This window comes from Trachypithecus francoisi, unplaced genomic scaffold, assembly GCF_009764315.1.
Source record: "Trachypithecus francoisi isolate TF-2019V2 unplaced genomic scaffold, Tfra_2.0 Contig01440, whole genome shotgun sequence".
NCBI lineage: Eukaryota > Metazoa > Chordata > Mammalia > Primates > Cercopithecidae > Trachypithecus > Trachypithecus francoisi.
In genome coordinates, this window is record NW_022681431.1 from 12,983,328 (window position 1) to 13,127,506 (window position 144,179).

The 144,179-nt window shown below is 40.6% G+C and overlaps 3 protein-coding genes across 10 annotated transcripts; 1 reads left to right on the forward strand and 2 right to left on the reverse strand.

Annotated features, from left to right (window-relative positions):
- Nucleotides 1–804: 804 nt before the first annotated feature.
- On the reverse strand, nt 805–10,776 carry GNRH1 (gonadotropin releasing hormone 1). 4 transcript variants are annotated; one of them, XM_033229069.1, is made up of 5 exons: nt 10,641–10,776; nt 5,754–5,879; nt 4,738–4,879; nt 3,132–3,227; nt 805–1,007 (listed from the first exon to the last, which is right to left on the reverse strand). In XM_033229069.1, exons 1-5 carry the CDS (start codon nt 10,676–10,678, stop codon nt 966–968), a joined length of 444 nt encoding a protein of 147 aa, XP_033084960.1. In that variant the 5' UTR covers nt 10,679–10,776; the 3' UTR covers nt 805–965. The 4 variants fall into 4 exon arrangements, with proteins under 4 accessions (XP_033084960.1, XP_033084965.1, XP_033084975.1 ...); XM_033229074.1 differs by having other exon boundaries at nt 5,754–5,876; nt 10,641–10,746; XM_033229084.1 differs by lacking the exon at nt 10,641–10,776 and adding an exon at nt 7,826–7,841.
- KCTD9 (potassium channel tetramerization domain containing 9) lies at nt 9,373–39,234 on the reverse strand. 2 transcript variants are annotated; one of them, XM_033229047.1, is made up of 12 exons: nt 38,970–39,234; nt 27,174–27,295; nt 25,332–25,375; nt 21,612–21,708; nt 20,940–20,998; nt 20,607–20,735; nt 17,916–17,983; nt 17,735–17,830; nt 16,859–17,008; nt 14,873–14,978; nt 14,026–14,159; nt 9,373–11,497 (listed from the first exon to the last, which is right to left on the reverse strand). In XM_033229047.1, the coding sequence occupies exons 1-12, from the start codon at nt 39,015–39,017 to the stop codon at nt 11,381–11,383; spliced, it is 1,170 nt and encodes a 389-aa protein (XP_033084938.1). In that variant the 5' UTR covers nt 39,018–39,234; the 3' UTR covers nt 9,373–11,380. The 2 variants fall into 2 exon arrangements, with proteins under 2 accessions (XP_033084938.1, XP_033084950.1); XM_033229059.1 differs by lacking the exon at nt 38,970–39,234 and adding an exon at nt 38,065–38,180.
- A 100-nt stretch (nt 39,235–39,334) lies between these two features.
- Nucleotides 39,335–91,015, forward strand: CDCA2 (cell division cycle associated 2). 4 transcript variants are annotated; one of them, XM_033229002.1, is made up of 16 exons: nt 39,688–39,938; nt 40,113–40,230; nt 40,991–41,051; nt 41,138–41,308; nt 42,788–42,957; nt 47,234–47,384; nt 49,206–49,402; nt 51,116–51,200; nt 61,440–61,651; nt 64,869–64,956; nt 65,426–65,670; nt 67,888–67,966; nt 69,369–69,457; nt 71,004–71,141; nt 85,848–86,019; nt 89,621–91,015. In XM_033229002.1, exons 3-16 carry the CDS (start codon nt 40,991–40,993, stop codon nt 90,847–90,849), a joined length of 3,087 nt encoding a protein of 1,028 aa, XP_033084893.1. In that variant the 5' UTR covers nt 39,688–39,938; nt 40,113–40,230; the 3' UTR covers nt 90,850–91,015. The 4 variants fall into 4 exon arrangements, with proteins under 4 accessions (XP_033084913.1, XP_033084893.1, XP_033084903.1 ...); XM_033229022.1 differs by lacking the exons at nt 39,688–39,938; nt 40,113–40,230 and adding an exon at nt 39,335–39,632 and having other exon boundaries at nt 89,621–91,014; XM_033229012.1 differs by lacking the exon at nt 40,113–40,230.
- Nucleotides 91,016–144,179: the final 53,164 nt, after the last annotated feature.

Here is a 144,179-nt window from a genome sequence, read left to right on the forward strand (position 1 = left end):
TCATCATAGGGCAATACTGGAATAGTGAACATGGAACCAAACATAGCTGGGTCTCCTAAACTCTCTGAGCCCCAGTTTCCTCATTTTAAAGCAAAGCCAATACTAACTACAATCCAAGGTTCTTACGATGGTTAGTAAAAATATCTGTGCACATATCCAGCACAAAGCCTGCCCCTCGTCTTTTTGGAGAAAGAATGGTGGCAATGCTATCTGACCAGGGGACATGGGAACAGAGTCTCGTCTCCAACAGTCTGTGTACTCCACTGTGTTTCTTAAAACCAAACAGATCAAGTAGAAGAACACTCATTATTTTTAGGTCTCAATCCCAACCCTCAGTGTACACCACGTGGATAGATTGCATGGGACCAGAAGGAGCACTGGACTAGGAGTCCTTGGAGGCCCCCTCCTCCTTACCTCCAGGTCTCACTTGGGTTCCACTAAACTTTCAAAGGGTTTAGAGACAATCAAGGGAGGGAACTTCTTTCCAAGTGGGAGAAAGCCTTGGCTGTGGCCTCACCTCAACTTCTGTAGAGTATGGTCAAAGATAAAGTTATAATCCCATAGAAACTGGAGCTCAATCAGCTTTTTCTGGCTGGACCAGTATGTGGCTATTCTGCTTGTGGGCAGATGCAGGGTAGGGGTGCTGGAGAGCCTGAGATCCCTGCTGTCAACAACAGACACTTTATCTCATCTGCCCTCCTATCTGCCACCTGTATACACACCTGGAGGGCTCCCTTTTGTGGGCTTACAGTACCCCTTCCCCGGGAGTTCTGAATTAGAGAAAGATTTAACCAGGTATGCCACTTCACTCACAACACAGCACTTTATTATGGAGCATGTGCAACTCGGTGTAGGGATTTCTGAAATTCACACATTTTACAGGTATTTAATGGGTTATAAATTTTCAATGTCAGAATTATACTCAAGTCATGTTAGTAATGATCACTCCTTCTGGCCCAACAGATTTAAATCTTCTTCTGCCCAGTTTCGTCTTCAATCAGACTTTCCTGAAAAATATATAACAAATATATCAAGACTGACTTTACCAGCTGAATTTCATTACATTTTTGACGTTTTGGTTTCTAAAATATCAGTCTAGAAGGAATTGGTCTGTTTGATTTTGTACTCCAGTTAGTGCTACAGAGACATGATAAATTGGGTTTGTTGTTTTTTTGTTTGAGACAGAACCTCACTCTGTCACCCAGGCTGGAGTGCAGTAGTATGATCTCAGCTCATGGCAACCTCCACCTTCCGGGTTCAAATGATTCTGGTGCCTCAGCCTCTCTAGTAGTTTGATTGCAGGCATGCATCACCACATCTGGCTAATTTTTGTATTTTTAGTAGAGACGGTTTTGCCGTGTTGGCCAGGCTGGTCTTGAACTCCTGGCCTCAAGTGATCCATTTACCTCGGCTTCCCAAAGTGCTAGGCTTACAGGCATGAGCCACTGTGCCTGGCCAATTGGGTCTTTTTAAGCTACTTAATATACATAAAATCTACATTAATAGTTTGTAAGAGTGAGTTGTGGAGGATGGAAGTGAAAAAAAGTCTGGTCATTTACTTTGCTACTAAACCAGTCTTTGCTTCAGTTTCTTCATAATGTCATGTTTGGCAAATTTCACTGCTTGCCAGTTTTGTAATGCAGTAAGCAAAATTAGAAAAAGAAAGGAAATAGTCCGGGCGTGGTGGCTCACGCCTGTAATCCCAGCACTTTGGGAGGCCGAGGTGGGCGAATCATAAGGTTAAGAGATCGAGACTATCCTGGCCAACATGGTGAAACCCCGTCTCTACTAAAAATACAAAAATTAGCCGGGTGTGGTGGCACGTGACTGTAATCTCAGCTACTCGGGAGGCCGAGTCAGGAGAATCACTTGAACCCGGGAGACGGAGGTTGCATTGAGCTGGGATTGCATCACTGCACTCTGGCCTGGCGACAGAGCGAGACTCCGTCTCAAAACAAAAAAAAAGTGAAAGGAAGTAACGATGTCTGCCCAGTTTTTTTCTTTGTCCGTGGGTATATTAAGTTGAAGTCACTGTAGACAAAATTATAGCTTATTTTTATATATGATTTATTTGGGCTTTCCCAGCTCCTAGGCATAACTGATAATTAACTGTAATGCCTTCTGATTGCCACAAATAAGTGGACAATAGAGATCAGAGAATATCAACATCAAATCCAAGATTCAACTTAAGTCAGGCACAGTGGCTCACACCTTTAATCCCAGCACTTTGGGAGGATCACTTGAGGCTGGGAGTTCGAGACCACCCTGGGCAACACAGACCCTGTCTCTACAAAACATTAAAAAATAAAATCAGCTGGGTGTAGTGGCAAGGGCTTACAGTCCCAGCTACTAGGGAGGCTAATCTAGTCTCAAGAATTGCTTGAGCCTGGGAGGTTGAGGCTGTGGTGAGCATTGATTGCACCACTGTACTCTAGCCCGGGCAACAGAGCAAGATCCTGTCTCAACAAATATTTTTTTAAAAAGATTCAACTGATACATTCAATTCTCTTTATACTTTTTCATCAAAAACCTAATAAGATTAGTGTATTTCCATTTTGGGGGGTGGAATTTGGAGGTGGTTATAGTCCTATCAGGAAATTGGAAATCAAATCCATCACTCTCTAAATTATAAATTTAGTAGTTTGATATTTTTCATTCCAAAGGAGAAAAACAACCCATCTAGAGTAGTGTTTCTCGTGTATATTCCCCAGGGTTCTGGAAAACCATGTGATAAAGTGCAGTTGCAGGATCAGATGGAGGGCTGTGGAGGAGCCTAGAGAGGAGTAGTCTACGGGGTTTGGTGATTTTACTTGAACTGAAACGCAGCAGTGGGAAGAAATTTGCTTTGTTGGTTATCCCAAAAGCTAGAGCCAGAATTAACAGATAAAAGTTACAGAGAGATTTCAATTCAACTTCAGAAACAAACAAACAAGCAAAACATTTCAGCCCCTAGTGCTGTCTAACCACTGACTGGGATTGTCATGAAACACAGTCCTACCACAGGAGGTAACACAGGAGTCAGGAACGTAAGCCCCGCAGTGGCTGGGAGGTGGCTGTCCTGAGTGATCCCCAAAGGCCTATCCACCTCTAGAGCTCTATGTTATGATCACGTTATGATCACTTTAACTTACCAGAGCTCCTTTCAGGTCTTGGAGGGGAGAACGTGGCTGGTGCATGGTGCATTCGAAGTGCTGGGTTTCTGCCAGTTGACCAACCTCTTTGACTATCTGAAGAAAGAGAATGTGATTCTTTGAGATGGAGATAAAGAAATGAAATGGTGTTTTCCATTTCCACCAAAAAATTGTGGAGAGTGGGGTCAAGGGCAATGTGGGGCTGAGGGGGACTGGGAAAGTTGCAGGACTAGCATAGGGACTTTAAGGACACAGATCTGCCATCTGACATTTCTACAGAATGGCATGGGGATCTGGAAATAATGGAGACAGTAAGAAGATATCATATTTTCCCCTTAAAGATGACAAGAAGGAGGCGTTTTGAGCCTCATGAGAGTCAGTATACCCCAAAAAACAAACCCCAAGAGTTTTTTAGAGTTGTAAAAAGGGTTGGTTTTTATTTTCTAGGTTTTACTAAGTATGTCATAGTTAAATGAGATTTGCTTCATATATAACCTGCAGAGAAGAGGCTTCAGATTCTGGGTCTTCTTTAATACTAAATTTTCATTATTTCTCAGAAAAGAGATAATTCCTTCCAATGATAATGAAATGATTTAAAATTTTTCCCTTTCTCAGCCCTAGGTTATTTTTCGGGTTAATCAGCTAACATAGATGGCTTCTTTCCTTACGTGACCCTGATGAGTGGTCGTATTTTATAAATAAAAATCCTCCCAGCACTTTGGGAGGCCAAGGTGGGAGGATCCCTTGAGCCCAGGAGTTTGAGACCAGCCTAGGCAACATAGGGAAACCCCATCTCTATACAAAATTTAAAAAATTAGTTGGGTGTGAGAATGCATGCCTGTGGTCCCAGCTATGCAGAAGGCTGAGGTGGGAGGATCACTTGGGCCCAAGAGGTCAAGGCTGCAGTGAGCTGTGATTGTGCTACTAAACGCCAGCCTAGATAACACAGTGAGACCCTGTCTTAGAAAACAACCCCAGAAAACAGAAAAGCAAGTACCTCACGTTAGTGTTGGTGCCAGTTCTATCATCTAATCTGTATGAAATTAAATCAGCACGTTTTCTACTACGTTATTTTATCATCTTGAGTTTGCTAATTCCTGTATTCTACCAGTCTCCAACTTTGCTTAAATGCCCCTACCAGTGAAAAGAAATGATAGGGCACGCATCCCTGATAAGGATACTCATTTATAAATTATAAAAATGTACTGATGTAATATCACAGATATTTTTAAAAGATGAAATGAAAAACACATACAAAGTTCTAACGTTTTCTTTCAAAATCCCAAAGAATCATCTTCTGATACAGACCTTGACCCTATCGCATTGTTTCTAATTCCTTTAGCAATCCCATACACTCAGAATGTGACGTGCTATCTCACACTTGTTGCTATTAATATCTTCTTTTGGAATTTTTCCAGCTCTTTGTTTAGTCCCTGTCTGAACTGAAAGTAGGAATGGGACTTCTACTTTGTAAGTGCCTTATCTCAGCTGGAGTATCTAGGGTACAACATCATAGAATATTGCCATTGGGGCTCCTCCTGAATGTTTAATATAGTTAAATTGAATCAAATTGCTATGTCTTATTTTGAAGCTGAGAGAAACTTACCTCTTGGAAAGAATCCATCAAATTTTCGGCATCTCTCTTTCCTCCAGGACGCAGTCCATAGGACCAGTGCTGGCTGGAGCAGCCCTCCACACACAGAGTCAGCAGAATAAGGCCAGCTAGGAGTTTTGGAATTGGCTCCATTCTAAGGCACATGAATGCACAATCAAATTAGACGCAGACAAGGTTGAGTAGAAACTAAAAGACCTCTTTAGTGAAAAAGCTAGCATCTGTATCACTAACCCTGCAGAAGACAGAAGTCAGAGTCACAGTTTTTATACACAGACACTGAAACTCAGAGACACCTGCTGGCTTGCCTTGAGTTTCTTAGCCACTGGGGACAAAATGAGTACTTAAGCTCACATGCTCAGGATCTTTTTAGTACTAAAACAGTCTATACTTTTATTTTTATTGTTTGGTTATCCAAACCCCGTAATTCATCCCTTATCAAGTTCACCATTTTGCCATAACATTTCCCCCGTTGTGGATTGGTTTTCAACTCTTTCATTCCTGAGATAAAGAGAACTGAGCCATCTGTTAAGGAAAGTAGCTCCTACTAGAAATCTCTGGCTAATATAAAATTGGTTGACATTAAATGGCTACCCCATGGTACTAATGACATTTTTCTATTTATCCTTCAGTCTTCCTAGCATTACTGCTGGCTGGACCATCTGTGGCTCAGGACTCAACACTGTTCAAAGTAGTTAGTCCCTGACCAAATGCCTTCCTAGCCAAGGGGGCCTCTAATTTTCTAATGAAATGTGTCTCCAAGTTAATTTTCATTTGATGGGAAAGAGGCTAAAGACTAAATCAAACACTGGTCGATAAGCTGTGGGATTCCCCAAAGCCTGGATCTCTGTGGCTGGTGCTGGCAAGGACAGCGAAGAACCGAACCAGACATCATTAGATACTAGCACACCTGGATTTAGCCCTTGGGCTGTCAAATGCCCTGTAGACAAACAATAGCATGCAATCTAAAAAAGAAAAACTCGTGCTAGAAATAATACAAAGCCTTTTACCTGTTTAGAGGCAGAGAGCCAAAAAGATCCCAAGCTTCCCTTGAAGTAGGTTGAGTATTGTGACTTTTCTGTTTTTCTGTCTTCCTTTTTATAGGGAATTTTTCCAGGACATTGAAATGTTTCCTGCTGGTAAATTATATTGCACATGGACTATGCTTTTTTTTTTTTTAATGGTAATTTTAAAAAATCCTCACAGAAAGCCCTTTAATGGTGTATGTAATTGGAACACCCCCTGGTGCATCTGTTAAAATTACTTAAGTGCAGCCATTAAAACCTCAGCTAAAACTGTTATAGCTGAGGCCACAATTCAAAGAGATTAAAATCCAACTACGTTGGATTCCCTTGAGGAAACCAGCAGACCTATCAAAACTTCAAGGAAAATAGATGTCTTAGATTAAGTGAAGTCAAATGCATACATAACTTCCACAAAGGAGGCTACACAATAAATATAGGACATTGAGTCAGGATATCTGGGAGCTTCTGGCCCTTGGATTCTTCATTTGCAAAGGAAGGGTGTAGACTAGATGGACTAGATGATCACAGAGTTGCTTCCAATTTTAAAAATCTGATTTATAAATAAGTGACACTATATACCAAGTTCATGTACGATCCTAAATCAGTGTGTGTTTGAAAATTCCCTCATCTACCCATCAGGTTCCCTGCTTGACTTATCTTGAAAGCCTAGTTCTAAAGCATCAAAAAGGCAAGAAACCTAGACCGAGAGCAAGACCATATTGAGCAGACTTACATCAACAGACCAACTCATTTCAGCTGATGCTTATTGAGTTAAATATGCAAATCATTGTTAAGGGCAGTGGGAACAGAAAGATGAGAAATTATAGTTATTTAATAAATAGCACATGTATAAGAGCACTCATTACAATAGCCCTGCAAAGTGGGTATCATTATCCAAATTTTATAGATGTTCCACCCCCGAGGTGTAACGGTGGACATGTTATTTACACAGGATAAGCATGTAAAACACACACACACACACACACACCCATTACTCTTAATTACATTTATTTGAATACACATGGTTGTCTTTCCCTAATTTACCCCTAGGCTGAAACCTGTAATAGTCAAAGATCCCATCTGATTTAAATCTCTCGTAAGAAACCCCTGGCATTTAGTCAGCATTCAGTAAGTACAGGTTTGAATGAATGAACGAATGAAGGAATGAATAGAAAGCAAAAACCTTTTAACCAGGTAAGGCCTAATGCTGCCTCTATTTCTGCATCAAAGATATGCTTTATCTGACACAGAATTAAACTTTCATGTATAATTGGCTGTAAATCCTGTTATATTAGCTAAGCTGTAAGATGGCTAATAAATATAACTGGATATTTGTTCATTTTACAGCTGGGATTGGCAATTTCCCCGCAGGTAGGATGCTAAACCCATCAGTCATTGCCCAATCTCCTCTGGAATAACTACATTTGCAGGGATTTCAGGGTAAAGAGAAATGGTGCCTTATCTAAGCAAATTCCCTTGCTTTGTCCAGCCATTTCTGTGGAGTCTGTCCAGTCCTCATGATAGGATAGAGAAGGGAGTACCCTTTAAAGTATAATTGCAAATAGAGGAGAATTTAAAAATAAAACGTAAGTATTTAACTTTGTTCCATTTAAATTATTTCCTTTAGACACTTTGACTCGTGTCATTCTGACATGAAGAGTGGAATCTCATTGCACTACAGTATACAAGTAGGGACAGACCATTTTTCAGCAAGAATTCATTATAGTTGAATAGTGCTAGTTTAAATTGTCCAGTTGATTTGTGTTTGCTGAGAGATGTGCATCTAAGTATTGCTGAAGCAGAAAATGTGGTCTCTGGATAGGACTAATGAAACGGGAGTTCAGACTTGTGACACCTATTGTCTGGTGAATCACTTATCTCTCGATTTCTTGTAGGTAATTTCTAACAGTTGGGATTAAATTTTTGAAAAATGCTTTGAAATTATTAAGATGAATACAGCAATACCGTATTAACATTCTCTAGAGGGAGAGAATACACACACACACACACACACACACACATATAAAAAAAGGAGAGTTTATTAAGTATTAACTCACACGATCTCAAGGTCCCACAGTAGGCCATCTGCAAGCTGAGGAGCAAGGAAAGCCAGTCCGAGTCCCAAAGCTGAAGAACTTGGAGTCCGATGTTCGAGGGCAGGAAACATCCAGCACAGAAGGATGTAGGCTGGGAGGCTAGGCCCACCTAGACTTCTCACGTTTTTCTGCCTGCTTTATATTTGCTGGCAGCTGATTAGATGGTGCCCATCCAGATTAAGGGTGGGTCTGCCTTCCCTAGCCCACTGACTCAAATGTTACTCTCCTTTGACAACACCTTCACAGACATATCCAGGATCAATACTTTGCACGCTTCAATCCAATCAAGTTGATACTCAGTATTAACCATCGCAAACATGGTCTATGAATTCATTCAACATGCTGTATGTCCTTAAAGTCTCCATTAGCACTGTCTTAGGTCACACAGATCTCAAGGCAAAAGTCAACTTTGTTTTGTCTTACTTTCTGTATCACCAAATAGGTTATCAAACCACTATGTAATTAATGAGTTTTTGATATTGAATGACTAACTTAAAACCATTTAAGGATTCCATGGTTAGGTCAATTTACCAGAAAGTTAAATATAATAAATTGGGTTTCAATAATTGGATTTTACAGTTGTCATATTTTTTCTAAATTTGAAAGAATGGCTTTAGAGAAAAAACTGCTTCATCAACATCAAAACACCTCAAAATTATTACAGCAATGATTTCATAATCTCACTGAAATGACAGATGAAAAAAATCTTTTCTTGCCCTAATGTAAAATCTCAGCGGGAAGCACTTAAGGTTAACTCCTGCTGACATGTCTAATCAGGTTGTAAAAGGGTTTCAGAGAATTAATCCTTGGATAAGGTGCTTTATACTGAAATAATGTAACTACTTTTCTTTGTAGTAATGAATCTTTTAATTTTAAAGGTAATTCTTCCTTGGGGACTTAGTGCAATTCTAAGTTTTTCCATATATTAAAGATGATTTAAGGTTGACAGGGCAGATTTACAATACACATAAGAGTCATAAAATGAAATGGAGAAAATATTCCAAGTCTTGATTTATGATTGAACCCTTCATAAGAATAATGAATTTACAACGTTTTCTACTAGAATCTCCTTGAGACTGTAGTTGAAAGAACTAGACTACAATAGATAGTATTGCTTAGGCAGTTACTTGAGTACCAAATTTTATTAATGCAGATAATCTAGCTAGTTTACATTTAAAACCTTTTTCCTGTCATCCCAACAACTGTATTTTTACCCATGTGTACAGACATGTTTCCTCTCTAGGGTTAATGGAAGTTTTACTATTTTGACGGTTTCCTCCCTCCTTAAAATTCTCTATCCTAGTTATCAGGCAAAAAATGTTTTGGGGCATACTATTTATCCAGCCTAATAAAGCTAACTGGTAATATTCATCACCTAAAGAGTGATGAATTTAACACAAACAAATTAAATGAATTATTGGGGAGGCAGTCTTTTCTTTTGTTCAGAATTCATAAGGTTTGTATTGTTAGCATGGTATATTTTTTAAAGAATGATAAAAATAATCATGTTTAAAGAAATAAATTTACTTTAATGGTACTTTCAAAAAGACTAATCCACAACAAATTAAGTTATACTGTATTTCCTTTGCTACCCAGAACCACAGGGCTGGTTGTCAACACATATTGAAGAAATGTAAGTAAAATACGGAAAGTGATGATTTTCAAAAGGAAGAGAAGAAACTCCTTTTCAACACTTTATATCATTTATTAATGCAGTATCCATTAGATCTAAAATCTGCAGTTTCTAAGCACACCATGTTTAGATCTTTCAGATCCTTCTGCAGTGTTAGGTTATTTCTACAGAGGTACCTTTAAGTGAATGAATAACACATTCTATAATTCCTGAAAATATAGTACAGAGTGAAATGACTTAAATATAATTTAGGCACATATTGATTATGAAAATAGATTATCTCTCAATACAATACTTCTCTGTCTTGGTAAAAATAAGAAAAAGAAAATAATTCATTTCTGAAGTTGCTTTCCTTCACTTGTAAAGGTCTGATCTCCTCCCACTATGCATATGTACCCTTTACTGTTAAGGAAAGCTTTGCATATGTAGATATACAAGAATAAGCTACGTAAATACTAAAGATGTCATTCTCCCAAAGGAGACACAGGTGGTTTTCAATGATTCCTTGCCTCATGTTGATGAGTCTGTAGAATTCAGAACCCATTTGGACACAGATAATATCCCTTCTCTTGGGGCAGAAATAAGGACACCAGGTCACTAGTAGAGAGGTACAGGCCCTTCCTCTGCTGCTGCAGAGAGATAATGACTGAAGAAAATTGGGCTAAAATTTGTTTAAAAACAAAAATGTATATATATATATATATATATGTAAAAGAATCACAGGTGCTGACTGATTGGCATTACATCTTGGAGCAGCCAAATGCCTTTATTTTTACTTGATATATATTTTTTGGTGGCTGTTATCAAATGCGTGTTTAAAATTCCTCATTCCCCACTGTAGGGTTCTAGCTGCAATTATAGTACATTGCCTTTTAGCAGGCAATTCTACCATCTTCATTCATATATGCTTTGATTGCAGTAGCTCTGGATTTAGTATCTATTTCTAAGCTGGCCCTATGTAAACTATTCGGTATTTGAATTAAATGAATATTAATGATGCACCTTGGTTTTTTGGTTTTGAAGTGTCTTCCTATCCTTGTGATGATTGTATGAGAAAACTAGGCTAACAGTGTAAATAGATAGAATTGCTTGGTCTGGTGTTGAATGGAACTTGCCTAGAATGAAATTCTGAGAAATTCTCACCTATAAGTGTTGTAGTGATAGGTAAGTTCTTCCTCCATCCAGAGTCCCACTGTACCTTTGGAATGACAGTGATGTACAACGATGTCTTTCTTTCCACTCTGTCTCAATCAGTAAGAACTGGGTATTACTTTAATTTAGCTACTGTTTTGTCCTAAAAAGTAAACATTATAAAAATGAACCTGAAAAGAGTCTTAGGGAGTCTGATCTCACCATATTCATATGGTGTGACAGGTATTTAAAGAGAGGAGGCATCACTAAAGCTATTTATAAACCTGAACAACCTTTTCCAAGTTTTCATAAAGTTTTAACAATTTAAATATCCATACTGCATCTAGGTATTCAATAAATATAATTGCATATGTTGTGCTTTCCATAAATTAAAATCCTCAAATGCATCTCAAACCAAGATGGTATTTCCACATCATGCCTATTTAAAAGCAAATACAATAGATACTATTCCTGGTCATAAAACCAGGTAAACCCCCCTACCCCGTTCAAAAGGCAGCAATATCTAGTTTCCCTACATCTATTAAATGAGTGCTTTTCTGTTAAAAATCAGAAAATGGAAAAAAAGTCAGTTTTTTCCCTTATGCACCGCTCAGAACAAGCATAATCCTCTAAATGTTTTTTTTAAATTTCCTTACAGTGTTATTTCTTCTAGACAACTGAGTGGGTGGAGAAAGAAAAGTGATAAGGAAAACATTTTCATCTTGTATATCTTCCTCCAGCCCCTAAAATTCTCATCTGACACTTTGTGACATGTGTAGTGGTGTCAGCATCTCTTCAAATATAGCTCCCTTCACGTTGGATCCTCTCAGGTTGGCTTCTTGAAGATCACACCCAGACAGATCACAATTCTGCAAGATGAAAACAATATTCACATAATTCATATGGAGATTTCAGGCCTTATCTGTTTCTGCTCAAAACGATTTCTGGGGCAGATTAGGAAAATGTTCCTATATAATAAAATTCATTTAATTTCCAGAAAACAGATGATACACCACCCTAAATTAAGATGTTCTTCTATCTGTATTTGTTACCTCTAGTTAATGTTCAGGCAGTATATGTATAAACCAAGGCTAAAGAGGAGGCATGTCCCTTGTTCTTGCATATTTTATAATGAGACACTGAAAACAGGGGTCCCCAACCCCTGGGCCACAGACTGATACTGGTCCATGGCCTGTTAAGAATCAGGCCACACAGCAGGTCACCAGTAGATGAAGCTTCATCTGTATTTACAGCCACTCCCTGTATGGCTCAAGTTACAGCCTGAGCTCCACCTCTGTCAGATCAGCAGGGGCATTAGATTCGCATAGGAGAGTGAAACCTATTGTGAACTGCACATGTGAGGAATCCAGGTTGTGTACTCCTTATGAGAATCTAATGCCTGATGATCTCTCACTGTCTCCAACATCCCCAGATGTGAATGTCTACTTGCAAGAAAACAAACTCAGGGCTCCCACTGATTCTACATTATGGTGAGTTATATAATTATTTCATTATATATTACAATGTAATACTAGTAGAAATAAAGTGCACAATAAATGTAACGCACTTGAATCATCCCAAAACCACTCCCGACCCTGGTCTGTGAAAATACTGTCTTCCACAAAACCAGTCCCTGGTGCCAAAAAGGTTGGGGACCATTGATTTAAAATACAGAATGGATTCCAACATAATAAATAAGTAAATATATATACACACACACACACACAATTTTTTTTTTTGGAAACAGAGTTTTGCTCTTGTTGCCCAGGCCAGAGTGCAATCTCGGCTCACTGCAACCTCCAACTTCAGGATTCAAGCGAGTCTCCTGCCTCAGCTTCCCGAGTGGCTGGGATTACAGGCACTCACCACCACACTCAGCTAATTTTTTGTATTTTTACTAGAGACGGGGTTTCACCATGTTGGCCAGGCTGGTCTCAAACTCCTGACCTCAAGTGATTCACCCACCTTGGCCTCCCAAAGTGCTGGGATTACAGGCATGAGCTACTGCGCCCGGCCCAAGGTAATAAATATTATCAAAACAATTTTACTATGATCCAAGAACAACAACAACAAAAGGAATGAGATGGGGGGAAGACTATTTTTTTTTAATCTGAAAAGATTTTACTTAATCAAATTGTGTAATACCTTTTTCCATTCCCTAGCCCTAGTATTTTTATAGCAAGAAACTGCCTTTCTTTTTAAAGCCCCAAAGGTATGTATATAATACAATGAGTTTTGACAGATGTACAGAAAAGTGTAACCACCGCAATTTGAAGCTATTTCTTAATTTCTCTTGAGATCACGGAGTGGTAAGATAGAGATTCCAGTTAAGTCCCTAGATACGGTACGGGACTATGGTTAGAGAGAAGGGTGACTAAATGTAACCTCTTAGGAGAACAAATGTCAGCCGCTCACCCCTCAATAGTCAACCTGATCAGTCTTTGCAATCAGTTAGACAGAGGGAGGCTTTTGCTGCTAAGCCACTCTGAGTACACAGTAACTAAAACCAAGGCAAATAATATAATCTTAGGTGAAAGTAATGTAATAAATAATAAATAATTGTGCTTGTGATAGGATTATACTCTTAGGCCAATTCTTTTTGCCTTGAAGGTGAAAGGGGTCTGCTACTCTGCTACTGAGAGCTATCAAGAGATCTAGGCAAAAATAGTAAGAAAAAAAAATTAACAGCAAGCTAAATTTTGACATACTGCTCTCTGCTATCCAATTTATACCAGATTTCATAGCTACCAGCCACATGTGGCTACTTAAATTTAAATGAATTAAAATTAAATAAAATTTAAAAATCAATTTCTCATCTGCACTAGCCACATCTCAAGTGCTCAACAACTATATATGGCTAGTAGCTACTATACGGAAGAGCACCGACATAGAACATGTCCCTCCTGCACAAAGTGCTATTGGATGGTGCTGATGTAGACCTATCAACAGCTATCGAGTCTGCTAGCTAAACTGGCAAATTAAGAAGACATACAAATACAATTCTTTGAAAAAGATGACTAGGCAAAATTATAATCTCAGGCTGAAAACCAAAAAACATATGGTTCCAATTTTAAATAGACTTCCTGAACCTGATTTCAAACCGGGATATCATTTAAATTTCTCAAGTAGTTTAAGAAGTAATCTAGCCCATTTAATTATGTTCGGAATTAAATTTTATGGAAAATGCAATACATTAGATAATGCATCTATCAAACTTACTTAATTGAGAAAAACTTAAGGAAAAGGAGAGAAATGAAATCAACTTAGTCTGAATGTCAGATGAAACTTCCAATCCAGTTTTACCAACCAACTACTTTGTTTTGATTTCAATACATTTTGCATGAGATGCTTAGTAAGTCTAGAGTAATAAAAACTCTTAAAATGTTGGTGAACTCACCTCTAAATCAGTTCCTGCCAGAGTTGCTCCTCTGAGGTTACAGTTCTTCAACTTTGCATTTTTTAAGGTAGCCACTCTCAGGTTAATTCCTGTCATCTGACTTCCTTCCATATCCACACCTTTCAGATTAGCACCTACAGTGAACACATTCTGGGAGTAGTTTAACTTAAAAATATAGTTATCTACCTCCAACAAAACTGCAAGACGACTTAATAGAGGTCAATAATGACAGCCTCTTTTGACTTCTGGAAATGAATCTAAAATCTTGTCTCTCAACGAACTTATATATATATAAACAGTTCATTGATGAAAGAAGGGTTTCATCGATACTTTTGAGGGAAGAAATTTAGTTCTGTCTTATGATGGTTAGCACTTTCATAATATGCCTCTACAGGTTTATGATAAGGGAGTTAAGTAGTCTCCTAAATATACAAGTAAACAAAGTGATCAGTCACAGATAAAACAATAACAAATTAAGAAACAATAAATTAAACCTTAAAATGATTTTTATAAACTCCCTGGTTTTATGCAAAAGAAATTTTTCCTTTCGGTCAGTGTAAGAATATTTTATTCCATTTGAAAGTTTAAGATGTTGATATTTAATTTTCCAATTAAAACCTTATTAAATATTTGAGGCTTTATTTTTTCTGAGTCCTCAGTTTTAATTAGCATTTGACTGAAACCAAATGGAGGTTATCTTATTGCTTTGGAAGTTCTCCAAATATGATGACAGAAGGAACCTATTCCCTACAGCTATCCTGTTTCACCCTTAACAATTATTTTCCAGGGCTTTTTCCTTTACAGTCTGCTTCCTCCATAGAATAGGTATTTACAGAAAGGATCTCACCTTCTAAATTGGCTTTAAGACCAGAAGGATCCTCAAAATTACACAGTTTCAGGGATGCTCCTTCTGCATTAGAACAGAGCATCTTGACTCCCTGGAGATTTGCACACTGCAAAGAAAAGAGAAAAGTCCTGCTGGTAAGATTCATAATTTTGTTCATATTAGCTCAAACAGTAAAAGAAAAAAATAGAAAAGGGGAAAAGGCTCAACTCAACACACTCATAATCAATTCTTTTCTGTTTACAATAAAGGCTTTTCTAATTAAACGCAGTAAGAAATGGGAACATTTGAAGGAAATTTTTTTTTTAAAGAACTGTTTTTTAAAAAATAAATGCATGCAATAGCATGCTCATTTTACATGAAACATAATGGTTTAGATAAAGAAGTTGGGAGAGTCAGAACTATGACGTCTCTATCTCTATTTTTATAAACACACCTATGCATGACAATGAAATAGTCAAAATGTATGGGTAAGGAAGGCATACACTTGTTAGGGTATGGATTTTCTTATTACTATGGGAATCTTATTGATATTCTAAGATGCTACTACTGCCCCCAAGTCAGAGGTCAGAACACGAATGCCAGCATTTAAAGGCATTATTTAGCTACAAAACACTAACACGATGCTTTTTGGGTCTTTCTGCACCAACCATGGCTAAACATTATCAACCCTGAACAGGCACATCACAATGCATAATGCAAGGCAGAGAGTAAAATGGTAGAACATATATGTTTTAAGGCTTTTTTGTTTTGTTTTGCTTGAGACAAAGCCTCACTCTGTCACCCAGAATGGAGTGCAGTGGTGCTATCTCAGCTCACTGCAACCTCTGCTTCCCAAGTTCAGGTGATTCTCGTGCCTCAGCCTCCTGAGTAGCTTGGATTACAGGCATGCACCACCACGCCTGGCTAATTTTTGCATTTTTAGTAGAGATGGGTTTTCACCATGTTGGCTAGGCTGGTCTTGACCTCAAGTGATCTACCTTCCTCTGCCTCCCAAAGTGCTCGGTTTACAGGCTTGACCCAGACCCACTTCACCCAGTCAAGAGTTTTAAATTATGTTCATTTATCTCAATGAGTTTTTGACAAACTTTCTTTTTAGTGCTTAACACAAACAAAGATGCCTCTCGACATTCCACTATTTAAAGACTAGGTCCTTCAAACTTTTTTTTGATGTTAGTCTTTTTCCTGTTTTTTTACTAACCTGACCCTTCACGATAAGACAGAATAAGAACAGCGAAAGTAACTAAAATGCATATTTGGTAGATTTTGTTACTAGCTCTGATACACGGCTTCATGGAGAAATAAGCTGCAGCTAATGAGTAAAACCCAAATTACAATAATTCAATAAATGACTACCAAAAGCAAGATGGTATTAATTCAAAAGACATACAGACATGGACCTTGGTGGTAAGGAACTTAAAAGTTGTTAAAAATTAATAGATTTCATTGTTGGTCTGCATCTACCCTCTAACTTCAAATAAACACAGGTAACTGTTATAAATACATACATATACATACATATAAATATACACATATATAGAGAGAGAGGGAAAAAGCCCCTGAGATGTTAACTTCCACAAACTGATGCATACCATATTTATTTCAAAATATCTATCAAACAATTCATTTTCCCATTCCAGAAATGAGATTGAACAGATTTCAAGGTTCCTTTCAGTTTTACCTTTATAATTTGCTGAAAATACAAGTCCTGATAAAGTACAGTATATTGAGGAGATCAGGAACTAATTCCAAGATTTAATTTCTTTTTAGTTGCTAAACCTTTCAGGTCTATGTTTAATAAAGGATATCAAACCTGTAAAACCAAATTCATTTCACTTTCAGACCCTTTAGTCTTACATCAACATAATAAATTATCTGTTTTCAAGTAAAAGCTCCCATAAAAGACAGTTATAATTCCTGTCTCAAAGGCTCTTTGAGACTGTTCAATAGACTAAACATTTTTCTCTTGTAGCCTAAAATGACACTTACGTCAAGAACTGATCCAGAAAGATCAGCTCGTTCAAGATTTGCACAGCAAAGATTTGCATGTGCAAGATTGCAGCGGCTTAAATTGGCCATTTTGAAGTTAATGTATCGAAGGTCCAAACGAGAAAGATCAGCACCACTGAAGTTCAAACCCTGAAATAAAAAAGCACAAATTGTCACCATAATTAAATCGTCTGTTTGTATTACATTTAATTACTATAGCTAACCACCAAGTTTTTTTTTAGAAGCAATTGGCAGTTCAGTTACTTGGAGTTTATTACAAAACATGATCAAAATGGACTTAGATACATGAAAGAAGTGTCCTTAAATAGGTTCCTCATAAAAGAAACTCTATCAACGTATACATTAGAATATAGCCTGGCTATAATTCATTTATGTGTAGAAGTTTCTAAAGAGTTATCCCTGTTAGTCCTATACCTGCTAATAAGTATTTAAACCTAATTAAATTTATATTATTTTATTAATTCAATAATTCAAAACAGTTTATCAGGCAAAAATGAATACTGTGGTCTTTAAAATCTGAAATGCTACAGTGCACATAAGTAAAGTACCTGCCACTGATCGGACCATATATTGCAAATGTACAAATACTGACTTTTAAAAAACTGCTGCAATTTCCATGCATTATTCATAAACTGCTGCATGAGGTATAATTAGACAATTTAAAAAGGCTATTATTGCATCTCTTTTTGGTTAACCATTTCAGAACTAAATCAATGCTATGACCCATAATTAAATTAGATCTTGCACATAAAAGAAAAATAAAGCAAAATAACCCCAAAACACTAGAAGAATGTAAAATTTTATTTTGCTGATAGAAATAATTCATGTAATTCATGTAAAATTCATGTTAATTACCTGGCATCGCAGTTCTGACTTGGTTGGAGTTGCTAGCAAAAATCGGACAAATTCCTTTCGGGATATTGGTGAATGATCCTCCGGTGGTTGAGAATTCTTGAAAAAGATATTAAGAAATTAGTGGAGTCTTTTGGGAGATAGCTACTATATATAACAGTGGCTAATATAAAAACAGGCTTACCTTTATTGCCACTTCTAGGTGTTCAATCAATGAGTCAATACCAAAAAACCTTGCTTCTTCTAACACACCTATCAGAACAAAAATGATTCTGAAACAACTAATTTAGTGAATGTATTACAGTCATTTTAAATTTAGTAAAATACCATTAGTTCCCATAATCTTAACATTTAATTGACTTTTTAAGTGGAGCAGATCTGAACAGGTTTGCCACAAGTATCTTTTACATATTGAATCAGAAAATGATGGAAATGAATAAAAGTTTAAAAAGTACACAAAAGTATAATTCAGAAATCTTTCTTATAGGAGAATAAATTTTAAAAATATTGGTAAATATTGAAAGAGGTTTCATTTATCATTTACTCTAACTTGGTAAAAAACAATGTACATCCTTTACATGACTTGGTATGTTTACTTATTCTAATCTGTTAATAAACATCATCAGAATGTGTGGGAATACATTTGGGTTCCATTATCTTTCAAATGAGAAGATCTCAATCAGTTGGCTGTTGACTTGGTAAAAAACTACTTAGAACTCTGGAATTACAAAGAAAGTATCAGACATAATCCCTCCCTTCAAACACAAGCTAATAAGGGTAAGTAGATATAGAAAACCACAAGCTGTTATTTGGGAAGAATAATACAATCTTTTCTGTGAAAACCAAACTCTATGGTCGATAATACAATTGTAAAACAAAGGTCATCCAAGGTACAGCATCCGGCTACCACTCTGGCATACAGGGTCCACATTTCCCCTTCAAGGGGCATCCAAAGATTACGCCATTCTGGTTGGATATATATCCCTGGTGGAAACCCAACACATTATAAAAGAGGTTCTTGTGGGCCACGCTGTCAATTTGCCAAGATCTGAGTAAAGCAGAACTCTTAGGGAATGCAGCCAGGATACGTTTCTAATTCTAGGTTTAGAATTAAATCTTTAAAACATCCAGAGAAGCCTTAGAAATACAAAAGACAGGCTGGGCACGGTGGCTCAACACCTGTAATCCCAGCACTTTTGGAGGCTGAGGCGGGTGGATCACTTGAGGTCAGGAGTTGGAGACCGGCCTGGCCAACACATGGTGAAAACCTGTCTCTACTAAAAAAAAAAAAAAATTACAAATATTAGCTGGGCATTGTGGTGTGTGCCTATAATCCCAGCTACTCGGGAAGCTGAGGCAGGAGAATCACTTGAACCCAGAAGGCACAGTTTGCAGTGAGCAGAGATCACGTCATTGCACTCCAGCTTGGGTAACAGAGTGAGACTCTGTCTCAAAAAAAAAAAAAAAAATCTGGATTTGAATCCCAGCTCTGCCACTCACTACTTTTGGTGTTAGTGAAATTACTGTAGATTGTTTTAAAGCATATAATTACTCGGGCAATCTGTAAGCAATATAAAGAGTTTGGATGGAAACTGTACTAATTAAAAACAATGCTTTATAAAATGAATCCATCAGAGAGCTCTGCTTTTTGAACACTTGCACAAATAAAAGAAATGGCTGAGAAACATGAAAAAGAAAAAGTAGCAAATCTTGGTAATAGCTTGGTTTGCAGATATGTGACAGAGCATAGATAAATATATTTCTGATGTTATTTTCTAGGCAAGTAGGATACAAAATGCTATCAATAATCTGAAGAAAAATTAAAATGGGAGAAATAGAAAGCAACAACAATTTAGTTACAAAGTTATAGAACTAGCTAAAAGGGTCAAATAATGTATTTTTTTATTTTTTATTTTTTGCAATAGGTACATGTTAAAGGGAATATAAAGTTTTGTTATAGCAACACTAGAAGTTAGTGGGTGTTTCGTATTTCACTACAGAAACTGTAAGCTAGCAGTCCTCAGGCTGATTCTGATGTGTTCAGCATGTAATGTTTTCAAAATAAAAACATGTCACATAAAATTTTAGATACCCAGGTTTCTTCAAAAACCAAGGTTCTGGCACTCTACGTCTGTCCACATTGCACACGGCAATGATCTGCTGAAGCTGGCAGGCATGTGACCTCAAGATCGCCAACTGCCTACCACTCCTGAAGTACTAACATCACATCAACTTCAGTCACTTAGAGGCCTATTAGCATCCAAATGTGCAACCAGTGTTTTATAAGGGCTTTTGTCTACATCACCTCCATTAACCTTCACAAAAATCTTTTGATGTAGATAGGGTCAAGAGTGCTTTTAATACTCATTTTTCCAATATGACTCAGAGAAATTTTCCCCAAGTTAGTCTCCCTAAGTTAGCAAATTGTAGAATCAAATCTCTAATTGAGAATTATGATTGCAAGGCATGATTTGCCCTCTTGACCACTCTAGTTCTCACATAATGTGGAGAATATCCAGAACTTGGAGCCAACTTACATTCAGAATTCAATTTTTAAAAAAGGAAACAACAAAATCGTTTAAAGTCACTTGTCATATAGAATCTATATCAGTTTAGAATATAAAGTTGATGTGTATGGTTTAGATATTTACCTATATGTACAAAGACTACCTACCTGAAGGACCACCTGTTCGTGCCTGAATTTATTTCTACACCTATATACACTCACATACATGAGAACATCTAGTTTAAAAAATAGAAAAAAAATATATACTTTATGGAAATATACTGTCACTGAGTGAAACAAAGTTAAAATCTTAAACTTACAAAAATGTGAGTAGTTATGTAATTATATTGAAAGTCTACATAAACTCACCCAATAAATTAATGCCATCATTTACAATGAGCTGTCCATGACGCAAGTAGTTCAAAATGGGTTCAAAGTACTCAGGACTTCGGTCAATTAAGAAAGCTCCTCTATGATCTTGCTTATTTCCCCAGACACCTGTGTTACCATTATAATAAAGAAAGTACCCCATAAACAAAAAATAAAGTCAGAAATGTATGAGGAAAAAATTGCTTAATATATCAGTAAGTTTTTACTCTTAAAAACTGACATAATTAGTAAGTACAGAAAGTCGGGAGTTATAAAGTCAGCACAGATACAAAACAGGTAAGATGAAACGTGAAACCAACGTATTACACTCACCTTTGTCCTTAAACATGTGGGCCAGCATACTGTCAGGTTCTTTATTCACTAAAGTGCTCCTAAGAATTCAGGGAAAAAAATTGATTTCTCCATTTGTCTTTATAAACAAACATATTTAAGTCAAGAGTATACTCGATCCCAGCTGCTCTCTCAAAAAGATGCATGCTACAGCCTGGTAGGAGTAATGCTGGGAAACAAAAACGTGCAGTAAGTTGCCATTTATCAGATCCCTTCTAATCGGGTACTTCCTTTGATTTAAACATTGTTTTAGTTTCCTTTGCTTTAAACACTTCTCTGTCTATCCTGTTAGCAAACTATTACATAATAATATTCTTGATCTTCCAAACTTAGATTTTTCTGCCCTTTGATAAAAGCAGTTGTAGCCTCTACAAATTTCAGTAGTTAATTTTTACTTATATTGTGTGTCTATTACTCAATATCTAAAAAGCATGTTCTAAAACACTGAAGTGATGCCTTTTATGCTTTCTCAGGAATGAACCATGTTTTTACTTTTTTCTACAGAAAAACTTATAAAAAATGGTTTCAGATCACACAGTGTATTTAAGCAGCATTTGAGTATCTTTTTAGGGATTCAGCAAATTGAAGAACAAATGATACACAGTGCTCCTTTTGTATTCTCTTTCTCTCTAACACACATACACACACACCTACCGTGTAGTTGTAAAGTACCGCCCTCCAACATTTAATGTCAGCCAGTCTGTGTGGAATCCTAACAATCCCTCAGGAGGCTTAGAATCTGTCTGAGGATCTAGAGATGACATGTAGAAAATAACACAAATATTAAGATTGGGGATTCTGGGAAGACGGTAATGGCATAATTTTTAAAACTGAATACACACATAATAAAAGCATACCAGAGCTACTAGGACAGCAATACCCAAACCCACAGACTGCATCTAAAACAACACTAGGTGATAAGGTAGTCCCACCAATACCAACAGCTATAAGAGCAGCATGCTTTCAGCGCCTGTGAAAGAAAAAGCAGAGAGATGCAACAGGGTATATGATGAACCCACGAAATGTCAAAGCCATCCACAGATACTGACTTCATTGCTTATTAAGTCCAGCTGAGAACAACAGATTGAGATCACCCCAAAAGTGGGTGATGCAAGTACTTTGCAGTAAGATCTGATAGGGCTGAAAATAAACTCTCAAAACCAAATGGTCAAAACTCCCTTCTACGGACAAAGCCCCACACTGATAACATGCTGAGAAAATAATCCAAGCTGAATGCAACAAAGACAACAGAGACTAAAAAAAAAAAAGGACTCCAGACGAAAGTTAAGAGGTCTAATAGACCAGAATATATCAGATAATGAGTTCTGTATGTTTTTAACACTTCACAAAAACAACAGAAAAGGGAACTCTAGAGCCATGAAATTAGAAAAACTGTCCTGTCAGCCCTCTTTTCAAGTTAAGAAAAACTAACTTCACATAAAAATGAGCAATACAAAAGGACTGATCAAATGTAATACGAAAGTGTTAAAATAATAATAATGTCCTTGTAGATAATGAAAACATGCCAGAAATACCCACAAAATAGATTAAAATTATAATCTAATATTCCAAAACATGCTAAAATAAGTTTATACAAGGTATAAAATAACAATATAAACCAGGATTTACAAATTCAGAAATGAGTAGCAAGAACTCCCAAGAGAATTAGAAATAAAAGAAAAACGATTTTTAAAATAAAGACTAAAGCAAAAGAAATACAAGAGTGATTAAACACAATAGACAGTGACTTAAGGGAAAGAAAAGGTAAAAAAGAGAATAGCTTGAAAAATTAAAAAGAAACGGCCACACATGGTGGCTCATAACTGTAATCTTTGCGAGGCCACGGCAGGTAGATTGCTTGAGCTCAGGAGTTCGAGACCAGCCTGGGCAACAGGGCAAAACCCCAAAACCCCATCTCTACAAAAAAATACAAAAAAATTATCCGAGCATGGTGGCACACATCTGCAGTCCCAGCTACTGGTTGGGGGCTGAGGCAGGAGAATCACTTGAACCCAGGAAGTTGAAGCTACAGTGAGCCAAGATCACACCACTGCACTACAGCCTGAGTGACGAAGTGAGGCCCTGTCTCAAAAAAATGAATAAAATACAAAGAAAGGAAAAGAAAGTTTCAAATGTAAAAGACAAGTGTAAAAGATCCACCATACATACAATAGAGTCCTGAAAGAAGGAAATCAAATCAAAGTGAACAAAATAAAAATGTAAACTTCAAGAAAACTGTACTGAAATTTTAAAATACATACGCTTGAAACTATATATTGAAAGGATCCATCACATACTGAGAAAACCAATCCAGAACAACTCAGAACACCAAAAATATTCTACTAAAATTACTGTACTTTAAAGAAAGAGAAATATCCTTTGGGTGATCTATGAAAAATAATCACATAAGAAAGATCAGATTTTTTGAGACCAACACCTCAAGCCAGAATAAAATGCAGTAACATATTTAAGATATTCAAAGAAATATGATGTGAACCAAGGATTTTTCAATAGCTTCACTGAGGTATAATTAACATAGAACAAATTACACATACTAAAGTTTATAATAAGCGTTGACATATAATTTTATACCAAAATCATATAAAGATGGTGGATGGCAATGGCATCTTGCCAGTGGAAGATGTCAGAGACTATTGTTCTCATAGTTTCTTGGAGAGAAATCTATCTCTCCAACTTGAGAACAAGTTTCAGATAACCACTGGAAACATAACAAAAGGATGGAGGTAACTGTACGCTTGAAGAAGCAAAACTAAATGAGAGTATAAAGGGAGACAGTATAGTATACAATGGCTGTATGTTCTGACAATGCAGAAACAATAAAATTATTTTTAAGTAAGGGGAGAAAGGATTTAGCATATGAAAAACATTTAACTGTTTTTAGTAACTATATTGGTACTGAAAGTATTGGGTTTGTTACGCTGACATTTTTAGATGTGTTCTGTATGGGGTATAGTAAATGAGTATTTATGTGACATTATAATTCTATTAGTCCCTATGTCCCTGAAAGTCAGTATTATTGATATAGAAAAAGGAGACACAGATGTAAGAACAGAAGAGGAAAAGTAAAAACCTTATAATCCTTAATATAAACTCTAAGTATTAGTATGAACCCATGAGTTATTTCATCTATCCATATTTTGTTATATATGATATGTAAACTTTATATCCTATAACATATATATAAATTTTATCTCTACCTATATATTTTCAATTCTGTCCACCAAAAGGCATAGGAACAATGATGAACCCAATAGCAAAGAGCCTCCCTAGCACCCAGATTTGTCTTGGAAAGACACCTCCCACTAAAAAAAATCAAGGCTTGTTGGAAAAATGTTGATCCAGGTCTGAGACAGGAAAAAGCTTTAAGATGAACACCTGTTATTCCAGATAACAAGAAAGCTATAAAATCCAACAGGGCTTGTTAAAAACACCTGAAGAGATTTCCAGTGGCCAAAAATTAAGACAATCTGAACATCAATAAATGCAGAGGATGAAAATATACCAAATATTTTTAAATCCATCAGTTAACAATTAAAAAAAAACCTTAATTGATCATTTTTTATTGTGTTTGTATGCAGTGGACCAATTAAGTGATCGTTGCCTGCCAATCACTGTTAGGCCAATGGATAAAAGAAGATGAGGAAAAGTTCTTACTTACAGTTTTAAGGTAGAGACAGACAGACAAGAGTATGCACTTACTTCTAAGTTGACAATTGCCTGTGCATCAATCTTGAGAACTACTTCCACTCACCAAATGCAATTAGTATGATGCTTTAAAAATTACTTAAATATTCAGAGTGTTGACTGTATGGATCTAAATAAATCAAATACTTTATCTTACTTTTGGCCTTTTCTTTTGAGATATACAACTATAAGCTTTCTTCCAAATCAAAGGGTAGTGTGTGTGCACACCCGTGTTTGTGGTTGATACCAAGTTATTTTTTGACTGATCTGATCACTGTGAAATACTGTCAAACACTACTTATGCAAGCAATATTTACTCACAAATATGTAATACAACATGTAGAAAAATTTTGACATTTACTATCAAAGAAAAAATTTTGAAACAATTGTTTCTAAAATCAAAACTACCTTCCTATGTTATAGTTAATGAATATGTACACCTCGAAAGCATTTTAAAGGCATGTAAAAGATGAAGCATCCATAATAAACCACGATCATATAGTAAAAAATTTAACACATAGACCCAATGTAGAATCAAAAAGTGTGAAGATCTGAATATAGCCATAAGATCATTTTTGATGTTTAAGCTTAATAGCCCCATTTAAAGTAATTGCCATTCCATCTTTTTTTTTTTTTTGGCAGATAAAATTGGCTTTTAAAGTCACTTACCAATAAATGGCTCTCCTTCACAAACAAACAAAACATCATCATCCCTGGGGAAATCAAAATTTAAAAAGCCACCATCAAAATCTAAACATCACATTAATTATCTGTTGCTTATAGGAACTATTCCTTAGAATTATGTAGACAATAGGTTTTGCTATCAATCTAGACTGCAAAGAAGCTAAGTTTCCAATGCTTTGTTTAGCTCCCTGAACTTAACTGTCTTTGAATTTAAATTCAAAAATAAGATCTTGCACATGAAAGTACTTTTGAAATGGGGGGGAAATCCCCCTACACAAATTATGTGAGTTCAGCTTTCTTATCAACTGAGAATGAATAATTATGCTCAAAGGATAGATTAAAGCCACAGCTAACTCCTCTTTTCTTCTTTACATTTTTTTATCCCTAAATCATTAGCTGTTGTGTGCTTTGGAGATGAAATAAACTGTCATATTAAATCTAGGAAAAATATAGCTGGAAGTAACTCTGCTGTCAGTGTTTACCCACTACAGATCCACCATACACCCAAATGTAAATGGTTGCACATAACCCACAGTTCTAGACAATCAGTGTACATCCTCGTCCTCAACCCATTACACCAGATACTGTATTGTGAACCCAAAACAAATAAGCAGACATTTTATAGCTCAGAAGGCTTCAGTTATAACCTTCCATTGTAGAAGTTTTTATTTCCTATAGGACATCACAGGACACATTAAATTTTTCTAAGAAGCAGAGTTTGTGCTTGTTAAGGAGAAAGTTAGGTTGATGAGGATCATCATCCAACAATGTGACTCAGTTTTCCTTAGAAACTGAAAGAAGCTGGGATATTGAATATTATATATTGAAAAACTCAGAAATTATCCTAATTTATTTGGATTTAAAATGTAGTATATAGTATTTCCTACTTGTTCGCCATGCCAATTTACTTTTTTCAGATTAGTATAACTGTTTTTTTTTTTTTCATTAACAAAACCCAACTAGCTGTATGACCTGAGTGAATCCTCAGCTTCACAGGTAATTCGTTTCCTCATCTGTAAAATGAAGGGTCTAGAACTGATTAACTGCAAAGGCAATATATTATATTGAAAGGTCATTTTGATCTGGATTTATACAGAGACTTTGTATATTATTGTAAGTTAAAGCATCATTATCTTCACATCATTGATAAAAAAACTCATGCTTTGCCAATCAAATGGTGTAACTGAGGCAAAGCAATTATAACATAACTGGCATAGTCAATACTTAATTTGTGTTCCCTTTACCATCTTCTTTGTTAAGTATCTTCCTGCTCCAAAATTCTCTGACTTCATCAAGATGAAGTAAGGTGAACTACACACTTGTTTTAAAGAGATGAATCTGCCTGTGATATTTAAAGAACAAACAAGTAAGTCTATAATTATGGTGGATCACTGGTGATATCTCTACTTAGAATTATATCATATTTATAAAGTTTTCACAAAATCTGGCCTTTGTAATATTTATAAAATGCAAAGCATTTCTTAGGAAATGATTAACAAGCAGGTGCATATAAAAGTGAAGAGATAAATTAGATTTCTAATGTTAAAAACTGCATGTCTTATTAGATCCTTCTCTAGTACCACAAAGAAGAAATTCCTCATAGCCATATATGAACTATGCAGAAAGACTGAAATGTATACTAAGGGTTTTCTAGCTGATCAATACAGCTTAAGCCCAAATGATTTAAATTCCAAAGACCAAATTCTAGGTAATCACTTGCCAAAATCCTGTATTCTTAACAGTGATTAAACTACTGCTTAAGGGAAACAGCACAGCACCAAGAAGTTGAGGCACACTGTTGACAGCTTATAAAAAGGTGAAGGTTACCTGATCAAAGCAATATCATCAATCAGTCCACCTTTCCCATTATATACACTGGTGGCTTTTATGCCGAGTTTACTGCTGGCCACAGAAAGCAAATCAGATAAAGTTCCATATACAGCAACCACCTGTAAATACACCAGATTAATATGAACAACTTATTTAATAAATGTTATCCCAACAAGTTACAAACCATCACAGTAAAACAGGGCTAAAAAGAGTATCATATAAAAGGAGACTTCAAGAGGTTCTTAACAGTGCCCCCTTTTCTTCTATGACTCATTTATTCACTTGGTGCCTAAAATTGTCGAATCCTAAACTAGAACATAAGAAATCATCTCTGACCAAAACAAGCTACAATCCTAAGGTGTGTTAAATAGCGCTCCAGTTGTGAAGTAAGATAGACCTACACTTCAATCTAGAGTCTGACATTTTCTAGCTGTCAACTTGAGTCAACCTATTGATGCTTCTGTTGCTTTAACTAAAAATGAAGAAAATAGTAGCACCTACTTCAGAAGATTATTACCAGTTCATGCATAAGAGCTTAGTGAAGAGACTGAGACCTAGTAAGTCCGTATTATGCTGTCCTTTTATTATTTATTTATTTGAATGGTACACCCTTAGAATAGGAGTCCACTAGTGCTGTTTATTATATCATTATCTACATCAACTACCATAGAAAATATAACTTCCTACCTCATTTATTTCATTCTTCATTAACTAAGCCAGATTTTAGCATCTAATATTAAGAATAGAGCAAACAGCCAGGTGACAATGAATTGATCTGTCCTGCTGTGAATCCAGCATTCTGATATATGTGTAAGACACATGCAACTGTTTAAGCAGGGGGGCTGACAATCTCTACATGTAAGTGAATTTTGTGCCCTGGTCCTAACTGTAACTATGGGTTCCCAGCGGCTGAGTTATACAGTTGCACCATTATCAGTTATGACCTCTGAAAGTTAGGAATAAAAAGTAGGAGAGGGTGGGGCGCAGTGGTTCATGCCTGTAATCCCAGCACTTTGTGAGGCTGAGACGGGCAGAGCACTTAAGGCCTGGAGTTTGACCAGCCAGACCAAAACGGAGAAACCCTGTCTTTACTAAAATACAAAAATCAGTCAGGTGTGGTGGCACATGCCTGTAGCTACTCCAGAGGCTGAGGCATGAGAATTGCTTGAACCCGGGAGGCAGAGGTTGCAGTGAGCCAAAGGTGCACCACTGCACTCCAGCCTGTGTGACTGAGCAAGCCTCTGTCTCCCCCACAAAAAAAAGAAAAAGAAGTACGTGAAGAGCTAAACACGAAGTACAATCAGCTAGCTCATGGACGTCCCAAGATCATTATGTCAAGATGCCATATGAAGTGAGCACTAAGGCTGGTCCTCTGTCCACCAGTGACTGGAATACAGTGGAGAGTTTCTAGTTAAATAAATAAAGTAAATGGAGGCCATAGAAAAAGCTGCTTGATAACAAAGAGTGTGCAGTTTTTCAAAAGCAGAGTACTCAGATTCCAACTTTTTTCTCTTGGATCAGAAGAATGAGAGAGAGAGGAGTGCTGGGGCACTTTGGAAAGTGTTGAAGGTGAGAAACATATAAACGGAACCAATTGCATTATTAAAAATACTGCATAACCCAAGTGTCTATAAGCAGGTAATTGTATAAATATGGTATAGACATACAACTGAATATTATTCAGCAATAAGAAACAATGAGGCCAGGTACAGTGGCTGATGCCTGTAATCCCAGCACTCTGAGAGGCTGAGACAGGTGGATCGCTTGAGTCCAGGATTTTGAGACCTGCCTGGCCAACATGGTGAAACACGGTCTTTACAAAAAAAAATACAAAAAGTAGCAAAGATGGTGGCACATCCCTGTAGTCTCAGCTGCTTGGGAGGCCAAGGTGGGAGGATGACCTGAGCCTGCCAAGTCAAGGCTGCAGTGAGCCAAGATCACACCACTTTACTCCAGCCTGGACATGATGGGACGGAAAAGAAAAAAGGAAAAGAGAAAGGAAAGGAAAAAGAAACGAAAAGGGAAAAGGAAAGGAAAGGAAAGAAAAAAGAAAATGAAAGGAAAGGAGAAGAGAAGAGACATGAATTCTGACACGTTACAACATGGATGAACCTTTGTGACAGTATGCTAAATGAAGTAAGCCAATAAGAAAAGGATAAATATTCTAAGATACCACTCACATGAAAGTATCCAAAACAGGCAAATTCATACAGATAGAAAGCAGAATAAAGGTTACCAAGGCATAGATGGGAATGCAGAGTTATTTCTTAATGGGTACAATTTCTGTTTGGGATGATGACCAAGTACTGGAAATAAACAGTGGTGACGGTTACACACATTGCGAATGTAAACAATGTCAATGAATTACACATTTAAAAAATGGTTAAAATAATAAATTTTGTCCTATCTTTCATCACAATAAAAAAATAATGCAGGCCGGGCGCGGTAGCTCAAGCCTGTAATCCCAGCACTTTGGGAGGCCGAGGCGGGCGGATCACAAGGTCAGGAGATCGAGACCATCCTGGCTAACACGGTGAAACCCCGTCTCTACTAAAAAATACAAAAAACTAGCCGGGCGAGGTGGCGGGCGCCTGTAGTCCCAGCTACTCGGGAGGCTGAGGCAGGAGAATGGCGTGAACCCAGGAGGCGGAGCTTGCAGTGAGCTGAGATCTGGCCAGTGCACTCCAGCTTGGGTGACAGAGCGAGACTCCGTCTCAAAAAAAAAAAATAATGCAAAGCACTAGGCGCAGTGTCCTACACACAGCAGGCTTGCCACAAATAATTAAAGCCTGAGTAAAATATGTTCCCCCATATTTCCTATGATTGTTCACCTCTGCAACAAACACAGTGAGGCATTCTGTAATTGCATCATATACATTCCTGGGAAAAAGGTAAGAGAAATATAGTACCTAGGGCATTGCACACGGCAAAGCTGGGGTTGTGTTAAGGCAAAGAGCATGAAGAGAGTAAAGACAGAGAAGAGAGAAGCAAACATGCAAAGGAGCAAGAGATTGACCAAAGCAGATGCAAAACAACTTCTGCAGTCAGAAGGTGCTGAGAGGAGGGTAAGAAGTACCTCTTTCCCAATTCAATGTTCTTGGCATAGTTGCCATTATACAAATAATTTTCTAAATCTTTCGTTTCCCCTTTATTTACCTCTGGCCCTTGTATCTCAATATGGCTTTCTTTTGCCTGATATCCCCTCCTTGCCCTAACACCAACTTTCTTCCTCAGTATCTCTTTCACTGCTCTCTCATCCATACCATAAAACAGATGCAAGTTGAATGCACCTGCCTGTATTATCCTTCTGTGATTAACATAATATTATAGCTTAAGATCTTATATGACTTATTGAAAATACACTAACTTGAATTGTTGTCTACTTCCATTGGATTGACTTGGTTTTTCTGTGGGTCAGCTGTCTTGCGATGAAAATAAAGGCCACCTGTCATGTTTTAAAGCTGTGCTGTCCAATGTGGAAGCCACGAGCTTCATGAGTCTGTTTAAATTTTAATTTATTAAAATTAAAAGTTAAAATGCAGTTCCGTCACACTAGCCACATTTCAAGTGCTCAACTGCCACACTGGCTAGTGGTTCCCATATTGAATAGCACAGATTTCCATCATCTCAGTAGTTCTATCAGACAGTGCCATTCTAAAGAGCAGAATAAAATGAAGAAGAAGGAAAAAAAAAACACTATTTTAATTCTATTCGGCTTTCCTATGACATAGGAACCCAAAGTAACAAATTGATGAAATACAACTCAAGACCTGTTTGTTGTTTTATTCAGAGGGTTAGGATGTTGCCATCTTCCATTTCTTCCCTACTGAAGTTAAATGTGACCAGATGAAAGACAAAAAACCACACATACTGTTTTGGCAAGGACTATTCTCAAGGCAATCAAAGTACAATAGCTGTCTCCTTGAAGGCTGTAAAACTACTAAAGGAGCACAGTCTAGGTATAAATTGAATTCAACTTTTATTTTATTGCCACTTAAATCAATCTTAATAAAGTATCAAAAACAATTTACCATATCACTAAGTATTTTCTAATCTGGCTGTCTGCCTGGATCCTAAAGGTCCAGTAAAAAAATTAATTTGCAAAAACTTGTTATGAATTCTGTGAACAGAGGTGACTAATTACCCCTTGGTAAAGCTGATAAGCAGTACTAAAGAAGTACATCCCTGAGTTGTTCTACTAATAACCGCCATAGGTTCAAATTGAAGGATCCACCTAGCTAAATGGTACATTACCTGGCTTATAGCAGGTCTTTGATAAATATTTCTTGAATGTTGAGTGTTGAAGTAGGACATGCCTTTTTTGTGTGACAATCAGTCATATTCATTTAAGTCTCTTACACTGTCATTAGGGTAAAAAAATATACAGTATAAATGCAATTCTAAAGCAATCTGGGCACAGTGGCTCACACCTGTAATGCTGGCACTTTTTGGAAGGCCAAGGTAGTAGGATCACCTGAGGTGAGGAGTTCAAGACCAGCCTGGCCAACATAGTAAAACCGCGCCACCACACCAAGCTAATTTTTACATTTTTAGTAGAGACAGGGTTTCACCATGTTGGCCAGGAGGATGTCGATCTCTTGACCTCGTGATCTACCCACCTCAGCCTCCCAAAGTGCTGGGATTACAGGTGCGAGCCACCACGTCCAGCTGAGTTTTTTGTTTTATTTTGTTTGTTTTCCAAATTTGTTACAACGAACCTTTATTACTTTTGTAATAAGGGGGTAAAGTTTTAGTTTATTTTAAGGTCTCCATAGCTCCACATACTAGTTTTACAAATAAAATTATTTTAACAGTTTGTAATCAGGCAGTTAACAATTTCCTTTAAGTGAAATAACCAAAGGGTAGTCAATTAAACAGAATTAAAATTAGTACAAAGAATTTTATAGTTCTAGAAATTTGAAAATTTCCCTTAATTTGGGCCAATATACTTGTTTTCACTTGGAGGGCTATTCTTGACATTTGTTTTCCAACTAGTCATTCGAGCATACTAACAATACCAAACAAATAAAAAGGAGTTATATTGTAATACTAATATTTAAATATTCAAAATCTCTGTATTTTAAACTAATTAGAAACCAGATTTTAAAATATGTATCAACATAAATTTGTCATACATATAGAAAAGATGATTAAGTTAGATTGGCACATGTATTCTTTACATAACAACTCTGTTGAGAAAGAGAAACGATAAAAATCTTGTGTATCATGGACATAAGCTCCATTGAGTATATACTAAGTTTGTTGTTGTCCTCATACTGAGCCAAAGAAATCATAAAATGATAGTGCTTACAAAGATCATTTGCTTTCTATGTGTTGTCTCCACCATGTGGGCCTGATGTTTCCATGTCACTGTGATTATCTACTTTAATAACTTAGGCCCTAAGAACAGAAGCATTTTACAGAGTAAATTGAGAAGCATGTCTATTAAAGTTCATGATGACTGTATTATACTACTGTTCAGAGTCAATTCTTTTTAAATTTCAGATCCCATGATAAGTGAAAGCTGTCTATAAGTTGGAAAGTAAAAGGACACCATGCCTAGTAGGATTGGCTAGTTTTAATTTGCCTTTAAATACAATTTTCAAATTGTAATCTATATTATTTAAATTTAAAAATTAAAACCTATACATGTACATAAAATATTTTTTCTTCTTTACCCACAATATTTATTACATAATACACAAGGAATACTTGTTGAATTTATGCAGGCTGATTTACCCAACAAAATCACCAATCACAATTAATAGCTAAATGTAGAACTCAATTTTCTCTACCTATACTTTTAGTCAAACACATTTTAAATATTTACATGAGCTGATTCTTTAAAAGGTGAGATAATTAACTCTAAGATGAAAAAAGAAAATATTTAAAATGGAAAATGTTGACAATACCAAGTGCTGGAGTAGTTGTAGACCAATGGGGAAGGTTCATGCAATGCTGGTGGGAATATAAATTACTGCAATGACTTTGAAAAAAATCTGGCATTATTTTACAAAACTGAATATTTACATAACTTAACATCCAATAATTACAACTACGTGTCTATACCTTAGAGTGGTGGTTCTCACATGTGTGATCCTGTCACCTAGAGCATCTGAACCACATTTCACCTGCAAATTAAAAATGCACATTCCTACCCCACCCCAGACCTGCTGAATATTAACCTTTGGGGATGAAGTCTAGCGGTTTTCTCAAATCCTCCTCCTCCTTCAAGTGACTCTGATGCATGCTAAAGTTTGAGAACTACTTCCCTAGAAAAATGCTTGCTGCTGTGCACCAGGATACATATATAGAAATATTCATGACAGCACTGTTAATTTAACAACAAAATATAAAGAAAATAACCTAATGTCCACTGACAGTATTTGTATAGCATGTACTTTAATAAAGCAGTAAAAATGAATAAATTATCACTATGTCAGATATTATGGTTGGAACAGAATTATACTGAATGAAAAACGCAAGGACTGGCCTGGCATCGTGGCTCATGCCTGTAGTCCCAGCACCTTGGGAGACTGAGGACGGAGGACTGCTTGAGGCCAGGAGTTTGAGACCAGCCTGGGCAATAGAGAAGACGCTGTCTCCACAAAAAACTATATACAGTATATCAATTTGAGATACAGTATGTCCCGAAGCTGATTTTTTAAAAATGGCTAGGTGCAGTGGCTCACACCTGTAATCCCAATACTTTGGGTGGCCGAGGCAGGCAGATCAGGAGGTCAGCCGAGATCAGCCTGACCAACATGGTGAAACCCCGTCTCTACTAAAAATAGAAAAATTAGCCGTTAAGTGCTGGCAAGTTCCTGTAATTCCAGCTACTCGGGAGGCTGAGGCAGGAGAATCACTTGAACTCAGGCCGTCACAGGTTGCAGTGAGCCAACATCGCGCCACTGCACTCTAGCCTGGGCAACAGTGCGAGACCCTGTCTTAAAAAAAAAAAAAAAAAAAGGTAATTAGTTATGCATATATATGTGACAAAACTATTGATTTTTAAAAACACACACAGCAAAGAGAAAAACAAAACAGAGGTACAGGAAAGTGGATGAGCACATTATGTTATTGATAACATGCTACTTCTTGGGTTGTCTGGCAGACTTACAGATATTTGCTATATTATGTTCCTTGTAATTTTTATGTACATTCTTTATTATATTCTTTACTATGTATCAAATATATTAAGAAAAGTTCAAGCTTAAAAAGTGGGCTCTCACTAGGTTCTTATTAATGTTTAGACTTCAGAGGCAGAGGTTCACATAAAATGTTCACCTTCCTCCAACTCTAACAACGTCATGGATTCGAACCAGGATACTTACTACCAACAACACATTTCTTTTTCATTCTTTGTTGTTGTTGTTGTTTTAGAGATGGGATCTCACTCTGCTGCCCAGGCTCGTCTTGAACTTCTGAACTCAAGCAATCCTCCCACCTCAGCCTCTCAAAGTGCTGGGATTACAGGCATGAGTCATTGTGCCTGCCCCCAACAACATGTTTCTGACCTAATACCAAAACCTGAAGAAAAGTTATTTCTTGGACCAAGAATGAAAACACGGTACAGAATGAAAGTATTTCCTACCCTGTTTGCCATGTTTGGCATGATGCCACGTACTCAGAAAGCATTTACTAAGTGTTCACTGAATTAATGAATGAATCCGTATACAAAAGGCCTAGGACTTGCACAGCTCATTAATGAATATTCTGAAGTAAAAAAAGCACTCTGTGTTCAAGACATACAGAAATTCCGCACTGACATTAAGTTGCTCAGAAGCCACAAACTGCATTCAGATGCGCAAGTCCCCATTTCAATTTCCTTAATGCCAACTCTTACAGGGAATATTAAAAAGAATAATGAAAATGTTGAGGCACATGGAAAAAGGATGACAGGTACAACATAACTGACTCTTTTGGAGCAGTTTTAAAAAACAACAAAAAGGCCGGGCACGGTGGCTCAAGCCTGTAATCCCAGCACTTTGGGAGGCCGAGACGGGCGGATCACGAGGTCAGGAGATCGAGACCATCCTGGCGAACACGGTGAAACCCCGTCTCTACTAAAAAAATACAAAAAACTAACCGGGCGAGGTGGCGGGCGCCTGTAATCCCAGCTACTCGGGAGGCTGAGGCAGGAGAATGGCGTAAACCCGGGAGGCGGAGCTGGCAGTGAGCTGAGATCCGGCCACTGCACTCCAGCCTGGGCGACAGAGCGAAACTCCGTCTCAAAAAAAACAAAAACAAAAACAACAACAACAAAAAAAAAACCCTCAAAATTTAAATTAAGGATTCCAGTGATTAGAACTAAGGCCTTCAAATGTTTCTGACCACACACCCCAATGGTAACAAACTTCTGGGCATGTGCTCAAACATCTGTATATTTATGTAGTTACAAACCATATTCCACTATTAGAAAGTACATGTTTTCCCAAATGATGAGGAATTTCAGTGATTTAGACTATGAATCAGCCAGTAAGAATCTCCTAAATATTTATCATTAAATTTAGTGAAATTCTGCCAAACGCAGGATTGACTTTAAACATCAAAATAAGCCGGGTGTGGTGGCTCATGCCTGTAATCCTAGCACTTTGGGAGGCCAAGGCAGGTGGATCACCTAAGGTCAAGAGTTCAGGACCAGCCTGGCCAATATGGTGAAACCCTGTCTCTACCAAAAATACAAAAATTAGTCCCAAGTTATGCAAGAGGCGGAGGCAGGAGAATCGCTTGAACCTGGAGGGTAGAGGTTGCAGTGAGCTGAGATCACGCCACTGCACTCCAGCTGGAGCAGAAGAGCAAACCGCTGTATCAAATAAATAAATAAATAAATATAAAAATAAAAGTAAAAAACAAAAACCAAAAAATAAAATCAGAAAAGAAAAAAGTCTGAAGCCATTTGTCTTCATGTCCTAGAAAGTATTTCTAAATATCTTGCTAACTAGGATGACTCATCCTATCAATGGCTAATATTTCAAAGAATAACATACACTTAGGGAGAGGCAGATTATTAATAGCAATTAATAAATAGGACTTCAACTAGTCTTCTTTAAAACTCAGCACTGTTTCAACTTCTCAGGCCCAAAGAGACCCACTCTTTTTTTAGTCTCATGGTTTATACATACTAGGAGAAGTGGCAGCTCCTGCCATTTCCTCATTGTTTACTTGTGCTTGCATAATTCATATTGACTTCAAGCTGCAGTTTCTTTGAAGTAATCCTTTAAGATCACTTGGCATTTTGGTGAGGGTTAATTTAGTTAAAACTAGATATAAATCTTAACGTGGCAGTTGTAAGCTTCCATAGCACAATATCAATGACAACCAATCGGTGAAGAAGCCACTATTAATTAACCTTTTCACATGTGAAGGCCCTCCCTTCTTACAGGAGACCTGAGACCAGCTGACATGTTCAGTGACTGGAGGCACCTGTGTCTTTCCAGATCCGAAAAATCACGTTTCTACCTTATTTTATATTTTTAAGTGTAAGATACAAACAAAAGGTATATTTCTTCCTGACCTCCAATAAATCATCGTGGACACCATCCGTGGTGTGCCATCTCACTCTGGAAACCACTGTTCAGAGAATGCATAGCCCTCTCTCCAACGTCAAATACATTCACCACTAGTTACATTTATTCAATACACAGAAAATTCGTGGTGAGCATGTAACACAGCACCTTGGAAGAATTCTCTGCCTCTCCACACCTTTCCCCAGGCTTTATAGTCCCACAGTCTGGTAACCACTAAACAAGCTATAAGAGGGAAACTTATTTGAAAAAAAACCGATTATTCTTATAACCAGGAAACAAAAGCAGAAGCGAGGTAAAGGAGATAAAGTAAGTGGTACAGATATTCCAACTGGTGGATGGGAAATCAAATTCTGTTCTATTTGAGTAGCACTTTTCCCTAGCTTATTCTTAATGAACATTCATGTCATGATCATGCCAATCCAATTAGTCACTTTATATATAAAAATGCAAGCTGTTATGTATTATGTAGCTCTTTTGTCAAATAAGAGTAATTATAAAATTTTTTAATCAACTGAAAGGAGAGAAAGCACTGCCAACGTTATCTTAGAATATGTTCATCAGCTGAGCAGTGAAGATCACGGCTTTGTTTCTTTTTATCTAGTACTCTCCAGTTTGGATTTTTATGATCGTTGTAACATAAACATACTCATATTTAATTATTTGAGATGCATTTTCCCCAATCTTCTGAGATTCTCTAGAAGAATATTTTTAAAGTAAATAAAATTTAAATCCAAGAATCTAATCTAGTCAAACCTAGATAGTTAAAAAAAAATCCGTGTGAACAATATGGAAAGACCAACTCAGTTAATTTTTGACAACCAAATTGAGTGGATTCGGGAGAGATTCAGAGCAAAAACATTTATGACTAGGTCTAAATATTTGTCTTCCATGAGTAACATAATAGAGATACTGCATTAAAAAGGTCAATCGGAAGTTTGTTTTTGAGAAATATTACCAATTTTGGATATACTAAATCTTTCTTAGAGTAACAACATACGTTTTAGATAATACCAGCTAACTACAGAACAGGTTTAGAAAAAGTTAATAGTGATGAGAAATGTAAACTTCGTGAGCATATTTTCGGGGTAGCATTCATGATACCTCAAGAACTCGAATTTATACCAATTCTGTTTTTAAATGAGTATTAAATCTCTAAGACCAGAAGAACACAAAATTATAGCCAACAAACCACACTCTCGTTCGAATTTTCAGGGCATATTTACTCTACACTGAATAATCGGAAAGCCATTTTTAATGCCACTGGACAATTTCACTATTTAAAAATTTACAGTGTTTCCCGAATGTGCAGGCATCAGAGTATTTTGGCAACTAACACAGTGAAACCCATTCACCTTTACCTTAGACTCGTAAAGGCTGAGTTACTTCTGGGTGTCATTTAGCAACGCAGTAAATGTCTGCCTTGAACAGTCAAAATTTCCCAAAGTAGCAGAACAACTTTCATGGGTGGGGCAAAAGGCTGGGAAGGAAGAGAATTCGTCTTGGCTTGCTCCAGCGCTGGAAGAACACTTAGCACCACACCCTCCGCAAAGGCCTACCTAACACAGCAAAGGCGACTGTCAAATCGATCCCTTTTGGGTCTGCTGTCCCCGTCCTCTAGGGAATCAAAATAAGGCAAAATAATAAAACGAGTACAGAGAAGTTTGGCGGCGTCGGGGGGTGGGGGCTTGAGGCATCTCACAGAGAAGGGCAAAAATCAACAAGAAAATGCCCCCATTTTAAAAATCCTGTCTTCGACCTCGGATGGGAGAAGATTTTGTTTATCCACGGGCAGTTTACTTCTGTCTCCCTGACCCATCTCCACAGGCTCTGGTGCCCGCCGCCACTTTCCGAGCAGACCATTACTCAGCACGGGAGCCGGCGCGCCTCCTCCCGCAGGCGGGAGCGGGGTCTCGGGGACAGGCGGGAAGAGGCGCGACCGCCCGGGCGCCCAGGTGACCGCGGCCCTCTCCGCTCCCCAGTCCCCGCGCCCCCCGCACGGCGCATCCGGGAGTCCCGGAGCCCCCGGCCCGACCCGCGCCGGCCCCCAGGCAGCTGAGGCGCCGAAGGGCAGGCTCGGGCACAGGGGTCCTGAGGGTAGGGAGGAGGCCGCGGGGACTCTGTGCTGTCCCCGGGCGCCCCCAGCCCGCGCACGCCCACCTCCCAGCCCCTCTGCCCAACTTCACCGCTGCCCCGCCAGCCGGGTCCGCGCCGTCCGCCCTCGCCCCGACCCACGGGCCGCCGCGCCCACTCACGCCCCCGTTACCTTTCCATTCTTAGGGCTGCCGTTCAGGAACAGGGTCACCCGCCTCATCGCGCTGCCCCCGCTGGGTCCTGAGTGAGCCGCCACCCTCCCACCTGGTCCTCCTCCCACCTTTTTCTCCTCCCGCCCTTCCCCTCCCTCCACCCACTCGGATTCGCCTCCCTTCGCCACCTTCCTGCCCTTGGGGACACACCACACACACGCACTCTGTCCCACACCCAGGGCTCGGCCGGTCCTCCTTCCCACCCCGCCCCTAGGCTCCTCAGCCTGCCTGGGGCCCTTCCCCCACCTCTCCGAGACTGACACTCAGCCTACCAACCAACCCGCGTCACCGGCCAGGGTCCAGCCAATCAGCACCCAGTGTCGGGCGGGCCCTGGCTAACCTAGCCGGGATGGAGGGAGGGAAGAGACGCTGAAGGCTAGTAGACGGGAAGGGGCATCAGCCAATCAGAGAGGCTCCTGGAGCCGGACGGCGGCTTACAGCGTTACTGAGCAGGCGCACACTCAAGTCTAGCTAGCGCTCATCTGCATACGAGGGCGGGGTCTACGGAAAGGAGGTGGAGCGCTGAAAGGGACCCAAGCACCAGTCAGCCCCTCCTCCCGCGTTAGCCCCGCCCACAAGCCGGCCCAGCGAGGAAACGGCTGCGGTAGGGACGGACTGATTGGGTAAGAGCCAGCTCTTCGCTCTGTTAGGATTGGTTGAATGAGTCTTTTCGAAGTTTGCAGCATCCAATAGAAAGGTGGGAGGCGGATTAAAGCTCTAACAGAAGCGTTACTCCGCGAGACGCTCCCGGAAAGTAGTCCCCGCGGTCACAGGTCAGTGGCAGGTGTCTGTGGTCGGCGGGTTGACTGCAGCTGGCGGTGGCCCCATTCCGAGCCCAGGAAGTCACTCCTGTGCCAAGGAAAGAGGCCTGGGAGCGCTCGGAGTGTGCGCGCATCGGAGAAAGGGGCGGTAGCGGAGTGATTCGTAGAGTAAGTTTGGCATCGAGGGGCGGGGCCGGGAATTTGAATCGGGCGGCGGGCAGAGGAGGCGGCCGGGCAGAGCGAAAGACAGGGACTGCGCGGGCTGTGAGTCCGAGTCGGCCTCAGGGACCCTGGACTCCTTGTTCGGAGAGCGGTTCTCGGCTACGAGTGCTTTGCCAGCAGAGCCCTTCCGGACAGAGGAGCCGGGGTCTGGAAGCAGCGACCAACGCGACGCTCGCCTGCCTCGGGGCTCTGGGAATAAGCCTATCTGCCTGGCCGGCCTTCAGGTGCGGCGTGAGAGGTAGGATTGCAGCCGCGCTGCCATGGGGCTGCTTCTCCGGGGCGTTTTTATGGAGTATGTTCGGCTTAGCTTGCAGCACAGAGTCAGTACTCCTCTCAGGAGCTGCTCTGGGTGACCAGGGGTGCATACGGACCTGCTGAGACAATTTCTGGAAATAGAGCTGCGTCTTGAGAGGAGTACCCTTATGATTCAGGTCTTCGCTTCGGTTGAAAAGCCATGGCTTATCCTTTGGGGTCTGCTTTGGTGCCTGAACAGTTTCCTCCATTTCTTTCTGTTTAATTTGGCCTTAAAAGTAGGCGTTTTGAGTAGAAGAATGGTTAGCACAGGCTGGGAAGGGTATTGGGGCTGAGTGGGAGGGAAGTGGAGATGGTTAACAGGTACAAAAACATAGAATGAATAAGATCTAGTATTTGCTAACACAACAGGGTGACGGTCCATAATTTAATTGTGCATTTAAAAATAACAAAGTGTAATTGGGTTGTTTTTAACAAAAAGGATAAATATTTGAGATGATGGCTACCTCATTTACTTTGATTTGATTATTACGACTTGCATGCCTGTATCAAAATATTTCACGTACCCCATAAATATATACATCTACTGTATACCCACAGAAATTAAAATAAAAAATGGAACCTGTGACGTATGTTTCTATGCCAGTATGGACTGTATTACAGTTCAGTCTTGAATGAGGTTCGTGATCGAATCACATTCATCTTGCTGGTGGGGTTATTTTTCATTGTTTCTCTTCACCTCTTAGATGGATGCCAATTCAAAAGACAAGCCCCCTGAAACCAAGGAGTCTGCAATGAATAATGCTGGTATGTGATGATCTGCTTCCTCCTTGTGAAGTTGAAGGTTTAGACAGAGAGTTGTCCTCACCCCTACAATATGTCGTGCGTTTCAGGAAATGCGTCTTTCAGTTTGGGAACTGGGAAGATTATGACTCCTCAGAAGCATGCCGAATTACCTCCTAATCCTTGCACACCAGATACTTTGAAATCACCTTTGAACTTTTCCACAGTAACCGTAGAGCAATTGGGAATTACACCTGAAAGCTTTGTTAGGAACTCTACCGGTAAGAAAAGTTGTCATTCTATTGTAATGCTTTTCAAGTTTAAACAAAACTTTAATATAATTCAGCTTTATTTATTTATATGTACTGTCATATTATTTTAGGTACCTAAATTGCCTACTCTGTAAACTCGCTTCTTCAAGGAGACTTCTGTGCACATGCATGGCTCATTTAGCATAGCAGGGATCACAGAATTGCAAGGCATCCAGCATGATAATGTTCTGAAGTCAGAGTCGTGCTTAATGCCAATACTAGAAAAAAATGTGTGTGAGTCACTTTTTGACCTGTCACATGGGATGCAGGAGGGTGTTTGATATGAATACTAATAATACATTTTGTTTTCATTTATGGCAAAAATAAGAGAAAGTTTAAGAGCAATTAAGAAAATAATATACTGAAAGATCAGGATGTACCTCCTTTAAAAATCACAAACAGGGCTGGGCACAGTGGCTCATGCTTGTAATCCCAGCACTTTGGGAGGCCGAGGCAGGCAGATAACCAGAGGTCAAGAGTTCGAGACCAGCCTGACCAACATAGAGAAATCTTGTCTCTACTAAAAATACAAAATTAGTAGGGCGTGGTGGCGCATGCCTGTATTCCCTGCTACTCAGGAGTTTGAGGCAGGAGAATCGCTTGAACCTGGGAGGCGGAGGTTACTCTGTGCTGAGATCGCACCATTGCACTCCAACCTGGGCAACAAGAGTGAAACTCTGTCTCAAAAAAAAAAAAAAATCACAAACAGAAGATTGATTCCAGCTAATGTCCTTCAGGCAGTAGAAATGAAGTTTACCAGTGAAGTCTGACTTAGATGGAAAAGAAGGAAATACTATATGAGAATGGAATTGGATCAGAGAATAGGTTTTAGAGTTGGAGGATAATGGAAGTCTTGAACATCACAGGGCACTAGACCAGGTAATACATAAGACAAGGTATAAGTGGCACGTCACCCTAACTTGCATTCTCAAGAACATGACTCTTAGACCTTTAAAAAGCTGGAATCATTTTGTGTGCTTAGGCATATGTCCAAAATTCAGGATAGTGCCAATGGTAGGTATCAGAAAGAAACCAATCATCTTGAAGAATTAAGAACCTGAGACTGCATGTACCTAGGTGGAGATCTTACCTTTCAGTTGTTGGGGATAAAACTGACTTATTTAGAAAAAGAAAAATCCTGAGTCAAAAGCAAAAGCCATCTGTGTGTAAGAAATATGAAACGAAAATGAAAACTTAAAACGTGTTCATGTATTTATTCTATAACTTTTAATAACTGTTCTATGTACCAGGCACTGTTTTAGAAGCATGGACTAAGTCAGCAGACAAAACAGATTCCTCTTCCACTGACTCTGTATAAACGACTCTGCCAGTAACTCTCTACTGAGCTTTCTGTAGCACATGTTTATCATGTTTTCTCTCTCAGGCTGGTACATCACGCGTATTGGACGTGGTTACTGATGATTGCCTTGTTTTGTTCCAATTTGTAAGAGAGTTTCATTACAGGAAAGTCATCATCCTACCTTAAAAAGTCCAGACGACGTTCTGCAGTCGGTGCTCGGGGCTCTCCTGAAACAAACCATCTGATTCGTTTCATCGCTCGGCAGCAAAATATAAAGAATGCTAGGAAATCTCCTTTGGCACAAGATTCTCCTTTCCAGGTATGATTTGCTTCTAAATTCTGTTGTGAATTCTGTTACGAAGCTTTTGTGCTGTCTTTACACCTTCTAGTGCATCTGCTCTGTTTCAAATCTGGAGAGAGATTTTCTCTGTGTTTTAGAGAACATGCAGTTAGCGGCTAGGCGCGGTGGCTCACATCTATAATCCCAGTACTCTGGGAGGCAGAGGCAGGCAGATAACTTGAGGTCAGGAGTTCGAGACCAGCCTGTCCAACATGGTGAAAACCCATCTCTACTAAAAATACGAAAATTAGCTGGGTGTGGTGGCAGGTGCCTGTAATTCCAGCTACTCGGGAGGTTGAAGCACGAGAATTGCTTGAACCTGGGAGGCAGAGGTTGCATTGAGCCAAGATTATGCCACTGTGTTCCAGTCTGGGCGACAGAGTGAGGCTGTCTCAAAAAAAAAAAATGCAGTTAGCATAAATGATGATGTTGACCATGGGTGATTTTTCTTTGTTTTGTTTTAGAGACGATCTCAGTCGCCCAGGCTAGAGTACAGTGGTACAATCATAGCTCACTGTAGCAATGAGCTCCTGGGCTCAAGGAATCCTCCCACCTTAGCTTTCCAACTAGCTGGAACTATAGGCATGTGCCACAGCAATGGGCTAATTTAAAAAAATTTTTTTTGTGGAGATGGGGCCTCACTGTGTTGCCCAGGCTTGTTTTGAACTCCTGACCTTAAGCACTCGCTATCAAAGTGCTGGGGTTACATGTGTGTGCCACAGTGCCCAACCCAAACGAGGGTATTTTAAGAGTTGTGAGACCCTGGATAGAATAGCTTTCTAGAGGAGCTTTCTATTTTATTTCACAGTTTTTTTTTCTAATTAATATCTACTTTTCTATGAGGTGAGGCACTACTACCTTTTTAAAAGCTTATCTTAAGTTTCTAATTTTTTCATGACTACTGTGTGTTGATGTATAGGGGCAAGGGTCTCCTGGGACAAAATGTATTTGGGACAACCTTGTGGAGAGGAGCAGCTTATTTATCTACTGATGGGGGTGTATTTAACTATTTCTTCAAATTTTTATTTAAATAATACATGCTCCTAAAAAGTCAGATACAGTCTTGTGCTACATAGTGACATTTTGCTTGATGAAGGACTAAATATACAATGGTGGTCTCATAAGATAATAATGGAGCTGAAAAATTTCTAAGGCCTGGTGATGTGGCTCACGTAACATTGTGAAACAATGCATTGCTCACGTGTTTGTGGTGATGCTGGTGCAAAGAGTTCTACACTGCTGCCAGTTATCTACAAAAGGTTATCTACAATATATAATACTTGATAGTGATAATGAATGACTGTTCCTGGTTTATGTATTTACCATAGACTTTGTACATTAATTTAAAGTGTATTCCTTCTCTGATTTAAAAAAAAAGGACCTTAATGTAGTACATGTGTCGTGCTGGCAGCAGCCTCACACGTTCTCCCTAATCCATTGGCTATCCCACAGAGCAGTCAAGGAGAGGTACTAATTTAAAGTAGAAACCGAATCATTCACCCGGCTGCTCAAAATCTTCCCATGGCCTCCTGCAATCCCTTGAATTAAACCCACACCCCTTCCTGATGCCTTTGTGTGCCCACTTTGGTGTCTCCCCATCTCCTTCCACTCAAAGGGCACGCTGGCCTTCCTGCCCCATTCTGTTTCCACTCAGGGCCTTGGCTCTCGTTCTTGGAGAGTACTGCCCTCCTATGACAACTTCCCTTAGACCACTTTCTCATTGTTTTGGCTTCAACTCAGATTTTACTAAAGATAGAGGTCTGTCCTGATTCTAGCTAAACCAGCACTTTTAGGGACTCAGCCACATTACTGATTTTTCTTTTTAATAGCACCTCTTGTACCTGTAACTACATTTATATATTTTCAGAATTTCACTCTAGACAGTAATCTCCCTGGCCGGATATGGTGGCTCACACTGTAATCCCAGCACTTTGAGAAGCAAAGGAAGGAGGATCATTTGAAGCCAGGAGTTTGAGACCAGCCTGGGCAATATTACAAAACTCCGTCTCTACAAAAAAAAATGTTTTAATTAGCTGGGTGTGGTGGCACATGCCTGTGGTCCAAGCTATTTGAGAGGCTGAAGTTGGAGGATCGTTTGAGCCCAAGACACCAAGGCTGCATTGAGCTGTGATTGTGCCACTGCACTCCAGCCTGGCTAATAGAGCAAGACCCTGTCTCAAAAAAAAATAAAGTAATTTTCCCTAGATTCCAAGCCCCTCGAACAGTTTGTGGTGCATGGAAGGAAGGTTGTTGACTGGCCGACACAATTCCTAAGACAAAAACCTCAAAAAAGCAGTGCATTTTAAATGTTTCATTTGCTTTGTATGTAAACATTGTTCTCCTTCTCCAGTAGAAAATAGAGAAAAAGGCCGGGCGCGGTGGCTCAAGCCTGTAATCCCAGCACTTTGGGAGGCCTAGACGGGTGGATCACGAGGTCAAGAGATCAAGACTATCCTGGCTAACACGGTGAAACCCCGTCTCTACTAAAAAATACAAAAAACTAGCCGGGCGTGGTGGCGGGCGCCTGTAGTCCCAGCTACTTGGGAGGCTGAGGCAGGAGAATGGCGTGAACCCGGGAGGCGGAGCTTGCAGTGAGCTGAAGTGAGCTAAGATCCGGCGACTGCACTCTAGCCCGGGTGGCAGAGCGAGACTCTATCTCAAAAAAAAAAAAAAAGAAAATAGAGAAAAAACTATTTTGACTAGAGAAACTTACCATTTTCTTAAAAGTAGCATTTCAGAGGTGCTGCATGTTGCTAAGATATTAAACCTGCCCCTACCATGTTCAAATTATGAGTACAGAAAAAGCACGTTCAAAGTAAATTGTATGAATTTGAGATCATCTTTTCCCTATTGTTCTATTAGATGAGTTGAGCACAAGCCTTTTATAAATATTATTGCTGTTTATGTCATGAACATTTATGTCATCAAGCATATTTCAATGTAAAATGTTTTCTTATTATATAATAGTGAATTTGCTTTATATTTAACCGGGAAGAGAATCAAATGTGTGAACAAATCACCATCAAACCTGGCTTAACGATATGAACTGCTTTTCCTCCCTATGATATATATATTTTTTCTGAGACCAAGTTTTATCCTGTTGCCCAGCCTGAAGTACAGTGGCGTGATCTCGACTCCTTGCAACCTCTACCTCCCAGCTTCAAGTGATTCTTCCACCTCAGCCTCCCACATAGCTGAGATTACAGGCACGCGCCACCATGCCTGGTTAATTTTTGTATTTTTAATAGAGACAGGGTTTCACCATGTTAGCCAGACTGGTCTCGAACTCCTGACCTCAAGTGATCCTCCCACCTTGGCCTCCCAAAATGCTGGGATTACATGCATGAGCCACCGTGCCCGGCCTACTGTGTATGATATCTTAAGGGGAGGTAATTTTTACTTCACTTTTTGCCCATTAGTATAATATTTAAACATTGCCACAAACTTTGTGTCAATGGAAATGTTAGTAGTCCAAGTAATAAAAAAAAATTTAGAGAGAGAACTTCATTTGTAATTTATTTTTTATGTAAATGGAACTCTCAATTTTTATATTACTTGCCTTTATCTGGCACTTCTATCCCTACTAGTATAAATTTCATTTTATCCGTCTTTGGCTGGAACCCTGTTAACGGGATTTCCATAGAGCTTCTGTGCTTATACCATCTAACTTTGTATTTTAAGAGAATGGCAGGCTTTCAACCCTAAGAAGTAAATATCCTCCAGGTCCCATACAGTCAGGAAAATTAACTGGGAAGAGCCAAAAAAGAGAGCAATGCAAATGTGGTATCTGAGTATGTATGGAACTTCTGTATCTCATTCTGGCCCCTGGGCTGGAGGGCATGTGTAGAGCAGTGCTGAGTAGAAACAGCTTGGACTGAAGTAGGTATGCTGAGACTTACCTGTGACACAGGCACCATGCAGATGGCTTCCTATGGATACATCTAGCACAACATTTGGTAAAAATTGCAAGCAGGTTGCTCCTGTCCCTTTTTGTTGTACCATCCCAGAGCGCAATGTTTTCTTGGCACCCTCCATCTACTCTTAGGCTGGCCTCTCAACATCTTTGTGCCAAACTTCTTTATTCAAACTGAAAATGTGTGATTCCAGGGTGAAGAAGCTCTACCACACTAACTCCTTACCTCTGATCTTCAAAAAGCATATGTGTACTGTATTTAATTTTGGATTCAAAGGCTGTAGGCCTAGAATATAGAAAGTATGAATTGATTATAATCTTATATATTTTGTACTTTTGCAGGGCAGCCCTGCACTGTATCGAAATGTTAACTCTTTAAGAGAACGAATATCGGCCTTCCAGTCAGCTTTTCACTCCATAAAGGAAAACGAGAAAATGACCGACTGTCCAGAATTCTCAGAGGCAGGAAGAGAGTCCGAGATGACAGACTTGAGTGAGTAGAGATAATTCGTTCAGTTTTGACTTCAGTATTTATAAAGACAAGCTTCTGAGATATGAAATGATTTAGTGTGAAACCAATCTTTTCAGAACACAGTTATATTTATGAAATGAGACTAACATTAAAAATTTGGGGCATTTCACACAAAAATATGGATTTCTGGTTTCTCTTGGAAAAAAAACCTGGCATCAGGCATTCCTAATCCTACATTTCCACATGGTTGCAATTAAATTTTAAGTTTTAAAATGTCAGAGATAATTAGCTCATTTCACCTTTACCATAGAGCTTTTGGCAATTTTGAGTTTATAAATCTTGATTTTTACAGGATTGTTATTAAGCTTGGCAAGCATTTAATACATGAAATAAATTCATATAAATTTTATATGAGTACCAAACACCCAAACTTGATGTTAAAAACAAATATATCCAGCCAGGCGCGTGGCTCATGCCTGTAATTCCAGCACTTTGGGAGGCTGAGGAGGGAGGATCACTTGGGGTCAGGAATTCGAGACCAGCCTGACCAACATGGTGAAACCCTGTCTCTACTAAAAATACAAAAAATTAGCCAGGCATGGTGGCACATGCCTGTAATCCCAGCTACTGGGGAGGCTGAGGCAGGAGAATCGCTTGAACCCGGGAGGTGGAGGTTGCGGTGATCCCAGATCGTGCCATTGCACTCTAGCCTGGGCAAAGAAGTAAGACTCACTTTCAAAAAAAAAAAAACACACCACACACACAAGTGTATCCAATCTGATAACCTGCTATGTTCTGTAACTCTTAGATTGTAGTTTATTTGGTTGTTTTTTGAGTCTTTTTTTTTTTTTTCCCTAATCACAAAGCATTTCAGACACCAGAATGTGGCAAAATCTTGGTCTTACTGTAATCATTATAACCATTCTCTGGTACTTTACACGCTAAGGTTCCAAATGAGTTTGTTTTGAATTCTTGAACCATCTTTAAGTGCAATTTCAACACCACCCATGAGGATTACTCTGTTAGCCCAAGACAAGTCCCCCTCATCTGTCTCTAGAGTGTGTGACCTGTTCAGATGTACCGATTTATATTTGTAGTTTGTGACTCACTTATTGTTTCAGTTTTTTCCTGGGTCTTAAAATTTATTTACATCATTATAATTCTGCATACAGTTCCTTTTTTTTAAGCTAGAAAAAACTGAGGCACATTGTGGTTATCTGTTTCATAAAGTCATGCAGAGTATTAGAAAATAACCACGTCTTTTAAAATGACAGGTGTCATACATTTAAAAAGCGTAAGATACTATGTTAGACATGCGAAAGTATTTTAGTATATCTTATCTTTTCAATAGGCATGTTTTCATTCCTTTCAGTTAGATTTATTGTTTTGGAATAAAAAAGTGTGCTAGATTTTTCTTTTCATTGATAATTTAGACTCAAGAACTAGATTTTACTAAAATTATTACGATGCACAATAGCCAGGTATGGTGGCTCATGCCTGTAATCCCAGCGCTTTGGGAGGCTGAGGTGGGTGGATCACCTGAGGTCAGGAGTTCAGACCAGCCTGACCAACGTGGTGAAACCCCATCTGTACTAAATATACAAAGATTAGCCGGGCGTGGTGGCATGAGCCTGTAATCCCAGCTACGCAGGAGACAGAGGCAGGAGAATCACCTGAACCCAGGAGGTGGAGGTTGCAGTGAGCTGAGATCGCACCATTGTACTCCGGCCTGGGTGACGAGTGAAACTCTGTCTCAAAAAAAAAGAAAATAAATAAATATATATTTTATATATATGAAAACATTTATGCCTGTGTTGTTTTGTTTTTGTTTTGTATTTGTAGCCAGAAAGGAAGGTCTCAACCTGTGCCAGCAGTCTGGGTTCCCTGCAGTGTTGTCCTCCAAACGTCGGAGAATATCCTATCAGAGAGACTCTGATGAAAATCTAACAGATGCTAAAGGAAAAGTAATTGGTCTCCAGATACTCAATATTGATACAGACAGAGCATGTGCAGTTGAAACTTCTGCAGATCTTTCTGAGGTAATTCACTTACTTTACGCATAGGCAAATGAAGTTTTGGTTTTCTGCATAGGCAGTTTTAAGGCTGTCAGTGCCATTCTTCAATTTTAGTACCTTGTTCTGCCCTGTGGTAGCTGGGTGTGTGTGTGTGTGTGTGTGTGTGTTTCCTACCTGTTAATTTTATGGTTGTTGGCATTTATCGCTTATTAGAGACGGTTTGGATAGCAATCTCACTTTTGACTACTAACCTTACAAAGAGAATAAGCCCTGGGATCTTCTGTGTGTGAGGTATTCTAGAGGGTGATACTCTAAGAAGGGAGGAAGTTACAGTCCTGCCCTCAGGCAGTATTTTTTCTACTGGGGAGCAGGGTATAAGCAGATGCCTTCTTTTTTTTTTTTTTTTTTTTTTTTTTTTTTTTTGAGACGGAGTCTTGCTCTGTCGCTGGGGCTGGAGTGCAGTGGCCGGATCTCAGCTCACTACAAGCTCCGCCTCCCGGGTTCACGCCATTCTCCTGCCTCAGCCTCCCGAGTAGCTGGGACTACAGACGCCCGCCACCTCGCCCGGCTAGTTTTTTGTATTTTTTAGTAGAGACGGGGTTTCACAGTGTTCGCCAGGATGGTCTCAATCTCCTGACCTCGTGATCCGCCCGTCTCGGCCTCCCAAAGTGCTGGGATTACAGGCTTGAGCCACCGCGCCCGGCCTAAGCAGATGCCTTCTATGTGGGGTGTACTCCACAGGCCTGGAAGTCTTGCACTTATGCCTGCCCCGACTGCTTTCTTTCTGATGGAAATCAGGGTGCCATTCAGCAATTTCTCCTTTGCTCTGCTCACTTCTTTCAAGTAGCTGTAGGGATTTTTGTGGCTTACAACTACCTAAACCCTGTCAACATGATCAAAAGGTGATATTAGAAGAAAAGTATTACTACTGAAGATCAGCTGACCTGTGTACGCACTTGTGAACAGGGAGCTGGTCTTTCCTGACAGGCTTTTCTTGCTTCATGCTCCTAGTTCTGGTTTGACACACTAGCTCCTCATGTCCTTTGTGAGAGGAGACATCTAATACCATTACAGTTGGAACTCTTTCTGCACCTTCTCTGTCACTTCGATCCAGTGCTCGTCCTATTCGTTTTATATGGACTGGCAGAACAAAGATTTGATAGTTATTAGAGATTCTTCAGGCTCCAGTGGATTTACTTTGTATTTCAGTCACCTGTAATCTTGGCTCCCTCCACCCTGTTCAGGTTGATGTGAAATCCCCACCGGACAGAAGCAAGAGTAATTGTTTGTTATCAGAATTTTGATTAATTGTTTGAACATACATCATGATTCAGATATTATTTCTGAATTAATGTGGCTGTGTTTTCTATCCTAGCCTTTAATGTTTTTCATATCCCAGTTATTGATTTCGTTTGGTATTTGATAATTATATAAACTTTATTTTGAGAATTTTCTCTAAAGAATTGCAGATAATATAACTCTCTAGGCTATAACAACAAAAATATGTCCTTTAAACTTTTCCTGGGGAATTAAAAGTTGATTTGTCGGATGTTCAGGATGCAGTTAGTATGGATACTTCATTGTTAGATCCTGTACACTTTGTGTTTATGAGATAATGAAGGTGACTGATTGAACTCCAGATTTCCAGGTAATCTATAATGTTTACTCAAATCTTTATAAAGACATTAGTAGTACTGTAAGTAATAAAATGTAATACTCTTTCCATTTTTCCCCAAGAAATCGTCTAAACGTGGTTCAATACAGTCTGGAGTTTTAGTTGAAGAGTCTCTTCCCCTTTCAGAGCTCACAGAGACTTCAAATGGTAAGCAGTCTTTTCTTAGTACATGGCCAGTTTCCCGATTCATAGACATTTATGATTTGTGTGCCTGTTTGCCAAAATTTGGGGAAAATGATATTGCTTCCTACTTTTTAGGAGCTCATGGCCTAGTAGAGATGCTTCTGAATTCTTTTCATATGAGAGATACTCTCTTTTTTAAGCTACCTTCAATAAGAATTAGTGAAGTATTTCCAAACTCATGGAATTTAGCATAAAGAGGTAGCACCTATGAACATATTGACAAGTATTCTTTGTTAGAGAAACACTACTTGTAATAATTTTATTTGTTTTTAAGCATGTAAAAAGAGTTTTACCAGAATGTAAAAATCATTCTTTCTCAAAATCAGTATGCTTGTACTGAGTGAACATTACTAGCAAGGGTTTAGCTTGACTTTTTTTTCTACTTGGATCTTTAAAGTAAAACTCTTATGGGCGTATAATTGGATCTTGTGTTTTTTTAATCCATTCTGATAATTTATTGTAATTGGAATATTTCATCTATTAACTTCAGGTAATTACTTAACATGGTTTTATTCATATCTGTCATTTTATCATATGTTTTCTATTCCTAATTATTGCTCTGTAATCTTTCATAGTCTGTTTGATATTACACAGTATCACATAAAATACAGAAACTACAAACTCTGCAGATCAATTTCCTCTCCTTTCCAGCCATGGCTTTTATGATCCTTTACAGATATACATTTATTTCATTATAAGCCCCACAAGATGTTGTTTTTGGATTAAACAGTTATATGTGCTTTTTTTCCTTTTTTTTTTTTAATGCAGTTTCTTACTCTGTTGCCCAGGCTGGAGGGCAGTGGTGCGATCGTGGCTCATTGCAACCTCCCCCTGCCAGGTTCAAGCCATTCTTGTGTTTTAGCCTCCTGAGTAGCTGGTATTACAGGCGTGCACCACCATGCCCAGCTAATTTTATGTTTTTAGTAGAGATGGGATTTTGCCATTTTGGCCAGGCTGGGCTTCAACTCCTTGCCTTCAGCAATCCACCTGTCTTGGCCTCCTAAAGTCCTGGGATTACAGGCGTGAGCCACTGTGCCCAGCCAAAACAGTTATATGTACTTTAAATAGGTTAAGAGAAGAAAAATAGTCTTTTATATTTACCCAGATACACCATTTCTTATGTTCTTCATTTATTCCTAAAGATCTGAGTTTCTCTGTCTTATTTTCCTTCAACCTGAAAAAGAATTTTTTTAGCAATTTTGTAGTGAGCCTCTGCTCTGACTTTGAATTTTAATCATAAGATAAATGGGTGGATGTGCGCCTGCATGGTCCCCCTGCACAGGGCAAAGTTGTGAGTTTGTTACCACGATAGAATAAGGTGTTCTTGCCTTCAACAGTTTCTTTTTTTTCTTCTTCTTATTTTTGAGATGGAGTCTCGCTCTGTTGCCCAGGCTGGAGTACAATGGCGCAATCTCATCTCACTGCAACCTGTGCCTCCTGGGTTCAAGCAATTCTCTGCTTCAGCCTCCTGAGTAGCTAGAATTACAGGCACCTGCCACCGTGCCCAGCTAATTTTTTTCGTATTTTCAGTTGAAACAGGGTTTCACCATCTTGGCCAGGCTGGTCTTGAACTGCTGACCTCATGATGCACGTCTCGGCCTCCCAAAGTGCTGGGATTACAGGCATGAGCCACTGTGCCCGGCCCAACGGTTTCTTAACAATTCTTTTTGCTTTGCTCTTATGGGACTTTGCGTAGGAGTGACAGATTCTCGGTGACAGTGATTATAGATTGTATGAAGTATGGCGATTAACAGTTGTCATCGTACTAAACACCTCACTCTACAATGTGAAATGTTGACATCACACAGGCCAGAATTTTGTTTAGGCATGCCATGAAGCCGTACTCAGAGATATTGTAATTAGACAGGCAAGAATAGATCTACCATAGTAGATGGGGTCTTGATGAAAGGAGTCCGGTGTTGATTTCTGTATTTTAAACTCTGTTGTTTTTTGGTGGCACCCCAGACAGTGCACCTTCAGGGAGAATAAAAACATGTTCTAAGATGGAATCAAGTGTCCCTTGTTAAGGGGGAGCTTAGGGAGACCTGCATGGCACCTCCGATCTCCTTTACCCCCTCTGCTCCCTCTGTTTTACCTATGTAGCCAGAAATCCAACTCAGTGACTCTCCCTGCGTTCTCTGCACCTGCCCCAGAGCTGCTAATATTTGGTATGCTGATAGCCTCAATTTTGTTTTTGTTTTTTTTTAACCTCAAATGGCTCTGTGCTGTTTCTTTTTTCCTTTGAGACAGAGTCTTGCTGTGTCACCCAGGCTGGAGTGCAGTGGCGCAGTCTCAACTCACTGTAACCTCCGCTTCCCAGGTTCAAGCCATTCTCCCACCTCAGCCTCCCGAGTAGGTGGAATTACAGGCACCCGCCACCATGCCCGGCTAATTTTTGTATTATTGTAGAGATAGGATTTCACCATGTTGGCCAGGCTGATCTTGAACTCCTGATCACAGGTGATCTACCCGCCTTGGCCTCCCAAAGGGGTGGGAATTACAGGCGTGAGCCACTGCTCCCAGCCCATCTGTGCTGTTTCTTAATCAATCCACACACTTTCACACCTTATTTTTCTCTTAAAATATCCAACACTCCTTCCTTTATTTCTTTTTAAAGTTTAGATACATATAATTTATGTTTTCAACAGATAATTTTATAGTGTATGTGTCATGTAATTCTTTTGTTTTTCTTAAATGTATTACTATTATGTTTGAATGACAAACCATAACTGTACATATTTATGGGGAACAATATGATATTTTGATATATTTATACAATGTGGCATGATTAAATCAGGCTAATTAACAAGTCCCTCACTTCACTTACCTGTCTTTTTTTTTTATGATGAGACATTTGAAAATTACTCTCTTAGTTATTTTGAAATATATAATACACTAATATTGACTGTAGACACTGTTGTGTAATAGATCTCAAAACTGATTCCACTTGTCTATCTGAAACCTTGTATTCTTTGATCAACAGCTCCCCATTTCCTTCCTCACCACTTCTACAGCCTCTGGTAACCACTATTCAACTCTTTACTTCTATAAATTCAACTTTGTTAGATTCCTCATGTACATGAAATCATGTAGTTTTTGTCTTTTGTGCCTGGCTTGTTTCACTTAGCAAAATCTCTTCCAGATTCATCCATGTTTTGCAAATGAGAGTCTCCCCGCTTTTAGGGTTAAATAGTATTCTCCTGTGTGTATATACCATGTTTTCTTTATCCATTCACCCATTAATGGACGCTTTTCATTGATGAGAATGATGTTAGTGACAGGTTTGTCATGTATGACCTTTACTGTGTTGAAGAACATTCTGTTCCTAATCTGAGAATTTTTATTGTGATATTGTGTTCAATTTTGTCAAATGCTTTTTCTCCAATCTATTGAGGTGATCATATGGTTTTTAATCTTTTTTTTTTTCATTTTCCAAGAGTGTTTATTAAAATAGGCAGTAATCAGTACATGTACATCATATGAGCAGTTATTCAAAATCAGCCCTTCCAGGAGAGGGGCTACATCTCAGTTTTCCTGTCTATATAATAAAATGCCAAAAGTACTTCCCTAAAGTACAAAGGCATTTCCTTAGTAGTCTTGGTACCAGTAACAGAATATGATTACTAAACATCTCTAACGTGGTTTTCATTACAAAGAAACATGTTTCACATAAGAGCTTCATAATACCCAGAGACAGAATTTGTGCGTGCTTAAAATTTGAAGCCAGGCTATTTCTGATATATATTTTTTCATTTCTTCCAGTTTTTTATTTTTATAAATATGCACGCAGTTTCCTACCAGTTTAAAACACACACACAAAACACTGCTCAGAGCACCATGAATGCCTATAGTAGCTTCTTTGAGACTATGATCGTAATACATGGAGGGGAGTCCTAATTTCTATTATGATTTGCTCCTTTCCCCAAATCTCAGCAATTGTCAGATACAAAAAAGGTTTCTGGGCAGAGGGCGAAAGAATAGTTATGAATAATTTCGCAGTGATCTGCTTAAGGAAACATAAATGGTGATCATATGACTTTTATTTTTCATCTTCTTTATGTCATGTATCACATAGATTTGGATATGTTGAACCATCCTTGCATCCCGGGGATAAATCTAATTTGATCACGGTGAATGATTCTTTTAATGTGTTCCTGAATTAGGTTTGCTCATATTTTGTGGAGGATTTTTGCATCTTTGTTCACCAGAGATATTGATGTATAATTTTCTTGTATGTAGCAGGGTAGTGCTAACCTTGTAAAATGGCAAGGAAGTATTTGCAAGTATTTTCTCTACTTTTTTTTTTTTTTTTTTTTAAGTGTTTGGGAAAACTTGTCAGTTCTTTAAATGTTTGATGGAAGTCAGCAATAAAGCCATCTGGTCCTGGGCTTTGCTTTTGGTGGGAGATTTTTATTACTAATTCAGTCGTCATCGTACTCATTATTGGTCTTTTGAGATTTTCTATTTGTTCATGATCCATTTCTTTTATCCAATTTGTTGGCATTTAATTATCCATAGTAGTTTCTTGTGATCCTTTGTATTTTGGTGTCAGGTTCTCTGGTTGCTTCCTGTGCTCTGAAGTCAAATGATATTGCTAGCTATCCTCCATGGTCTAGTAAGATCACTGGCTGGACTCTGCCTCAGTCAGGTAGAGCTGCTCTCTGGGCTCTGTGATTGTCTCTGATTTGGCAGAGTTGCAGGTTGTCTTCCTTGGCTGGTCAGTACTATTGTTTAGAATCTGTAGTTGGGCAGAACCGTGTGATGGGCTCTGAGGCTGCTTGAGGTTGTTGCTTGGCCCCATAGGGTGGGCAGGGCCTGAGGCTGTACTCTACAGATGTGTGTGGATTTTGGCTTGCCTCCCAGCCCAGGGAAGGGTTAAGCAGAGCACTGAGGTTTGGTAGAGTCACTTCTCTGCAGCTGGGTTCGAGCAGGGACAGATGCTCCTTCCACAGGTAATCACTGACACTACCTGGCTTGGGGAACGCTTAGTGACAGCAGAAGGGCTTAGTTTGATCACCTTTCCACTTCTAGGATTGGGTAGGCCCAGATGTACCTTTCATGGGTAATTGCTGACCTACAGTTGCTCCCCCTAAGCCAAAATCCAAACTCTGAAACTTTTTGAGTGCCAGCATGACAGTCAAAGGAGATGGTTATTGGAGCATTTCTGGATTTTCAGGTTAGAGATGCTTGACTGGTAAGCAGAATGCAAATATTTAGGCCGGGTGTAGTAGCTCACGCCTGTAATCCCAGCACTTTGGAAGGCTGAGGCGGGCAGATCACAAGGTCAGGAGTTCGAGACCAGCCTGACCAATATAGTGAAATCCTGTCTCTACTAAAAATACAAAAATTAGCCGGGCGTGGTGGCGCCTGCCTGTAATCCCAGCTACTCAGGAGGCTGAGGCAGGAGAATTGCTTGAATCTGGGAGGCGGAGGTTGCAGTGAGCTGAGATTGCGCCGCTGCACTGGAGCCTGTGTGACACAGCGAAACTTCATCTCAAAAAAAAAAAAAAAAAAAGCAAATATTTAATTGCAAGCACTAGAACTTAGTTGACTCACATCTTTACAGCTAGCGGCCAGATATTTCCTCTGTGGGCAATCGCTGACCTACAGTTGCCTCTGGACCTGGGGAAGACCTGATGGGAGCACCCAAGCTGTGTGGGGAAGCTGTACAGGGATTTGAACCACTAACCATGTTTCCTGCAGCTTAACACAGCTGGCTGGTTTCTCTGGTGTGGCATCTCTGTTAGCTGGAATGCAGGAAACCACCAAAATTTGCTCTATGGTGGCTGTGATCCCCATCCCACATTCTTTGTTTTTATCTGATCCCCATCCCACATTCTTTGTTTTTATCTGACCCCCAGTGGTCCAGCCTTGCCAGTACTCCCAGTGTTTCCTGGGGGACGAGACAAGAATGCAGCACCTGCAAAGGATCCCAGAACGGTGGGGAAGCCAAATGTCTGCCTCTCACTCACTCTTCCCACTGTAGAAACTGTGGGTCCAGGGGAATTCTCTGTGTGTGGCACTGTGCCAGTTGGGAGAGGGGCAGCACAGTCAAACAGAACAGTTTCTTACCACTTGTTTATGGCTTTTCTCCATTCTGGGGTCCAAGGAGGTGTCTCAACCTCACTCCCAAATTCTGGTATATTCAGGATGTTATTTTTGCCTGCAGACAGTTGCTCATTGGATTTCTCTGGGAACAGGGAATGAAGCCACAGAACTCTTACTCCACTATCTACCCCCACGTCACTCCAGTATTTTTGTTTTATATCAAAGTACATATATGTAAGGAATTAGATATAATTCGGATTTAACCGGGCCCCTGCATCTTTATTTGCCAAATCTGGCAGCTCTACTCATGAGTGATCTGAGAGAAAGTTCCCTGGTAGCCTTTTGCAGTTCCTTGCTTCCTGTACCATTGAGAAAATAAGAGATGTTGGGAGCAAAGGTCTTAGGCCTCTCACCCCTAAGCCCTCCTGCATCTCTGTATGTGTGTATCTACCTTTGCTCCTCTTTCAAAAGGGTCTCAATGTTCTTCCCTAGGGCCAGCCTCTTTTTTTTTTTTGAGATGGAGTCTCACTCTGTCGCCCAGGCTGGAGTGCAGTGGTGCGGCCTCAGCTCACTACAACCCCTGCCTCCCGGGTTCAAGTGATTCTCCTGCCTCAGCCCTCCTGCGTAGCTGGGACTACAGGCACACGCCACCACGCCTGGCTAATTTTTGTATTTTTAGTGGAGACGCTGTCTCACCATGTTGGCCAGTCTGGTCTCAAACTCCTTAATCTCTGGTGATCTGCCCACCTTGGCCTCCCAAAGTGCTGGAATTACAGACATGAGCCACCATGCCTGGCTCCACCCTCTTTTTTATGGACCGATTCCCATTGCTCCTTCTCTTTCCAAGGATCTTGTGTCTGAGTTGTCCCCTCTCTTTTCTGAATTGTTAACTTTTCTTATTCAGCTACTAGATGCTGTAAAATATCCCATCTTAAACTTCCCTTTGCCCCAGGATTCCCTTCTAGCCAGAACACCATTTCTTTACTCTCCTTTAGGCAAAACTTTTAAGAGAAGGCCGCACTCTGTCTCCTTGCCTCCCATTCTCTCTTGATCCAGCTCCAAATAGGCCTTGTTGACCCACCATCTCCTGGCTGCCATCCCAGTGGTAGTCAGTCTCAACACATTCGTCTCCTTGATGTCTTAGCAGCACTATGGATGGATATAGACATCTATAACCAGGCCCTCCTGTGAGAAGCGTTTTCCTCACTGGGTTTCAGGATGTCATTCTCATTTTCCCGTGTATCACTGACCATTTCCTCTTTGTGTATTTTCTTTGCTCCTCTTCTTCCATCCTGGCCTTCAAATATTTGAATGCCCCGGGACCTTTGCGTTCAGTGCTTGGACCTTTTTTCTCTATATACAGGTTGAGCATCCCTAAGCCAAAAATCCAAACTATGAAACTTTTTTTTTTTTTTTTTTTGAGATGGCGTCTCGCTCTGTTGCCCAGGCTGGAGTACAGTGGCGCAATCTCCACTCACTGCAAAGCTCCGCTGCCTCCTGGGTTCACGCCATTCTCCTGCCTCAGCCTCTCGAGAAGCTGGGACTACAGGCGTCCGCCATCACGCCTGGCTAATTTTTTTTTGTATTTTTAGTAGAGACGGGGTTTCACCGTGTTTGCCAGGATGGTCTTGATCTCCTGACCTTGTGATCCACCCGCCTTGGCCTCTCAAAGTGCTGGGATTACAGGCGTGAGCCACCGCGCCCAGCCAACTGTGAAACTTTTTGAGTGCAGACATGACACGCAATCCTTTGGTTAGTGGAGCATTTCTGGATTTTCAGGTTAGAGATGCTTGACCGGTAAGTAGAATGCAAATATTTCAAAATCTGAAAAAAAATTGTAATCTGAAACACTTCTGATTCTAAGCATTTGGATAAAAGATACCCAATGTGTACTCTTTCTAGGTGACTCTAGGCGACATTATCACATGCTGTTGACTTCAAATTAAAATAGTTGCCCGTGGTCTTTTCCTGGAACTCTTGAATTAAATCCTCAGCTCCCTTTCATGACCTTCACTTGAATGCCTAATAAACATCTCAAACTAAACATAGTCCAATAGGTCTTGATGATTTTTTCCTTCACAAACCCGCTCATCTCTGTTTTCTTCATCTTAGTAAATGACACTCTCATTCACCTCATTGCTGTATCTCAAATATTGGACTTAACTTGATACCTCTCTTTTTCTTTTCCCTTTTTTTTTTTCTCTTAAGTCAGAGTCTTTGCTGTGTCACCCAGGCTGGAGTGCAGTGTGATGTGATCTTGGCTCACTGCAGCCTCAACCTTCTGGGCTCAAGGAGTCCTCCCGTCTCAGCCTTCCTAGTAGCTGGGACCACAGGTGCACACCACCGTGCCCAGCTAATTTTTTTTTTTTTTTGGTAGATACAGGATCCTACTATGTTTCCCAGGCTGGTCACCAACTCCTGGGCTCAAGCGATCCTTCCATTCCACCTCAGTCTCCCAAAGTGCTGGGATTACAGGTGTGAGCCACTGCACCCAACTGATACCTCTCTTTTTCAAATGAAACTTGTTACCGCATTGGCAAATGCTGTTGGGTCTTCAAAATATGTCAAATGTCCACCCCCTTCTCACCTTTTGCATTCCTATCAGTGTGGTCCAGGCCATCACCATCTCCTGCCTGGATTGTTTTATATGTCCTCTGAAGTTGTCCTGCTTCCGCTCTTTCCCCAGTCCCCTGTTACAGTTTTTCACACAGTAGCCAGAGCACTGGTTTTAAAATGTAAGTCACAGTATCTCACTGCCCTCCTCAAAATGTTTTATCAACTTCCTGTTATACTTAGAGAAGTAGCCAGAGAACATATTATTTCTACTAGGCCTTCCCTGGCCTGGTTCTGAACCATTGCTCTGAGCTTATTTCTCAGCTCTCTTGTCCATGCGCCCTGTTCCAGCCACAGCAGCCTTGCTGGGCCTCTGCTATGCCAGGTACATCTTTACCTCAGGTCTTTGCACTTGGCTTTGTGTGCATAGTATCCATTCCTAAATCAGTGTGTGGTTCACCTCGTTCTATTCAGGTGTCTGCTCAGGAGCTCTCTGTTTACCCAAAGCAGTAGCACTTCCTTCCAGCTTATACTGTATTCCTCTCTTGCTACATTATTTTCTTTAATAGCATATATTAACTACTTGTTGTGTGTATATATATATATAACTTTTTATTTGAAATAACTAAATTTGCTATCTAGTTGTAAGAAATATAAATAAATCCAGTATTCCCTTCACCTAGTTTCCCCCATTAGTGACATGTTGCATAGCTACAATACATTAATATCACAACCAGGAAATGGACATTGCTACAATCCATCAACTTGTTTTCAAATTTCACCAGTTTTACATGCACACACTTTTGTGTATGTTTAGTCCATGTGGTTTTATCACGTGTGGATTCATGTGAGCACAGTGCAGCCAAGCCACAGCGCGGTTCTGTCCTGAGGATCCTCATGTTTCTCTTCATAGCCACCACTCCTTCCCTCTCCCTCCTCCCTGCTGTGAGATATTATAATCCCTGCTTATTCCGTGCTGGTTGATGGGGTGTGCTCATCTTTACTTCTTCAGCACCTAGAGGAGTGCCTGCCACATCGTGTATTTGTTAAATGGATCACTTAATCATAAGGCAGCGTTCTCCTGTGGGAAGAATTTGGGAAGAAAAGCCATGCCTGTTTGGGGCACATACAGTGTGTTTGTAGTTTGGTGTGATGATCTTTCTCTTCTCATTCCTGCCACCCTCGAATGTTGAAATGCCTGTGACTCTAGCAATAAAATTGCTTATTAGTCAGTGCTTGGCTCAGATTAATTTTTATGGTCCAAGTAGTAGGTGTCATGAGTAGAGGCACAGTAATAGCTTATAGCTGATTCATGATACCTTCTTTCAAACTCTGACTCAGAGATTTCCTGGGGAGCCAAATCCCCATACCCACTTTACCCTTCATAGTCCTATTTGAGGTAAAAACTGACCAATGCTGCTTCTTTACCTCCTTTTTTCTTTCCAAATGAAATCCCAGACGTTACTGCCTAATCAGGTTATATTAGGTTTGAATTTCTTCATAGCACGTTACTATCTTTGCAAATACACAATATATTTTTGGTCTAGAACAAACAGATTTAAGAGATCTTCCTCCTCTCAAGTTTACATGTTTATCTTGAAGCACTGAAGGTTGCTGACTGTGTAGTGGGCAAAGGATCAAGCGATGCCGTTTCGCCTGACATGTTCACAACAGAAGTGAGCTCAGACGCAGTCCCTGATGTCAGGTCACCAGCTACTCCAGCGTGCAGGAGGGACCTTTCCACCCCTAAGACCTTTGTACTTCGCTCTGTACTGAAGAAACCCTCTGTTAAGATGTGTCTAGAGAGCTTACAGGTAAGAAGACAGTTAAATTTCCTAAAGCAAATGAATAAAAATGCATTTTCGTTCAAAGTAATACCCTTGAAATGTCATATTTCATACTAGTTTAAAAGGAAATGTCTTACCTGTCTTATTGTGAATTTTTTTCCTTATCTTATTGACAACACTGTGTAGTTCCTTTTTGTTCTTATTTTTAAAAAATTAAATACAGTATATAGTATGCAGAATTTAATATAAGTAGACTGTAGTTTATAAAGGGTCATAATCTTACATAATCTTATTGCACTAACATTGATTTATGTAATTATATAAGTGATATTAATTACTTAATCATAATTAATGTGTCAGTCTGTTAAACTGATTATTCCTTCCAAAATATTTGGTATTAAAAGTACCTCTTATAGCCATCCTTTTTTGTCTAAGCCCAGTCAATATGAGGAAAGAGGAAGTTGATAGGAACTAGCTGGCATTTATTGAGTAGTTTCTATTGATAGTTCTGACATATATATACAGCAGTAGTGCTCCCAGAAAGGTATAGGACCTGTTTGACATACACTTAGGCTTGTAGGTTGTTAAGTGAACCCAGATAAGTCTACTGTTAAAATCCGTGACAGGCTGTCAGTCCGTGAGAGGTTGAGAGAATAGCCTCAGGAGTCAAAATGCCAAGTTTCAGATCTTGACTTGGAAACATAGTCACTGAGCAAATTATTTGACCTTTCTGTGCCTGGTTTCCTTATCTATAAAAATGTAAAGTTGGCAACTACTTTTAGAGTAATTTGAGCGTTAAATGGGATACTATAAAATCACCACGAGTGTCTGGCACCCCATAAATACAAATCTTTTTTTCAAACCATAAACATTTTAACATACAAGTATGCCTACAAGCCTGTTCTAATCTGTTCTGAAGCCAAAAGGAACTAAATTACCTTCTATTTACATGGATCATTGATGGTCAGTTGCTATTTATAAAGCTTTAATAATTTTGGTTAAAGAGCTGATTTGTGGCCAGGTACAATAGCTCACACCTGTAATCCCCTGACTTTGGAAGGCCAAGACTGAAGGATCGCTTGAGCCCAGGAGTTTGAGACCAGTCTGGGCCAAAAACAAAAGCTGGTTTGGATCTGTAATACACACAGCGCTGTTTGTTCATATCTTCTCAAAAAGACTTAACATCTGAATGATCCGTGCAACTCTTATTTTATAACAATATGACACAGCAAGTATTAAGTCTTGTCATTAGAATCATATGAAAACACAACTGGCCAGGCGTAGTGTCTCACGCCTGTAATCCCAGCACTTTGGGAGGCCGAGGCAGGTGGATCACGAGGTCAGGAGATAGAGACCATCCTGGCTGACAGGGTGAAACCCCGTCTCTACTAAAAATACAAAAAATTAGCCAGGCGTGGTGGCGGGCGCCTGTAGTCCCAGCTACTCAAGAGGCTGGGGCAGGAGAATGGCTTAAACCTGGGAGGCAGAGCTTGCAGTGAGCCAAGATTGGGCCACTGCACTCCAGCCTGGGCAACAGAGTGAGACTCCATCTCAAAAAAAAAGGAAAATGAAACATTTACAACTAATGATCTTTATACTAAGATGGCAAAAATTGGGAGGCATATAAATTGTGAGTTGCTTGCTGACTTTTCTGATTGTTTCAGTTAAAAATAAATCTAAAAGTAAACATGAGCTTTGTTGTATAAGTTAACTTATTTTGCAATATTGGTATGTGCATTTTCCTGGTCAGAAAAATGAACTGACTTGAGAGACAGATGAAGGAGGTTTATTTGGGGCAGGACTATTTCTTAGAGGAGGTACTGTTCTTAGAATTAGGATGTACAGGAGAAAATGAGGAATTCTTGATAACAAGGACTGGTCAGAGGTTTAGGTGGAGGCTAGACGAGTAGGTGGTGATTGAGAGGGACCTTTGATCCAGTCTGTAGGCCTGGCTGTCTCCTGCTGAGCTCCAGGGGCCCTGTGTTTAGGCTTGTTCTGTCTTTTTCTACGGGGCTTACAATATCCCTTCCTTCCTAACTTGCCTACACTGTAATCTTCATTTGGAGAAACACACAGGGACAACTGCTACCTTCTTTCGTTGTTTCTTCCTCAAGAATATAGTAACGTAAAAAGATTTAAATAGCAGGAATAGGTGTGGTTCGCATGTTTAAAAGATAGAACACGATGTTATACCGTTTAACTGTTGGCTTTTTTCTTATTTTAGTGCAATTCTTCTATCTCAGATCATTTATATAGTTTTCCTCATCTGACACCATATATGGTACATGTAGCCTTCAAATCCATGGGTTCTGCATCCATGCATTAAACCAACCACAGATCAAAAATTATCAGGAAAAAAAAGTCACAAAACACATAAAACCAACAACATAGAACAGCATCATACAATACATATTAACAACACCATATAACAATGCCATTTAAAAGTATTCTTTTAGGTTGGGCACAGTGGCTCCTAGCTGTAATCCCAGCACTTTGGGAGGCCGAGGCACACAGATTGCTTGAGCTCATGGGTTCGAGACCAGCCTGGGCAACATGACGAAACCTCATCTCTGCAGAAAAATACAGAAATTAGCTGGGTGTGGTAGTGCGCATCTGTAGTCCCAGCTACTCGGGAGGCTGAGATGGGAGACAGGTTACAGTGACCTGAGATTGCACCATTGCACTCCAGCCTGGGTGATAGAGCCAGACCTTGTCTCAAAAATAAATAAATAAAAAGTATTCTTTGACATGACATTTACATTGTATTAGATATTATAAGTAGTATTTAAAGTATACGGGAGGATGTGTTCAAATTATATGTAAATACGGTGCCATTTTATAAAAGGGACTTGAGCGTCCGTGGATTTTGGTATCTTAGGGTACCCTAAAACGAATCTCCCATAGATACCAAGTGATAACCATATGCTGTTATTCTAGCTACTGATGTTTTCCTTAACTTTACTTGCTAGATCAAACATTGAATGAATTTGATCCACGTTTATTGATTCCTGTGCTTCAATTTTGCCCTGAAATGCTGTGTTCTAAAGTGGTTTGTAGGGGACGTAGTTATGATTTGTGCCTGATATCATGGTTTTGAGCCAGGACAGTTATTGAAAATAAAGGTAATCTTTCATACAGGAGTATCTATCTGCAGCTGACAGAGAATTTCAAAACTGCCATTTTTAATGACTACATCTATGTATTTCTATATGTAAAATGGTTCATTGATGTTTATTCTGTTTAGGAACACTGTAACAACCTCTGTGATGATGATGGGACTCATCCCAGCTTAATCTCAAATCTCCCAAACTGTTGCAAAGATAAAGAAGCAAGTAAGAAAATCATACTTGTTTTTAAGCTTGAGGATATCATTTTCTTGTTAATAAACCTGCTATAATATATGAAATTTTCAATGCCTTAATGTTTCTGAAATAACATGTGAATGAAGAACAGTTGAGAGGAATAGAATCTCCTTGGAGAGCCTCAGAATTGGTCTGTCCATTTCATGGATCCATTTTTACGTAGTGGTGGGATTTGTAAGAAAATTTATATTTCAATTTTATAAACGTTTAAGATATGCACATTTTTACTTGGAAATCTGTTACCATATTTTAATTGGAAATGTGCTTGTCTTCTCCATTTTGAATTTGCTCTACCAACAATTATTTTGTAGCTTTACTTTACTAGCTATTATACAAATAATAGCTGAATATAATCACTTTAAAAGATTCTAGTATATGCCTTTTAGATAAGAAATATAGCTTAATTTTTCAGTTACTCTCATTTATTATCTAATTACAGAAGATGAAGAAAATTTTGAAGCACCGGCCTTTCTAAATATGAGGAAGAGGAAGAGAGTTACTTTTGGAGAGGACTTAAGCCCGGAAGTGTTTGATGAATCTTTGCCAGCAAATACTCCATTGCGTAAAGGAGGAACACCTGTTTGTAAAAAGGACTTCGATGGTCTCAGTTCCCTGCTGCTTGAGCAGTCACCTGTTCCTGAGCCATTACCTCAACCAGATTTTGATGACAAGGGGGAGAATCTTGTAAGTGTGAAAAGCATGGAACAAACTTGCCTGTATTTTCATCAGGCTTCACCTGCTTTGCATGAGCAATAACTATGCTTTGAAATAATGAGATACACTAAATGATATGCCATGGTTTAAATTAATCTCTTTTGTATGTAGGTTTTTATGAATTTTTCCCCATTACAAATAATACTTCCCTGACTCCTTGTACATATTGAACAGATTTATACCAATGAATTTAACAACTTAGGTAAACTGGATACATTCCTTGGAAGACAAAGTACCAAAACTCACTAAAGGTGAAATAAATAACCTCAGTAGCCCTATATCAACTTAAGACATTTAAATTTTAGTTAAACTTTCCCACAAAGAAAACTCTAGGTATAGATGATTTTTTTTTTTTGTTTTTTTTTTTTTTGAGGTAGGGTCTTACTCTGTCACCCAAGCTGGAGTGCAGTGGTGTGATCATGGCTCACTGCAGCCTCAACCTCCCAGGCTCAAGCTATCCTCCCGTATCCTTCCATCTTAGCCTCCCAAGTAGCTGGGACTATGGGCACACATCACCATGCCTGGCTAGTTTTTGATGATTTTACTGATGAATACTACCAAACATTTGAGCAAGTTAAAATACTAATTCTACACAAGTTTTTCCACAAATTGAAGGAGTAGGTTAATTGATGTCAGCATTGTGATTTCAGCATTAACCTGGTGCTAAAATCAGACGGGCATTGCAGGAGAAGAAAACTACAGTTCTGTATCCTTGTAAACATAGCAATATATAAAAAGATAAAATACATCATAACCATGTGAGATTTAGCCTTGGGCTGCAAAGTTGTGTTATGTTTGAAAAACAATCAGTGTAATTCACCTTCTTAAGAGACTAAGACAGAAATATGGTCATCTGAGTAGATGCAGAAAAAGCATTTAACAAAATCTAGTATCCATTTCTCATTAAAAAAACAAAACCTCATCACTGGCCATCAGAGAAATGCAAATCAAAACCACAATGAGATACCATCTCACACCAGTTAGAATGGCAATCATTAAAAAGTCAGGAAACAACAGGTGCTGGAGAGGATGTGGAGAAATAGGAACACTTTTACACTGTTGGTGGGATTGTAAACTAGTTCAACCATTATGGAAAACAGTATGGCGATTCCTCAAGGATCTAGAACTAGATGTACCATATGACCCAGCCATCCCATTACTGGGTATATACCCAAAGGATCATAAATCATGCTGCTATAAAGACACATGCACACGTATGTTTATTGTGGCACTATTCACAATAGCAAAGACTTGGAATCAACCCAAATGTCCATCAGTCACAGACTGGATTAAGAAAATGTGGCACATATACACCATGGAATACTATGCAGCCATAAAAAAGGATGAGTTTGTGTCCTTTGTAGGGACATGGATGCAGCTGGAAACCATCATTCTTAGCAAACTATCACAAGAAGAGAAAACCAAACACCGCATGTTCTCACTCATAGGTGGGAACTGAACAATGAGATCACTTGGACTCGGGAAGGGGAACATCACACACCGGGGCCTATCATGGGGAGGGGGGGGGGGGGGGAGGGATTGCATTGGGAGTTATACCTGATGTAAATGACAAGTTGATGGGTGCAGCACACCAACATGGCACAAGTATACATATGTAACAAACCTGCACGTTATGCACATGTACCCTAGAACTTAAAGTATAATAATTAAAAAAAAAAAAAAACCTCTGAGCAAAATGGTAATAAAAGAGAATTTCTTCAAAGTGACAAATGTTGTCTATGCAAAACCAATAGTTAATGTCTTACCAGCAATTATGTGGAAAAGATTTGCTCTCTGTATTTATATTGCCATCTTACCCTTGAATTTCCTGAGTAATGTTATAGCATTAGATTGTGTTTATGAATGAATTTTTAAATTTTCTTTATAGGAGTTAGAAATTTAGCAGCAGATCATTATGTGTACTTTCGCTTATAAATTTTCTTAATAGTTTGATGGATTGCAGTTAGTAAACCTTCAATTGCAAACATGATTGGTAAGTGATGTACATATATTTTTCTATTCAATATATTTGTTTTGCTTTGACTTTTAGAATCTTTTATTGATTACCCATCTTTATGTTTATTATAGTTTCTCCTACCAAAATAAATTCTTACTTTTCTTTTGGGCACATTATATATTCACTGCTTTTAAAGATATCTAACTTCTACTCTTTTTTCCTTTGTTTAGGAAAACATAGAACCACTTCAAGTATCATTTGCCGTTCTGAGTTCTCCTAATAAGTCATCAATCTCTGAGACCCTTTCAGGTAGTAACTTTTGTTTACCTTAAAATCATAAGTGTCATTTTTTATGTGTGTATATGTTGACTATTTTTATTTTCTTTAAAAAATTTCGTATTTTTTACCGCAACATATACTTGGTTTAAAAAAACCTAATAGTATTGGAAAGCTGACATGAAGCTATTCGTCCATCCCTTTTCCATTCCAAGCCTCATACTTCATAATCACCCACAATTCACTTCCTCAGATGGAATCCCCATTTTGTTAGTTGCTAGAAGCAGTGGAGTTAGCCTCTGAACTCTTAGGTATCAATGATAAACTGCTATTCACAGTTTACAGAACTGATATCTGGATTATAAGGATCATTCTTGAATATCCAGACTTTTTCCTCAACATTAATGTGGCATTTTTAGCACATGTGCTTTCCAAGGTCTCTGGATTTTTTATGGTTATGACAAAGCAACAGAGATTGCTCCCATCTTTTCTGACAAACCAGGACTTAGCTGGCAGATGTCATGGGACGGGCATCTTTATTCAGGTGTCCTCCCTGGTGGAAACCCTTTAATGGCTTCTTGTTGACACAAACCAAACATAGTAGACTCTAAGCCATGCATTACTAAGTTAGAGCTAAAATTTGAACTACAGTCTATCACGTTACAAAACCCATACCCTTAAACACATTATATGCCTTTCATTTATATCATTAAAAGTCACATGCCAGGCGCGGTGGCTCATGCCTGTAATCCCAGCACTTTGGGAGGCTGAGACAGGTGGATCACTTGAGGTCAGGAGTTTGAGACCAGCCTTGCCAACATGGTGAAACCTGGTCTCTACTAAAAATACAAAAAAAATATTAGCCAGGCATGGTAGTGGGTGCCTATAATCTCAGCTACTCAGGAGGCTGAGGCAGCAACATCACTTGAATCCAGGAGACGGAGGTTGCAGTGAACTGAGATTGCACCACTGCACTCCAACCTGGGTGACAGAGTGAGACTCCATCTCAAAGAAGAAAAGTGGTCAAAATAAAATTTTCCTATCCTACACTTTAAATAAAATTTAAAACAAGTAAAGTATTTTCATAGTTATCTTAATGTCCTTTATTGTGATTTCATTATACAAAATGTATCGTGGAATAAATGGATGTTCATGAAAATACATGCATTTGTTATAATGTGATTTATTCTGCTGTCTTAGCTTGGTAATATGTTAAGCAGTCACCATGGAAAGTGGTGAAAGTTTCTGAGTATCCAGTAAACTTAAAGTTTTTTAAAACGAAAAAAAAATTGGATTTCAAAATTTCTGCTGCTTGACTTCTTTTTTTTGTTTACATATGATATTAAAGGTGGATATCCTAAACACAGTGTTTCCAAAGGAAGATGCATGTTATAATTTTTGGTTTCCTACCCTGATTCTGTCTTTGTCTTATCAGGCACGGATACCTTTAGTTCTTCAAATAACCATGAGAAAATATCCTCTCATAAAGTTGGTAGAATAACAAGGACTTCTAATAGAAGAAATGTAAGTGTTTGTGTTTGGCACAACATACTTGTTTTTAAATCGTGCAATATACTTTTTCTGTTTTCGTTGTCAAATGATAATGGGTGAAATCTTGGTTTAATCAGTGTCATTAAGAACTAATACTTTGGCCGGGCGCCGTGGCGCACGCCTGTAATCCCAACACTTTGGGAGGCCGAGGCAGGCAAATCATGAGGTCAGAAGATCGAGACCATTCTGGCTAACACGGTAAAACCACGTCTCTACTAAAAATACAAAAAAAATTAGCTGTACGTGGTGGCGGGTGCCTGTAGTCCCAGCTACTAGGGAGGCTGAGGCAGGAGGAGAAAGGCATGAACCTGGGAGGTGGAGCTTGCCGTGAGCCGAGATCGTACCACTGCTCTCCAGCCTGGGCAACAGCAAGACTCCGTCTCAAAAACAACAACAACAACAACAAAAAACTAATACTTTATCCTACCTAGCATGTAACCTATAAGGTGATAATGTGTTTCTGATTTGATTTTAATTCTATTAGAAGAAAAATCTAAAAAGCTGCTTTGGGCCGGGCACGGTGGCTCAAGCCTGTAATCCCAGCACTTTGGGAGGGGAGGCTGAGACGGGCAGATCACGAGGTCAGGAGATCAAGACCATCCTGGCTAACACAGTGAAACGCCGTCTCTACTAAAAAGTACAAAAAGTTAGCCGGGCGAGGTGGCGGGAGCCTGTAGTCCCAGCTACTGGGGAGGCTGAGGCAGGAAAATAGCGTGAACCCGGGAGGCGGAGCTTGCAGTGAGCCGAGATCTGGCCACTGTACTCCAGCCTGGGCGACAGAGCGAGACTCCGTCTCAAAAAAAAGCTGCTTTCAGAGCTGTGTTAACATGGAAGTTAACAAAATTTGTTTGGGATCTGTATGATTTTATGAATTTCATTGAGGTGAAAGTGGAGAGGATCAGCATGTAATTAACAGAACCAGAAAATTATATAAGTATAACCTTTTTAAAATTGTGCTTCAATCTGTTTGAGTTTTAACACTTGGTTTCACCTGTGAGTTATATATAAGCATAACTCCCATTGAATGCATGTTTTTTGCTATTTTGTTAAATTAGATAAAATTTGGATTTTTGTTTATAACATTATAAAGTGTAAACATATACTTTCATGGGGTATTTAGCTTATATGGTTGGATATTAAACCCAGGATTCAAACCTAGATAATCTAAAAATTCATGATTTTGTCCCCATAACCCAGCAATTAGGTGCTAAATTGTAGGTTCTTAATGAGTAGTTGATGAATGAATAAATTAACGAATTCTTAAGCTGTTTTTTTCTTTCTTCCCCAATATAATTGGGTGATGTAATATACGCTTCTGGGTCTGCATTTGATGATTCAGAGATTGATAATTACCATTTCCACCAATTTTCATCAAAGTGCTTTTAATAGGATCTGTGAATTAAGAAATGGGATCTAAAGTGGTAGAAGCATCCTGGGAAGCACAACAAGATTGAGAGCTGCACATTATCATGTAATTGCTTGTGCTTTATGGTATCCTTATTTTACACTTTCCTTATAGCAATTGGTCAGTTTTGTGGAAGAAAATGTTTGCAACTTATTGAATACAGAAGTTCAGCCTTGTAAAGAAAAGAAAAGTAATAGGAGGAGGTCTCAAGAAACGAAGTGTACAAAGAGAACACTTCCTAAGAAGAATCAGGTAAGCATGCGTTTAAAGATATAATAAAAAGTAGAAGTGGTGTGTTTCCTTACTGTATGATTAGGAAAATACAGAAACAAATTTTTTTCCAGTCAGCGTTGGACAAAGATTATTAATGCAATCTTATCGTGGAGTAGAATGGGGTTGGGAGGTTATATACTTAACTTTGAATTACCTAAGGAACACTTTTGCATCTTCTTCATCTTCTTGTGTTGCGTACATCCTGCACAGTAAATTAATAGGCACTCAAACCTGAAATTGATTCTCATCTTTGAATGTACCCCAACATATCACCCTTTTGGGAATCCTGATTTTTTTAGACAGGGATGAGTGTGCCACTTGCTATTTGTTAGATTCTCTTCTTCCAGTTGCTGAATCAAATTTTTCCCTAAATTTAAGGAAAAATTTGGAAACTAGCTCTCAGTCTTTCCTAACACTTCTCGTCATCTCAGATATACTTACAGTCCATGTGATTAGCCAATTTAACACCTTAATCCAGTTCCTTTTCCTTCTCCACCCCAGTGATCTGGACTCCACACTCTGAAGCCACCTACTCACTCTTGTTGCCATTCTTACAAGTTGTTACTGCCTAACACCTTCGCATGTGTAGCAGTGCTCATTCTCTGACCCCCAACTTCCTGTCCATCCAGCCTACTCACTCCCTTACTCTGAAATTCTTTCTGCACTATTAAGCTTTTAGACACACCTTAAGTTCACGTTTCCCTCTTCATCCTGAACTGAGTGAAGTGTTTCCAACTCTTGTCAGGAATCTCAATTCCGGATCCTTTTCCTTCCACCTCATCCATCCAGCAAAATTTCCAGTCTGACTGAGTTATCCTTTCTCCCATCTGACATAGCCTCCAGAGACACTCACACAGGAGTCGGGGGTAGTGCTACTACACATTCACTGACATCTGGCCTTCTTCACCACTTTGCTGCTTCACTTTATTTTTAATACTAAAGCCAGTGCATACTTTTCAGTCCTGTTCCTATTGGACATCTTAGCATTTGACATGATGGAACACTCCTGTACAGTCGCTAAGATTTGTTTTCTGTTCCCCATTGTTAAATGTTTGTATTTTCCAGAATTCTCTTCTTTGCCCTTGTAAATTCTTTGTTTTCTGGGTAATTTCATAAACATAGTTAATGACCATATATGAAGACTAGAACTTCCTGATCTGTAAATCTGTGTTCAACTACATACTAGACATCTGCCTTTAACCATGCTGTGTCAAAATCAACGTTTCTAAAACTAAACTTATCAATCTACACACCCACCCAAAACATTCCATAAACTTCCTTCCCCCTCCATGAAATAAAAATGGCTGCTTTTCTTGGTTGAATGGCACAGATATCCTTAAGTCATTAAATCCAGAAGGAACTGAGTGTTTTCCTGCTTTAGTTCACTTTTTTAGGTCACACATTTTTGATAAAATGATGAAAGATTATCTTACTGAAAAAATACCATTAATTCAAAAATATACATACAACTTATATTAGAAATTGATTTTGTTTGTGTGTATGTATATATATATATATGTACATTTTAAAGCACTCTTACAAAGAATATGCACCTATTCATATAAAATTACAGCCAGAAAGTACAAAAAGGATTGAGCATTAAGTCACTGCAATCCCTCCCAGGAGTTTGCTGAATTAATACCATTTATGTAATAAAAGGAATACACTTAGAATAGCAATGAGAGGAGGAAAGGGATGAGGTGGGGTATTGAGAAACCGACAACAGCTTTCAATGAATTTCTAGAAGACCAAGCAGATGGGAGCATGTTGACAGATAAAAAAGGTGGAAAGATTGACAGCTCAGAATGTTCTAGGAGGGAACTAGAGAGGAGCCGGGAGCCAGCCTGTTCATGGGAATCCCAAGAGACCCTGGCCCAGAATTGGCAGGTACGATGGATGGTGAGTGTGAGAGGTGGTACTGAAAAACAGAGAGATGAATTGAAGTCCTATATTTGGGACAGTTTGCACCAGTTGGCATGCCAGCCCCCTCCCACCCTGATGCTCAGAGCAGATGTTGTCATCTAGATTAAAGCCCTCATTCTGGCATTTGGAAAGTCCCACAATCTTGACAGCCAGCTCCTGCCCTGATGCAAATCCTGACAGTTGACACTCCAGCATGCTGCCCCACACAGAGTTCCTAGGTAGGATTTTCATGCAGGAAATAGACTGAGCTGGAAAGCAAGTAAACCTATACCAACTTACCCAATCTTAAATAAGAAACAGACAATTGAATAGAACAGATAGCATGAAAGAGAAAAGACTAATGTTAATAAGGTTAAAAACTGACCTCAGAGAAACAGGTTATTCAAGGAATAGAAGGAAATTTTATATACATAAATATGTACTCCAATTTAAGAAAATATCATCTGCATGAAAGTAAGGAGACTATGAAAAAGGAATTGCAAAAACATAAAATTTAGTAGTTGGACAAAAGAATTAAAGTTAAGGAAAGTCGCCCAGAAGGTAGAGCAAAAGAAAGACTGGAAACAAGAGAATCTAGGAGACATCTGTAGGACTGTTAGGAAGAAGAAGGATAAAAGAGAATGGGAGAAGTTATCCAAATAAAAGAATATTTCCCAAAAATAGAATGGAAGAAATTATCCAAATAAAAGAAGACGATTTCCCAGAACTGAAGAAAGGAGTCTTCAAGTTAAAAGCACCCACTGAATACCTGGTACAATGAAGAAGGGCCGGGGGTAGGCCTGTAACTGTGAAACTGAACAATAAGGATAAGGAGGAAAGTGGACTTTTCCTACAGAGACATAAGAACCAGAGTGGCATCAAGTCTAACAATAGCCTGAAAGCCGCAAAATCTCACAAGAGTTCATTTAAAGCTTAGAAGAAAACTTAATTTTAAGTGAGTATTCTACACCAAGCCAAAGTCTCAATTAAGTGTGAAGGAAAAAATAAAAGACATTTGAGTGTTTCTTTTTTTCTTTTCTTTTTATTTTGAGAGAAGGTCTCACTCTCACCCAGGCTGGACTGCAGTGCTGCAGTCACTGCTCACTGCATGCTTGACCTCCGGGGCTCAAGTGATCCTCCCACCTCAGCCTCATGAGTAGCTGGGACTACAGGTGCACACCACCACGCTTGGCTAGTTTTGTTTTGTTTTATTTTGTTTTTGAGATGAAGTCTCACTCCGTTGCCCCAGGCTGGAGTGCGGTGGCATGATCTTGGCTCACCACAACCTCCACCTCCTGGGTTCAAGCGATTCTCCTGCCTCAGCCTTCCAATTAGCTGGGACTACAGGTGCACGCCACCATGCCTGGCTAATTTTTGTATTTTTAGTAGAGACGAGGTTTCACTATGTTGGCCAGGCTGGTCTCGAGCTCCTGACCTCGTGATCTGCCCTCCTCAGCCTCCCAGAGTGCTGGGATTACAGGCTTGAGCCACCACGCCTGGCTGGCTAATTTTGTTTTAGTTTCTTGTAGTGGGGTGGGGGGTATGGGGGTTGGCCTCACCTTGTTGCCCAGGCTGGTCTCAAACTCTTCCTGGGCTCAATCACTTCTCTCACCCCAGTGTTCCAAAGTGCTGGGATTACAGGCTTGAGCCAGCATGCCCAGCCATAAAGTTATTTTTCTTTGGATGCTACTGGAGGAGAAACTCTAGCAAAATGAGGAACTAAGCTTAAGAATTCAGGACACGATGGATCTAACAATACAAGAGCGTGATCAAAGGGAAATCGCTGGTTATAGCTGTTCAGCCAGCCCAGAAGAGCAACCAGTCCAAATTTGAGCAGGGAGAAGGTGCTGGAGGGAAAAAACAGAAAAGACCTGTGATTGAAAGAATGAAAGTGACGTCACATACCAAAAAAAATGGTAATTATATACCATTTCAAATAAAAGTCTATGTAAAAGTTTTAGAGTAAATATGAAGCAAACATTACTATGATTTGAAGCAATAATGCAGAATAAGGAGAAGTAGATTTTATGGTGCTAGGAATCATCTCCCTCAAGGGTCCCAGAGGAGAAGAAAGGAATATGAAAGCTGTGCTTGGCAGAGCCATGAAAGATGTTTGCACAGTCATCATAATATAGATGCTGTTTGTTTTCAACTAAGGACGAAGCTTTCTGTTGTGCAGGACGATGTAAGTGTTAACAATCCAATAATAACAGGAAAATGTAGTTAATAGAAGGTGAAAAGTGAGTTAAAAAGGTAGAAACAAGGGGGCTAATGGGGTTGCTGTCAAGAGTGCAGACTCTGGACCAGACCCCTGGGTTTAAATCCTGCGTTCATTCCTCCCTCCAGTGCAATGCTGGGTAAAAGTCTAGACTCCTGTTTTGTTTGTTTGTAACACAGTGGTGGAAATGGATGTTAGAAGTTTGTGAATCTTAATGAATTCATGCATGCGCAACTCTTAGAAAAGCGCCTGACCATAGTAAGCTTTGTGGCCATTATCATCATTATCATGAGACATTCAAGATGTATATTTTAAATTTTAATGAAAAGAAATAGAAATGTAAAAGTTCAGTGTTTACCAACAGAAGAACCAAAATTAACATAGAAAAGAGGCAGGTTTGGTTTTAAGTGAGCAGTTTTTTTTAATCTTTCATAGCAAGGCATTGACAGGTAACTAAAATTAGATTAAACGCCACTTCTTAACCAGAAGTAGCGTTAGAATCCTCAAGAGTAAATTCCTTTATAAACCAGAAATAGAGAAAGTTCCCAAAGTGTGACTCAAAAACCAGAAACAGTGAGGGCAAAGGATTGGTGAATTTGATATCTTTTGAACCATACATCATGGAGTATACATAAGGAAAAAAATCCCCATAAGAAAATTTAAAAAACAAAGGACAAACTTGGGAAAAGTATTTGCAACTCATATCAGACACCAAGGATTAATGTCACTAATAGTTAAAGAGCTTCTAAGTTACCTAGAAAGGAACAGTCTTCAAAAGATAACAAAACATTTACAAAACTGAAATGAAAATGACCTTCAACATAGGAAGGAAATGTTCAGACTTCCTCATCGTAAGAGAACTGCATCTCTAACATGCATTGAGATGCGTTTCTCACCTTTTAGATTACCAAAAATCTGAAAGTTGACAGCACACTCACGTGGTGAGGCTATGGGAAAAAAACGCACACTCATACATTTTCTGTTAAAGCAGACCTCTGTGGAGGAGTATTTGGCAGTATCTGGCCAAATCAAATATTATTTATCCTTTGACCCAATAGGCCTATTTCTAGAAATCTATCTCAAAGATCCACTGATCAAAATACAAAAATATGTGTTTATTTATTGCAGCATTCTTTGTAAAGGAAAAGACTAAAAGCAAACCATATGCTCATCGATATGAGACTTGTTGAAAAAACTGTGGTGTTTCCATAAAGTGAGTATTAGGCAACTGTAGAAAGCTGTGAAGAGAACTTCCATACACTTCTATGTAGTGATGCCAAGGGGAAACAGATGGCCCTTTATATACTGTGGTCCAGCATCCGTGGTTGGTTGAATCAAAAACATTCAGGGCTTGGCGAGGTGACTCACACCTGTAATCTCAGCACTTTGGGAGGCTGAGATTGGAGGACTGCTTGAGACCAGGTGTGCGAGACCAGCCTGATCAACATAGTACAACCCCATCTGTATTTTTTTAATATATTATTTTTTAAAAAAGAAAATACTCAGAAAAATCCAATAACAATACAATTTAAAAAATACAAATTTTAAAATATAGCATATTAACTATGTGGTATTTATATTGTATTCGGTGTTAAGTCATCTAGAGATGCTTTAAAGCATATTTATGCTGTATTTTTACAGTATAATGCTGTGAAAGGAAGTTTGCATAGGCTCTATGCAAATACTGTGCCATTTTATGTCAGGGACTTGAGTATCTGCAGATTTTTGATATCCACAGGAGGTTCTAGAACCAATTCCTGTACAGATACTGCAGGATGACTGTGTTTACTGTTAAAATGAAAAAAGCATGTTATAAAATAATATATGTGATCAACTACCGGTTATGGACTGAATTGTGTCCCCTCGCAAATTTATATATTGAAGTCCTAACTCCCAGGATCTCAGAATGTGACTGTATTTGGAGATTTGGTCTTTAAAATAGTTATTAAGTTAAAATGAGATCAACAGCGTGAGTCCTAATCCACTCTGACTGGTGTTCTTGTAAGAAGAGGAAATTTGGATCCACAAAGGGACACCAGGGACGCGTGCACATAGAAAATGACCATGTGAGGACACAGCCACAGGGTGGCCATCTGAAGGCCAAGGAGAGAGGCCCCAAGAGACACCAGCCCTGCCAACACCCTGATCTTAACACTGCCAGCCTCCAGACCTGGGAGAAAATTAATTTCTGTTGTTTGAACTACATAGTCTGTGACATTTTATTATAGTAGCCTTACAAACTAATACATTATCTTTCGTCTAAGAAAGTAGAGACCATTAAAAAATAATAATGGTATATGTATATACACACACATATAGTTTTGGTTTTTAAGTTGAAGAATAAGCCAAAGAAAAATTAAAAACTGGCTATAGGGAGAATGGAGGAGACAGGAGAGAATGTGAATACAAGCTAGACTTCATTAAGTGTATACTGTTTTTTAGTTTTGATTGTGGGACCATTTAAATGTTTTGCCTGACTATGAAACAAAATTAAAGCCAGGAGAAAGAGAGCAATCTCTAAAAAGCGAAAACAAAATTTGACAAAGTAATCTTACTACGTCAAATCGGTGGCTTAACCTCATTAAGAATTTTTTCAAACCTAGAAATTTGAATATAAGGGGGATAAGTCTTTTTTTTTTTTTGAGAAGGAGTCTCGCTCTGTCACTCAGGCCCAAGTGCAGTGGCGCGATCTCAGCTCAATGCAAGCTCCGCCTCCCAGGTTCATGCCATTCTCCTGCCTCAGCCTCCCAAGTAGCTGGGACTATGCCGCCATGCCCAACTAATTTTTTTTTTTTTTTTTTGTATATTTTAGTAGAGACTGGGTTTCACCATGTTAGCCAGGATGATCTTGATCTCCTGACCTCATGATCCACCCACCTCAGCCTCCCAAACTGCTGGGATTACAGGCGTGAGCCACCACACCTGGCCCTATAAGGGGAATAACTCTTAAGGACAAAAATAACTGCAAAGAAATTATAAACAGTATGAAACACTCACTAGAAGCACTCAATTTAGAATAAAGCAAATAAGCAGTTTTTCCTGTCATTAAGAATCATTCACTAAGAGACAAAAGATAAATTTTTAAATCCAAGAAATTTAAAACTTTGTAAGACTAAATTTGAATTGGAAATAAGAGTAGAAACTCATTTTATTTTCCATTTAAAGGAATTGTCCAGCTCTATCCATTGATAAAGCTTTAAATTCATGAGCATCCCTGGTGCACAGATTGTCATTAGATATACCAGTTAAAAGGGATTAGCGTCCGTTGGTGAAATGGCTGCTGTCAGATTTACGACAACAAATTTAAAAAGTGAGCCTGGCTGGGTCTGTACCAGAGTACAAGGAAGGATGCTAAATAAAACTACTGGTGTCGTGTTAACGGACACAAAACCATCTTCAAGGGGCTTCCACTGACCAAATATGACCATCAGCATTGCAAAGCATTGAAGTAGTACAATCATGAAATAACGTATAAGTTTATTACTTTTTTTAGGTAATGGACACTTTAGAACCTTGCTAGGATACCCACTCATTTTTCTGATGACAGGAAAATAAAATTTGAGCTCTATATCAGGTAAACAAATAGTTGATGAGGGAAAAGTTGTTTATAGAAGAATTCCAGCTAATAAAAAAAGAAATGCTCAACAAAGCTGCTAAAACATTTGATAAAAGGCTGATGTGACATCATAGTAACAATCAACAGAGGAAAGAAACACCGTATAGAATGGGAGAAGATATTACAACTACATACCATATATCTGATAAGGGGTTTATAGCCAAAATATGTAAGAAGCTCAAACAGCTCAATAACAAGAACACATCAATTGAAAAATGGGCAAAGGTCCAGAATAGACATTTCTCAAAAGACATGCAAATGGCTAACATCACTAATCATCAGGGAAATGCAAATTAAAACCACAGGAAATGCAAATTAAAATCACTAGCTATTATCAAACAGATGAAAGATTACAAGCATTGGAAAGGATATGGAGAAGAGGGAACCCTTTGTTCACTGTTGGTAAGAATGTAAATTGCTGCAGCCTGTTTTGATCGACAAAGTCAACTAAAAATATAGAACTGAATCTCTAAACAAAATGTTTTATTTGGAAAAATGTAATTGCAGTTTGGGGCATATACACAGACTGAGGTGGTCTTTGATACGTCCTAAGAACAAAGAAAGTTGGGATTTTGAGTAGAAAGAGAAATGTTACATATTATTTAGAAAGAAAACTCACTGGCCCTACGCAAAGTTTTGGGGAGCTGGTAAACTCTGATTGGTGAGTGATGGTGGTAGTTAAATTTAGTCTTACATATCTCAAGTGCTTTTTTTCCCCTGGTCTCTGGATTCCAGTTGTTTATGACCCGGTAACTCCAAATAATCCATTTTCACAAGACATTATGGGAAACAGTATGGGGGTTCCTCAAAAAGTTAAAAATAGAACTACCATATGATCCAACAAATCCCACTTCTGGGTATGTATCCAAAGGAAATGAAATCAGTTTATCAAAGAACGATAACCAAGTTACGGATTCAGCCTAAGTATCCATCAACAGATGAATGAATAAAGAAAAAATATGTGTGTACACACACAACAAAATGCTGTTCAGCCTTAAAGAAATCCTGTCATTTTGACAGCATAGAAAGACATTATGTTAAGTAAAATAGCCCAGGCACAGAGAGACAAGAAGATCTCACATGTGGAATCTTTAAACAAACAAACAAAAAACTTAACAGAAGCTAAGAATAGAATGGTGGTTGTCAGGGGGGCTAGTGGGTTGAGTGGTGGAGGATGAGGAGATGTTGGTTCAAGGGTACAAAGTTTCAGTTAGACAGGATGAGTAAGGTCTGGAGATCTATTATACAGCATGGTGACTAGGAAATAATAATGTATATGTGAAAATTGCTAAGAGATGACATTGTAAGTGTTCTTACCATAAAATAATTGTGTGAAGTGGTGGAGATGTTAGTTTAATCATGTCCCAATGTATACATATGTCAAAACATCTCTACCATATTATAGGCAAGTTTTAATTTGTTGGTTATACAATTGTATTCAAATTTGTCCATCAAAACTGAATCTAATCAAGCTTCTAGATCTAATTGCCAATTTATAGGACATGGAGGAACATAGACACACTGACTGTAGTGAGCCAAATCTAGGACTTGGCTAATTCTATAGGAAAGATGCCTCAATTTACTCACCAAATAAATGTCAAGGGAAGTAAAAGAAGGAGCCATAGTATAAAAGAGACTAAAAGACATTAATCAAATGGTACGTGTGGAGATCTTATTGGGATCCTGATTAGAACAATTGTTTTAGGAAAAAAAAATAAAAAAATTATGGGCCAAGGGAGAAATTTGAACTTTGAGGAGATACTGGGGAAAATTGCCATCATGGTTTTTGTGTTTTGTTGAATTACATTTTGTTTTGTTTTGTTTTGTTTCGTTTTGTTTTGACAGAGTCTTGCTCTGTCGCCCAGGCTGGAGTGCAGTGGCATGATCTTGGCTCACTGCAACCTCCTCTTCCCAGGTTCAAGTGATTCTCCTGCCTCAGCCTCCCAAGTAGTTGGTACTACAGGTGTGCACCGCCATGCTCAGCTAATTTTTGTATTTTTAGTAAAGACGGGGTTTCATCATGTTGGCCTAGCGGGTCTCAAACCCTGACCTCAGGTGATCTGCTCCCCACAGGCCTTCCAAAGTGCTGGGATTACAGACACGAGCCTCTGTCCCCTGCATACATTTTAAATTTTGCAATCATTGTGTATACACACTGTTCTAAGAAGTAAGGCAGAGAGATCCCAAGTGCCCTTTACCTAGCTAGTTTCCCCCAGTTGTGACATCTTGCAAAACCATAGTTCAGTGTCACAGCCAAGATATTGATACAGCCAAGATCCAGAGAGCTCTCCCATGGCCCTTTGTAGCTACATCCACTTCCTACCCATAACCCCGCCTCATCCTCTGGCAACCACTAATCTTTCTCCATTGCTACAGTTTTGTCATTTCGAAAAGGTTACCCTAATGGAATCATGTACTGTGTAATGCTGGGACTGGCTTTTTCACTCAGCATAATTCTCTGGAGATTTGTCCAGCTTGTTATGTGTATCAGTAGTTCTTTTTATTGTTGAACCATATTTGCAATTGTCTCTAAAAGAAAAAGAACCTTTAACTCTTCAAGACACTGCAGGATTTTCTGATGAAATGATGTGTAACATCTGGGATTTGCTTTGAACTAATCTGGGGTTAGGGGAATAAAAGTGAATCATGATTTCTATATGCTAGTAATTGTTGAAGTTAGCTAATGGGTACATAGGGTTCAGTAAACTATTCTCTGTACTTTTTGGGTGTTTGAAATTTTCCATTAGACAAAGTTAAAAATATAGCAGTATGAGCCCTTTATTAGAAAGAGGGAGTTAACTGCAAGAGCTAAAACTGGACCCAGCAGATAAGTAAGCACCAGGGGCAGGCAAGTGTGTGCTTGATCACCGTAAGCTTTCCTATATGGTGTGATTTGTTGCCATGTCCATGAATTTTTTTTTTTGGAGACGGAGTCTTTCTCTGTCACCCATGTGGAGTGCAGTGGCTCAATCTCAGCTCGCTGCCGCCTCCACCTCCCAGGCTCAAGTGATTCTCCTGCCTCAAGCTTCACTAGTAGCTGGGAGTGCAGGGCCCACCACCACACCCAGCTAATTTTTGTATTTTTGGTAGAGATGAGATTTTATCATGTTGCCCAGGCAGGTCTTGAATTCCTGAGCTCAAGCAGTCCATCTACCTCTGCCTCCCAAAGTGTTGGGATTAAGGGCATGAGCCACCGGGCCAGCCTGAATTATTTTTAAATAATTTTAAAGCTATTCTCTGAAAATAATTTAAAGAAGTCTTAATTATGCAAATAAGACAAAAGATAAACATTTACTTCTGCTTCCTGACCTCCTTCACTGTGTGAGAAGAGGAATCAGTGATTTTGGAGTAAATAGAATTGCTTTAGGGACAGTCCCTTCAGTTGTTCTTTGGCTTTTCTAAGCCATAATCCACCGTAACCATGTCTTGATCAAATGGCTTTCCCCGGGGGTTCCAACCATATACAACTTCTTCATTATTACACTATCAGCAAGGCTTTTGTACTGTAGTAAATTCACATTTTGGTAAGTTTCTGGCCTTTGCTGATGAAATCTTCTCATGACTAAGATCAGCTCTGCCAGATATGTTTTCAGGACAGACAGACCCGAGGTGCTTTAATTGTGTTTTAGGGGAGGGAGATGGTGGTAATATACTTTTGTTGGCCCATGACCATGAAAAAACAGAAATTTAGTCTTTCAATCACATTGAGCAAATTTTATGTAAGCTTAACTGTACTTCTTTGACCATTCATTCATTCATTCATATTTGTGGAGTAGCCACTGTGTGCTTGGCACTGTTGTAGATCCAGGGACATGATTTCCAAAATCATGAGAAGAGGGGATCTTTTTTTTTTTTTTAACCCATATATCAGAAGCTAATCTGGTGTTATAATCTGGTGGCATTGCCCACAGTGTGTTAACTGACCACACTGGGTCTATGCCCTATAGTAATATTAATAGCATAATTTAATATTAAAAAATAAAAGTATATGAGGTAATCGATATGTTCATTAGCTTGACTTAATCATTCCACAATGCATACATATATTGAAACATGGTGTTGTATGCCATACGTATATTCAATTTTTGTCAATTAAAATTTTTTTTTCTGTTTTTTAAAAAGAGTCACTGTGTTGCCCAGGCTGGAGTGCAATGGTGCGATCATAACTCAGCTGCAGCCTCAACCTCCTGTGTTCAAGCAGTCCTCCTGCTTTAGCTTCCTGAGGAGCTAGGACTACGTGGGTGTGCCACCACACCTGGCTAAAAAAAAAAAAAAAAAAGTGTGTTGATATTTTTCCTCATATACACTCTCAAGTAATGGAAAAGAATTTGAAAGAACAAGATAGCTTTTACCATGGGTCAGGCCCTACATTAACCAGCTGTATCACATGTCAGCTCATTTAATACTCACCTCAGCTTTATGTGCTGTTGTGACTCCTGTTTTGCAGAGGAGGAGAATGAGGTACAGAAAGTTGACTTGCCCAGGGTTATAAAGCAGTTAAGTAACAGAGTCAGGACTTTAACCCAAAAAGTGTCTGCCACCAGAGGCCAATTTTTTTTCATTTTTTTTTTTCCAACTTAATCTGTGAGCCTCAAGTTAAGATTTTTCTTTTCTCTTGGCTTTCAGGTTCATTGACCAAGCCAGCATTTCCCCAACTGTTCCACGGAATGTCAACAGATGTTCCATGAAAAAAATACTTACTGGAAAAATATTTAACCCAGCACTTTCCTAATGTGTATAGAGATTATTTATACTGCGGACTTCTCAGAGAATTTCATGTTAAATGTACACTGTAAATCACCAGGAGGAACATTCATCTTGTACAGTTCTAAAATTATTTTTCTGTGGAATGTTTTGTTTTCACAGGATATCTATAGATTTCTCAAGGAGCACATAGTTTTGTGCCATTTCTGTATTCTTGAATCTCACCATTAGTTTCACCTAAATATTCTGAGCTGTCACCCAAATGACCTTTCTTAAATTTAAGATCAAATGTTGACACTCCCGAAGTCACCATGCAGTGAGCCCTCATTGCTTTCATTCAAGTCACTGTGACAAGAGCTCTGCTCCTGCCACTCCTGCATGGATCCAGGGACCATGTCTTCCTGCATGCAGCCCTGCACCTGTGCTGTGCTGTCTCACTTTGAGTTCAGGCACGTGGCATTCCCTTCTTTGAAAAGCATTTCTGCATCGCCCCCATAATAGGCCAAAACAGCCCTTGCTTGTTTGAGATTTGACTTAGACATTACATTTTCCGTGGAGCCGATCTTGAACACCTCCTGCAGGCTGGGTACCCATCTTCTCAGTTCACACAGCCTATCATGGTGCGATGGTGCATGTGCATGGTAACTCCTTTACACCAGCAGCTCCTTGAAGAACACATCCTCTTTGCTTCTAGATCCCACAGCTGGCAAGTTATTACCTGGCACACAGCAGTCTCAATAAATGTGTGAATGAATTCCACTTTCTGGATGTATTTTTCTTTTTTTTTTTTTGAGATGAAGTTTTGCTCTGTCGCCAGGCTGGAGTGCAGTGGCGCAGTCTCGGGTCACTGCAACCTCTACCTGCCAGGTTCAAGCAGTTCTTCTGCCTCAGCCTCCTGAGTAGCTGGGACTACAGAGGTGCACCACCATGCCCAGTTAATTTTTGTATTTTTAGTAGAGACGGTTTTCACCATGTTGGCCAGGATGGTCTAGATCTCCTGACCTCGTGATCTGCCCACCTCGACCTCCCAAAGTGCTGTGATTACAGGCGTGAGCCACCACGCCTGGCCTGTGTTGTTAGTATGTTTTGTGTTGTCCCTAAATTCTGGTTCTCTTCAACATTATCACATTGAATATGTCTCATTCCTTTTGCCCATAACAGACTGTCTTTCTAGTATTTCAGCATTTCCCCGAAGTCTTCCATATGAAACTTTTTTAAAAACATAAAACATTATTTCTTAGTTACTGATATGGCACTGAGAATTGAATGTAATACTCCATTCTGGATATATTAAGCAACTTCTAATTTTTATGGAAACCTACATTTTCCATCAATTAATGTCAGACCTTTGTCTTCCATCTTCTGCTTGTGCTTGTTAAAATCCATTTTGTTTTGACCAAATCTTGATTAAGTCATCTGTTGTTTGAATCTGCAGATTCAGCTAGCTTTGTGTTTTCTTCATATTTTACATAAACACCTACTGTTTCTTCATCCAGACCTAGGAACATAAAGCATCTCCCATAGCTTACAGTATGTAACTCACACTTGGTTAATCCTGAGTCATCATAACTATGTGCTTCTTACAAATATCTCATGACATCACATCCATGTAGTTGGTTCTAAAGCATCTCATATATTTTTTCATTATCCAGCCCTTGTTTTGGCAAGTGCCTTGTGGAAATGTAGAAAGCTACCATACAATTTAGAAACTGAATCCTGCTTTATAGTTTATTTGACTTTGTGGAAGTTACCTGACTTCCTACCCTCGATTTAGATGCTTACAATTTTAAATGAAATATGAAAGTGATCTATTCAATAAAGCACTGTATAAACAATAATTAGAGATATTATAGAAGTTGAAGGGTCAGGCTGGGTGTTATGGCTCACACTTGTAATCCCAGCACTTTGGGAGGCCAAGGCAGGAGGATCGCTTGTGCTCAGGAATTTGAGGCAAGCCTGGGCAACATGGTGAGACCCCATCTCTACCAAAAATACAAAATAAAAAGCTGGTCGTGGTGGTGTGCACCTGTGGTCCCAGCTACTTGGGAGGCTGATGGGAGGATTGATTGAGCAGGGGGCCAGAAGTTGCAGTGAGCCAAGATTGTGCCACTGCACTCCAGCCTGGATGACAGAGTGAGACCTTGTCTCAAAAATAATAATAATAATAATAATAATAACTAAAGGGTCAAAATTTTACATGGTACTACATCTTTCTCAATTGCAATATTTTAATGCATTTTCTCAGGTTTTAAAAAGTTGCAGAAAGAAGAAAAGAAAGGGAAAAAAAAGTGTTCAGAAATCTTTATATGGGGAAAGAGACATTGCTTCTAAGAAGCCCCTCCTCAGTCCTATTCCCGAGCTGCCTGAAGTCTCTGAGATGACACCTTCAGTTCCAAGCATCCGAAGACTGGGTTCAGGTATCCTCACCTTTTATGTTTTCTCGTCACCTTCTTTGTTGCTATTTTACTTTTTTCACTTTTTTCCCATTCACTATGTAAAGAGTACATAAATTTAAAAAGCAACGTTTCCTTACATTACCATGAGCATTTCAAGTGGAGGAAAGAGTCACTTGTAACTTGTAGGTGGCTTAGACCCTTTTCAGAATCTGATGGAAACTCTGGATCCTTTCCCCAGGAAAACTGAGACACAAGATTTTGCTTATAATATCAGTAATAATTTCTGTGCATCCTATTTCCATTTGCTTTTTAAAGCATTATGTGAAAATAAATTCCATTTGGTGGTGTAGTCCATCGTTGAAAGTGAACGAGGCCGGGCGCAGTGGCTCAAGCCTGTAATCCCAGCACTTTGGGAGGCCGAGATGGGTGGATCACGAGGTCAGGAGATCGAGACCATCCTGGCTAACACGGTGAAACCCCGTCTCCACTAAAAATACAAAAAACTAGCCGGGCGAGGTGGCGGGCGCCTGTAGTCCCAGCTACTCCGGAGGCTGAGGCAGGAGAATGGCGTGAACCCGGGAGGCGGAGCTTGCAGTGAGCTGAGATCCGGCCACTGCACTCCAGCCTGGGCGACAGAGCAAGACTCCGTCTCAAAAAAAAAAAAGAAAGTGAATGAGAGCTGGATGCAGTGAACGAGGGCTGGGGCACCTGCCTGTGATCCCAACCATTTGGGAGCCTAAGGCGGAAGGATTGCCTGAGCTCAGGAGTTTGAGGCCAGCCTGGGCAGCCTAGCAAGACCCTGTCTTTAAAAAAGGAACAGAAAATGTGAACAAGGTTATGGTTCAGTAATATGTATACCTTATATGAGTTAAGGGCAACGATGTTTTGTTAGAGTTGGCACTACTGAGCGTTTTCTAAAAATAGTACATATAAATTGAGCTTGATTACCTTGAAAGTTATTTTATTATCAAGTCAGTTGATATATGGAGTAGATAAAAAATGGAATTGTTTCTGGTTTCTAATGCCCAAATTTTAAATGGCCTGGATCTTGATGAAAATAATAAGGATTTTTTTTTTTTTTAATTTTTTTTTTTTTTTTTTGAGGCGGAGTCTCGCTCTGTCGCCCGGACTGGAGTGCAGTGGCCGGATCTCAGCTCACTGCAAGCTCTGCCTCCCGGGTTTACGCCATTCTCCATTCTCCTGCCTCAGCCTCCCGAGTAGCTGGGACTACAGGCGCCTGCCACCTCGCCCGGCTAGTTTTTGTATTTTTAGTAGAGACGGGGTTTCACTGTGTTAGCCAGGATGGTCTCGATCTCCTGACCTCGTGATCCGCCCGTCTCGGCCTCCCAAAGTGCTGGGATTACAGGCTTGAGCCACCGCGCCCGGCCTTTTTTTTTAATTTTTAGTAGAGATCGGGTATCCCTGTGTTGCCCAGGCTGGTCTCGAACTCCTGGGCTCAAGCAGTCTTCTTGCCTCAGCCTCCCAAAGTACTGAGATTACAGACATGAGCCACGCCGTCTTGCCTGAAAAATAACGTGTGTCCACTTGGTGTATTGATTTGTATAGAATCATTTTTTAAATGGCTACCTTTGTCAATCATCAGATATTTGTAGCCTGCCTCCTATTTGCAGAATACCATACAAGATTAATAATAGACTTGAGGATGAATGAGATACATGCCACCATAGACTCTTGGCTTCTGTGTCCTGCTTAACATTAGGGTAGCACAGGAGTTTAAATAAACAGCCACCCCTCTGTCGCACATGTCCTGGCACACACTCTTCTCCTGCCATGCTTTCTCACAGGCTGTGTTGCGACAGGGCATCCGCCACTCTACCTCTTTTTAATCTGACCTAATGTTGCTTATCTTCCAAGATTTTGCTGTACTGTCTGTTTTTCCAGGAATACTCTGCGACATACTTCCATCGCCTGGTTTTATGATGATCTATTTTCTGTGTTCCCCTGTTCCCTAAAACTTCAGTCTCCTTGAGAGTGGAAACTAAGTCTTATTTTCATTACATCTCTGGTTCTAACAGGAGTTTTTCTAAAGATTTTAAAACAGTGATTGTAGTAAAATGTTCCTTCTTGCATCCTATTAGAGAATTTATTTTTAAAAATACCGAAAGCATTTTTTATCTGTAACCAGTGGTATCACCTGCTACATGGATTTAAAGCAATTCAGCTCCTTCCTTCCTTTATCTCTTTCTCCTTTCCTGTCTCACTATATCTCCTTTACCTTCCTTCTCTAGTATGTTGGATTTTATGCGAAATACATATCTTTTTGTTAGTTAGTTAGTTAGTTAGTTTGTTTGTTTGTTTGTTTGTTTGTTTTTTGAGATGGTGTCTCACTCTGTCGCCCAGGCTGGAGTACAGTGGTTCAGTGTTGGCTCACTGCAACCTCCACCTCCTGGGTTCCAGCAATTCTCCTGCCTCAGCCTCCCAGGTAACTGGGACTACAAGCACGTGCCACCACGCCTGGCTAATTTTGTATTTTTAGTAGAGACAGGGTTTCACAATGTTGGCCAAGCTGATCTCAAACTCCTGACCTCAGGTAATCTGCCTGCCTCGGCCTCCCAAAGTGCTGGGATTACAGGTGTGAGTCACTGTGCCCGGCCATAAATATCAATTTTTAAAGCTGTCTAAAGAACCCAACTAACATTGGTTGGCATTGAGTGGACACTGATCTGTTTAATCTCTAGCTTTAAGTGACATAATTTTAAGTACCTTAGTCATGGATATATTTTTTAATGGAAACATTGATTTTTTAGACTTGTGGCTCACCTTATGTTTTATAAATCTTTTAGTTTTTATTTTGTTTAAAACACTTTATTCATTTGACTGGCCACTGAAAAACATCATCTGAGGTAACAAAGATTGCATCTAATTGTTCTAAGATTTAGAACTCATAAAGCCTGAACTCATGTGGGCTGTGTTACTTACCAATTTGATGATGGTTTTTCCACCTCTGATGTGCCAGAAACACATGAAAGGCTGCCCATGTGTATCTTCCTAGAGGATATATTTAGTCAAAGGCTGAGGAATTAAGGGTTGATTTTTATAATATTGAAACAAACATGGTTCTGCTTGAGAATACAGGGCACTTTATAGTAATTTTTAACCAAGGGCATGAGACCTGAGTGTCTTCAGGCATGCTGTTTTAGCTCGTAAGTCCTCAAATACCCCCAGAATTCCAAATTTTCCCTCCCCTGTTTCGGAGGATACCTTGGTAGAAAGTTTCAGAAGCATAATGTTGCCCATTTGCAGTCATTCATTTTCAGGGAAATGAGAAATGTCGCTGCCTCATGCTAATGGACCCTGTAGCATGGGAAGGGTGTTAGAATGCAGGAAGCAGTTTCAGATGCCGTTCTCATTTTCATGGTTTTAGTTTTATATGCTTTATTAATTCATGCGTTGAATACCTGTTTTCTTAACCTGTGGATCATGGGAGAACTAAGAGGAGGAGGAGGAGGATGACAGATGGGCAAGTACAGTGTAACATTTGTGGGTCTTGTGAATGCTTAAAACACAAAAACAAAACAGGGCACCTGATTATGTAATAAATGTAAAGTTCATTCCCATTGTTACTTTTTAATTCGATTGAAACCTATTTACATGCCCATAGGTTATTTCAACTCAAATGGCAAACTGGAAGAAGTGAAGGCTCCTAAAAATCCAGTGAAAAGAAAGGATCTTTTTCCTCACGACCCAGATTTGTATATGCATCAAGGCTTTGATAAATATGATGTGTCTGAATTTTGCTCTTATATGAAAAGTTCCTCATCGGTTGTCTATGCTACTTCTGATGAAGATCCAAATACAAATATAATGAACATTAATGAAAATAAAAATATTCCAAAAGCAAAAAATAAGTCAGAAAGTGAAAATGAACCAGAAGCTGGAGCTGACAGTCCTGCTTCTTGTGCTTCTGTACCTGAAGAACGTGTGGCATCAGATAGTCCCAAACCTGCTCTGACCCTGCAGCAGGGTCAAGAATTTGCTGCTGGTGGTCAAAATGCAGAAAACCTCTGTCAAATCTTGAAAATTTCACCAGATCTAAACATAAAGTGTGAAAGAAAGGATGACTTCTTAGTAGCTGCAGAAGGAAAACTGCAATGCAGTCGTTTAATGCCTAACTCACAAAAAGACTGTCATGGCTTAGGAGATGTCTTAATTGAAAATATGAAAGAATCTAAAAGCCAAAGTGAAGATTTGGGAAGAAAACCCATGGAAAGTAGCAGTGTTAAGAGTTTCAGAGACAGGAAAGATAGAAGACGCTCCATGTATTATTCTGATGGTCAAAGTTTACATTTGGAAAAAAAGGGAAATCACACACCCTCCTCCAATGTGGGCAGCTCTGTAGAAATTAGTTTAGAAAATTCTGAACTGTTTAAAGATTTGTCTGATGCCATTGAGCAAACCTTTCAGAGGAGAAATAGTGAAACCAAAGTGCGACGTAGCACAAGGCTACAGAAAGATTTGGAAAATGAAGGGCTTGTGTGGATTTCTCTTCCACTTCCTTCCACTTCCCAAAAAACCAAAAGAAGAACAATATGTACATTTGACAGCAGTGGATTTGAAAGTATGTCTCCCAGAAAAGAAACTGTGTCCTCCAGACAAAAACCACAGATGGCACCTCCCGTCTCAGATCAAGAAAACAGCCAGGGCCCTGCTGCTGGTTCTTCTGATGAACCTGGTAAGAGGAGGAAGAGCTTTTGTATATCTACACTTGCAAATACTAAAGCCACTTCCCAGTTCAAAGGCTACCGGAGAAGATCCTCTCTTAATGGGAAGGGAGAGAGCTCTCTGAATGCCTTGGAAAGGATTGAGCATAATGGAGAAAAAAAGCAGTAATTGACATTTCCTGCAGAGTCTGTGGCAAGATGGAAAGTAACCATCTATGCTGAAATGATCTGTCTAGTTCCCATCCTCTGTTCAACCTCGGTGTTTCAAAAGTTGCTAATAAATAAACTCATTTGAGTTGAACCTACTTTTATGTAGAAATAAATAAGTTTCTTCACCATTCAGATAGAAAACATTCTATTAAATATATTCTTCTTTCCTCAGAGAGTAAATGCTTTATTACTATTTTGCTAAAGGGGTTATTTTTAGGCCCAACAAGACATCTCTCAATTTTTAGACTTTTTTTAGTATATATATTTTTAAGTACATATTTACCACTGAAGTTTTAGACTCTGTTGTTAGAAGCATCTTTTAGAATTGGCTAATTTTATCTGGATAAGAGGTTTGTTTTTTGTTTTTGTTTTTGATTTTCCCCCACAAAAGACAAATTGATAGAATTAATGAAACTTTATTAAAATGGAAGGAAATATAAACTTTAAGACTTAAAGTGGGTGAGATATGTATTTTTCTTTAAATAGCAAAAAAAAAAAAAAAAAAAAAAACCTGGCTATGAATTTTAACTGACAAAAGTTGAAATTACAAAACTTGTTTTCCTTTTGGTTAAATTTAAGAGAAGCTTTGATGGCTTGTTTTATCTGTCCCAAATGAGATTTTTATTTTAATAGTTTAAATCCTAAACAAGAAATTTCAGAAAATTCTTTCAATAACCACAATCTTATAAATTCATCACTATAAATGAATATATAATTTAGAAATAACTCTGATATGAAACTATTCATCCCTTCAAACAAGATTCCTGTATGTTTTATTGTGTGTGTGTGTGTGAGAGGATTGTTTTTGTTTTTTGTTTTTTTGTTTTTTTTAGTGAAAATATAGCAGCTCAGTTGAAGACTGGGCTCTCAATTTATTCTAATTAGTCACAGGCAGTTTAGGACTTTATTCACGATTTTCCATTAAAAGTTTTGAAAACCAAAAACTCACTGAGAAAGTTAGTTTACTAACACTAAGTGTGGTGGTAGGTCACTGATTTTTTAACACTGAGTTTTCCAGCCGTTCTTTTTCTTTTGTAATATCTGGCACTTGACTTGGTTTCTCTACCTTTTGCAACATCTCCTATGGCTGTTTCGGTGATAGCAGTTTGAAAAACTAAATTGCCATATATCTGGAATTTATGAATGCACATAAATCATTATATCATTAAACAATTGTCTTTGAAATCCTTTAAATCATTAAACTCCCCCTCTCCATGATAGCAGAAACATGTTAACAAATAGAGCTCTCTATAAATAACACAGCAGGGAAGAAAGCTCCCGCTGGGCACCCATTTCCCCCTTCTTACATAGAGACTATTTGTTACCTTCTTGGCACCGGCAGGTCTGGAACTCCCGCTGCTCAAGACTAATGTATTTTACATTAACACTCAAAGTGATCCCCAATTTCTTCTGCTCAAGGGTGGATTGTTTTTAAAATTCTTTTATCTTTACATGTAAATTATTTATAGACTCTTTTTTTCCATTTCTAGTTTGGTGGTGTTGGCAAATCACTACCACTAAAAACAAGTTCACCACTCCCCCCACCCAAGAAAATGAATGAATTAGCTTCTCTGAAGCTTTTTCGTTTTAATGATTTGAAAAGAAAACTTTCAGAAACCTAATAAAATTGTTTTGCATTTCTACCTTGTCTAATATGAAGACTAACGACTATTATTATTTCACTCCCTATTTTCTATGATGAGATATGATCTCAATTGTATTGTAATTTTTAAAATTTCACATGCTTTGTTTTATTTCTCAAAAAGTGCTAATGAGAATGAGGGAAACATTTCCAATCTGTGATTTGGGCATGGTTTTTCAAATGTGAAATGTTCTCTTTTTCTAGCAGCAGTTAAAAATGTAAACACATCTTTAGTTTCAAAATGTTTCATTATAAACATTTCGTTGGCATTTGTCAATAACCAATAGGCATTTTTCCTGAAAAGAACAGATACGAACAATCAAAGCAAGTTAGGTGCAGTTTTATCTACCAGGTCTCATTTGTACAAGATTTGTAAAACATTAGTAATTTCTGTATTTGGTCATTCTTGGTTTTTTTGTTGTTGTTGTTATTGTTGTTGTTTTCCCATTTGTTTTCATTAATGGTGAAATCAAAAGCTTGGCTTCAAAATGTTTTTTTCTCCCGCCATAGTTTTTCACTGCGATAACTAACCCTTCACGTTCTTCCATCATGTTTCTGTTCCTGTACATTCTTGTTTGTTCCAGAAGATGGCAGCACAACCTCTGAAGTTTTTCCTTCTCTATGCATAACCTAATAATGGCTGTGGCCTGTGTGGCCCTCTATTTTTACTCATTTTTCTTACATAAATAGTATGTATCTATTGAAAAACACAGAACTGTATAGAATTTAAAAGTGGAAATGTGGAATCTATCTTTCTTCCATTCCACGTAGGTGTCATCCAGCCACACCCTCCTCTCTGCAGCTCTCTCTGCAAGCACTTAACACCTGGCATGCACCTTTCAGACCTTTCCCGTGTAAACATGCATGCATCATTTTGTTGTTTTCTAACAGGATCACTCTGCCACTTGGTTTTTTTAATTCAACAAAATGCCATGAGTGTCCTTTAGTCTTTTTATGGACAGCCCTAGTGCTGTTGTTTCAGTCTTTTTTAACCCCTGCATATACCTTGAACATCTGTAATGAAGGTGGCCATCTCCTTACTAATGGATGAATGTTAGTTGTCTCCAGCTTTTGCAGTTATAGCAGTAAATATAGCAAATACAAAGCCATGTTGGGCTTGTTGAAAATATCTGTAAGATAAATTCCTTGAAATTAAAATGATTACGTTCTCTTCTGTGGATCTTAACTGGCACATTCCCCTTACACACATTTTAGTATCCTTGCCTTCTTTCTGCCTCTCATTTTCTGTTCCTACTACTTAATGCCATTTTGCTTCCATCTTCTGTCACTATTGCCTCTACTTCCACTTAAGCTGCAGAATTGAGGGTGAGCCTTAGACCTGGCATATGGAGGAGAGAATGATTAATTATGCCTGGTTCATGGTTTAGATTGAAAGAGCTACTTTTCAAAGTCAAGTTTATTGAGGTATAATTAACCTATGGTGAAGTTCGCTTTTTTAAAGCATCCAGAATTTTGGCAAATTTATACAGCCATGTAACCAGTGCCACAATCAAGTTATAGGACATTTCTGTCACCCCAGAATTCCTCCTGCCTCTTTATAGTCAATTGTCTACCCGCCAACCCCAGGTCTTCACAACTGCTCATCTGATTTCTAGTGTTACAGTTCTGTCATCTCCAGAATGTCATACAAATGAAATCCTACAATATATACTCCTTTGTGTCTTTTTTGTTTTTTTTTTTTTTTTTTTTTTGAGACGGAGTCTCGCCCTGTCTCCCAGGCTGGAGTGCAGTGGCACGATCTCCGCTCACTGCAACATCCGCCTCTCAGGTTCACGCCATTCTCCTGCCTCAGCCTCCCAAGTAGCTGGGACTACAGGTGCCCGCCACCTCGCCAGGCTAATTTTTTGTGTTTTTTAGTAGAGACGGGTTTTCACCTTATTAGCCAGGATGGTCTCGATCTCCTGACCTAGTGATCTGCCCACCTCGGCCTCCCTAAGTGCTGGGATTACAGGCATGAGCCACCACGCCCGGCCTTCCTTTGTTTCTTTAGCTTAGCATAATGCTGTTGAGATTCCCTCATGCTTGTATGCTGTCAGTCGTTGATACTTGTTTATTGCTGATACTTGTTTATTCCATTTTATAGACGTACCAAAACTTGTTTATCAGTTTACTACTTGATGGATATTTGGATTATTTCTGGTTTGGGGCTATTATGAATAAAGCTGCTATAACCGTTCACATATGGATCCTTTTTTATAGTCACATGTTTTCATTTATCTTGCACGAATATCTGGTGGTAGGGTTCCTGGGCTGTATGATGGTAGTATTAATATATGTTTACCTTTTTAAGAAACTGCCAAACTTTTCCATAGTGGCTGCATGATTTTGCATTTCCACTGGCAACACGTTGTTTTGTTTGCTCCACATCTTCACCAGCATCTGGTATTGTTGGCCTTTTTTCGTTTTAGCCATTCTAGTATGTGTGCAGTAGTTTCTCATGGGTTTTGATTTATTTCTCTAATGACTAATGATATTGAACATCTTTCCTATGCTTATTTGCCATCTTTCTATCTTCCTTGTTGAGATGTCTGTCCAAATTTCTTGCCCACATTTGTTGTTGCTGTTACTGTCTTACTATTATTGAGTTAAAAGAATCTGTATATTTAGATACACATCCTTTATTGGATATGTCTCTTAAAATATTTTTTCCCATTCTGTGGCTTGTCTTTTTATTTGCTTAGCAATGTCTTTTGAAGAACATATTTCATGTTGATGAAGTCCAGTTTACCTTGTTTTTACTTTAATGGTTCATGCTTTTTGTGTCCTAGCTAAGAAATCTTTGCCTAACTCAAAGGCAGAAAGATTTTCTCCTGTGTATTCTTCCAGTTGTATAGTTTTAGCTCTCACTTAAGTGTTAGATCCACATTGATTTTCTTGTGTAAGATGAAGGTGGGTTTTGTTTTTTTTTTTTCACTTTTTTTTTTTTTTTGAGACGGAGTCTTGCTCTGTTGCCCAGACTGTGTACGGTGGCGCGATCTCGGCTCACTGCACGCTCCATCTCCTGGCTTCACGCTATTCTCCTGCCTCAGCCTCCAGAGTAGCTGGGACTACAGGCGCCTGCCACTGCGCCCAACTAATTTTTTGAAATTTTTTTATTAGAGACGGAGTTTCATTGTGTCAGCCAGGATGGTCTCGATCTCCTGACCTCGTGATCCACCTGCCTCGGCCTCCCAAAGTGCTGGGATTACAGGCGTGAGCCACCGCACCCGGCCGGGTTTTTAATTTTTAATGAAAATTATTCAACACCATTTGTTGAAAAGATTAACCATTTCTCATTGAATTACATTGGCACCTCTGTTAAAATTATTTGACCTTATATGTGTATATCTATTTCTGGACATTATTCTGTTTATCTGTATGTCTATTCTATCAATATCATGCCACCGCAAGTATATGAGAAAGTTTTGGATTTTTTTAAATCATAGTTTAAGTTTTTTTTGGAGAGTAGAGAGGAGGCCAGAAGAAGCAAAAGGTTGGCCAACCACATCTGTCTGGGGCCTTCAGTTATATACCCAGACTTGTAGTACCATTTGGGTACAAGAAGCCAAGCCAGCAATGACAGGCTATCAGAGACACAGCAAGGAAACTAACTGATCTGGGCGCCTCTGCATTCAGCCTAGTCCTCTAGAAACTAGTTTACTACAGTTTATGATTTATAATTTGACCCTAAGTCACTGAAAGATTCAGTCGTCAAGAAATAATTCTCTTTGGACTCTGTACTCTGTAGAGCAGTAAGAAAATAAGGTGAATTAAAATAAGATTCAAAATTCAATTTGCTAAAATTTAATAAGCACGACTCATTTATTTTCATAAATTGAAGTTTTTATTATAGTTTGGTTTAGTATAAAAATTAGCCAGGCATGGTAGCTCACACTTGTAATCCCAGCACTTTGGGAGGCCAAGGCAGGAGGATGGCTTGAGCCCAGGAGTTTGAGACCAGCCTGGGCAACACAATAAGACCCTACCTCTACAAAAAAAATTAATTAATTAATTAACTGGGCATGGTTGGTTTCAGCTACTCTGGAGGCTGAGGCAGGAGGATCGTTTGAGCCCAGGAGGTTGAGGCTTCAATAAGCCATATTCATGCCCCTGCACTCCATCCTGAGTGACAGAGTGAGACCCTGTCTCAAATAAATAAATAATGAATAAATGTCACTGTCCTTAGTAACCTTAGCATTTGAGAATTAGTTCCTAATGTAGGAAAATTTCCTGCACCAGCTCATTCTAGGTAGGCAGATTATGGACTCGTTAATAAAATAATTTGCCAGCCATTTATTCAACAACTATGTGCCAGGCATTAATTTCTAAATATGATTACTTTCAAGATGCTCAGTTTTCTTTCTATAAGGGATCAAAATTACATTACAAAATACATTACAGGGTATGATAAAAAAGAAATACCCCAACCTGTCAACCCTCCAGGGGGCATCAACTTTCGATCACCCAAGTTTAGTTTCTTTCCAGAATAAGTGATGCTTGAACCAAATTCACTAATAGGAGTTTTAGAGGAGTGGGGACCCAAAAGGCACATCCTGTTCCAAATCTCCTTTGATTATTATTCAATAATTATTCAATAATTTCATCATTAAACTGAGACTAGATGATACAGGCCGGCTTCATCTCATGTTTTTCTTTTAAGTATTTATTAACTTTCATTAAAATCTAACCTATAAATACATCTGGAAAAGCATGGATTTGAAACTAGACTACAAGTTGTGAATTGTACCTAAAATTTTAAAGAAACCTGCTCTGTTCTCAATTGCTTAGGCATTTCTGGCTCATACCAATGGGTTTCTTTGTAGCGTGTCTAAAGGGTTTCACTCTGGGTTTGAAGTCCTAGACCAAGTGAGCGGAATTGGAATTAAATTACAGCAAATAAGTGTACATCCCCCTTTTGGGGTGTCTTAAATTTATTTGAAGATTATTACATAGCCTTGACTTAGCTCTAGAATGGGTTAATTACTAATGTACTAATAGTTTCAAGTTTGTCTAATATTGTGCAGGTGTTCATTTTTGCACTTTGATGCTTTTCTGTTTATGAAATTGTGTTAGACTGCAAGTAACATAGCTTAAATGAGAAGGGAAGTAATTACTGTCTTTCAACTGATACATATCAGTTGAAGATTTGTTCCACATCTTCAACCAAGATCATACTTAGTCTGATTTTGATGTGACCTTAAAGATTTATTAGAAAGGTTTTTAGAAATTTCTAAGAAATTGAGAAGCAAATATTTTCTGAAACTGCTTTTATTTTTTGATACTTTTTAAGTGTTGTATCTCTTACATGAAAAGAGAAAATAAAGGAGCATTTACATTAAAGAAGAATACAGGTTTGCATTTTTCAAAAGGCAGGTTGGGATTTCATCACAAAATTTCCGGTGACCACCTGGAGAGCTGACTTTCTTTTTTCTCATTTATCCTAGGCATACTAATTGACTAGCTTGATTTATGTTCTGTGATAAAAAGTTTCCTTCAGGGATGCAAACAGCTGACATTTTGGTTTTAGATGTAATTGAAGAAATGTCAAATTATCTAAGTTTTTAAAGTTCCAAATTTGTAAGTGTATATGTGAATTTTTAAGCTCAGAATTTAAAGTTAACTTATATATTTGCTATATCTAATAATTTATTCTCATGGTTTTTTTACTGTCTTAAAGTTTGCTTTAAAAATTCTTCCACTTTGATAATATTTCATAATGTCAAATACAGTGATCTGATACTGGCATTTCTTTTGCTTTTGAAAAGCAAACTGCATTCCCAGTGTTCTGATATCCCAGGTCCTTGTTGGTAAACAAGGAAGTAAATGTCAATTTCTTCTTTTTTCACATCACGTAACTGCTAAGTAGCAGGTGCTTTCAAAAATAGGTTCATCCCTATGTCTGATTCAAACATGGGAATAATTTTTCAGTATAAAATGGGGGTCAAACAGTTGAAACGTTATAGAGAAGATGAGTAAAATAGGATTTTTTCAGTTCAAGTACATTTAGTTTGGATGCCAAGCACTCGAAAGTAAAATGTAAGATTATCTGCCTAACGTTTGTACAATACAGTATGTCCATTTTCTAATTTTTCACAACAGAGCAATAATCAGTAAAGCAGCCAGTCTTGTCTTTTCTTGTTTTAAGTAAACGCTGGGAATGAAGATTTCAGAAGTATTCCCTAACTCAAACCTGAAAAACCTGATGTTAGTCTTGGGTGATTTCCAGTGACCCTCTGCCTCCCTTCTTCCTGCCCCCTGTGTAGATTTGGAACTGGGCAGCCATTTTTGTTTTTGGAAGGGAAAGGAGACAGATATAATGAATGACTTTTATTGTGCAATATTTCAAACTCTCTTGAATGCATTTGAAGGGATGGAAACTGTTCTGCCCTATGTCATAGCCAAAACAAACAAAACATATTCCCTAAACCTGGATGTGTGTTTCTCTCAAACTGGCTGTAGTTAGAGTTCAGCTCTCAAGCAAGAATTCGGTTTGACAATTTTTAGCCCTTGTTCGACTGAGTACTAGGATAGGTCACAGCCAAAGCAAATACTATGGGGAAAAATTAATGCACATATTTACAGCTTGCAGGTGGCATTCTTTCTTAAAAGTTGGAGATTTGTCTTAAGGAATTGCATTTGTGGTAATACTTTTAAATAGACTACTTTTTGTGAATATTTTTTAAATGAACTCTCTGATAATAATAACTCCAAATGTAAATAAAGTCTATGGGGGTCCCCAAAGAGTGATAAATGCTTGAATTTAAGTATTTAAACATTTAGAGACCACTAAGAATCTCAGAATTCTAGGAATATCAGACCCAGCAAATATGCACCAAAACCCCCTTGACAGTAGCCTTCTACTGTCCCCAAGGCCTCCACTCTAGGAAGCATCAATGGCTCCTTTATGACGCAACCCCCAGCGTTGTTTACTGACTCCAACCCCCCCACCCCCACACGTAGGCTGTTAAGTATTCCCTGCTTTGGATCTGTGGGGAGAACATATTCTACACCATCAAGATGAATCATTTTGTAATGTGCCATTGTGCTTCATGACCCTGACAAAATATATTTATTATTGGTCACAATAATCACTTTGAATTTATGGTTGCCTATAACCAGCTGGCTCGGTTTGTGTCTTAACCAAGAAATACAGGAAACAAATTGTAAGCCAGGCAGCCTGCCTCGCATAATAGTGGCAAAGACTTCACCGTTGGTCATCCCTTTGAAATATAAAATTCTAGCCTTCATTTAAGTTTTGCTGAGCAATGTTAGACATCTGTGTGAGTGGAAATAAGTGGAAATTCCGCTGGCTGCTAGTTTTCCGTCGAATAAACACAGCAGATGAAACGGCCCACGTCTTGCATCTCAGAAGCACCGCATAGCAGTGGAAAGATAACCTCTTCCCAAGCACTGCGAGATCCAATTATATCCCTGTAAACCAGCCCGACTGGCACATCCTGGGCATGTAAAGAGTTTCAAGCAGTGCGTGTTGAGTGTTTTGTAGTTTGTCACGAGTGGGTACGTGGGTATTGCCAAGATCTTTGGCTCAGGCTGTTAAGAGGTGAATGTAAATGTGAGGAGGAGGCACTAGAGTCTTGCGGAGGGGGAAAACCCTTTTCAACTTGTAAATGTTGCTTTAAGTTCTTAGTCTTCAAACTTAAATGTGGTAGGCCATAGAGTTCTTTCTTTGGGTAAAAGTACTAAGTTAACACTTTGGTTTATCCAAGTTCTGCCTTATTATTTTTTAACCCTGTGACAGCTGAAGGGATCCCTTTAAACCTAAATGAAATTTGCGGGTTTAAAACCAATTTACCTTCTCCAGTCAAGTTGAAGACTCTTAAATGAGTCGCACTGTGGCTTTCTTTCCCCTTAGAAACAACCGGCTTTTCTTTAAATAAATATCCTGTCCCCCTTAAAATGCTTAATCTAGACTTTGTCCTCCCCCCAACTTTTGTTTTGTTTTGTTTTGTTTTGTTTTGTTTTGTTTTGCAGCTCACACTGTAGTAAAACATATAAAACATCCTTCTAAGGTATTGTCAGATCTTCCTGCCTCTGGAAGCACAGCGGGAGATGTGCTATTGCTTCCATTGTTATGAATGAGACAGCCAGAGGGAAGCGCGTGGAGGAGCGGACCACCGCAAGGCTGGGAACGGCTGGAGGCCTGTGACCCTCAGCTTGTGGTTTATTTCCCTGCCTCAGCTGTCGCCTCCATCTTGCAGCTGCCTCCCCTTCCCATGCTGGAGGATGTCAGGCCATTTGGATTCCTGTTGGCTAGTCTTTAAAATTTTAGTTGGGAATCCGGTGAAAGTGGCCCACAGCAGAGATTTGAAGCCATCCAGAATTTCAGAAATAATCCAAAGTTGCATCTATTTTCTTAAAATTAAATGATGAATGTTGACTTACATTTTCTTTTCATATTTGGGGTGCGGGAGGGGTTGGGAGCAGGAAGAAGACAGTAGCAGCCCTGTTTAAAGCAGAAGTCGGCCAGGCACAGTGGCTCATGCCTGTCTTAATCCCAGCAATCTGAGAGGCTGAGGCAAGAGGATCACTTGAGGCCAGGAGTTTGAGACCAGCCTGGGCAACATGGCAAAATCTCGTCTCCACTAAAAATACAAAAATAGGCCAGATGTGATGGCATGCTCCTGTAGTTCCAGATACTCGGGAGGCTGAGGCAGAAGGATCCCTGAGCCCAGGAGTTGGAGGCTGCAGTGAGCTATGATTGCACCACTGCACTCCAGCCTGGGCAAGAGAGCAATATCCCGTCTCTAAAAAAGTGAATAACCTAGAAGTCAGCACTGTGACTAAGGAGCATTTTCAGTTCAGTCCCTAAGGTTTGTGCCCAGTGCCCTAGAGCTGTCCTATAAATGTCTGGGTGGATCTCTACCCTCTGTTTCTCCAAGAGAGGGAAACAGCCCTCGCCATATCCCCAGCACTTGTGAGGCCTGTGTCCCTTTGACTTTCCCTGCCTTTCCCTCTCACTCTACCATCCACAAGCAAAGCCTGTTTCCACGGGGCCAAAAGCTGTAACAATATTAAGATGTTTTCCTCAACCTTGTCCCCAGAAAGATACTCTGTTTCCAGAAGATTGTTCTCCCTTGGGCATTACATCATGAATTGATTCAGTTCTTGGAGGAAGAAATTGGACAAAATATAATAGATGACCTCCTGGGGAAACATACTTAGGTTGTTAAGTATTCCCATCAGAAAACTAAAAAACTACTTATATATTACTACTCTGTCCACATTTAAACTTTCACCTTCTTGCAGCTGAGCAGGGTGCTTTTTTCTGTAAGGGTTTTTGTTTTACTGGGGGTCAAAGAGAACATTTCTCCTTTATTTTTTTAAGGAATACAAGTATTCTTTGTTTTTTGCTATTACCCTCCCTCCCTCAGTTTCAGGAGCCGGGGCACGACACCAGACCCCGGGACAGGTTGGGACACAGCAGCCGCAAAAGAGTGTCCCCGTCCCCCAAATGAGTAGGGAGAAGGGAAGGGGGTTGCTGTGGCATCATGGTCGTCAGGAAAGGAGCAACACTTGTCAAATGTTTGGAAGGGATCACCAAGGTGGTGCAGATAGCATGGCTCCATATGCAACATCCATGCTGGAGAAGAGGCTCGAGTTCCTCTTTCTTGGGAACTAGTTCTCAGGGAAAGATGTTAATGACTGATGAAATAACTCCCATCTAATAAACAGTGCAGTAAGAAATGTGGGAGCTGTTTGCTTTTCCAAGTTCACAAGCTGGAGTGGAGAAGAGACCCAGGAGAACTGGCTGTATGCATCTGCTGGCAGCAGATAGTGGTCACTTGGAGGAAAGTGCTGAGAAGCAGGAGGGCCTAAGCAATGAAAGTGATGAAACTTTCATCGCCAAATGCCCATCTAGTGACTGGCAGCTTGCTGGTGTCCAGTGCCTGGCTAACAGATTGGAGGGCCAGGGGGCAAGTTAGCTGTCTCCTTTGGCAGGATCGTTGAATTGGTAGGGCCAATTTCCTTCTTGGAGGCAGGAGCATTCTCACAATGTCGGCCAGTCTCAGCGTTGTCCTGTCTTATAAATCTCCAAGGGGAATATTAGCATAGCTCCCCAGCTCACTGAAATCTATACCTCTGTCCTAATAAAATCCCTCCAGTGGCTCCAGCCAGGCCCCTGAGTCAGCCTCCGGGAGACCAGCTCCTTTTCTGAGGTGTGCAGGTGAGGAAATGGCAAAGTCGCTGTTGGACTCTAGTCAGGGGAGATGCAATGATGGAGGAAATCGGATGAAGGGTACACAGGGCCTCTGCTATGTTTGCAACTTCCTGTGAATCCATCATTATTTCAAAATCAGTTTTAAAAAGGAAAGTGCTTAAAACCACAAAGGTGTGAGTCTTAGTTACTTCATCTGCAAAATGAGAATATTAGTAATGCCTGCTTTATGGGACCTCTATGAAAATAACAACAGATATTCTGTATTTGTTTTCGTCAGCCCAGCATCCTACACCTTGCTATAGGCATGGATACCTATTCCCTTGATCACAGGGTAACCAAAAGATGAAAAATATTGCATTATCTTGTTCATCTGCAGTGTTGTCACTGCAGCAGGTGTTCTTCCACATGCCTCATTTTATGTGACTTCATTATCACACCCACATTACTGATAGGGAGCTGAGACTTTTTTTTTTTTTTTAAGAGACAGGGTCTCACTGTGTTGCTCAGGCTGGAGGGCCGTGGCAGGATCATAGCTCACTGTAGCCTTAAACTCCTGGACTCAAATGTTCCTCCTGCCTCAGCCTCCCAGGTAGCTAGGACCACAGGCATGTGCCACCATACCCAGCTAGCTTTTTAAAAATTTTTTGTAGAGATGGGGTCTTGCTCTGTTGCCCAAGCTGATCTCAAACTCCTGCCCTCAAACAATTCTCCTGCCTTAGCCTTCCAAAGTGGGACTAAAGGCATGAACCACTACACCCAGCTGGAAACTGAGACATTTAAGAGGTCATGTGATCTGCCCAAGGTCTCAGAGCTGGTCGGTGGCTTAGCTGGAATTAGGAGTCTGTCTTCCCCTCAAGTTCATTCTCCTTTGATGAAAATGCTGTACCTTGAGAGGCAACGATTTGGGGGCTGTGAAAGAGGAGAATAGAGTCTCATCCAGAAAGATAAGAGTTTTGTGCAAGATATGCCAATGTCCTCAGAAATGGAGAGCCGCCCTCACCACGTGATTGGAGATACAATGACCACATCTTGGCTCCATCAGAGGGGTGTGTTTCCCCTTCCAGTCTTACTCTCCTGTCCTTAAGCCATAGCCTCATTCTGCATTTCTTCCAAAGGAATCCATCCCGTTAGTACACACATGTCAACTACCGCAGAGCCCACTGCACTCCTTACTCCTAATTTAGATTTGTCTTGATCACATTGTGAGGAGGTTATGTGGATCCAGCGAGGTCATTTTTTGTGTCATCCTCTATTACACTACTTTCGGCTAAAAATTTACATCAGCCTATCCATAGCCTTGTTCTAGCTTGTCCCTAGCCATGGAAATCAAATACCATCCATGGGTCTTTTCACCATGTTACCAAAACTCCAGGGGTTCGATCTAGGTCTTAAAAGCCAATCACTGAGATGATTGTTGCCAGGGAAGAAGGCTTTAATCGGGTGCTGCAGCCAAGGAGATGGGAGCTCAGTCTCAAATCCATCTCCCTGACCAGCCTAAAACTAAGGGTTTATATAGCTGGGAAGAAATGAAACAATATGTAAGAAAACAGGAACTAGGGAGGGGCAAGGAAGCAATCAGGATGAATGAGGGGTCCAGCATCTCATTGTGTAGATGTGGTGATCTGATGAGTTTCACTTCTTTGATACTTTTTTGAGAAGCCTGAAGGTGACTTCCTAAGGAAGGAACTCAGATAAAACAAATATATGTTTTAAACTTTAAGACCAGAAGGGTTGGCCAGGCTCGGTGGCTCACGCCTGTAATCCCACCACTTTGGGAAGCTGAGGTGGGAGGATCCCCTGACGTCAGGAGTTCAAGACCAGCCTTGCTAACATGGTGAAACCCCGTCTCTACTAAAAATACAAAAATTAGCTGGGTGTGGTGGCGCACACCTGTAATCCCAGCTGCTCAGGAAGCTAAGGCAGGACAATCTCTTGAACCTGGGAACAGGAGGTTGCAGTGAGCTGAGATTGTGCCACTGCACTCCAGCCTGGGTGACAGAGTGAGACTCCATCTCAAAAAATAAAATAAGACCAGAAGGGTCAATTTCTATGTTTAGTCTCTGGGACTATTAAATCAATTTCACACCCAAAGTGTGTCTACCTGTGGCTTATCAGGAGAGGTTAGGTGTGTGTGTCAGCAAAGGGCAGGAAGATGGCCAGGAAGTTTTCTCTAGAGTCTGGTAAAAGACCAGCTTCAGTCAGGAAGTCTTACCCTGTTCTTAGGGCACTTGTAGGGATAATCCAAGTTTAACAGCCCTCCGTCCATCCTGGGCACCTTAATTCCAGGAAGAGACAGGTCTGTACTCTGGGCAGCTGTTGGCATTTCTGTCGGGAGGTCTGGTGGGGAAACTGGCACTGGTCCTGTTTTGGGGGCTTAGGACAGCAAGTGCCAAAAGAAATGTTTATTAAGTGATAACTAATTACCAGATGGTAAGTAGAGCATAATTTTAGTTGGCACACTGAAGTTATGAGACTTGTTAAGGGATTTCTCTAGCTCCTTGCTCTAATTCTACATAGAAATTTGGGGGAGAGAATGGGAATCCCCTCCTGTAGGAGTTAACTTCCAAATTTGGTGAAAGCTACCCTCCTTTCCCCAATAGCTTTTTCAAAGAATCAATCATTTGAAAAATGTATCTTGGCTGAGTGTGGTGGTTCATGCCTATAATCCCAAAATTTTGGGAGGCCAAGGCAGGAGTATCACTTGAGCCCAGGAGCTCAAGACCAGCTTGGACAACATAGTGAGACCCTATCTCTATGAAAACTACAAAAATTAGCTGGGCATGGTGGCGTGCACCTGTAGTCCTAGGTATTCTGGAGGCTGAGGTGGGAAGATGACTTGAGCCTGGCAGTTCCAGGCTGCAGTGAGCTGATTGCGCCACTACACTCCAACCTGGGCAACGGAGAAGACCTTGCCAATCAATCAATCAGTCGATATACAAATAAATCAATGACCAGGCACGGTGGCTCACACCTGTAATCCCAGCACTTTGGGAGGCTGAGGCAGGCAGATCACAAGGTCCGGAGATCGAAACCATCCTGGCTAACACGGTGAAACCCCATCTCTATTAAAATACAAAAAAAATTAGCCAGATGTGGTGGCGGGCGCCTGTAGTCCCAGCTACTTGGGAGGCTGAGGCAGGAGAATGGCTTGAACCCAGGAGACAGAGCTTGCAGTGAACCGAGATCGCACCACTGCACTCCAGCCTGGGCAACAGAGTGAGACTCCATCTCAAAATAAATAAATAAATAAATATAAACATATAAAATAAATAAATGAATAAAAACTTTTATTTCACTTATACCCCATTTCACTTGCAAATGTTCCTGTGACAGTAACACGTCAAATTATAAAATTTCAGGATATATTGTTTTGTACTTGTAGTTTGAATTTGCAGTACTTGACCATTATATAAAATTACAAAATGAGCTAATGGCTGGTAAGATAGCCGAATAGGAACAGCTCCGGTCTGCAGCTCCCAGCGAGATCAGTGCAGAAGGCGGGTGATTTCTGCATTTCCAACTGAGGTTTGTCTCATTGGGACTGGTTAGATAGTGGGTATAGCCCATGGAGGGTGAGCCAAAGCAGGAAGCAGCATTACCTCACCTGGGAAGTGCAAGGGGTCGTGGACCTCCCTCCCCTAGCCAAAGGAAGCAGTGAGGGACTGTGCCGTGAGGAACAGTGCACTCAGGCCTAGATACTATGCTCTTCCCATGGTCTTCGTAACCCGCAGACCAGGAGATTCCCTCGGGTGCCTATACCACCAGGGTCCTGGGTTTCAAGCACAAAACTGGGCAGCCATTTGGGCAGACACCGAGCTAGCTGCAGGAGTTTTTTTTTTTTTTTTTTGTACCCCAGTGGCACGTGGAATGCCAGCAAGTTAGAACCGTTCACTCCCCTGGAAAGAGGGCTGAAGCCAGGGAGCCAAGTGGTCTTACTCAGCGGATCCCACCCCTATGGAGCCCAGCAAGCTAAGCTCCACTGGCTTGAAATTCCTGCTGCCAGCACAGCAGTCTGAAGTCAACCTGGGATGCTTGAGCTTGGTAGGGAAAGGGGCGTCTGCCATTACTGAGGCTTGTATAGGTGGTTTTCCCCTCACAGTGTAAACAAAGCTGCCTGGAAGTTCAAACTGGGTGGAGTCCACCCCAGTGCTGCAAAGCCACTGTAGCCAGACTGCCTCTGTAGATTCCTTCTCTCTGGGCAGGGCATCGCTGAAAGAACAGCAGCAGCCACAGTCAGGGGCTTATAAATAAAACTCCTATCTCCCTGGGACAGAGCACCTGGGGGAAGGGGCGGCTGTGGGCGCAGCTTCAGCAGACTTAAATGTTCCTGCCTGCCAGCTCTGAAGAGAGCAGTGAATCTCCCAGCATAGCACTCAAGCTCTGCTAAGGGACAGACTGCCTTCTCAAGTGGGTCCCTGACCCCCATTCATCCTGACTGGGAGACACCTTCCAGCAGGCGTTGACGGACACCTCATACAGGAGCACTCCAGGCAGCATCTGGCAAGTGGCCCTCTGGGACCAAGCTTCCAGAGGAAGGAACAGGCAGCAATCTTTGCTGTTCTGCAACTTCTGCTGGTGATATCCAGGCAAACAGGGTCTGGAGTGGATATCAAGCAAACTCCAGCAGAACTGCAGCAGAGGGGCCTGTTAGAAGGAAAACTAACAAACAGAAAGGAATAGCATCAACATCAACAAAAAGGACATCCACTCAAAAACCCCATCCGAAGGTCACCAATATAAAAGACCAAAGGTAGATAATCCATGAAGATGAGGAAAAACCAGCGCACAAAGGCTGAAAATTCCAAAACCCAGACCGCCTCTTCTCCTCCAAAGGATCACAGCTCCTCTACAGCAAGGGAACAAAACTGGGACAGAGAATGAGTTTGACAAATTGGCAGAAGTAGGCTTCAGAAGGTGATTAATAACAAACTCCTCCAAACTAAAGAAGCATGTTCTAATCCAATGCAAGGAAGCTAAGAACCTTGAAAAAAAGTACAGGAATTGCTAACGAGAATAGCCAGTTTAGAGAGGAATGTAAATGACCTGATGGAGCTGAAAAACGCTGCATGAGAACTTCGTGAAGCATACACAAGTATCAATAGCCAAGTCAATCAAGTGGAAGAAAGGATATCAGAGATTAAAGATCAACTTAATGAAATAAAGTGTGAAGACAAGATTAGAGAAAAAAGAATGAAAAGGAATGAGAAAAGTCTCCGAGAAATATGGGACTATGTGAAAAGACCAAACCTATGTTTGATTGCACCTGAAAGTGATAGGGAGAATGGAACCAAGTTGGAAAACACTCTTCAGGATGTTATACAGGAAAACTTCCCCAGCTTAGCAAGACAGGCCAACATTCAAATTCAGGAAATACAGAGAACACCACAAAGATACTCCTCGAGAAGAGCAACCCCAAGAGACATAATTGTCAGATTCACCGAGTTGGAAATGAAGGAAAAAATGTTAAGGGCAGCCAAAGAGAAAGGTCGGATTACCCACAAAGGGAAGCCCATCAGACTAACAGCAGATCTCCCTGCAGAAACCCTACAAGCCAAAAGAGAGTGGGGGCCAATATTCAGCATTCATAAAGAAAATAATTTTCAACCCAGTATTTCATATCCAGCCAAACTAAGCTTCAAAAGTGAAGGAGAAATAAAATCCTTTACGGACAAGCAAATGCTGAGAGATTTTGTCACCACCAGGCCTGCCTTACAAGAGCTCCTGAAGGAAGCACTAAATATGGAAAAGAAAAACTGGTACCAGCCACTGCAAAAACATACCAAATTGTACAGACCATCAACACTATGAAGAAACTGCATTAACTAATGGGCAAAATAACCAATTAGCATGATAATGACAGGATCAAATTCACACATAACAATATTAACCTTAAATGTAAACAGGCTAACTGCCCCAGTTAAAAGACACAGACTGGCAAATTGGATAAAGAGTCAAGACCCATCGGTGTGCTGTATTCAGGAGACCCATCTCATGTGAAAAGACACACATAGGCTCAAAATAAAGGGATGGAGGAATATTTACCAAGCAAATGGAAACCAAAAAATGAAAAAAAGCAGGAATTGCAATCCTAGTCTCTGATAAAACAGACTTTAAACCAACAAAGATTTAAAATAAGACAAAGAAGGACATTACATAATGGTAAAGGGACCAATGCAGCAAGAAGAGCTAACTATCCTAAATATATATGCACCCAATATAGGAGCACCCAGATTCATGAAGCAAGTCCTTAGAGACCTACAAAGAGATGTGGACTCCCACACAATAATAGTGGGAGACTTTAACACCCCACTGTCAATATTAGATCAACGAGACAGAAAATTAACAAGGATATTCAGGACTTGAACTCAGCTCTGGACCAAGCGGACCTAATAGACATCTACAGAACTCTCCACCCCAAATCAACAGAATATACATTCTTCTTATCATCACATCACACTTATTTTAAAATTGACCACATAGTTGGAAGTAAAACACTCCTCAGCAAATGCAAGAGAATGGAAATCAAACAGTCTCTCAGACCACAGTGCAATCAAATTAGAACTCAGGTTTAAGAAACTCACTCAAAACCACACAACTACATGGAAACTGAACAACCTGCTCCTGAATGACTAATGGGTAAATAACAAAATTAAGGCAGAAATAAATAAGTTCTTTGAAACCAATGAGAAGAAAGACACAATGTATCAGAATCTCTGGGACACAACTAAAGTAGTGTTTAGAGGGAAACTTATAGCACTAGATGCCCACAGGAGAAAGCAGGAAAGATAAAATCGACACCCTAATATCACAATTAAAAGAACTAAAGAAGCAGGCCAGGTGCAGCAGCTCACGCCTGTAATCCCAGAATTTTGGGAGGTCAAGGTGGGTGGATCACAAGGTCAGGAGATCAAGACCATCCTGGCTAACATGGTGAAACCCTATCTCTACTAAAAATACAAAAAATTAGCTGGACGTGGTGGTGGGCACCTGTAGTCCCAGCTACTTGGGAGGCTGAGGAAGGAGAATGGTGAGAACCCAAGAGGCAGAGCTTGCAGTGAACCGAGACCATGCCACTGCACTCCAGCCTGGGCAACAGAGCAAGACTCAAAAGAAAAAAAAAAAAAAGAAGCAAGAGTAAACAAATTCAAAAGCTAGCAGAAGACAAGAAATAACTAAGAGCAGAACTGAAGGAGATAGAGATAGAAAAAAACCCTTCAAAAAAAATCAGTGAATCCAGGAGCTGGTTTTTTGAAAACATTAACACAGTAGACCACTAGCCAGATTAATAAAGAAGAAAAGAGAGAAGAATCAAATAGACACAATAAAAAATGACAAGGGGGATATTACCACTGATCCCACAGAAGTACAAACTACCATCAGAGAATACTATAAACACCTCTACTCAAATAAACTAGAAATTCTAGAAGAAATAGATAAATTCCTATACACAAACAATATCCCAAGACTAAACCAGGAATAATTCAAATCACTGAATAGACCAATAACAAGTTCTGAAATTGAGGCAGTAATTAATAGCCTACCAACCAAAAAAGAAAAAAAAGCCCAGGACCAGACAGATTCACAACTGAATTCTACCAGAGGTACAAAGAGGAGCTGGTACCATTCCTTCTAAAACTATTCCAAACAATAGAGAAAGAGGGACTCCTCCCTCACTCATTTTATGAGGCCAGCATCATCCTGATACCAAAACCTGGCAGAGACACAACAACAACAAAATCTCAGGCCAACATCCCTGATGAACATCAATGCAAAAAGCCTCAATAAAATACTGGCAAACTAAATCCAGCAGCACATCAAAAAGCTTATCCACAAAGTTGGCTTCATCCCTGGGAAGCAAGGCTGGTTCAACATAAACAAATCAATAAACATAATCCATCACATAAACAGAACCAATGACAAAAATCGCATGATTATCTCAACAGATGCAGAAAAGGCCTTTGATAAAATTTAACACCCTTCATGCTAAAAACTCACAATAAACTAGGTATTGATGGAACATATCTCAAAATAATAAGAGCTGTTTGTGACAAACCCACAGCCAATATCATACTGAATGGGCAAAAGCTGGAAGCATTCCCTTTGAAAACCAGCACAAGACAAGGATGCCCTCTCTCACCACTCCTATTCAACATAGTATTGGAAGTTCTGGCCAGGGCAATCAGGCAGGAAAAAGAAATAAACAGTATTCAATTAGGAAAAGAGGAAGTCAAATTGTCCCTGTTTGCGGATGACATGATTGTATATTTAGAAAACCAAGTTGCCTCACCCCAAAATCTTCTTAAGCTGATAAGCAGCTTCAGGAAAGTCTCAGGATACAAAATCAATGTGCAAAAATCACAAGCATTCCTATAACCAATAATAGACAAACAGAGAGCCAAATCATGAGTGAACTCCCATTTACAATTGCTGCAAAGAGAATAAAATACCTAGGAATACAACTTACAAGGAATGTGAAGGACCTCTTTAAGGAGAACTACAAACCACTGCTCAAGGAAATAAGAGAGGACACAAACAAGTGGAAAAATATTCCATGCTCATGGATAGGAAGAATCAATATCATGAAAATGGCCATACTGCCCAAAGTAATTTATAGATTCAATGCTATCCCCATCAAGCTACCATTGACTTTCTTCACAGAATTAGAAAAGACTACTTTAAATTTCGTATGGAACCAAAAAACAGCCCTCATAGCCAACACAATCCTAAGCAAAAAGAAAAAAACTGGAGGCATCACACTACCTGACTTCAAACTATACTACAAGGCTACAGTAACCAAAACAGTAGGTAACATACAGTAACAAAAAACAGATATATAGACCAATAGAACAGAACAGAGACCTCAGAAATAATGCCACTTATCTACAACCATCTGGTCTTTGACAAATCTGACATAAGCAATGGGGAAAGGATTCCCTATTTAATAAATGGTGTTGGGAAAACTGGCTAGCCATATGCAGAAAACTGAAACTGGACCCCTTCCTTACACCTTATACAAAAATTAACTCAAGATGCATTAAAGACTTAAACATAAGACCTAAATCATAAAAACCCTAGAAGAAAACCTAGGCTATACCATTCAGGACATAGGCATGGGCAAAGACTTCAGGACTAAAACACCAAAAGCAATGGCAACAAAAGCCAAAATTGACAAATGGGATCTAATTAAACTAAAGAGCTTCTGCACAGCAAAAGAAACTATCATCAGAGTGAACAGGCAGCCTACAGAATGGGAGAAAATTTTTGCAATCTATCCATCTGACAAAGGGCTAATATCCAGAATCTACAAGGAACTTAAACAAATTTACAAGAATAAAACCACCACATCAAAAAGTGGGCAAAGGATATGAACAGGCACTTCTCAAGAGAAGACATTTATGCGACCAACAAACATATGAAAAAAAGCTCATCATCACTGGTCATTACAGAAATGCAAATCAAAACCACAATGAGATACCAGTTAGAATGGCAAATGGCGATCATTAAAAAGTCAGGAAAGAACAGATGCTGGAGAGGATGTGGAGAAATAGGAACACTTTTACACTGTTGGTGGGAGTGTAAATTAGGTCAACCATTGTGGAAGACAGTATGGCAACCCCTCAAGGATCTAGAACTAGAAATACCATTTGACCCAGCAATCCCATTATTGGCTATACACCCAAGGGATTATAAATCATTCTACTATAAAAACACATGTACATGTATGTTTATTGCGGCACTGTTAACAATAGCAAAGACTTGGAACCAACCCAAATGCCCATCAATGATAGACTGGATAAAGACAATGTGGCATGTATATACCATGGAATACTATGCAGCCATTAAGAAGGATGAGTTCATGTCCTTTGCAGGGACATGGATGAAGCTGGAAACCGTTATTCTCAGCAAATTAGCACAAGAACAGAAAACCAAACGCCACATGTTCTCACTCATAAGTGGGAGTTGAACAATGAGAACACATGGACACTGGGAGGTGAACATCACACACTGGGGCCTGTCAGGGGATGAGGGGCTAGAGGAGGGATAGCATTAGGAGAAACACCTAATGTAGATGTTGGGTTGATGGCTGCAGCAAACCACTATGGCACATGTATACCTATGTAACAAAACTGCTGGTTCTGCACATGTACCCCAGAATTTAAAATATAATAAAAGTTCTTTATAGATTCTGGATATGAGACCTTTGTTGGTTGCATGGTTTCTGAATATTTTTTCCCTTTCTGTAGGTTGTTTATTTACTCTGTTGATAGTTTATTTTGCTGTACAGAAGCTCTTTAGTTTAATTAGGTCCGACTTGTCCATTTTTGGTTTTGTTACAATTGCTTTAGGGGGCTTTGTCATAAATTCGTTGCCAAGGCTGATGTCTAGAATGGTGTTTTGTAAGTTTTCTTATAGGATTCTTATAGTCTGAGATCTTACATTTAAATCTTTAATCCATCTTGAGTTAATTTTTGTATACAGTGAAAAGTAGGGTTCCAGTTTCATTCTTCTGCATATGGCTGGCCAGCTATCCCAGCATCATTTATTGAGTAGGAAGTCTTTTCTCCATTGCTTATTTTTGTCAATTTTGTCGAACATCAGATGGCCATAGGCATGCAGCTTTATTCTGTTCCATTGGTCTATGTATCTGTTTTTGTACCAGTACCATGCTGTTTGAGTTCCTGTAACCTTATACCCAACTATAGATTGAAGTTGGGTAATGTGATGCCTCCCACTTTATTCTTTTTGCTTAGGATTGCTTTGACTATTTGGGCTCTTTTTTGGTTCCATGTGAATTTTAGAATAGCCTTTTCTAGTTATGTGAAAGGTAACAATGGTAGTTTGATAGGAATAGTGTTGAATCTGTAGATTGCTTTGGGTAGTATGCCACTTTAATGATATCGATTATTTTACTCCATGAGCATGGAATTTTTCCATTTGTTTGTGTCATCTGTGATTTCTTTCAGCAGTGTTTTGTAGTTCTCCTTGTAGAGATCTTTCACCTACTTAGTTAGATGTATTCATAGATACTCTATTTTTGTGCGTGTGTGACTGTTGGAAATGGGACTGCATTCTTGATTTTCCTCTGAGTTTGACCATTATTGGTGTGTAGAAATGCCACTGATTTTTGTATCCTGAAACTTTACAGAAGTCATTTATCAGTTCCAAGAGACTTTTGGTGGAGTCTTTAGGTTTTTCTAGGTATAGAATCATATCATCAGTGAAGAAAGATAGTGTGACCTCTTCTTTTCCTATTTGTATGTGTTTTATGTCTTTCTCTTGCCCGTTTCCTCTGGCTGGGAATTCCTGCTTAATCCTTTTGACGTAGTAACCAATGGGACTTCTGTGGGTTGAGAGTGTGGGATCTGAGGTTAGACCTAAGTGTAAATCTCAGTGCCTCAGTTACTGTGGTGTTTGCTAATTTATTTAACTTCCCTGAATCTCAATTGTCACATCTGTAAAATGAGGATAGTCATAATATTTTTCTCTTACAATTATTGCGGGTGTTGAATTATGTGGTGATAATGTATGTAAAGTTCCTTATTTGGTATTTGGTATGTGATGGGAATGCAATAAGGTTACATTAATTTTTTACCACTTATTTTGACATAATTTTATCCTTCAAGAAAAGTTACAGAAATAGTACAAAAAGATTCCCCAAATATTAGCATTTTACTTTATTTGCTTTCTCTCTTTCTCTCCATATATCTGGCTAGATATATGGGGTTTTTTTGAGCAATTTAAGTAAAGTTGTAGACACGATCCCTCTTTACCCCTAAATACTTCAGGCTGGACATGATGGTTCAAGCCTGTAATCCCAGCATTTTGGGAGACTGAGGCAAGCAGATCACTTGAGGTCAGGAGTTCAAGACCAGCCTGGGCAAAATGGTGAAACCCTATCTCTACTAAAACTACAAAAATTAGCCACGCATGGTTGCATATGCCTGTAATCCCAGCTATTTGGGTGGCTGAGGCAGAAGAATCACTTGAACCCAGAGGCAGAGGTTGCAGTGAGCTGAGATCCCATCACTGTACTCTAGCCTGGGCAACACAGTGAATCTCAAAACAAAACAAAACAAAAAAGCTTCAGTGTATATTGCCTAAAAATAAGAGATAACCTACTTAAGCTGATTACTTTTTTAAGGTATTGTAACTATTGCAGTTATTACAGTGAAAGTACTTGAAGCAGTTCCACAGTGTTTCTCTAACTCAGATTCACATTACGATCAAAGTTTCCTGAATGCATATTATGTGCCTGGCATAGTGCTAGATGCTCTGAAAAATATTCTGTTGACTTCTCTCAGCAGCCCAGTGAAGCAGCAGATTAGTAACTCCACTTTGCAGAACATAGCAACTAAGACTCAAGGAAGTTAGTAAATTGTCCCAAGGACTTCAGTGAAGTGGTGAACTGGGATTTGAACCCAATTCACTCGAGTAAAAATGGTGCTCTTTCTTGCCTAATAGATTGACGACCACATGCTGCTATAAAAATGAGAAAACTGGCCGGGCGCGGTGGCTCATGCCATAATCCCAGCACTTTGAGAGGCCGAGGTGGGTGGATTACCTGAGGTCAGGAGTTCGAGACCAGCTCCCTGGCCAACATGGGGAAACCCTGTCTCTGCTAAAAATAGAAAAATTAGCCAGGATTGGTGGATGGTGCCTATAATGCCAGATACTCAGGAGGCTGAGGCAGGAGAATCGCTTGAACCTGGGCGACAGAGGTTGTAGTAAGCCAAGATCGCGCCACTGCACTCCAGCCTTGTCAACAGAGCAAGACTCTATCTCAATTAAAAAAAAAAAGCAAGAGAGAAAACTATTTAAAGAAAACAAGAAGGAGCTCTGCTGGGGCCCCTGAGCCAGTGTGTGCTCGTTGCCACTAAACTGTCACGTACTTCTGTGGCCTGCACTGCAGGAGTTTGGTTTTCATGGTTCTTTCTAATTCTGAAGCGCTCTTCAGAACTTCATTTCAAAATAATTGTAATTCTTTTTCACATTTTGCTGCTGGCTGAGAACCAAGCCTTTTGTCTTCAGGTACCTTTAGTCAGGTTTATTTTTAAAACAAAGGTTTATTTTCCCAGGAAATGCTGAGGATATTGTTAATAGCTTGGATGGTTAAACTTCTCTTTAGAACCTGGGCATGTCATCTGTTTTCAAGCCTCTGGCTCTGCCCCAAGATTCTAGGAGCAATTGAGAGATGTCAACTTGTTTTCTCATGTACTAGCTAAATGTAGCTTGGCTCCATTGTCTTCTGCCTAAGCAAAGAGAACAACAAACACAACATAATGCATTGGAGTGAAAGATCCTTTCCTAGATATTTTTATATCTATCCCTTCCTAGATATCTTTATATAAAAAGTCCTAGAGATTTTTAGTACTCAAGAATTCTAGCAGATCCCTTTTATAACCAGTATTAATTCTACTTAAATAAAATCCTGTGCTTGAATCAGTGGCCTTGGTTATCAGTTGCATTAAAATTCAGTGGGAAAATAATCTTAATTTACAGACAATGCACTTTAATAGTTAAAGAACTACGGCCAGGCGCAGTGGCTCACGCCTGTAATCCAGCACTTTGGGAGGCCGAGGCGGGTGGATCATTTGTGGACAGGAATTCAAGGCCAGCCTGGCCAACATGGTGAAACCCCATCTCTACTAAAAAAATAGAAAAATTAGTTGGGCGCGGTGGCGTGCACCTGTAGTCATAGCTACTCGGGAGGCTGAGGCAGGAGAATCACTGGAACCCAAGAAGCGGAGGTTGCAGTGAGCCAAGATGGTGCCACTGCACTTCAGCCTGGGCTACAGAGCAAGACTCCGTCTTAAAAACAAAACAAAACAAAACAAAACAACAACAACAACAAAAAACCAAGAACTCCAAGTAACTTGGAAGCCGCCAGTTAGGATTGTTTGGCCAAGTTGAGAGAGCACCTGGGAATATTTGGGGCCTCTGCCTATGGAGCCTGGAAATGGGGAAACAGTTCTCTATAGAGGTTCAGCACTTGGGATCTGGGGTCAGATTGATTGGGGTCCCAGCTCCACCACTTAACTGTGTGACCTGAGCAAGTTAATTTAAAATTCATTGTCTGAAATAACAACAGCGCCTACCTTTCAAGGTTTTTTTGTGAGACTTAAATAATGTAAGTTAAGTACCTAGGATAGACCCTGACCCTTAGGAGATTCTCATGAACAGTGGCTAATTATAATAGACACAAATTTGAATCGGGCAAAAAAACCGATATTTTTCTCTTTTTCTTTTCCTTCTTCGTTGCTTTTTCTCTCCCTTCCTGATCATTCCCCACTCTTCCCACCATCCTCCTTCCCTCCCCCTCCCTGAGTCCCATTCTGCATGATCCAGAGTAAGAGGTTAGTTATTAAAGAACATCCGGTTCTTGGCATTCTTTGTAGAAAAAAAAAACAAACCCCCAGTGATGTTGAGGACTCTGAAGAGAATCACTGATTTCATAAAGACTTAATAAAAGTCAACAATCAAACAAAAACTTTTCCCCCCTGAATCATTACATTCTGTTGTTCCCGAACATCTGGGCAGAGCCGGGGACGGCCTTTGCTTGGCCCTCCTCACAACACAGCTCCTTGGGCTGCAGCTCTGTCTGTGTTTCTGCCTCATTTGGAACATAAGCCATCAGTCCAGGATTCTCTTTCTGGAGCTGCCACTAACTACGTGGGTGAGTTATTTCCCAACTTTGAACTTGAGTTTTCAAAATGGAGCAAGTCAGATGAGACTTGCTATAGTTGATGAAAGTCGATAAAAATACCACTCAGATCTAATGCTTCATCGTATACTCTTCTGTGTTTCCTGCATATTCATCTCATCTTGACAGCAAGCTCTTCAGGGCAGGGGGACCGGTCACACACCATAGAAGAGAGCTTAAGATTTAGAAATAGAGGCCTGGATTGAAGCCCCAGTGCTCCTACCTGCTAGCCCAGGTAACCTTTGGCTAGTCATGGAACCTCTGCCCTCTGCTGCTTCCTCCACTGTAAAATGGAGCTGATGTACCTGAGACACGGGGTTCTCTAAATAAGATGATCATTAAATAATTGATAAGATAATAATTAATACAATACTTGGTAGGCCTAAAACAGATGTTCATTATTGTCATTTTTATTTTCCATGCAGCTTACTACCATGCAGTGTGCATAAATTTTTGTTGAAACCCACCTGTTTTAAGAACACAGCTAGGACTTTTGTTATTATTGATTTAAAAATAACTAAAGAAAAATAATGTTGGTATATAATTAAAACTGATTTCATATCCAATGCAAAACTTTTAAACACAAAAAATATGCTCTCAAAACCAGTAAAGGCTTTGAGTGATGTTTTGTAAATAATATTTATGTTAATACTCTCCAGATGCTTTAAGATTTATGCAGTAACAATAAATATCAAAATTAAACCTGAAATGAAATATGAATGTTTGCGGTGGGATTAATTCTGTCAGATTTTCTTTGCATAGTACATGGTTCTTCTTAAATTTGTGTAGCTAATTTTTAAAAATTCTTTTCTTTTTCTTTTCTTGAGACAGGATTTCACTCTGTCACCCAGGCTGGAGTGCAGTGGTGTGATCATGGCTCACAGCAGCCTTGACCTCCCGGGCTCAAACAATGCTCCCACCTCAACCTCCCAAGTACCTCGGACACAGGCATGTGCCACCATATCTGGCTATTTTTTTGTTTGTTTTTTGTAGAGACTGGGTCTTGCTATGTTGCCAAGGCTGGTCTCAAACTCCCAGGCTCAAGCAATCCTTCACCTTAGCTTTCCAAAGTGCTGGGGTTACTGTTGGAGCTACTGTGCCCAGCCTAAAAATGATTTTCTAATTATAGAAATAAAGTTGGTAGTAAATGTGTACATGCGGAACTAGTTGTGGGAAAGTCACAAATATTTCCATATGCCTCTGATTTTCCACTGAAAAAACAATTATTAGAAAACTGCCTTGAGTATATAAAATATACTGTTATTGTAACCAAATAAAATGAACATGGAGCACAACTGCATGTCATGGATTCCAGAGAAACAGAAACAACAGGAGATATGAACATATGAAGAGATTTATTATAAGGAATTAGCTTACATGATTAGGGACACTGAGAATTTCCAACATCTGTAGTTGGCAAGTGGAGACACATAAGAGCCGATGGTGCATGTTCCAACGTGAGTCTGAAGGGAGGAGAAGATTGATGTCCTAGCTTGAAGATGTTGAGGTAGAGAGACTCCTTCTTACCCAGGGTTTTTCTTGTATTCAGGCCTTTAAGTGAATTGAATGAGGGCAACCTGCTTTCCTCCTCCTACCCCATTCACATGTTAATCACATCCAAAAACACCTTCACAGACACACCCAGGATAAGGTTTAACCAAACATCTGGGCACTCTGGGGCCTACTGAAGTTAACACACAAAATTAAGCCCCCAACACACTAGTGTTGTAGAATATTTGGGAAATGCAGGAAAGAAGTCAAAACTCCCCTAATTTTGCTACCCACAGATAATCATTATTACAGTTAGCACATTTTCTTTTTTTTTTTTAAATGTGTCACGGATCAATGTTTTGTTTGTTTGTTTGTTTGTTTGAGACAGAGTCTTGTTCTGTTGCCCAGGCTGGAGTGCAGTCACAGATCAATTTTTTAATCACCCATTCTGTTTGACTAGAGATTTCATGTTGTTTCTTATTTACTTGGGAAAGTCATGAAGATTTCTATTATGCCTCTGATTTTCCACTTATGAAACAATTATTAGAAAACCTGCCTTGAATACATATAAAACACATGTTATTATGACCACATAAAATGAACATGGCTCATGATTCTGTCTCTCCTCAAGGAGGAAGAAATGTTTTTCTTTCATTTCATAAATATGGCAACCCCGTTAAGATGGTGGTGAGGACGGTGGGTTTTCGTAATTCCTGAAAGACACCAGGAAATTCTATCTGCCCCCTCAAAGCTGCTGCCCACTTTGGGGAAACATCCCCAGATGACCAACCTGTTGCTCTTCCCCAAACCCAGCACTGAAGGTGTTAATCCCCCATCTCACCTTCTCTGTGTCCCAAGGCTGGAAGTGTGAGTGACTAGGGAAACCCCCAGTAAATTAAGGGTGTCAGTCTCTCTGAGGAGGGAGAAGCAGCTTGTTCAGCTTTATAAGCCTTCTAGTTAGCGTCTTTTATCACTGATGGATTTATTGGATATTTATGCAGCAGGCAGGGGGATTTGAAATATAACATAGGCGCTTCCTGAGATGTCAGTACTCTGATGTTAGTGGTCTGAACAAGGATGTAATTCATATCTGCAGGTGCTTACTCTAGTATCAAATACTTCAATAACATCATGCCTGTGGAATCCACTGTTCCCATGGGCCCTATTTGTATTCTGATATGCCCATGTCTTTTCCTATGTGTGTTTTCCTTTCTTAAGGAGCGCTCATTTCCTTCAATAGGATATGTTTTATTTCATCCCTTTTCCTGCATTTACTCATATTAATGTCACCGCGTTCACTGGTAATAGCTGGGCCTGGATCTAACCCACATAGCCACGTAAATACTAGCCTGAAACAGAACGCCTGGAGTGCATTATTAAGAAAGAACGGAATGGAGTGGGGTAGAAGTTAGGGAGTTCTAACTCAATGTCGCCCAGTGAGGGGGGATAGGAGGTGAATTGTCCCAAGCACACGGTGGCCTCTCCCCAGAGGTGGCAGGGTTGGGAGACAGAAGGGAAAATTTAGGAGTTTGAATACTTCATTTCCAGCAAGGAAGTTCTTGGCTGATTGATAGAAGCATAGCACGGTCAAAACATCCTTTTGAGTTTTGTGTTAGTTTTCTTCCTCTTTGTAGCACAATCACTGACCATACCGTCTGGCCAAAACAGGCTTCTACATTTATGAGTAAATGTTAAAACTCCAGGGTCTGCAGGGCTGGGCAATGGAGATGACATGCTGTCTTCTGGGCAAGGTTTGCTCCCCTTTTCTCTCTTCTGGTTCTTATTTCTTATCTGGAAGAATGGTTTGTGCTGGCGAGACCCTGTTGCTTAGCAGAAGAAAGCTCTGTTCTGGGCCTCTGGAGAATTTGTTTTGTTTCATTTGCTCTCTAAGCCCCACATTTTTCATCTGCAAAATGGAGCTAGCAATCTGCCTGCTATTTATGTCACAGGAAAGTATATCAAGAAAACATTTTTTGGAATATTACAGGATATAGTATATTACAAGCACTTTAAAGGAAGTAAGGGTCGTGTTCAAAGTTAGTCACTTAGAACACAAAGTGGAACCTGTAATGCCAGCTATGAGGGAGGTTGAGGCGTGAGAATCGCTTGAACCTGGGAAGCAGAGGTTGCAGTGAGCCGGGATCGCGCCACTGCACTCCATCCTGGGCAACAGAGTGAAACTGTCTCAAAAAATAATAATAAAATAAAAGAACACAAAATTGATATTCCCCAGAAACTATTTACAATGTGGAATGCAGATAATTACTACATAGCTCTAGTATTAATATGTATATAGATTCAAGGATGCCTTCATTCAAATGGTATAGGTTCACCTGTAACTGTTAAATTCCTATTTTATCTGCTGTTATAAGTGTTGCATAGGGGGACCCTCATCTTACTATTAAGAGCAAGGACTTTGGGGTGATATCTTAGGAGAACAGGGATATAGGCCAGGCAGCCATTCATAGGCATGGGGTGTTAATATTTTAGCTGTTTATAAGTCAGGGATAACCATTCACAGTGTGCTATATTGTAGATTATGTATAATATGTGTATAGCATATTATCTGTGTGTGTGTGTGAGAGTGTGCGCATGTGTATCATATAATACGATACAGGCTGTGATCCCTCGGGATTGCTGTGGGTGGGCAGTTTCCCATCTTAGACTGCTGGTTTAGAAATATTTCCTTTTTGCACGAGCTGCTGCAGTGTAAGTTGGGAAAAGACAAGTATAGATACTGAGAACTCGAGCCCTGGCAAAGAATTAGTCTTGGGATCTTGGAAACTTTGATGAAAAAATTAATTTAAAAGATGGAGTCTTGAAAGAACTTCAGGACAAATATTTCTTGACTGTGGGAAGACCAGCTCAGTGGAAACTTGGTTTTGCATATGTAATCTAACAATCCTTTTCTTCTTGGAAAGGATAGTTTTCAAACAAACTAGAGGCTCTAAGAAGATAAGCTGTTCTTTCTTCTTTGTAGGCAAGGTTGTATCTCCAGAGATTATTTTTTTCATTAGGGAAAATTTTTTCCTTCTATATGGATTTAGATAGTCCTCTTGCCAAAATTGATTGTGGCTCTTGATAAAGCCATTCCTCAGTCCACGACTGGGGCAAGCCCAGATCACGCTGGTGATGGGAGGAACCTGAGATGACCCAGACTGGGCACTCAACACTCAACCTTCAAAGCCCCACAGAAATGTTATTCCAGGTGCAGGGATCCAGCCCATCAGCAGTGTACTGGGAGTGGATCACCTGGCTCCCACAGGCAGGGGGAGATTAGAGTGCACCTGGCCAGGCACAGTGGCTCACACCTGTAATCCCAGCACTTTGAGAGGCTGAGGCTAGTGGATCACTGAAGGTCAGGAGTTCAAGAGCACCCTGGCCAACATGGTGAAACCTCATCTCTACTAAAACTACAAAAATTAGCCGGGCATGGTGGCTGGTGCCTGTAATCCTGGCTGCTCGGGAGGCTGAGGCAGGAGAATTGCTTGAACCTGGGAGGGGGATGTTGCAGTGAGCCAAGATCACACCACTGCACTCCAGCCAAAAATAAAAATAAATAAATAAAAAGAAACTAAAAATAGAGTGAGACACCTGGGTGGCAGAGTATTCCCTGAGGATAAAAATTCCTATGATCAATCGCCAGCAAGGGGACAGATCCAAGGGTAAAAAACGAAGATGTGAATGGTACTGGGGGCAAAGGAGATGGGGTATTGAGGACATGAGTCTTCATGGGAAGGAGGGATGCCAGAGGTCCCTCTAGCTCCACAGGTGGGAGAGGAGATGGCCAGCCCAGTTCAACAGACTGTGAACCAGGCTGGCTGCTGAGCATGTGGCGATCACTGAGGACAGGTTAGCCTGTGGATTTGGAGCGCAGTTACCTAGAGCGCCTGTTCTAACTCTGCCTGTGTGGGAGCTTCTGTTATCCTCAGTGCATTAGCGTGGCTTTGATGACAGTCACTACCTGGTCTTAGCTGAGCTGGAGGCTTAAAAGATTATCTGCACTGAAGATGGAGTGTTGCAGGGGAAAGCAACTTTTCTGTCCTTACTCCTCCACTCTCAATACCATCATGGAGATGGCAGCTTCTGTTCTAGGGAGGACGGTGGTGCCAGAGCTCCTGGAGGTCACCAACATTTAAGAGAGTGGCAGCCTTAGTAGAGGCTAAGTAGAGGTGAGGCCTGGTGTGTACCTGAGGTTTGTACCGACGCTGGAGCTGATGTGCTCTGCTTCACTCAGCTGTGCTCTAGGGAAGGACACCCAGCCTCTAGCCACCCTCTCCACCCTGCCACTGCATCGGAGAGGCTACCAAGCCCAGGGATGTTTGGGTCATCTTTGTTGCTCTCCTCACAGCCTGAAAAGGGGCTCCCTTTGCCCCTAGTCCAGAAGTCAAGATTCCTGAGCATGGCTCACAGCGTCCAGCATAACGTCGTCCTGCCTACCTCCCTCCCCAAACTAGCATTTGCATGTATCTTTTACCTGACACAGTATGTTGATTGTACCTGGAACATGGCAGGCTCTTGCACCCCAAGTTCTTTGCACTTCATCCATACTAATCTTTTTTTCAATTCGTGGCCACAATCTCCTTTGTCGCCTGGCCATGGGACACAGTTCCTTCCTTCAGGACCACTGCTCTGCTGTCTGCTTCCTGCTGCCACACCCTGCCCCTGCTGGCGGCCAGCCTCTAAGTTGTCCATCAGGTCTTGCATTCGATGCCACGTCCCCCAGGAAGCTGTCTCTGACGCTGTCTTTCCCCCAGCATTGCACCCTGAGGCCCTTCCTATCCAAACCTCCTCCCCCTCTTCACTCTTTTCATGGACGTCAGAAGCCCCTCCCTGCCTCCTCCTGCTCCCTGTCTCTTTTACCCTTCATGGTATTTCTCAGATAAATTTCAGAAACTGCTAATTTTATCCTGGTGTCTGCTTCCTGGAGCACCAGAACTGATCCAGTTCTTTTCCACGAGGCCGTGCCGCATTATTGAAAACCTTTCCCCCAGACTCGATTCTCCTTTTCAACCTGTCCCTTTCCTCCATGGCCATCTCTCTCCTCACCGTATCAGTGCAAGTCCACTAACTCTTCTGCAAAAATATAGAGTTGCTTTGCACTTGTCACATGGCCTTGTAAGGGCACTCCATAGTAAAGGCGACAAGTATGTATGTTTGTGTGTGGTATACACGGTGAGGTTAGTGTGCCTGTGTTGTCCAGGAGGAAACTGAGGTTTAGGAGTTTTAAAGCTTTTTACTAATTTATCAATTTTTTGTTTCATTTTTTTTTCTCTCTGTGTGTATGTTTTCAAGACAGGGTCTCACTCTGTCACCCCTGGAGTGCAATGGCGCAACCTCGGCTCACTGCAACCTCTGTCTCCTGGGTTCAAGTGATTCTCCTGCCTCAGCCGCCCCGAGTAGCTGGGACTACAGGCGCCCACCACCACACATGGCTAATTTTGTATTTTTAGTAGAGACAGGGTTTTGCCATGTTGCCCAGGCTGGTTTTGAACTCCTGACCTCAAGTGATCTTGAACAGCCTGCTTCAGCCTCCCAAAGTGCTGGGATTTCAGGCATGAGCCACTGTGACTGGCCTGATTTATCAGTTTTTGTAGAGATAGGGTCTCACTCTGTTGCCCAGACTGGAGTGCAGTGATGCGGTCACAGCTCACTGCACCCTCAAACTCCTAGGCTTAAGCAATCCTCCCCCATCAGCCTCCCAGGTAGTTGGGACTACACGCACAGGCCACCATGCCTGACTTGACTTGGGAAGTTTTACAATTTGAGGCTGCAACAGAACCGTTTAGAACTCAAGTTCACACTGCACAATGTTTTCCTCCAAGACACTTTCCATTTAAAAGTTAAATAATAATTTATTTGACTGGCAAATACTAAGGACTATGATATGACAGGAATTGTGATAAGCACTGGGGATATAAAAATTAGTCCTTCTGGCTGGACGCGGTGGCTTGGCTCACGCCTGTCATCCCAGCATTTTGGGAAGCCTAGGTGGGCGGATCACCCGAGGTCAGGAGTTCGAGACCAGGCTGGCTAACATGGTGAAACCCCATTTCTACTAAAAATACAAAAACTTAGCCTAGAGTGCTGGTGCGTGCCTGTAATCCCAGCTACTCAGGAGGCTGAGGCAGGAGAATCACTAGAACCCGGGAGGCGGAGGCTGCAGTGAGCTGAGATCACACCACTGCATTCCAGCTTGGGCAACAAGAGCAAAACTATGTCTCAAAAAAAAAAAAAAAGAAAGAAAGAAAGAAAAGAAAAGAAAATTAGTCCTTCTGATTCACTGAGGATATTATGGTTTTTCTCTTCAATAAGGTGATGATCAAGTGGGATCATAAATAGTAAAATGTGTGGTGTCAACAGTCAACGCCTAGAGAGAGGACTTGGACAAGCTAGGACTTTCAAGAGTCTAAGGAGGCCAGGTGCAGTGGCTCACGCCTGTAATCCCAACACTTTGGGAAGCCGAGGTGGATCACGAGGTCAGGAGATCAAGACCATCCTGGCTAACACGGTGAAATCCCGTCTCTACTAAAAATACAAAAAAATTAGCCGGGCGTGGTGGTGGGCGCCTGTAGTCCCAGCTACTCGGGGAGTTGAGGCAGGAGAATGGCATGAACCTGAAAGGTGGAGCTTGCAGTGTGCCGAGATGGTGCCACTGCACTCAACCTGGGCAACAGAGCGAGACTCCGTCTCAAAAAAAAAAGAGTCTAAGGAATTTGTGCTGGGTGCAGTGGCTCATGTCCATAATCCCAACACTGTGTTTCCTCCTTCTTCTCACCCACTTCCTTCTTGAAGTCCTGGAGGCTGAGGTGGGAGGAGCACTTGAGACCAGCAGTTTGAGGCTTCAGTGAGTTATGATCGTGCCACTGCACTCTAGCATGAGTAACAGAGCAGGGCTTATCTCTCAAAACAAAAACAAAAACAGTCTAGAGAATTTGAGCAGAGAGAGAAAAATGAAAATTTCAGACAGGGGGATCAACTTGAGAAAAACCTTGACAGATGGAAGCTAGCCTAGTATGTTTGAGGGATCTGAGACAAAATCAGTCTCATTAGGGTTCCCTTTGGAAGTAATGGGAGGTGAGGTTTGCCAGATAAGGGTATACCTCAAATGCCTGTAGGTAGTGAGGGGACCTTCTTATTCAAAGGAATAACAGAGAAAGTGCTGCTTCAGATAACCAAGGCCAAGGCTGAGGTTTGAATGCTGTCTGGGCTTAGCATCCAATGACTGAGGGATTTATTTCCCTGGATGAAAGTATGTTCTTATTTCAATTGATTCTTAAACTATTTTATATTAATATTTATTAAGGAGAGTTATCCAACTACTCATGAAGTTTAGGTGGTTACACTAGGGCAAGATATGTTTCCCCTCCTCTTCTCATCTACCACCTTCTTGAAGTACTGGAAATCTAAGGAATGGAAAGAAGCCCTTGGTACTGTACCCCAAGGCTACAAGGAAGACATACGTCATCCAACATAATAGATAAAGATAACAGGAGGCTAATCTTCACTATATAAAAGGGTGATTATGTTCCAGATACTCTGCATCAGATGCAGAGAGGACTTCTTCCTGACATCACTGCCAGAGGCAGATCTAAATCTAAATCTAATCTAAAAGGTGGTGGGACCTTGGGACAGGCTTCAGACTGGGGACAGGAGGTGGGAGTTAGGGGAGAGCAAAGACCTAATTAGATTAGGGAGTGTCTTAGTCAATTGTCTGTTGTAACAAAATACCATAAGCTGGGTAATTTATAAAGAAAAGATGTTTATTTAGCCTGTGATTCTGGAGGCTGGGAAGTCCAAGAGCATGGTGCTGGCATCTGGTGAGAGTCCTCCCATGGCAGAAGGCAGAAGCAAGCACATGAGACGGAGTAAGAGCACAAGGGCAGGCTTGCTCTATAACAACCCATTCTCAAGGTAATTAACCTTTCCTGAGATAATGACATTCATCCATTCATGAAGGCTCTGATCCCAAGACCTCCCACCAGGCCCCACTTCCCTAGACTGCTGCATTGGGAATCAAGCTTCCAACACATGGATTCTGGAAGACAAACACTCAAACCATAGCAGGGGGGAATAAAAGAGTTGAAAGAGACAGAGAGTGTGTCTAGGGGAAATGCTCTCTGCTGACTGTGATTTGGTCATAGAATGCATTTTGAGAGGTATTGTCAATGTATTAAGTCTTGCACATTTTTTGTCAGATTTATTCCTAAGTATTTTTGTTGCTATTGTGAATGGTATTGCTTTTACATTTCAATTTCTAATTGTTCATTGCTACTATATGGAAGTACAATTGATTTTTGTGTATTTTTCATTCTGAAACCTTGCCAAAGTCATTTATTAGGTCTAGTAGCTTTCTTGTATTTGTTCTAATAGATTTCTCACTTTGGTTCTTTTAAAAATATCTTCTATGACTCTATTTAGCTTGTTCTACCTTTTCTGTAGCATCTTGAATACATGGAATACCATTACAAAAACTATTAATGTCCTTCTGTACTGATGCTAACATCTATGTCAGTTATGAGTCAGTTTTAATGGTTTTTTCTCCTCATTATTGGTTGTATATTTCTACTTTGCATGCCTCATAACTTTTTATTGGATGCCAGACATTTTTGAATTGTATATTACTTTGTGTTATGCCAGGTGCCTCTGCCTCCTGTACTCAAAGGATCCTCCCTCCTCAATCTCCCTAGTAGCTGGGACTACAGGTGCATGCCTGGCTTATTTTGTATTTTTTGTAGAGACGGGGTTTCACCATGTTGCCCAGGCTGGTCTTGAACTTCTGAGCTCAAGCAGTCCTCCTGCCTCAGCCTCCCCAAGTGTGGGATTACAGGTGTGAGCCACTACGCCCAGCTGAGACTGGGTAATTTATAAAGGAAGGAGGTTTAATTGGCTCATGGTTTTTGCAGGCTATACAGGAAGCATGATGCTGGCAACTGCTTGATTTCTGGGGAGGCCTCAGGAAATTTACAAACATAGCAGAAGGTGCAGGAGCAAGAAAGGGAGTGAGGGGAAAGGTGCTACACACTTTTTACCACATGACCAGATCATGTGGTAACTCATTATTATGAGAACAGTGCCAAGAGGATGGTGCTTTATAAATCATTCATGAGAACTCCACCCTCATGATTTAATCACCCCCACCAGGCCCCACCTCCAACACTGGGGATTACAATTCAACACAAGATTTGGGTGGGGACACAGATCCAAACCATATCAGAAGGTCATTATTTCTGGCCTTGTGTGTGCTCTGGGTATTGTTCTCTCTAATCCTTTTGAGTGGCTCATGTCCTGAGCTCAGGTAGTTTACTCACACAATATTCAACTGAATACTCAGTGGGGACCCTCTGCAGATCTCCAGAGTTCACTCTCTGTGCAGCTCTCGCTTCTCTGGTACTCTGCCCTGTGAACTCTAACTGCTTTGGCTTTCCCAGACTTCCAGCTCCATTTCCTGAATTCAGGGGGAGGACAGGGATCTTCCTGGATTCCCCCTCCCCATGCTGAAGATCAGAAACCTTCTCCAGGTAATAAGTTTGGGCTAACATACTGCTCATCTTATTTATTTTCCATCAGGCAGGCATCACCCACTCTTTGTTTTCTTGAGAATCATCACTTCATATATATGATCCAGTGTTTTGGTGTTCATGTGTGATGGTAAATCTAGTCTCTGTTACTGTTACCAAAATGGCAGAGTTCAGTCTAGGTCCTGTTGCTCACTGCACAGAAAGCCAATCACTGAGACAACAAGCACTGCTAGGGAAGAAGGCTTTAATTGGGTGCTGCAGAGGAGTAGATGGCAGATCAGTCTCAAACCATCTCCTTGGCCAACTAAAATCAGGGGTTTATATAGCAGGGAAGAAATGTAGTACATGCAGGAAAACAAGAATTAGGGAAGGGTAGGGAAAAGGAGTCAGTCAACAGGAAGCAGGTGGTTGCTTAGGCAGTCATGAAGGACGGTCTATCATCTCATTGTCCAGATGCAGTGATCTGGTAAGTTTTGTCTCTTTGCTACTATCTGGGAGGCTTGATGGTGGGTTTCATATGAAAGGAACTCAGATAAGATCAATATAACTTTTTCAAATGTTAAGACTGGAAGGGTCAATTTCTGTTTGTTCAAAAGAAACCATAAGCATCATTTCTATGGGACAATTGGGCTGGTGGGAGTGAACACCCGCTCTCTCAAGGGTTAGGGCTACAAAACTCCATCCACTTTCTACTGGTGACAACTAGTTGTATGGTTCCACTTGGATACAATGGGGGTGAGGAGATGTTCTTGGCCAAACAGTTACTTCTCAGCAATAACTCTGCACTAGAGGAGGAGAAGCATGAATTTTGGTGGTCAACTAGCTGTCTCTGCTGAGTGTTCTTTTGTTTTGTTTTGTTTTGAGATGGAGTCTCACTTCGTCACCCAGTCTGGAGTGCAGTGGCACAATCTTGGCTCACTACAACTTCTGCCCCCTGAGTTCAAGAGATTCTTCTGCCTCAGTAGCTGGGACCACAGGTGTGCACCACCGTGCCCAGCTAGTTTTTTTGTATTTTTAGTAGAGGCAGGGTTTCACCATATTGGCCAGGCTGGTCTCAAACTCCTGACCTCAGGTGATTTGCCTACCTCGGCCTCCCAAAGTGTCGGGATTACAGGCATGAGCCACCGTGCCCAGCCATGCTACAGTGTTCTTATCCTTATCTTACAGATGAGCAAACTGGGGCACAGTAGAGTAAAAAGAAGCCTCGACTGAGAAAAATGAGCATAGTGATGGTCATAGGCGAATGTGCCTTTGTAGCTCCTACAGGCTTTAACCTCCTAACTCATTTTTCTGTTTAGGAGATTCTGAAAGCCATAAAATCAGTTGACCTCACCGACTGTTAGAGCCAGGAGTTCTGATTGTGAAAACAGTTATCTCAATATTCCACGTGGGATTGCGTATGCAGTAAGAGAAAATTTTAAAACAAAACGGAGTTCAGTTTCTAAGGAGCCAAGCTTTGTTTTCTTTGTTTGACCAAAACCTCAAATAAAAGAAGACAATGTAGTGGGAATAATTAGCCACAACGGGTGGTATAAATCCAAAGAGAAAAATAATTCATCAACTTTAAAGCAACTCATTTAAAACTGGAAGTGTGGTTTATTTGACCTGCATTTGGGAGCAAATATTAATGAAGAAGTAAAGGCAGCTTATGGCTTTTTCAGTTCTTTCATTTCCCTCTAGATGTCTTTGATAGAAACTAATTATCAATGCTCTTGATTTAATTTGGAAAAAAATTGGATGAAGGTTTTTCTTAAGTCCCATGTCATTGTTTGTAACCCAGGAGAACTAAAATTCACCTCTGATCCTTCCTCAATAACTGCTCTAGTCAGTAGAGTCCAAGGAGTCCACTTTGGAAAATAAGAAAAATTATTATTATGGTGATTATTGTTTTTTAAATAAAAGTTTCTTGTGGGAATGCAGAAAGACCAGAGGAAGTTTTCCCAGTGCTAAAGTTGCTTTTATTAACCCATTAAGCAGATACAACAAAACTTTCATTAATTGAAACCCAACCAAATTAAACACTCTTTTTTTTTTTTTTTTGCGGCATTCTATTTTCAAGGAAAAAAACAACAGACTCAAAAGCAAGAAAACAAGATGCTGTCAGGAACTTATCATAAAAGGAACTTTCAATACAATATTTAGGATCCATTCGATATGTAGCCCAATCATGTAACTTTCTACATTTCATCTGCTATATATATATACATATATATTGAGACAGAGTCTCAGTCTGTTGCCTAGGCTGGAATGCAGAGGTGGAATCATGTTTCACTGCAGCCTCAACCTCCCCAGGCTCAGGTGATCCTCCCACTTCAGCCTCCCGAGTAGCTGGGATTATGGGTGTGTGCTACCATGCCTGGCTAAACTTGTTTTTTTTTTTTTTTTTGTAGAGACAAAATTTCGCCATGTTGCCCAGGCTCATCAAACTCCTGGGCTTGAGGGATCTGCCCACCTTGGCCTCTCAAAGTGTTGGGATTGGCCGGGCGCGGTGTCTCAAGCCTGTAATCCCAGCACTTTGGGAGGCCGAGACGGGCGAATCACGAGGTCAGGAGTTCGAGACCATCCTGGCTAACACGGTGAAACCCCGTCTCTACTAAAAAATACAAAAAGCTAGCTGGGCGAGGTGGCTGGCACCTGTAGTCCCAGCTACTCGGGAGGCTGAGGAAGGAGAATGGCATAAATAAACCTGGGAGGCGGAGCTTGCAGTGAGGGGAGATCGCGCCACTGCACTCCAGGCCCGGCGACAGAGCGAGACTCCGTCTCAAAAAAAAAAAAAAAAAAGTGTTGGGATTACAGGTGTGAGCCATCACATCTGGCCTGCAGTGTATTCTTAGTTATTGATGTTTTCCAGGGTTATATCCTCAATTTTCTTACCTTTTTTGGTAGTATAAGACTGGGATTAAGAATGTTAAGAATGTGGGCTTTGGATTTGAATCCTAGCACCATCATTTATAAATTTTGCACATCATCTGTAGAATGGCAAAATATCAATACCTACTCATAGAATTGTTTGATTTAACTGAGTTAATACATGTCAAGTGCCAGATCAATGACTGTCATGGAGGAAATGCTCAATAAATATTTGTTATTGTTATTCTACATGACATCCCTGGATAGCACTTTTTCTTCTTGATATTCATAGCTTCAACTTTCATTTACATGCTAATATTGATAGCATCCAAACAGAAGTATAAAAATATACATGTATATTTATAAATAAGGCTTTGTCCCATCGTTTATCTACTGGGACTTTTTCTTTTCATTGACCTTCATCCTTGAGGGACCCACAATATCACTTCTAAGTAGTCAGCTTTATATACGGGACTCTACATCTTATTTTATTTTGAGACAGCGTCTTGCTCTGTCACCCAGGCTAGAATGCAGTGGTACAATCATAGCTCACTGCACCCTCTACTTCCCAGGGTCAAGTGATCCTCCTGCCCCATCCTCCCAAGTAGCTGGGACTACAGGCATGCAGCATCATGCCTGACCACGTCTTTAAAATTTTTTTGGCCGGGAGCGGTGGCTCATGCCTGTTATCCCAGCACTTTGGGAGGCTGAGGCGTGCGGATCACGAGGTCAGGAGATTGAGACCATCCTGGCTAACACGGTGAAATCCTGTCTCTACTAAAAAAAAAATACAAGAAAATTAGCTGGGTGTGGTGGTGGGCACCTGTAGTCCCAGCTACTTGGGAGGCTGAGGCAGGAGAATGATGTGAATCTGGGAGGCGGAGCTTGCAGTAAGCCGAGATGGCGCCACTGCACTCCAGCCTGAGTGACAGAGTGAGACTCCATCTCAAAAAAAAAAAAATTTTGTAGAGATGGGGTCTCACTATGTTGCTCAGGCTAGCCTTGAACTCCTGGGCTCAAGTGATCCTCCACCTTCAGCCTCCAAAAATACTGGGATTACATGCATGATGGGTTCCACATATCCTTACATTCTACCACTGCAGAACTGTATGGTGCTGCCCACTAAGACCCCTGTCTTCAGCTTTGATGATTGCTGTTCTCTTCTAGTGAGGTTAGGAATCTACTTATCCTGCAGACTAGTCCTCTCCTGCCAGTGGAATCCATCCATGCTCTGCAAGACTCCAGGCCTGAGTGTTCCTGTGCTCACTCACCAGGAGGCTGCTGTGACATGGCCCTTTAGAAAACTCACCACCAATGGGTCTGTCATGCCTCCCCTTCCCTGTTACCCTTGGTTACCACTTTCTCTCTGCTTCTAGCTCTCTGCTTGCTTTTCTCCGACTCACCTCACTGCTCTCTTTCCAAGCCTTCCACCGGTCCCATAGTAAACAGATTCTCCTCTGTCACCATGCCTGAGCCGAAACCGGGCTGGCTCCTCTGGACACTGCTTCCCCCCGGGAGCCATCTCAAATGAGTCCTTTTTATTTTCTCACCCCATGCATGCCCAAAGGTGGGCAGAAAATCTCTGCTTTCCTCCAGTTTTTACCATGGATCTCTCCCTCCTGTTACTGCCACCCACTGTCTGCCTGAAAAATATCCTCCATTTGGGGAAGTCACTGGTATGGGGCTCTGGCTTCTACCTTCCACTCTAAGTCCTGCTCATCTCTGTGATGTTATCTCTGCTGGTCCCCAGCAACCCTTTTCACAAACATATCCTGTACTTTATCATAACCTATAACTGTCCGTCACCAAAAGAATAAGTGTAGACATGCCCTCCATCAACCAGGGCCTCTTAGTGTTGCAGCTCCCTCATGCACTCATGCCTGTCCCACGTGTTTCTTGACCCTGTGGTCTATTGTTATTGATCCTTAATCCCTTGAGGCTCAGCTCTTCCCTATCCAGTCTTCACCTTATTTTCTAACCAACTTAGACTTTTTGATTCATTGTTTCCACATTTCCCTTGCTGATATCGTTGGATTATGTCCCCACCCAAATCTCATCTTGATCATTAGCTCCCATAATTCCTACGTGTTGTGCGAAGGAGCCGGGGGGAGATAATTGAATCATGGGGGTGGTTTCCGCATAGTGTTCTCGAGGTAGTGAACAAGTCTCATAAGATCTGATAGATTTATAAGGGGTTTCCCCTTTCACTTGGGTCTCATTCTCTCTCTTGCCTGCTGCCATATAAGACGTACCTTTCACCTTCCACCATGATTGGGAGGCCTCAGACCATGTGGAACTGAATCCATGAAACCCCTTTTTCTTTATAAATTACCAAGTCTCAGGTATGTCTTTATTAGCAGCATGAGAACAGACTAATACACTTGCTAATTAACTTCTTTGCTCACATTTCCTTTTTTGTTGTTGTTGTTGTTGTTGTTGTTATATCCTCCCTAAAAAACCCGGATTGACGTCCCAAAGCACTGGGATTATGGGTCAATTTGAGTGTCTGACTTCATCTTGCTTAAACCTGGACTACTGCATTTCTAAAGAAAATAGCATTATCATATAGATTGGTAGACTCTAGATTCATACTTTTTGCAGCCCTAACGGGGCTGAACTCTCTGAATTAATTATTTCAAACCTTTTTCATTCTCCTCAGTGGCCTACAACATCCTACATTGCAGGCCCTCCATTGTTTCTCTGACTCCACCTCCTACTGCTGTCACAGTTGCTTACACCTGTCCAGCCTCACTGGCCTCCCTGCTAAATCTGGAATGGATCTGTGATTATCAGTTTGTGTGACAATTTTACTATGCTATAGTCTCCAGTTATTCAATCAAACACTAATCTAGGTGTTTTTACGAAGGTATTTTGTAGATGTAATTAAAGCCCATAATCAGTTGACTTTAAGTAAGGCAGATAATCCCAGATAATCTTTCTTTCTTTCTTTTCTTTTCTTTCTGTCTCTCTCTCCTCTCTCTCTCTGTCCTCTCTCTCTCTCTCTCTCTCTCCTCTCTCTCTCTCCTCTCTCTTTCTTTCTTTCTGACAGTCTCTCTCTGTTGCCCAGGCTGGAGTGCAGTGGTGTGATCTCAGAATCTCGGCTCATGCAACCTCTGCCTCCTGGGTTCAAGTGATTCTCATGCCTCAGCCTTCTGAGTAGCTGGGATTACAGGTGTGTGCACCATCACGCCCAAGTAATTTTTGTATTTTTAGTAGAGATGGGTTTTCACCATATTGGCTAGGTTGGTCTGGAGCTCCTGACCTCAGGTGATCTGCCTGCCTCGACCTCCCAAAGTGCTGGGATTACAGGCATGAGCCACTGCACCCAGCCCCCAGATAATCTTAACAGGACTAATTCAGTCAGTTGAAAGGCCTAACAAGTAGAACTGAGGCTTTTCTGCAAACGAGAGCTTCAGCTCGTACCTCAGAATTCTAGCCTGCCCTTCCTGTTGGCCTGCCTTACAAAGATTGGACTTTCCTAGCAGTGTTTATTTTACATTTTAGTTTTGCAGTTATTTTTATATATTTTGCAGAATATCCCATCCTGGACAACATAACAAAAAATTAAAAAAACTTTTATCTACAAAAAAATTTAAAATATTAGCCAGGTGTGGTGGCACGTGCCTATAATCCCAGGCTACTTGGGAGGCTGAGACAGGAGAATAAAAGTGAGCCTAGGAATTTGAGGCTGCAGTGAGCTATGATCACACCATTGCACTCCAGCCTGGGTGACAGAAAAAAAAAAATAAAGAATATCATGTTTATAAGATACTTTATTAAATATTTAAATCATCTAACTCATGTATAGGTAAGACTCTGGGTATCATCAATCCTTGTGCAAAATTCCTCTCCATCCATGGACCTGTGAAATTATAAAACAAATATCAGCTCTGCAAATACAATAAACAATGATGGAACAGGATGCCAGTTGCAGCTATTCGCATTCAAAGCAGGACAAAATGGAAGGAAAAAATATCACTGGTCCTAAACAATTTTGAAATCCAGCAAGGCATACTTCATTAGTTTTCAAGGCCAGTGAATAATTCTCTGTGGCCAGAGGCTCCACCCTCTGGGCCCAAGGTTCTACCTTCTGGGCCATCCTTCCTTTTTCAGAAAAGATCGTTATGTGTTTGTGGCTGAGAAGTTTTATCAGCTTGTTCTGACTGTAGAATACTGGGAGTCCTACAGCGTTCTTTCATTTGGTCCTCTGTTTCATTCCTCTCTTAAAATTCAGTGTATCTGCTGTTATATACAGCAAAGCCCTAATTCGGTTTGTGAGGCCTTGCACATCTCTCTGGCCTCCACATTTTCCCCACTCATTCTATACTCTACTGCTCTAATCTCACATCATTTGACTCACTGGCTTTTTGTTGGCACTGGTCCTACCCGCTCACAATTTGCTCTGTCTTCTCTACTCTTTTCTCATCATTCTACTCAGGTTCTAGTTTCAGCTTTGACGTTGTCCCCTAGCAAGCCTTTCTCAAATTCAGATCCAGATTTGTGATTTCTTGGCACCTTCCCTTCATTTATCTCAGCGTGTCTCACACCATTTCACAGCATTTATGGTCATAGCATTGACTTGTCTGCAAAACCACTCCTCAGTAAGGTCCACAAAGGCAGGGGATATTTTGTCTTAATTTAATTTAATGTAACTTAATTTAAGAGAGCTAAGTAGTTAAACATGAGGCCAAAGTACGTAAGAAAGCGGCAGCCCTTTTATTGCAAATATGCACACACTCTTGGGCGAAGTTCTCCGGTCCTCAGGTATGGGGCCAGGGAAGTCGCGCCGGCGCTCTAGGGTGAGGTTCCCTGGTCCACGAATGCGGGGGCCGAAGAAGTCACACCGGCTCCTGCCGGCAGCCGACTTCTATGCATTGATACTGGAAGGGGGAGGACAGTGGGCGGGATAAGGGCGTGATAGGGGCGTCTCCATAGGCGTGGCTGGGTAAGTTTCAATCTCTTCGGATTGACGTCACCTGGCGCATGCTTGGTTGATCTGCATCTTCCCGGGGGTGGGCTGTATTTTCCCGCACGCGGGTAAGTTGGTGATGAAGAACCCGAAAACAACAGGTACTGCTCCATCTTGTTCATCTTCCTCCATTTTGTCCCTTCTCCCTCACCCAAACAGTCTAACCTCTTATTGATTATAAGAATTTGGGGCGCCATGGTCTGTCTGGCTGCTTCCTGCTGTTAAGGGGCATAGTTAGGGTCTGAGGTTGGCAGTTGGGTGTAGGGATGCAGAAGCATTTGGTTGAAGGTGACTCGGGTGATCTCTTGGACCCTGGCTCGGAGAAATTTTATTAGAATGGGAGCAAGACAAAACATAAGGCAGAGGATTAGTATGGGAATTAGGAATGGAAGCATCTGCTGTACTACAGGCAGCAGCCATACTGGTGGTCCGGGGGTTAAGGGGGTGTTAAATTGTTGAAGCTCCTTTTTGATTTTGTTTAATGTTTGGACGTTGGTGTCAACCAGGCCTGACTCGTTTATATAATAGCAACACTATTCTCCTAGGAAGAGGCATGTTCCTCCTTTTTCGGCAGTAAGAAGATCTAATGCTCACCTATTTTGTGCTGCTACCTGGGCCACTGAGGTAATCTGACGCTGTAAAGAGGCCAGGCTTTCAGCTGAAGCCTCTATGGCTTCCTGGACCTGAGTGGAGAGAGCCCGTGTGGACTGAATTGAGTGGGCGAGTGCCCCTGTCCCAAGTCCTGAGGCTATTAGGGACAATGCTAGGGAAACCCTGATGACTAAGGGAAGAAAAACGGCCCACTTTTGGATTTTATTGCTGGGAGTGGTAAGCTGGGAAGCTAGTTCGGACAATTCCCCTTCACTATATAGGATTAAGCTAGGCACTAAAGACACCGGAACGCAAAGGGATTGGGTGATGGAGTTATGGTTAAGAGTTTTAGATAAAGTTTGGTTACACCAGAAGTAGCTGCCAATGGGGGCCGTCTGGATTCCCTTGGGAGCTTGGGTGTGATTACACCATGAAGAGTTGGGAGTAGAGCAGCAAAAAGGAAGCATTTGACTCTGTGGATTACTGTATAGTTTGACTTGAGGCAAGGATGTTGCTTGAGAGGAGCTGGTAAAGTCGGTGGTGATATTGAAAGCGGCTGGTAGAGGGACTGCCACTAAGGGAGCTTTTCCGAGTGCATCGCAAAGGAAGCATTGGGAGAGGTTTCTTACTCCGGCAGCCTGGGTTAAGTCCCTGACGAATAAGTGTTAGCCATGAGAATGGGTCCTCATTGTTGTGGGGGGGTTTGGGGGGCTTAACAGCCTCTGTATTTTTTGTTCATGAGATTTTACGGCTGAGGTTAAATTTTGTAGGGTCTGTACACCGTTAGGGAGTTGTACTTGCTGAACGTATATTCTCTTTACCTGGATGGTTGCAGTGGGATATGAGGAAGAAGTTGATGCATATAGTCCACCTTTTATTCCCTGGGCCCACTGAGGGTCCCAGGGATCATTAATAAGAAGACTATATGTTCCTGGCGAAGGGCTTTGAAACATATTTTTATGTTGGGATTGTGCAAAGAAGTCATACAAAGGATGGATTTTGCAGTAATTGTATGAACAACTGAGGTTGGTTTCTTGCCAGTAGTTCTTATAATTATATTCTGTTTGGTCATATAAGAAACATATGGCCGGGAGGCCTCCAGTGATGGAACTTAGGGAAAAGTTTAGGGAGAGGGCAGATTGACAGCCCTAGGGGGGACATTCTGCAGTGCCCTGCATGAGTGAGTGTACCTGGTTGTCTGTAGACCAGGTTTCAGTTATAGAAAGTTTCGATACAAAGTTAGGATTAGTAGGAGTAACTAGGGGGATTAGAGTGTACCATAATAATGGTGGCAAAAGTGTAGAGAGTAAGTTCAGCATTGCTGAAATCACAAAGGGCACCCTGCCAAGCTAGGTCTTCTATGAGAGTAAAAAGTCGGGAGACCTACTGGTTGGGGGATGGGTCGGGGAGGAGGGTATCTATGGGGTTTGTGAGGGAAAAGTCAGTTAAGATGAAGAATAGTGAGGAAACAGGAAAATTTGAGGAGGGTGTGGCTCATCTAGCTTTTTTCTATCTTGGTTATTTTTAGACGAGTGGGCAACAGTTGGGTGGACTGCCACTTAGCCTGAGGGGGCTCGGCTCTTTTCAACTGGGTAAAATGGACCCAGGAACTGTGACCTAAAAGTTTGGCTGCTGTAGAAGTGGTAAGAATTACTGTATATGGGCTCTTCCACTTAGGAATAAGGCCCTTTGCATGTAGATCCTTGAGTAGAACCTGGTCACCTGGAGAAAGGGCCGAGGGGGGTGTCTGGATTTCCTTGTGTAGGTTGGGGAAGTGACCTTTCGGTGTGTTCTCTAAGTAATTGTCTTAAGCGAGCGAGATAGGGCAAGTAGGGTGCCAATGGTGTGGGAAGAATAGGAAGTTCTCGTAATGCAAGAGGGCGCCCGTAAACTAGTTCAAATGGGCTAAGGCCTGTAGGGCTTCTTTCTAGGTGTCGCTCGTAGTCTGGTAAGGGCAAGGGGAAGTAGGGTTACCCACGATTGACGTGCCTCTATGGAGAGTTTGGTTAAGATGTCTCATCCTAAGAAATGGGTAGGACATGAGAGCATGATGAGGAAAGAGTGGGCAAAACATGCACAGTCCAGGCAACAGTTTAACATTGAGTCTAGGCAACAGTGTAACATTGAGGTCTGGCGAGGGTTAGATGGCTTACTGTCTACTTCTACTACTGAAATAGTGGAGAGTTGGCTAGGTCCACTATAGGATGGCAAAACTGAGTAGGTAGCCTTCATAACGAGGAGAAAAGAAATTGGCTTACCTGCTACCTGTAGCGTTACCCTGGGCTCGGCGAGGGTGACCGGGGTCTCCAAGTGTGGGCACCGTCAGTTGTCATCCAGGTGTAGGAGCTGGAAGGAGCCTTCTGGCCTTTGAGGAGAGGCAGCACGTTGAGGTGCAATGCCTGCCCTGCTGGCGGGGCAATCAGACTTCCAGTGTCTCTTCCTGATGGCAGGTTGGGCACGGCGTGGTAGGCGGGCGAGAATTTGGACACTGTTTTACCTAATGCCCGGTTGTGCCACACTTAAAGCATGGACGAGATGGAGTGGCTGGCTTGGCCTGGGGACACTGGTTTGCCTAGTGTTCTGGGTCTCCGCATTTATAGTAGGAGCCCTTAGGAGAATTGCCCTGTGTCTTCCCTGCCGGCAGAGTGGGCAATGCTGGTTGGAGGGCAGCCACTAAAGCTCGCGCCTGAAGCGCAGCCCTTCTTTTCTCCTTGTCTAGCTCTGCGGCCTCAGCTGCTTCTTCTCTGGAGTTAAAAACTTTAAAGGCCAATTTTACTAAGTCCTGTATGGGGGTTTGAGGCCCATCTTCAACCGTTTTTAGCTTTTTTCGAATATCTGAGGCTGACTGGGAAATAAAATAGGAGGCTAGGACAGCTGCCCTGGCTGGGGAAGTGGGGTCTAGCCGAGTAAACTGGGCCAGTGCCTCTGTAAGGCAATTTAGGAAGGAAGCCGGGTTCTCATCTGGGTGTTGGATAATTTCCCTTAGTTTATCAAAATTTACTACTTTGTTAGAGGTTGCCTGCATACCGGCCAAGAGACATTGAATCATAATGTCCTTCCTATGGCGGCCAGGCTGCTGTGGTTGGTAGTCCTAATCTGGTTCTATGGACGGGACAGCCATCTCTCCTAACGGGACAGTGGTGTCGGTTAAATGCCATTGATCTGCATGTTGCCTGGCGGCTGCGAGAATACGCTCTCTTTCCTCTTGGTTAAGGGAGGAAGACAAAATGACCTGTAAGTCATGCCAGGTTAGATCATATGCCTGACATAGGTATCGAAACTCCTTAGAATATAGGGTGGGGTTAGCAGAGAAATCGCCGAGCCATTTTTCAATCTTAGAAAGATCTGCCAAGGAAAAAGGGACATGGACTCTAACTAGTCCTTCGGCTCCCGCGACCTCTCGGTGGGGGGCCAATAGATTAGTAGGGGAGGCAGGGTTAGGTTGGTTAGTGGAAGGCTGATTTGTAAGGTTTGGTATAGTAGTCTTTGAATGGGTATGGGCTGCAATGGGAGAGGTGAGAGGAGTGGCTGCTGAGGGAGGAGTGTCGAGAGGGGCAGTGGGAAGTGCATTGGGAGAGGTAAGGGGAGTGGCTGAGGTAGGGGCGGTGGGAGGTCCATAGGGAGGGGAGGGGTTGGAAGGTCGGGAGGGAGGTCGCCCACCGTCGGCCCCATCTGAAATGGAGGTGGAGTCCTCCTCAGTTGCTGAGGTGGGGGCCGAGGGCCGGGTTTTTGCTAACAAGACCTGGGCCATTGAACATTGGGCACACAGGTCCGGGCGAGAGCGCAAGTCCTAAAAGCCTTGGACATAATTGATTTCTGACCACTTTCCTAGCCTTTGGCAGAAATTAGACAAATCAAGTAAAATATTATAGTCAAGGGTTCCTTCTGGTGGCCATTGAGACTGATTGTCTAACTTGTATTGCAGCCATGCCACTGTGGAGAGGAAAATTAGTCGCTTTCGTTTAAGATCTTGTTCTAATTGTAAAGTTTTGAGATTGGCCAGAAGACACCCTAAAGGGATGTCTCTTGGTATTTTGGATTGGGGATTTCCCATTGCCTCTCTCTCTCTCTCGCGGAAGGCGGAAACCCAACTCTGGCTACAAAGCGTCCTTTGGAGCCACTAGAGACCGGACGGCTCCTGGAGCCGGAATGGAGATTACCTCCAGGCGGACGTCTCCGTCCTTGACGGGTCTCACGCAGACTGGAATGGAGTTCCTTTGGGCAGACGTCTCTACCTTTGGGAACTCTCCTGTGGGTCACCTGGTGACCAAAAGCCTTGGGCCTGCACAGGACTTCTGGCCAAGGAGTATGAGAGGGAGGCAAGAGGTACCCACCCCTAGGAGGCTTGGAGGTGTGGAAAGCGATGTCTAGGTCCTGGTCCATCCGCGGCATGGAAGGAGGAGACTCCTCGGACCTTGGGGGGGCCCTGAGGAGGGGTCTCCTCCCGGGTTTTGGCATCACCTACCTTAATTTAATTTAATGTAACTTAATTTAGGAGAGCTAAGTAGTTAAACATGAGGCCAAAGTACGTAAGAAAGCGGCAGCCCTTTTATTGCAAATAGGCACACACTCTCGGGCCAAGTTCTCCGGTCCTCAGGTATGGGGCCAGGGAAGTCGCGCCTGCGCTCTAGGGTGAGGTTCCCTGGTCCACGAATGCGGGGCGAAGAAGTCACACCGGCTCCTGCTGGCAGCCGACTTTTATGCATTGGTACTGGAAGGGGGAGGACAGTGGGCGGGGATAAGGGCGTGATAGGGGCGTCTCCATAGGCGTGGCTGGGTAAGTTTCAATCTCTTCGGATTGACGTCACCTGGCGCATGCTCAGTTGATCTGCATCTTCCCGGGGGCGGGCTGTATTTTCCCTCGCCTGGGTAAGTTGGTGATGAAGAACCCGAAAACAACAGGTACTGCTCCATCTTGTTCATCTTCCTCCATTTTGTCCCTTCTCCCTCACCCAAACATATTTCTTTATTGATAGTGTACCCCAAGCACACTGGTTCAGTCTCTCCATCATTTCTTGTTGTAGTTCTTTTTTTTCTGAGACAGTATCTCACTCTGTCACCCAGGCTAGAGTACAGTGGGGTGATCATAGGTCACTGCAGCCTCAGCCCCCTGGGCTCAAATGACCCCCCCGCCTCAGCCTCATAAGTAGCTGAGATCACAGGTGCATGCAGTCAAACCCAGCTAATGTTTAAATTTTTATGTTTTATAGAGATGGGGGTCTCATTGTGTTGCCCAGGCTAGTTTGAACTCCTGGGCTCAAGCAGTCCTCCCAGTTCTGTCTCTCAAAGTGCTGGAATTAGAGGTATGGGCCACTGTGCATGGCCTTTATTCAAAAACTGATGGGAGAGAAAGATTGACCTAGCAAATTACCTATGGGGTAGAATGTTTTATGCCATGCCACCTTACTGGTTGGGGACCAGTCTATAGATTGGCCAGTATTGGATCAGGTGGCATTTCTGGTCCCATAAAAGACTCTCTTGCTCAATAAACATTTTTCATCTCTTGGGGACTATGGGTGCTGAAGTCCCTTAAAAAGAGCTAGTGGGCTTGTTAACCATTCTAAGTGACATTATTCAGCATAAACAGCAGCTTTGGAACAAGGGGCCAAGCTTGATCAGCCCACCTTCTATTTATTTCATAGCATCTACTCTCCCCAAAAGACAGTATTTAGTTGGATCAGGTTGCTGCCATTCAACCTAGAGTATTTCCATTGAGCAATGTTTACCTCCCAATCCACCCCAGCGCTTCTCATGCCTAGAGAATGGGTTGCTTGTGGTTGCATTGATCTGTGGTCCCATGTGGCCCATGTGGGTTTACTTAGCTGAGAATACACATGCAAGAGTAAGGCAAACCATGTAGGGAAAAACCCCTCTTGGGGTTTACTTCCCTCCCCCAAAAGGAGGCAGTTTAAATGGCAGAACTTTGAGCATTCTGGGGCTCCCTGGCACACTCATTTATCAGACATCATTAGAAAATGAGGGATTCTGGGTCAGAGAATCTTCCAGATAACTGAATGCATTCCATTTTAAACAGCAAAACTTAAGAAAAAAACCTTTAAAGCATCTAATGAGTATTTGCTTTTCTGCTTTCATTAACTAAGAACACAGAAGATATTTAACTCTGAAAATGATGCCATGCTGTCCTTATTACGTGCATCAGTCATTGTTCTGGGCCCTCAGGGTCTACTGAGCTGCAAAGAGCTGTTTGCTCCAGCACTAAATAGTCTCTGTCGGTTGACTTTTATTACTTTTGTATATGCTTTTAATCATTATCCAATATCTTTCTAGACTCTGGGTCTTCCTTTAACATCTCTTCCTTGCCACATCCTGCTCTCTTCAGATGGGCTGCTCTCCATCTATTGTTAGCTGAAAATCCAGAAAACCAAGACTGGGAGAGGTGGCTATTGAGGGTCAGTAATTTCTTTTTTCTTTTTTCTTGAGATCAGGTCTTACTCTGCTGCCCAGACTAGAGTGCAGTAGCGTGACCACAGCTAACTGCAGCCTTGACTTCCAGAGCTCAAGGGCTTCTCCTGCCTCAGCTTCCCATGCACCACAGGTACACACCATTACATCCAACTAGTTTTTGTAATTTTTGTAGAGACAGGGTCTCACTGTGTTGCCCAAGCTGGTCATGAACTCTTGGGCTCAAGCAATCCACCTGCTTTGGCCTCCCAAAATGCTGGGATTACAGTCATGGGCCACTGTACTTGGCCTGGTCAGTAATTTCCGAGTTAGAAAATTCTCCAGTCTGTGAGAACTATGACTTTCCAGCCTATAGGTATTTCTTCCCTACTTCCTCACCTCCTTATGCATTGTGTCTCAGATCCTGTGGCCTATACCATATTATCTATGTGTTGACATTTAGAAAAAGTAAAACTCATAGTGCCAAAATCTAGGTCTGAAAGAATCTCTTAGGATCACCTAATTTCACCTCCCTTCGCCTTTGGCTCTCTCTAGGGCATGCTCTGAGATTAGCTGAATATTCCATATTCTTTATCCTAGCTTGTTAAAGGAAGTATCTTCAAGTATTGAAATTGTAAGTTTGAGGAAATAGAGATTGATGTAGGATTTTTCTTGGCCCCTTTGTTGGACTCACAGCAGGGGTGCCCTGTTTGCTTGGCCCACCGTGCTCAGTTCATTGTGGGAGGGAGCATGTGGGTGAGCGAGTGTGGGACCCAGCTGGCTGCTTCTGACACAGAAGCAAGCTCTGTGTGGGGCCCCTGGCCAGACCAGGTGTACGCCTCAAGGGGAATGTGGTAGTGCCCAGGTGAGGGTGCCTGTGACCCTGAATCCCCAGAGGGGGTGTTTACAATGCTCTCTTAGTTCCACCATCCCTGGACAGTG

What these genes read in the sequence shown, in the direction of transcription:
- GNRH1 (XM_033229069.1), bottom strand. Translation starts at nt 10,678, where the DNA reads ATGGAGGAAGAACTTACCTATCACTACAACACTTATAG. An exon ending in TGATGGATTCTTTCCAAGAG is followed by an intron (nt 3,228 to 4,737) that starts GTAAGTTTCTCT and finishes CTCTTTCTTCAG; the next exon opens with ATAGTCAAAGAGGTTGGTCA. An exon ending in AAGACCTGAAAGGAGCTCTG is followed by an intron (nt 1,008 to 3,131) that starts GTAAGTTAAAGT and finishes TATATTTTTCAG; the next exon opens with GAAAGTCTGATTGAAGACGA.
- CDCA2 (XM_033229022.1), top strand. Translation starts at nt 40,991, where the DNA reads ATGGATGCCAATTCAAAAGACAAGCCCCCTGAAACCAAGGAGTCTGCA. An exon ending in CTTCTGCAGATCTTTCTGAG is followed by an intron (nt 49,403 to 51,115) that starts GTAATTCACTTA and finishes TTTTTCCCCAAG; the next exon opens with AAATCGTCTAAACGTGGTTC. An exon ending in AATCTCTGAGACCCTTTCAG is followed by an intron (nt 67,967 to 69,368) that starts GTAGTAACTTTT and finishes TTGTCTTATCAG; the next exon opens with GCACGGATACCTTTAGTTCT.
- KCTD9 (XM_033229047.1), bottom strand. Translation starts at nt 39,017, where the DNA reads ATGAGGCGGGTGACCCTGTTCCTGAACGGCAGCCCTAAGAATGGAAAG. An exon ending in GCAGCCCTAAGAATGGAAAG is followed by an intron (nt 27,296 to 38,969) that starts GTAACGGGGGCG and finishes GTGTATTTACAG; the next exon opens with GTGGTTGCTGTATATGGAAC. An exon ending in TGGCAGGAACTGATTTAGAG is followed by an intron (nt 11,498 to 14,025) that starts GTGAGTTCACCA and finishes TTCATCTTGCAG; the next exon opens with AATTGTGATCTGTCTGGGTG.